This window comes from Xyrauchen texanus, chromosome 46 (assembly GCF_025860055.1).
Source record: "Xyrauchen texanus isolate HMW12.3.18 chromosome 46, RBS_HiC_50CHRs, whole genome shotgun sequence".
Lineage (NCBI taxonomy): Eukaryota > Metazoa > Chordata > Actinopteri > Cypriniformes > Catostomidae > Xyrauchen > Xyrauchen texanus.
Window position 1 is genome coordinate 25027363 of NC_068321.1, and position 121896 is coordinate 25149258.

Below are 121896 nucleotides of genomic sequence, written 5' to 3' on the forward strand. Positions count from 1 at the left end.
GTAAGGGAGATCTTTGCTGCATAATACACTTTAAAGAACATAGCTTGTAGTTTATTTGTATTAGTATAACTCATATTTAAGCAGAGGTAGCTCAAGGATTGCAGACGTAACGTGTATGCAACATGTTGACCTGACTCTTTGTCATTATTAAATAAGTCTAATCCTCTTTGTAGGTTTTATTTTTAGCAAATGGATGAGACATGTAAGGTGATCTGTTCCTGGACCTCAGGTAGACGCTGATCCACTGAGGGAAATGTGCTGACACAGATCATGAAGAAAATATTCAATTTCAAGAAAAAGAGGGGCTCCCCTAGCCCATCTGAGACAGGGAGCATGTTGTCAGCCAGCTATGATGTGAAGGAGAAGGACCTCGGGAAGGTGCACAAGGCTGCGTGCAGTGGAGATGTGGCCAAACTCAGACAGCTGGCCAAAAAGAATGATTTGAATCAGCTGGATAAGGAAAACAGGTGATGGTTGTATTGTTGATGTTTATTCATGAACCTATGCTTGCTTCTCTTTGCTCTTGGACATTTGTGGTAATAGTGATGTTCTGTTTGGTAGTAAGTAACCTTCTGTGATTGAATCCGCAGAACTGCGCTGCATATCGCTTGTGCTTGTGGACACACAGATGTGGTTCAGTTTTTGGTGGAGAGCAAAGTGAAGCTAAACTTATGCGACAATCAGAACCGCTCCGCCTTAATGAAGGTTTGTGTTTTTGAATCATGGATCATTTCACATAGTGTATATTGTATTGTATGATGTATTGGTCTTTATATATTATACTATTTTAAAAATGTAAATAAATGCACTTAGTATTGTACATTAAAATATTTGCAGTTGCACTCTCCCAGGTATGTTGCAAGCTGTACCTATGACAAATCACACAGCTATTCTCTTCTATATTATATTATATTATTATTTTGTATTATATCATATTATTATGACTTGAAACCATTTCCAACCAATAATTATTTCATTTGGCTTTATTATTTTTTGCTCTATTCATTACATACAACAGTTTCCAACCAATAATACATTTCAACCGCTTTTTTTATTCTATTTTGTTTATTCTATTCTAGTCTATGATTGACATGACTTGCAACAATTTCCAATATATTATAATTTCCACTGGCTCAATTCTATTCATTACATATAACAATTTCCATTCAATAATAATTTCAGCCACCTTTATTCTATTCTATTCTATTCTAGTCTATGATTTACATGACTTGCAACAATTTCCAATCTATTATCTATTATTTCCACTGGCTCAATTCTATTATTTTCTATTCTATTCATTACATATAACAACCCCCAACCAATAATAGTTTAAACTGGCTTTATTCTGATATATTCTATTATATTCTATAATTTATATGACTTGCTGCAATTTTCAATCTATAATAATTTCCACTAGCTCTAGCCTATTCTATTCTATTCTATTCATTCACGTTCAAAAATGTCCAACCAATAATATTTTCAACTGCCTTTATTCTATTCTGTTCTATTCTAGTCTATGATTGACAAGACTTGCAACAATTTCTTGTCTATAATAATTTCCACTGGCTCTATTCTATTCTATTCTATTCTATTCATTACATATAACAATTTCCATTCAATAATCATTTCAACTGCCTTTATTCCATTTGATTCTATTCTATGATTGACATGACTTGCAACAATTTCCAATATATAATTATTTCCACTGGCTCAATTCTATTCATTACATATAACAATATCCATTCAATAATAATTTCAACTACATTTATTCTATTCTGTTCTATTCTAGTCTGTGATTTACATGACTTACAATAATTTCCACTGACTCAATTCTATTCATTACATATAACAATTTCCATTCAATAATAATTTCAACCATCTTTATTCTATTTTATTCTATTCTATTCTGTTCTATTCTAGACTGTGATTTACATGGCTTGCAACAATTTCCAATCTATTATCTATTATTTCCACTGGCTCAATTCTATTCTTTTCTATTCTATTCATTACATATAAAAAACCCCAACCAATAATCATTTCCACTAGCTCTATTCTATTCTATTCTATTCTATTCATTACATTCAAAAAGTTCCATTCCAACTGGCTATATTCTATTTTATTCAATTCTGTTCTATTCAGTTCTAGTCTATGATTTTCATGACTTGGAACAATTTGCAATCTATTATAATTTCCTCTGGCTATATTCTATTATTTTCTATTTTATCCTATTCTATTCTAGTCTATGATTTACATGACTTATTATTTTCTGTTCTATTCTATTCTTTTACTACTATTTAATTACCTAACTATTCTTTACCTAACTATTTACAACCAGTTTTCATTTTAACTGGCTTTGTTCTATTCTATTCTACTCTATTCTATGATTTTCACAACAAAAATGACTTTCAACCTACAATTATTTCCAATGATTCTTTTCTGTTCTATTTTATTATTCACATTATATACAACAATTTCCAACAGATAGTGATCTCCACTGGCTCCTCTATTTTATTCTATTTTACTCATGACATACAGCAATTTCCAACCTATATGAATTTCATCTGGCTCAGTTCTATTCTCTGTTATACAACCATTTCCAACCTGTAATAATCTACACTGGCTCTATTCAATTCTATTGTATTCATTCTATGATTTACCTGGCATCTTATTTTAAAAATGTATTTTCATATTACACAAATACAGATGAATAACACCTGTGTGGTTTGTCTTTGTGGTTGTGTGTGTCTCCGTGTGTCTTTTAATGCATGGCAGGCAGTTCAGTGTGAGCAGGACCGTTGTGTGTCTTTGCTCCTGGAGCACGAGGCTGACCCCAACCTAGTGGACATCAATGGAAACACGGCACTGCACCTGGCCGCCCGCATCCCCTCCCTACCTGTGGCACTGCAGCTCTTAGAGTACTCGCCCAACATCAATGCCCAGAACAAGGTGAAACCTTAGCAGATATCCCAGCAGGACTCCAGATTACTGCAGTATTATCAAAACACAACATGTGTCTGATACTCTGAGTTGAAGTGTGTAATTTCTGCACCACCAGCAGCAATAAATGGAATATTTCCAACTTCTACGATTTGACAATTTCAGACAAAAATTGAGTCCCTCCCAGCCCAAACTCATGTGGTTGGTTGAGTCTGAAGTTGACAGGCTTCTCTAACAAATCAGTGCCACAGTTAAAGAGTACACTTTGAAACACTTATAAATGGCTCAATTATAGTTGGGGACATTTAAACGAGACATCAAAAAAATGACAACCATCACCTTAAGGTGCACTTGGTAATATTTTATGTAATTATAAGGCAGAGATGTATCGTGTATTAATGGTCAGTTTGCAGTATATGACAGAGTTGTCTGTTTATCAAGTGTTTTGTTCTGTCTGGTTTGATTGACAGGATGGCAACACTCCTCTGATGCTAGCTCTGATGGAAAACCACCCAGACATGACAGAGCTTTTACTGAAAGAGGGAGCAGACGTTAATGTGAAGAACCAGGAGCAACGGTGAGATAGATGCACTTTAAAATGAATAAGTGTGTTTTCTGCACTGTTTTCTCCACTAAACCTACAGCGCTATGGCAAAATAAATGATAATTTACCTGTTTTGTGAGTCTGCAGTCTGTAAAGAGATTAAATAGAAGTCCATCAGAGTGGTTACTGATTTATTCACTTAATGATGTTGATATGACAATGTGTTGTTAAAGATTTTTGATGTTAAAATAGTATTTTTACATTTAATTATGTTACAAAAATAGCATTGTTTTGTTTAGTATGCAATTGAGACCAATTATTATATTTTATGTGCTGTTCCTTATCATCAGTTCAACAATTTTGGGTTACATCTTAAACCCTTTGAATAAATCACATTGTGTTTTAACTCTCTGTTTAGGTCTGGATTGATGATAGCAGCATGCAATGGACAAATCAGTATGGTCAAATTGCTCCTGCAATATGATGCTGACATCACCGTGAAAGACGATAAGGGATGGTCTTCTGATGATTATGCTGTCATGAATGGACACCATGCGTAAGGACTGTCTTTGTTTGCCTGATTAAATTTATTGAATTTGTTTGGAACGCCCAATTCCCAATGCGCTCCAAATCCTCGTGGTGGCGTAGTGACTCGCCTCAATCCGGGTGGCGGAGGACGAATCTCAGTTGCCTCAGCGCCTGAGACGTCAATGCGCGCATCTTATCACGTGGCTTGTTGAGGGCGTTACCGTGGGGAAATAGTGCATGTGGAGGCTCACGCTATTCTCCGCAGCATCCACGCACAACTCACCACGCACCCCACCAAAAGCGAGAACCACATTATAGTGACCATGAGGAGGTTACCCCATGTGACACAACCCTCCCTAGCAACTGGGCCAATTGGTTGCTTAGGAAGCCTGACTGGAGTCACTCAGCACACCCTGGATTCAAACTTGCGACTCCAGTTGCGTCAGCGTCTTTACACGCTAAGCTACCCAGACCCCCCCTGCCTGATTACATTTGAAACTCACCTCTTGACATTAAGGAACAGTTCACCCAAATATAAAAATGATGTCATTATATACTCACCATCAGGTCGCTGTTTAGTGAACATAAATGTCGAATCTATGAAGAATCTATGGGGCCTTTTTCATACATTGACAAATTAAACTGATTGAATCTATCAGGCAGCAAAAACGTTGACTCAATGCTTCATTTAAGTTGGTGTTTAAACAATAAATTTGGGGGATGTGTTTCATTATTAAACACCTTGTAAGTTGCTTTTACATTGTAGGAATGATTGAAAAGACGATGTTTTGCATATCAATATATATCAACATATCAATAATCATCCTGTCATTTCCAGCTGTTCACATCTGATCATCGAGCATGGAACAAAGAGAAAATCTCTGCAGTCTCCATACAATTTAACTGCCGACAAAAAGAAACAGCTGTCCATTCTGAGAAGTCCCAGCGGTTTTGGGGCCGGTTTGCCTCTGGGAGGGCCAGCTCTGGATGAAGATGGTGAGTACATTTGCATAAAATCTGACCAAACCTGTGTAGTGATTTACATAATTTAATGTTTTTAGTGTTGTTTGCACTCATAAATATGTACATGAGTATTTCGGGTCATAGTGGCCTGCAGTGTTGACTGCAGTGTTTTGATTTTATTTCAACTTCCTACTGTTGCTTCATACTCATCTGTTGCAGCAGGAGGGAGCTCTGCAGCAGCAGGGAAAGGTATTACAGTGCGTGACACCATTGTTTATGTGTTGGTTGTAGATGAGACACAACATCCTTTACCATTAACTTAAATATCCTTTACCTTACCATAACATGTTAAGAGCAGTATGAGTTAATTCAGAGTTACAACAGAGTGGTAAACCATGATGTGTCACTATAGGATCTGTACTTATTTTAGCAGTTTTTGCATTCTAAATGAAAGTCAACATGAAATTCCATTAGCAACCCATTCTACATCTGTAATCTGACATTTCGGCATAAAACAGGTTATTCAACAAGAAACAAATGAACGACGGTACTTTTTTATAAATCTGGAATTGGATTGTGAATATCGGGCTTTACGCACCAGAATACGGAGTGTGGAAAGTTCTTACATTTTGATAAAAGATTAGGAAGACAAGACGTATTTTCATATTGAATAACACACACCGATTAATTGTGCACAACAAGGCCAGGAATGTGTATTAAAGTAAATGTCAGATTTGATTTCATGTTGACTTTTTAAGGGGTCATATCATTAAAGGTCTAACTCTTTCCTTGCTATTTTTATATACAAGTGTTTTTATGTATAATTTAGAGGTAAAAAAATATAATGTTTTAAAAATAAGATTCAAAAACGGATTGTTCAGAAATCTTTCTGGCTGTGGAGTAGCACCTTCGCATAGCTTTGAAAACGATCCCAATTTTAGAAATGTTAGAGGAAAATGATATTACCCCCAGACAGATAGCTACATGATTGCACATTTTCAAGCACAAACATCCAAATCTTTTGGGGGGTTACTTTGGAAATTTCCACATTGTTTTTGGTACTCTTCTTGGCCAGGATCTATTCAGGTAATCTCTCCTACAATTGTTTTCTCAGATACTGAGGACAGTTCCCATACAAACTCCATTAGCAGGTGAGATGGAGTGCATTATTTTTGTCATACAGCGGTAACCGTGAGTTCTCACAACTTATAACTTCAAATGTTTCAATGGGTTTGTTATAAAGCACTAGCTTGTGTTCACTTGTAGGGCATCAAAAAGTGGTGCTGCTGATTCCTGGCCTTCATCGGATGAAGATGAGTTAGATTTGAGTCCAAAGGTATTTCTCAGCTCTGTAAGGCAAGAGCTTTGAATAACATGTCAAATGAAAAATAATTGATTATAAACTTCTTTTTTTTAAGAAACCGAAAGTGAACTTAAAGAAACTTATAAGCACCTCCAAAAGGGAAAATATAGAGGGTGAGTTTTAAATCTTCTTTGTGACATCAATAAGCATTGTGGTTGTGCAGTAATTTGAAGCCCCTGCCCCTCAGCAAAGTTCCTTTGTTGCAAGTTGCTTTTTTTTTTTTGTGCTGTAGCTAATATGCATACACCTTTTAGAGCATTAAGTGGACATTCAGACCTAACACGTTCTTGCACTACAACGAACGTTTTTACCTTGAACTGGCATTCCTGTAAAAAAACTTGGAAAAACAGCAAGATGCAGTGCAATGGTCAAAGACATCTGTCTAGTGCATGTTTATATAGAAAATAATAACAAAAACAGTGCAGATGTCAGAGCCAAAGCCTTTGGGGCAGTGCTCCAACATTTGATGCAGTAGCATCTTGGGCGACCCAAATTCCGCTCTTCTCTCCTGTCATTTCCTGTATACCTCTCCACGTATTTCTATCTACTAAAGGCGAAAAATGCCAATATAATGTATAAATTGTGTGTGTATATATATATATATATATATATATATATATATATATATTTAAAAAAACTGTGCAGACAGTCATGTCTGGTGTAAATGGCCCCTAAGAATTTGTAGTTCCTTTAAACATCAATCAATAAAGTGGTTCTTTTAACTCAAAGGCTGGACTTTCCTATAGCTGGCATATTGAGCATTGCGGTTTTTTCCTTCCATTTTTCTACAAGTGGTCTTTCTCCTCCTACTTATACTGCCTCTGCCTGTAGTCATAGCCAAAAGGAATGCAGACAAATCCTGGAGTGGATCAGAGTCCGAGCCAGGCAGTGAAGGCAAGACTGCAAAGCACCCACCTCTATCCAGACCCCTCCCCTTCAGCAGCACCTCCACCCAGCCCCCTGTAGCACCCTCACACGCCTCTTTACCCCACCCACCCCAGATGAGCTCCACCCCCTTCAGCAGCACCTTTAAGGTAATCCTCACTGTGTCTCTGTCTGCTACATTTTCTAACTCTCACCCTCTTTTTCTCCACCTTTTTCTCCATCTGTCCTTATACAACCCATTCCAACCCATTCTAGCTGGGGCAGGCAGACAGAGTGAGTTAACAGAATTACCCTCTGTTAGTAAACTAGATATGGAAGGTAATGAAAGTCCAGAAGAAGACTCTGAAGAAGGCGAAGATGATGAAGATGATGATGATGATAATGATGGTGAAGAAGAGGAGGAGGAGGAGGAAGAAGAAGAAGAAGATGATGACGACGATGACGAAGATGATGACGAAGATGTCATTGAGGATGGTGAAGAAGATGATGGTGATTCTGGGGAAGAAGATGAAGAAGAAGATGACAAAGACGAAGAAACTAAAGCAGCTGTGGTTTGTGAGACAGCAGATGTTCTTGACTTGCTAAAAAGCATGACTCCAGATGTAACTGAGACTCTCAGTACCACCGAACTCAAAATTAAAAGTCAAATAAAAGTTGATGAAAATAGTCAGATCTTCAGTCAACCTGGAAGGGACATAATGGAGAACAATGTCTTGGAGGACAGACTTCTGGAGGTAAGGACAGATCAAGAACATGTAGATCTAGGGACTCCAGAGAACCTAAAGGATGTGACACAAACAACTCCTAAAGCATTGCTTCGTGGAGGTGCAATTCCAGAGATCCTTGATTTAGAGGATGGCTGTCTTGTGTCAGCTGTCAGAGTTGAGGCACGAATCTCTGATGAGGAAGAAAACGAGGAGGCCAATGAAGATCTAGATCCTCTTGCAAAACCCAGAACATTTTTACAGAGTGTGTGCAGAACATCAGATAGAATTGCAATTGAGAGTCCAAATGAAAACGAAGGTCAAAATGAAGCTGATGAAGATGATTGGGATGATGTTGATGAGGAAGATGATGAGTTGTTGAGAATTGGGAAAAGCATTCATCCACATTTAGCCTCTCAAGGGACAACCCAAGAAGAACCACAACTTCAGTCCACCCACGGTGAAACTGAAGGAATATCTAATCTTGACCCTAGCAATGAAATTATTAATCCTGAAAGCCCCACTGTTCCTACAACATCCCCTAAATCGAAGGCCATAACTGCTGCAGATGACGATGATGGTGATTGTGATGACGTTGATGATGAAGAAGAACCTGAATTGAAGACGCCACCAAACTTATTTCTAGCACTGCTTGGACAAAAGGAACCGGATAGCCCAGAGGTTTCTTGGGGGTCTGTCTCAGATAAAAGTGATGTAACACCTGAAGCAGATGAAGCACCAAACATGGAAGTACCATTTAAACTCAAGGAACATCAAGAAGAGAAACATCAAGAAGTTTTTGTTCAGGATGACAATGCTTCAAAGAGGCCATCTTTAGAATCTATTAAACTTTCCCAGAGCCCTTTACATGAAGAACCTAGCCGCGTGGATCAGAATGATGACAGTGAAGCTTTACCCATGTCTGTGATTATCGGATGTGATGATCAAAGTGATGAAGATCAGAGAATAAATGACAGCAATGAGGAAGGTAAAAGTGAAGATTCAGACAGCCAAGTAAAGCAAATGCAGAATGACTTTGCAAGTGAATCAGTCAGCGTTTCTGAAATGGGTCAGAACTCTGATATCTCTGGCGATGATTCTGTGTTGGAAGAGGATGAATGCATTGATGTATGTCCTGATGTCCAAAGTGTAAGCGAAATACAGACTATCACAGGGGTTTCCCATAAGAAACCCTTTGGGGAATTAGGGAAATCCTTATCTGAGGAGGGGATCTTAGACTCTTCTGGTGAGAATAACCCCAGTCCAAAACCCTCAAGACAAAGCTACATTGCCTCACCAAATTTCTCTGGGAGTAGTATTTCACAAAGCCCAACGCATTCCACCATGTCAAGTCCACCACAATTGGGAAGACCATACCTGATGAGATCTCTCTCAAGTAGTCCCAAGCCTTCAAGTACAAGAAACCCAATCGCAGCAATTCCAAAATCCCCAACAGAACCTACTCCTAATTACACTTCATCCCCAAGTCTAAGACAGTCTGCTGGACCAAGTCCTCAACATTCTTATCCAAACAGTCCATCACCCTCAATGTTTATCCATTCTCTCTCAAAGGATTTGGATCAAGAGTCAAAGGCAGTTATGAATGAATCTAGAAATCAAGAATCTCCTCGTCTTTCAAGCCCTACTTCTTTTGTTGAGGGTGACAATTCTCTAGAGTTTACCGATGAAAGTCCAAAAGAGGTGCTTGAAGCAGAACCAAATCTTCAAGAAGACATTCCCTTCACAGTCATTGATGAAGTTGATCTCGCTTCTGATTCTGATGGAGAAGATGGTAAGGAGGAAGGAAATGAGCAATTGCATGAGCAGGACTCTGTAAATGAGTCAGTAATGGAAGAAAGAGATCCTAAACAAGGATCAATCCAGGTACTCAGGAGATGATGATTAGAATTGAAGTAGCTCGTGGATAGTAGGTGTTGACCTGTGGTTTGTAATTATAGCTTCTAGATGAGCTAGCTACATTTTGGTGTCTATTTATTGGATCTTATAATCATAATAGAAATCATAAACTGAATAAACACCCCTGACAAATCTGTGCTTGCCTTTCCCCGCTGGTTTCTTTTTTTGTTCTTTTGCACAATTGATCTCATTGAAAATGTCCTGTTTGTTTTCCTCACTTCTAATTTAATCGTGATTCAAAGATATTTTGCTCTGAGTTTGTATGGGTTTGAATCTAATCTTCTGTAAACAGGAGGAAGCCTCCACAGAAGATGAAGAGAAGGATGGAGAAGAAGAAGAGGAGGATGAGAAGAAAGGACTAGATAAAATGTGCGCTAATGATCCTCAACATGGAAGAACTTCCAAAGGAAATAAAAGGGGTACATTTTGGTTCGCTTGGTGACCATGTCATATTTATGGTTTGTGAGTTTTGAGTTAACTTTGTGACTAACCTTATACATGGATTTTTCAGATTTCCTTTCAGAGTTAGGCCTTGAGAAGAAAGATGAAAATGACGATTCCCCTTGGGACTCAGAGGTGTGTGTCAGTCATATAAGAGCAAAGCTGGTGAAATCTCCATTCAGTAATCCAGTTTAGAAATTGGCATTGCTTAAAGTTCAGGTCTCGTATAGTAAGTATTCCCAGCTGCCTTGTGTTTAAACCCCTGACATAATAGCAAAGTACCCATACCTATAGATTTACAGTCACACTAAGACTAGGGTATACTTCGTTTTTCCGCGTGCCATTCCATCCTGCACATGGTTGAGCGCTCAGCCTTTTAAAGTATAATCTTTTGACTGTAAGCCCAAGGCGCATGTGCAGACACTTTGTAATTCACGTGCACAGACGCTGACTGTCCACGTGCCTAGAAAAACAGAAAATACCTGCGTACTGTGCTGATGTCGAAATTTGTATCACATGCACTGATTGCAAGATGTAGCGGCATGCGGCAAACAGAAGTATACTTTGACATAACGTTGGCCTTCCATACCAAGGGTTCGCAAACACCTAGTGGTTCATGATGGAACTGCAAGGGGGATTGTGATAGTAATGCTGATGTGATATTTAAAATATTAAATTAAATATACAATTTTAAAATAATAATTTTTTTTATAAAATTAAAACGGTAAAAAAGAACACTCTGATCTATTTTAGATCTATTTTAAGTTATTTGTAATTAAAAATTTGTGCTTCATAATTTCACAAATAAATTCATAATATTATGAAAAATCACTAGGGGTAATTTAAATAAATAACTTGGGTCATATGGGTTCAGTATACAAAACAGATTGGGAACCCCTGCCCTAAATGTTCATTGTGATTGCTTTTCATACTGATGTTCTAAATTTTCTCCCTTCATAGTCTGGTTCTGAGAGCCCAAGGAAAAAACAACACAATAGTCCACACACTCCTGCCAAATCACATATATCCATGATCAGTATTTGTGAGGAGAACCTTGAAGGTATGTACAGGCATTACCAATTATAATATTTTTTACAATGCTAAAATATTATTATATTTTAGAGTGGAATTCAAAAATAGCTTTGTCTCTGTTGCCTTCTGCAACCATTTCATGCTTATAAATATGCAGAATAGATTTACATTTTCATGGCTTTTGCTTAACAGATGAAGAAACATGCTATGCTTAGTAATGCAAGTTGTAAGTGGTTTTGTTATTGGCATTTCATAATCTCGTTGAATTCCTTTGTAGACTTGTTATACGTTCCCTCCTTCGTAGGAGGTAGGAACGTTAATGTATTGAGAAGTTTAGGCCAATCTGGAAGCTGCAGGTCGATGGGTAGGCATTCTGTGCTGCTTCATGATTTGCCGTTGTCCTGCTGGATTAGTCGTCATCACTCATAATCCCCTGCAGCATCTCTGTCTCAGTCGTCTCATTAACATCCTGTTTTCTGATCACAATCTCTTATTTCCTATTTGTCTGTTGTCATTTGTGCATTCATGGCATGTGATATGACATGGCATGTTGTAGAAAGGCTTTAAACTTTGATAATGCTAATGATAAAACTAATAGTGGTGATGGTACATTATTGTGCACATGTTTACAAGATAAACAGTCTGAGAGTGACAGTAATTGGTAAATATCGCATATTTGTTCTAGAGAGCATTTGATTAGACAAATATGATATTTGTAATGCATATGTCAGCTAAAAAGTGTACTAATTATATATGGCTTCAAAGCTAACAGACATGGGCTAAAAGCCACTTTTAAAACTTTTATAACTGACTTGGTTGCATTAAGATTTCTTCTATTGTCTAATGCTTCAGTTCACAGGCATCAAGGGGACCTCCATTTTTGCATGTGCATGCCTGCACATCTGCTGCATTGAAACCTGTCTTTGTCCATTGATATTTATTTTTCTTGTTCTACCTTTTGATGATAGATTTAAATATTATAACCTGTTGCTTTTCAGTTTTAAGAAATGATGAGGAGGATGAGAAAAAGAAGGAAACAGAAATACCGGTAAGCATAATTTTAAAATTGCAATTATTAATTTTGATTTGCATTTCTTGAAAGTAATGTAAGAATTTACAAGGCCACAAAACAATAGTGTTAAATTTTTATTAGTAAAGTTGTTAATCAAAATATAGATTGATGGAAGGAGCTTAAAGGCGTTGTAAGTGATTTTAGTCGTTCTGGAATTCCCACAAGTTGAGCCATTGGATTAGCCATGACCCCCCCCCCCCCAAATAGACATAATAGTGTCCTCAACGGACAACTGTTATGAACAACATGGCATAAAAATAGCCAGATAAGACTTTTTTTTTAAGGCTATTCTGGTTGCTGCACGAGTCTGTGTTTGTAGCTTGCTAACCTGCTTAGCATTGCTTATTATTCTTATATGATAATTGTTTTATCCTTTGCTTCGTGCTTCGGGTTTTTCTGCTTGTCTGCTGCGCTTATACCCCGCGCACCCGTTTTCTTCGTTTTTTCTTTTTTTTTCTCTGCTTGTCGACATCTCGCATCTTGACTGCATGAATTCGTGTTCTCCACTGTGTTTTACACGGATTATTGCATCAATCTCAAACCTCTGCTGATCAGGAACCACATTGATCTCAAACCCTTGCCGCTCAACAACAACCATAACAACAGCAACAACAACAACAACAAACAATTGCGGTAAGTCATGGCATCCGCTCATGTTATTTCTTCCTGCATTCCATGCCACATGTTTACTATAGCTTCTTCAATCAGCAGTGAAGGATTTACATGTGGTAAATGTAAAGAATTAATCAGGCTGACGGAGAAGGTTTAAAGAGTTAGATACACGCATCCAAATGCTAGGTCAGTGAGAAAGAGAAGCTGGTTTTGCACACATTACTCACAGTACACAATGGCAAAACTTGCTCCTCAAATGTCTTTGCACACTTGGTTTTCCACCACACCTGTCACACCTGGTTCACTTTAATGAGCAGCCATTTTATACTGTGCCATTAGGGATTGGTGTCGGATCCTTAAAGTGACAGGGCACATTTCCACTCTGCCACAAGCTTATAGAACCTCTAGCACTATTGATAGTCATCCCCTTTCGATTAAATAAAATGAAAGAAAAAGCCCCACACCATGGTACAATGATCACACTCATGTTCTCAAGAGAGCAGCTCGGAAAATGGAGCGCAAGTTGGAATTATGCAATCAACTATCACAGCACCTCAGAAAACATAATTCTCATAATTTTCCTCACAAGCTGTCATAGGTCATGAAGAGCTAACAAAACTTCAAAAGCCACAACATGTATGTTAGATCCAATACCAAATAAGTTCTTAAAAGAGGTAGTCCCTGTAATCTCAGAACCTCTTCTTAATATTATTAACTCATCGCTATCCTTAGGACATTTCCCAAGAAACTTAATAATGGCATTTATCAAACTGCATATTAAGAAGCCACAGCATGATCCTGGAGAATTGGCTGATTATAGACCGATTTCAAATGTCCCATTTATATCGAAAATACAAGAAAAGGTAGTGCCATCCTAACTATGTTAATTTCTACAGAGAAATGGTATATATGAACAATTTCAGTCAGGATTTAGGCCACATCACAGTACAGAGACTGCGATTATCAGAGTTAAAAATAACTTGCTCTTATCAACTGACTGCAGCTGCATTTCTCTTCTAGTGCTTTTAGATCTTAGTGCTGCCTTCGACCCGATAAATCATGACTTTCTCTAGAATAGGATGGAGAATTATGTTGGCATAAGTGCATTAGCATGGTTTAGGTCCTATTTATCAGACTGCAACAACTTTGTTTGTGTAAACGAGGAATTGTCAAATCAAATAAAGGTTAAGTATGGAGTTCCACAGGGGTCAGTTTTAGGGCCTCTGCTTTTCTCGTTTTATATGCTTCCCTTGGGAGATATTATCAGGAATCGTGGAATAAGTTTCCACTGTCATGCCGACGATACCAAACTTTATATTTCTTCTAAACCCAATGAAATTTCACAATTTTGTAAATTAGCAGAGTGTATCAATGAAATCAAATATTGGATGGCCAGAAATGTTCTTCAACTCATTTCCGACAAAACAAAGTTAATAATTATTGGACCAAAAACCTCTAAAAATAAGCCTCTAAAATATAATTTGACTCTCGATGGATGTACTGTTATGTCTTCTACAGCAAAGAAATTGGGTGTTATATTTGATACCAATCAGTCCTTTGAAAATCAAATTTCCAGTTTTTGTAGAACAGCATTCTTCCACCTCAGAAATAGTGCTAAGTTACGACACATGCTCGCTGTTGCCGATGCCAATAAACTAATTCATGCTTTCATGACCTCTAGACTAGATTATTGTAATGCATTACTGGGAGGATGTCCAGCAAGATCAATAAATAAACTTCAAATGGTTCAAAATGCAGCTGCCAGAGTGCGGACTAGAACTAAGAAATATGGTCATATTAGCCCCAATTTTATCATCATTATATTGGCTAGCTGTTCAATTTCGTATTCATTAAACAATTCTGTTAACTACATACAAAGCTTTGAATGGTCTAACTCCACAGTACTTAAATGACCTTCTACCACACTATATTCCATCACGTTCATTTTGATCACAAAATTCTGCCCTGTTAATAATTCCTAGAATATCAAAATCCACAAAAGTAGGTAGATCCTTTTCCTATTTGGCTCCTAAACTATGGAATAGTCTCCCTAACACTGTTCTAGATGCAGACACACTCACTCAGTTTAAGTCTAGACTACAGACTCATTTATTTAGCAAGGCATACACCTAATTTATCCATCAACCCACAATTAGGCTGCTTTAGTTAGGTCTGCCAGAAATAGAAACATTTCTCAGAAATATTTCTCATTATCTATAAATCTGCAATAAATTGAATGGCATCAATGCTAATATTATTTTATTTGTTTCCCTGTCTCAACCTTGGGACTCTTATCCTGAGGTCACCAGAACCGGCTGGATCCAGCACCATTCCTGCTTTGTGCCGGACTACACTGCTACGTGTCTCTGAGTGATGAGGACTAATAGCAGCCGGTGCTAGCCAGACATCACTTCAGTCTATTACGATGGACTTCAGATGATGAACTGATGCCAACTCCAACCATAAGACAAGGGATACTTCATATGCCACTGCCTGAAACTTGGATTTAGGATGGACCCCACAAACCTCACAAAAATGACCTGCCGGTTGAACCGTTGATGCACCTGTTTGATCTCTGCCTGCGTCACCTTTGTCTAATGATGGACTAACTTCTGAAGTTAATCCAGGATGGACTTCAAAGACATTAGTCATTAATCTTACAATTCATACCATATCTTTGTTTAAACACTGGACCTTAAGACCTATGACCTGCACTGCACATAAATAAGTAATATTGGCATTATACTCATGCTAGTTAGTCAGAGGGGAACTGGCCCCCACAGTGAGCCTGGTTTCTCCCAAGGTTATTTTTCTCCTTTAACCAACATTTTATGGAGTTTTGTGTTCCTTGCCACAGTCGCCTTCAGCTTGCTCACTGGGTTTCTAAATACAATTATTATTTAATTTGTATTCACATTTTACAATCACATTTAATCAATTAACACAATGATCACTCTAAGACTTTATAGATATTACAGTTTCATTTTCTGTAAAGCTGCTTTAAAATGATGTGTGTTGTGAAAAGCACTATACAAATAAAAATGACTTGGCTTGACTATAAATGGCATTAAGCCTCAATAATTCTCTGCAACTACAACACTATGAGAAAGCGCAAAATGATTGATAGGCAGCTTACGGCACTTTTAAAAGGATGTTCACCCAAAAATGAAAATTCTCTCATCATTTACTGACTCTCATGCCATCCCAGATGTGTATGACTTTCTTTCATCTACAGAACACAAATTAAGATTTTTAGAAGAATATCTCCGCTTTGTAGGTCCATACAATGAAAGTGAATGGGTGCCAACATTTTGACACTCCAAAAGGCAGCATAAAAGTAATCCATATGACTCCAGTGGTTAAATCCATGTCTTCAGAAGTGATATGATAGGTGTGGGTGAGAAACAGATCAATATTTAAGTCTGTTTTTGCTAGAAATTCTTCTCCCTGTCCTGTGGGGGCGTATGCATGAAGAATGTGAATCACCAAAAACACAAGAAAAATGTGAAAGTTAAAGTGAAGATTGACTGAGGAGGGAGGAGAATTTCTAGTAAAAATTGACTTAAATATTGATCAGTTTCTCACCTATCAAATAGCTTCTGAAGACATGGATTTAACCACTGGAATCACATGGATTACTTTTACACGCTTCAAAATTTTGGTACCCATTCACTTGCATTGTATGGACCAAAAGAGCTGAAATATTCTTCTAAAACTATTTGTTTGTGTTCAGCAGATGAAAGAAAGTCATACACATCTGGGATGGCATGAGGGTGAGTAAATGAGAGAATTTAAATTTTTGGGTGAACTATTCCTTTAATATGCTGTTTAGATGCTTTAAAAAATGCAAGAAAGAAGACCAATCACAATTCAGTATGTAAATGGTATTGTTGCCAGTTATATTTTATATACTGAACATTCTTTCAGTGTAACTCAATGTGAATGTTTTAACTGTAATCTTACTTTTTATTTAAAAGTATGAAGCTAAAAAGTATAGATAGCTCACCTAAGACATTATAAATGATTTCACTGCATTTCTGCCTCTGTGATTTGTTTATATTCATTGAGTTAAATATGATATGCAAAATGTTTTCTTTTCAGCCCAAAGTGATTAAAAGGGAGCCAGTGTCTGTTCTTAGTAAACTGATGGATTTAAAGGAAGCTGATAAGAAAACAGGTAATCCATCAGTTTAGACTTTCTATTGGGTGAAATTTGTGGTTTTTTTCTCTTATTTAAACATCTCTGTTCTTACAGACCTGATGGAGGAACTTGGTTTGGGAGATGCTGATGATCTTGAAGGTAATCTTGATATTTTTGCTTCACGAAAACATTCTTCCAATGTCATACTGAAAGTCTGTTTTTGTAAGTCTGATGTGCTTGTCTTTTTTCTTATTGGACTCAAAGCAAAGCGCCAATGCCCGTCAGGTACTCAAATGCTTGTGTGCTCTGCATACCTCTGTAGGACATTAATAGTTCTGCTGATGCTTGCTATTTTCAGATCCAGTACTAGTAACTAGTGCATAATATGCTCTGACATGTTAAGCTGTGATGCTAAAGTGGGTTACATGAGTTTGAATCTAGCTTGCACCATTTCCCAGATCCACTCCAACCATTTATCTCCATAATTTTCAGTCTTCCCTCTAGAGTAAAATGTCAGCAAAATGGCAAATAGGCCAAAAAGAAAGAAAGAAAAAAAAATGCCTACAGGTGTGGATGTAGAATCAAGCTGTTGAAGATAACCTGCTTAGCTGGGGAGGACTTTTAGTGCAGAAAATAAAGGGGCAATAAATAAAAACATATTTTTTCTCATTTTGAGGTCTGCATTTTATCTTGTTATTTTCACTGCCCCTTACAGATGCCTCTGATTGGGACACTGCCAGCACCACTAGTAAGGCCAGTAAAAACTTTCCAGTTTATAAGCTGGAGGAGGAACCCCTCCACGAAAACCCAGCTACTCCCACGCTATCTATCACGCCCCAGGAGCATGACATGGACACCAGGGAACATAAAGAAGCCAGCCCAGAGGAAAGCAAACCAACAACCTCAACCACACCACCTCAACCTAGTCCACGATCTCTAAACCCAAATACCAGCTCAAAGCTGCGACCACTGCCACGACTGCACCTGGACTCAAACCAAAGACCAGAGAGTGAAGGTAGAACTCCTTGTGGTAACGAAACCTCTAGATGTCAAAATGTTAATTTCAAAGTGTCTGATTGAAATGAATTTGTGTTGATTGTCAGGACGTGGATCCATATAAGCTGATTAATTAACCTGATACAATACATTTCTACACAGATTCAGACTGGGATACTGACACCTCCAGTCCAGCCAAGATAAAAAATTCACTGCCAAACATCGCTGAGCCTCTTGCAGGTAAATTGTTGGAAAGGATGAACATTCAGTATAATACACCTCTCTGTGCATTTTTATTTCTAAGTGCTAATGCAAAATCAAAGTTTGATTTTGTTTGAATTCCTCCTCAGTTCCTCCGCAAAAACCTACAGCAGATGATGTTGATGGTGACAGGAGCTATGACGAACATGCTGATCAGGTGGGTAGAATAAATAAAATAAACAAACTCCACCTCTTCTTGCCAAACTAATGGTCTAAAGTACAATTTCGTAATGATACGTCAATGTGTTAGTAATATACATCAATTTAAGACAAAATTCTAAATGGCTGACGCCCAATATGGATGGCATAGGAAAATTGGGTATCACTCGACTCTGTAAGCCCCTAGGAAACTTCAAAGACTAGTCTTATAATTTAGGCCAAACTATTCACAAGTTATAAGCAAAAATAGCAATTTTCCATATTTTTTGACCACTAGGTGGTGCTGTGCCTAAACTGTGCAGGTACACACAGGTCATGATTGTGATGACATATACAGGGTTCCTGCAGGTCTGAAATGAAGGCCTTAAAAAGTTCTTAAAGGTCTTAAATTCATACAGTCGTGGTATTAAATGTTGCATGAGGGATTAGTCTGATCGTTGTGTTTGGATTGGGAGATAGTTATGAAAGGATGTTTACAAATTACCCCAAATGAAAGGATGTCGTTTTTGTTTGCTTTAGTTAAATATATGAATGACCTTTGTGACTGAAACTGATGTAAATGTTGGAACAAGTCATGTGCATGTCAATACAAGTGTCTTGAAGTTCCATCTGAAGTCCTTGTCAACCAGGTTTGTTGATTTTGTTTGGTTTTTCATTCTTAATTTTATTCTCTTGTTCAATTATGCAAACAAAGGCAAGAGAGGCATTACGAGCATCTTCTGTAGATGTAAGTAGCCTGTATAATGACCCGTTGGAGCTCCCAACCTCCCTTGAAGATGAGGGGAGGAGAGATGGGGAGAATGAGGAGAACGCTAGTTTGATTCCCTGGGAGGAACGTTATGAGAAGATTTGGGTGGAGAAGGAAAAGGAGGAGACCAAATCCCAATACAGAAATGTAGCTGCTGAACTTAAGGAGAGATTTGGAGAACTGGAGCACAAGGAACCAGGTGACCATTCAGAGCAGGAAGGAGAACAAGATGATGTAGAGGAAGAGGGAGAAGTTCCAGAAGAAAAGAAGGCAGATATTGAAGACTCCAGTGAGGAAGAGGGGGAGCCGATAGTGCTTGCCATGGCCCAAGCGAGAAGTGCCGTACTTTTGCCCATTCCTGAGCAGAGAGAGTCAGGCTTGGAGGACTCGCAGTCCGAGGAACCTCCAGAAACTGTGCAATACATGTTTAGTGTTAAGGTCAGCGATGCAGGCCTTCATCAAGATAACCTTCCAAAGGATCAATACCTCCAAGTACCAATTAGGGATGAGGCCCATAAGCCAGAGTACCAAGCAGACAACTCAGATGACAATCAGGGAAATTTCTTCACTTTTAGCAGAAGCAAAGAAAATTCTGACGATGCTGGTAGGAGCCATCCAGAATCTGGAAGTGACTTAGATGTAGTACCTGAAGAAGTCAAGGCTTACGGAGGTCCATTGCTTGATGCTAGTCAACAGGTCCCACCTAATATTCTGGAAGTGCCCTCTTCCGACTCTGATGAGGTTGAGGAGGGCCTGTCGAAGTCCAGACATGAGGTAGGACCCCTGAGCAAGAGGAGTGTCAAACAAACCTTTTAGAAACAATGAAGACTTCCATTTTTGCCTCTTTCTTCTTATTCTTCATTCACTTAAACTCTTTGTTCACGTAAAACTGTCTATATGAGAGAGAACGCAAGCTCCAGCTGCGGACAACAAAACTGAATTGTAGATGGGCCTAATTACAAAGCTGTTATGTATTTGTTTCCTTTCTTTAGTTTTGCTAATCAATAGCTCTGTTCCAAAACCTAGTAGCAAAATTATGATGCCTTCTAAGAGACCTTATTGTGGCCAAATTCTACCATTGTTTTCTATGAATGTATGGCCAACGCCGCCTCCATCGACAGTGCCCAGCTATGAATTCGGAGGTGCAGCACTCTCATAGAGTTCCATTAAATTCTATTAAATTAGATCCAAAACGTTATAAACGTTTCAAGGTACATATATTATTGACTTAATAAAACAAGTTAGTCTTTTTTTGCTTTGACAGCTTTAATAAAGCCAAGGCTTCATACATAGCAAAATTGCATAATAAACGGCACCTTTCTAATCCTTCGTTTTTTTCATACACCAACCTAGCGGTTTTCATCCTGTGGGCGACCGGCTTAATGCATCATCCCATGTATCTTCCATGGAGAAGGCAATTCCAGAATGCATTGAGATGAGCTCCATGAGAAATAATTCTGGATGAGTCGAGAAAAATTTTCAATACTGAAAAGTATAAATAAAAATAGTTAATTTAATATCGAAAAGTATTGATACATGTTAGTTCAATGTAATTCAAATTGATTGTTTTAGCCATTTTTTGTGTTTGCTTTGTATTTGAATGCTTTTTAGGGTATCTTGCAATTAGCTTAGCCACATGCTAACCCCAAACTATAGAGCGCAACAGGCTGGTAATACAAGTAAAAATCCCTTACATTTTTTTCATAGGCGAATGTATTTTTCGCTGTAACTTACAAACCTGTTAAAGACAGACCTACAGTGGTATATGCTTCTGTTGAGGCCATCATTCCATGTCATTTCATGTTCAGTTTTTAAAAATTGTGTTAAATAGTGGAATTCATGGTGAAGACATTCCCCTTGAATTCAGAGAATTATGGCCAACAAAGCACGCCAAATGAGCTCTGCAGCGACCGTCAGCTCCAATTGACCCAAAAAGTTTTTAATGTTGTGTTTCACTTTGGAGCTGATTGGTTTGGTTCATGTTTTAGAACTCTTTCATGAAGGATTTTATGAAATCCCTATGGAAAACATTAGTGTGATAAATACTTATGGAACAAGATGACTGAAAAAGTGGGCAGACATTGTTGTATTCTATTGGAATCTTTAATTCAAGCGAGTCTCCTGTGCGCTTATGCCAACATAAAACTTTTTGTTCAAAAGTCTCCGTTTTCGGTTCACGAAAAGGGTGTTCTAGTGTGGATGGGAGGTGTAAATGTAGAAATGTACCTTAGAAGGCATGTCCATATTAATACGTTTAAGTTTGAACCTCCATGTTCAGTTTCCTTGTGTCATTGTTTTTCAATGTATGCCATTTTGGAGACCGTTTTTCATTTTTGATAAAATAAAAATACTGTTTCTGTGTGGATGAGAGGTGTAAACGTAGCAAAATTAATTCATTATTGACTAAAAAAGTAATCGTGTGGACAAGACATGCTGCCTATGTAACTGGTAGACATCAAAGCAGCTTAATAGCATTTTGGAATAGAGCTATTGCAACATGCTTAATATTATTTTAATCTTTTTGTAATACCATTTCAATCTATTCCAACTGTTTCAAACCATTTATTTCTTACGTGCATTTAAGAGACCCCATGAAATAGTTGACAAGAGTTGGGATGGGACATATCAGTATCATACTTTATACTGCCTATTGTTTTAGTATTTACTGTTAAGAGCACATCTACTGTTAAAGAATGACTGTGAATTTTAAATGCATGCATCTCTTTTATCTTCTAAAACTATTAGGAGTACAGTTGCATATAGATGGCCTCAAAGCTGTCAGAGATCGACTAAAAGACACAAAACTTACATTTTAATTCCATGGGGTCTTTTATTTTTCCATCTTGTCCTCTGTCTGTCTTAATTTCATGATGTGTGACCTGAAAAGCAATTGTCTTGAATCCAGTCTGTCACACAATTAAATATTTATCAGTTATTTTTTGCTCTGGTGTCAAATGATACACTTGAAGTAGCACATGGGCGTCAGTTCACACCTCATCTGTCATGTGTCTATGTGCCAAGGAGCGTTCTCTGAAAATATCTCATCTTCCTGAAGATCTGTCATACTTGTGTTGGTGTGTGTTTTCATATTATGTTCAATGGAGTAGTTTCCAACAACCATTTTAACCATTTTTGTGGTTGAAACTTCTCTGTTGATGTCAGCTTGAAGTGTTTGTCATGTCGCCAGAGCTTCTTTTTAAATGTGAAAAGAAGACATTGTGTGTGATCTTTGCATAGTTTTGTCTTGTATGTCACAGACTTTTCATTGTTGCAATGTTTTTACATGACTAAATATTTGGAAACCTACACAAACCAATACATTCACACGATACTAAGAAGAAATGGATTAAACTCTAGAACTTTCTCACACTTCTATGGAGAAATACAGCTTTTATAATGATGGAGAGTAAAGATGTGTTTAACCTTTGTATTCAACAAGCAACATCTTCTATTTTAGGGTGAAAAAGAGAAGGCCAATAATATGAGGGGAGACCAGGAAAGCAGTGCCTTCTGGGATTCGGGAGAATCCAGAGAACAAGCCGAACTTGACCAAGGAAAAGGAGGGGAAATTGACACCAACTCTGGCAACCCAAAACCTCAACAGGAAGGGATGGCTGATGGCAGATCTTTGGGAATAGAGGGTAGTGTTTCACCAAGACAACGGACAAGAAGTCCAAGAAGGTATATATCACACATTGCTCGGTGGAGTGAATGTGAATGGAGAACTTTTTTGATACGCCAACTCTCAGTTTAGACAAAATCAAGTGATCCGTTCAATCTCGTTGAGAAGAAATGTGCTTGAAATTGTACGTCAACAACTAATTGGACATAATGATCTTTACAAATGGTCAATTCGATAATTAATCCTTCTTATTCTATCCTGTGTGCCTGAGCTTGGGTCTTCTGAACCCCTTCATTTTTCAATATTAGGTTAGAGGAAAGTGTTAAATTTAAATTTTGGTTTTGGTTTTACATTTGACATGAACCCCAGTTTGGGGAAGCCCTGTGCCAGAGTATCTCTTGAATCCTAGAGTGGAATACCTTGACAATACATTGCCAAAGACTGGCACACAGAATAGATGTAGTTGGACCAGGGTTTCAACTTTCAACTTCATGATAAGATCTGTGTCCCTTAGCACTGACAGTGTGCCAGCACATGGCGAGGAAGATGAGGAGGAAAAGCAAACTGTTTGTAGCCAAGCGAGAAATCTCCATGTAGTTGCCCCCCAGCAGAACAAACCCTCACGACCTGCAGTCCGCCATCATGGAAACCTCGAGTCTGTCTTTGACGACAGTACTTTAAGTGAGCTGTCAGAGGAGGACAGGAGGTATACATGCAGTATTTACATGCTTTTTTATGCCGTTTCATAATGAATCCACTTTTTCTAGCTCAGTTTTAGCATGTGGTATAACTAGGCCTGCATAGATTCTGTACAAGCGTGATTCCACAAAAAGCTCCTCAGAATTCTAACGATCAGATACCCATTTATTAAATATTTTGGCTAAGTGTCTATTGAGTAAATAGAGTAATCATGTCTAGGTCATATTTTATATGGTAAATGGTCTGCACTTATATAGCGGCATTTTAACCTTAGCTGTATTCAAAGGGCTTTAAACTGTAACTCATTCACCAATTCACACACACACATTCACACACCAATGACAGCAGAGCTGCCATGAAAGGCGCTAGCCTGCCATTGGGAGCAATTTGGGGTTCAGTGTCTTGCCCAAGGACACTTCGGCATGTGGAGTCGTGTTGGCCATGAATCAAACCTCCAACCCTGCGATTAGTGGACAACCCGCTCTACCACCTGAGCCACAGCCACAGCCATTCTCATTACTCTAATGGCAAAAATCTCATTTCTATGATTGTAATACAGTAATAAAAATCCTCCTGTCTGAACACAATTTTTTTAATTAGACTCGGCATATGTTAAATTCAGTACCACAAATACAACAATAATGTATATATCACAGCAATGAACTACAACAATTACAATGATTTTATTATATTTATTTTGCACTTTAGTGAATTGGGAGGAAAAGTGCTTAGTCGTCTCCAAGAACTTGCAAGAAATTCATTTATTTGATCATTTATTAATTTACTTTAAATATTTATTTGTGCACATGTTAAAATGTTTTGTTGAGTTAATTAGACACATTTTTACAGGTGTAAATCTTTGATACAAGTACATGTTTACATGCCATAAAATCAGTGGGCATTGTGTCATTTAAAGTTTGGCAAAATTGTTTGCTGTTTTGCAGTGGACTTTTTTTAATAATAGGATAAATTGGGCAGATTCAATTTAGATCAAGCTTTTAGACAATATTCATACAGATATCCTAAATACACAATTAAATATTTCCACACTTTTTGTGTAATTTGTGATTACTCTTATCGTCACAAAAATATTAGGGGCAAAATTGTTTGGTATGTTGTAAATTATGTGTAATTCACTCTTTATTTAGATTAACAATTAAATAGTTTCTATTTTAAAATGGATTTTCATAGTTTAATATTGAAAGTCTGGGAGGAGGCTAAAGTTATATAAGATATTTGAAAATAATAAAAGTAAATGATGAAGACCTGGTAAAAAGTTGCATAAGCTTTACAGTCATATATGCAGTGATGTCATAGTTTTACAGTCATGTATGCAGTGATGTCATAGTTTTACAGTCATATATGCAGTGATGTCATAACTTTACAGTCATGTATGCAGTGATGTCATAGTTTTACAGTCATTTATGCAGTGACGTCATAGTTTTACAGTCATGTATGCAGTGATGTCATAGTTTTACAGTCACGTATGCAGTGACGTCATAGTTTTACAGTCACGTATGCAGTGACGTCATAACTTTACAGTCACGTATGCAGTGACGTCATAGTTTTACAGTCACGTATGCAGTGACGTCATAGTTTTACAGTCACGTATGCAGTGACGTCATAACTTTACAGTCACGTATGCAGTGACGTCATAGTTTGATCGCGTATGCAGTGGCGTCATAGTTTACGATCGCGTATGCAGTGGCGTCATAGTTTTACAGTCACGTATGCAGTGACGTCATAGCTTTACAGTCACGTATGCAGTGGCGTCATAGCTTTACAGTCACGCATATGCAGTGGCGTCGCATAGCTTTACAGTCACGTATGCAGTGACGTCATAGCTTTACAGTCACGTATGCAGTGACGTCATAGCTTTACAGTCACGTATGCAGTGACATCATAGCTTTACAGTCACGTATGCAGTGACGTCATAGTTTTACAGTCACGTATGCAGTGACGTCATAGCTTTACAGTCACGTATGCAGTGATGTCATAGCTTTACAGTCATGTATGCAGTGACGTCATAGCTTTACAGTCATGTATGCAGTGATGTCATAGTTTTACAGTCATGTATGCAGTGATGTCTCATGAAACATGAAACGTGTGCGCGCGCGTGTGTGTATGTATGTGTGTGTATATATATATATTGTATAAATATCCATTTATGTATTTTTTATATTGGGTTTCTTTATAAGCTTTCTTGATATTCACCCATTGTACTCTCAGCTCTGTTGAATACATTTGACCATATTCAAGTCCATTAGAATTCCAAAGATTTCCCAGAATTGATGCAGAAAATATGAGAGGTTTGTGCAGATTCCATGCTGTCCTATGTATAATCACCATTCTAAAAGAGAATACTGCATTATATCCTCTAGTGATTTTAAAGCACCTGCTCTCCAGTAGACTGGTGTTGTCTGATAGTTGCTCTCATCAAGCAGAAATCAGTCTGAAATCATGTTTTCTTTTCTGGTCCATAACAGGTCTCCATCTTCAAGGCATAAGAAAGAGCAGGTGAGCTTCTTTCATAAGAACATATCTGTACACATGTGCTGTAATGTTTGAGTATTTGTTTACCACATCTGTTCCCTGTGCAGAATGCTGGAGAGCTGGAGATGGCAGATGATTTTGAAGATCTCACCCAATCTTCTGACACAGCCACAGAAGAGATGGACGCTCCAGTATCTGGATTCCGCAACGCTTCTCTGCTCTTCAAACAGCTCGACTCAAGTTATCTCGGTGAGTCTGTTTACTCTTTATAATATTTGATTACATGAAGATTTGCCAAGATACCAAAGTTTACAATCAAATGTCAGATATTTAAATATGAACCCAAAAATGATCTGAGCTATGTTATCCACATTCATTTAATAGTTCTGTACTCTTACTGTATGGCAACAGTTCACTTTTGTGTGTATTTTCACTCCTCCTGTGGAGGTTTAGGAGAAATATCTGAGACAAAGATACTTAAATGAATCATTACTGAGAATGCCATTAAGCCTCCTGAACTATGAAAGTGCAACTTCTGAGCAATAAAAATGTTTCTCTGGGTCCTGAAATATATGTTCAGATCTTATAAGGGCTATGCTATTGCACTTGACTTGATCCACTAACCAGTTGTCAAATGATACAAATAGTTTTGTGTCCACCCTGCAGACTCTGTAAGTGTTGTGAAGCTACAGAACATGTTTCATGAGTACGAACGCACCATCCAGAGAGAGAGAGACAGACACAGCCGTCTGGCTGACAAGACCTCTCAACTGGAGCAGGAACGCAATGAGCTGAAGATCCTGCTGGATGAGATCAGAGGCAGCAAGTCCAGCCTGGAACATCTCAAACTGGAGCTAGAGACAGACATGAACAATCTCAAGTGAGCTTAACTTGATGCATGTGGGTTGCAATTTTTTGCAAACAAATTGCAACTTTCATTAGTACACTAGCATATAGGTTTCAAAGCATAGAGTAAAAGCCACAAAACTCCAGTTTTGATTTCATGGGGTCACGTGATCATGGTTGTTTTTTAATGAGACGTCTTGTGAACGTCAAAGTATGTCTACTTAGTACATCCAAGTCTATTATTTCAAAAAGCCAATAGAAATGCTATATTACATGATATGACCCTTTTACCATCACAAGTTTTGATAGCTAGACTTTGACTCTCTCTGCTCGTGTTAGGTTCCTGCTGAGACAGGAGCAGGAGAAGCATCAGAGTGCTTTGATGCTATACAATAAAACCCGTGAGCAGCTTCAGAGGAAAGAGGACCAGCAGCGGGCCGAAGCCGAGGAGAGACACAAAGCTGAGCTAAGAGTCCGGAGTCTGGAACTGGAGATCAGAGCTCTGAAGAACAGCATCAAACAGGTTACCAGCATCACACTGTTGATGTTACTGTTGAAGAAACCAGCTCATTCCAGCTAAAGATGCTCATGATGGTTTTTGTAGTGACTTTGTTGCCAGTGGTTCACCAGGTCAAAACCAGGTCCATAAGCTGATAGTTCAGATGATAAACCATCTAGTCTAGCTTGGACCCATTTTAATGATCAGCTTGGACCAAACCATCTATAACCAGTTAATCGTGTTTCTGATTTTGTTGATGTGTGCCTGTTTGTGTTTAGCTGGAGGAGGACAGAGATGAGTCTCTGCGTCTCCTGTCGCATGAGCGCAGCGCTCGTGCTCTACAAGAGGAACTACTCACCAACCACCTGCGCAAGCAACAGGACATCGAGGAGGAAAACCTGCGAAAACTCAACAAAAGCAATGAAGTATAACCTTCCAAATATTGCTAGCTTTATAAACAGTAATGACTGTTTCTGTTTCTGTTTGTCAATTCAGAATACAGCTGACAGTCATTTCCGTTTACACATTCGGTGACATCACACTCACATGTGCAGTGACATCATAGCTTTACATTCAGAAATGCAGTGATGTCATATTATCTAGTGACATCATAGCTTTTGTGATGCCATAGTATCCAGTGACATCATAGCTTTACAGTCATGACGTCATATATGCAGTCATGTCATAGTTTAACAGACATTTATGCAGTGACGTCATAGCTTTACAGTCATCTATGCAGTGACGTCATAGCTTTGCAGTGATGTACGCAGTGAATTCATAGCTTTATAGTCATATATGCAATGACGTCATAATTTAACAGTCATGCATGCAGTGATGTCATAGCTTTATAGTCATGTATGCAGTGATGTCATAACTTTACAGTTACGTATGCTGTGTCGTCATATCATTACAGTTATATGCAATAGTGTCATAGCTTTACAGACAGTTATACAGTGGCATCAAATCTTTACAGTTGCGTGTGCAGTGACATCATAGCTGTACAGTCATAGTTTTACAATCACATGTGTAGTGACATCATAGTTTACAGTCATATATGCAGTAATGTCTTAGCTTTACAGTCATGTATCTAATAATATCATAGCTTTACAGACACATATCTAGTGACATTATGGCTTTATAGTCACGTATGCAGCGATGTCATAGCTTTGCAGACAGGTATACAGTGATTTTTATAGAATTGCTGTGTTTTTTTCATCATTTTAAAGTAGTTCATTGTTAATATTATGCTCAGGCCTTGTCTCAGCTAACCGAGGCTTCAGACCGCGAACGAGAGATGCTGCAGCAAATTCGCAGTCTTCAAGATGAGCTGAACGGTGCTCGGGCAGAGCTGGACCGCTCTCAGTCTCATTGCCGACAGGAGGAGTCACGACTGGCCGAGGAGAGAGATGCCCTAAGCGAGAGGCTTGAGGACTCTCGTAGGGACCTGAAACATAGTGAAGAGGCCTTGGCACAGACCGTGTTCCAGTTCAACGGGCAGCTGAGTGCACTGAAGGCCGAATGCTCAGTAATCACAGCAAAACTGGATCATGAGAGGCAAGTGAGGCAGCAACTGGAGGCAGAGGCTGAGGTGAGCCGGGCACGACTGCAGGGAGCACTACAGGAGGCCGAGAGATGTCAGGTTAGAATCCAGACAACTTCATTGGTTTATCTTGAATGTTCTTTTTTAAAGCTGAAATTAGTCATTTCAATGCCACTATTAGCACTAAATGAAATAGGAAAATTATACATTGTTTGTTAACAGATTCCTGAATACTGCCTCCAACTGCAATTGGTTCAACAAACAAATAGTCCCACACCAAACTCATAGCATTGTTGAGTCAATAGTGCTGTGTTGGGCTGGTTTAAAATGATATGATTTCATATTTATTATCCTCACAGGCGTCACTTACAGATGCAGAGCGCACACTTCAGCGAGACCGTGAGGAACACCAGCGTACACAGGAAAAGCACATCTTCGAATCCAACACCCAACGCGACACCATTCAGTCCCTCTCGCAGAAGCTCAGCAAGGTCGAGGTGCTCGCCAACAGCCTAGAGAATGAGTGTCACCGCAGCGCCTTGGCCATTACGGAGAAAGGCGTCCTGTTGGAGACACTCGCCCGGGAGAAAGACCAAGCCCTGGCCAAACTCAAAGAACTGGAGGTGGCGATATTGAGCGAACGCGAGCAGGCCAGCCGTGCCGGAACGAAACAGGAAACCATGCAGGAGAGACTCGCACAGGCTCAGAGTGAGAGCGCTCTGCTACGACAACAGCTGGAGGAGGCGCTCAACAAGGGGTTGGCGAAGGACAAGGTTGTTACAGACGTGCACCAGAACTTCACTGAGATGCTAAACCAGTTACGTGCGGACGGAGAAGAGAGAGTCCACCTGGTGGAGGAAAGAAGCAAAGAGCTGGCAAAGATGAATAGCGAGCTGAGAGAGCAAAACTATAAAGTAGAGCAAGAGAAAGCTGAAAGAGAGGTTAAAAAACATCTTTTCACTCGCCCTCATGTCGTTCCAAACCTGCTTGACATAATTTTTTTGGTGGAACACAAAAGGAGAGTTTTGGAGAATCTACACGTAGCTATTTTCTGTACAACAACAGTTCATTGTGTACACATTTTCCAAGCTCTAAAAAGGACAACAAAGCCTCATATAAGTATCCGTGAGAGTAGTACGTATGACTCGTGCACTATATTTCAAGTCTTCTGAAGCCATACTTTGTGTGAAAAATGGGTCAAAATTTAAGTCGTTATTCATTGAAAGTCTTGCCCATCTGCCATAGCTCTCAAATTACAAATATATTATCAGCGAATAACAGCTTAAGTTGTCACACAAGGCTATCATTTGACCACTATTATGGTGCTTTTATGGTCTTTTTTTTGCACTTTTTGTATCATGACAGTCTTTTTGTTGTATGGAAAGTGATGCGTGAAGATACTTCAGGATACTCATTTTGTTTTCCATGGAAAAACAGCATACATGAAAAGGGTGTACATAATGACAGAATTCATTTTGGGGTAAATTATTCCTTTAAGTCAAATGAAATTGGGTATGAATTTAATAGTGTTCAGTGAGAGAATGAAGTTGTTGTTTTTCATTATCAGAGTTCTCTGAGACAGCTTCAGCAGGAACTTGCTGACTGTCTCAAGAAGTTGTCCATGTGTGAAGCCTCTCTGGAGGTCAATACGCGATACCGTAACGACCTGGAGGAAGAGAAGACACGCACACTCAAAGACATGGACAGACTGAAGGGGAAGGTACATCAAACATCTTAAACTTCCTGAAAAATGTCTAATGATGGTGTGGTGGTATGTTTTTGGATTTTGACATTCATTGTTTTTATGTGAATATAAACTATATATATATATATATATATATATATATATATATATATATATATATATATATATATATATATATATATATATATGTGAATATATTTTTATGTTGCATTTCTAGTTCAACTTTATGTGTACTTCAGACCTTTGTTTTATTGGACGATTAAAACTAGCTTCATACCATGTGACACACATTTGGTTTTCGAGCATTGAAAAGGTGTAACATTTAAAAATGTGCACATGTTGCCAAATTGAGAGCCCCATATCTCTGAGATTTAACCATATAGGGCTTAAAAAATTAAGATACAAAAAGGAAAGTTTGTTCTGAACCAAAACCTAAAAGCATATTGAAATATCTTTAATACTTCTCGAGTTATATGCACTCAAACTATTGAAAAACAAAACAAAAAGTGCTTTTTTCACTCCATTGCTGCAGCACCTTTTCACCCTCTGTCTGAAACACTCTGTTTTAGCTCCTGTATCTTTAAATCCCCCCTTTCTGAAAAGCCCAGTCTGCTCTGATTGGGCAGCTGGCCCAGTCTGTTGTGACTGGTCAACTGCTTAGAGCGTGTCTGAAATGTAACGTTCCTTACCATAACTGAATTAGCCCTTGGTGGGCATTATGCAAAATGTGATACATAGCATCATAGCTAAGTCACGGAAGTAATGGCTGGGCTTTAAACCGGGTGTTTCAGGTAGGTGTTTTTCAAACTCCCTTTGGGGTGGACTTGGTGCTTTGTAACTTTGCAGACCTTTTACATGCACAGACAGCTATATTACACACTAAAGGAAAGGCAAAATCCCAAAAAGCATTATAGGGCCTCTTTAACTTTCCAATTATTTGAATTATGCTACAAAGAAGAGTTGTTTTTAAATAATTTTGTTTGATTCGATTCATCTTATACATTGATCAAAAGTGTTGACAGTGCTTGTGTTTTGACTCCAGCTCCAAGAGTCTGAGGAACAGTATGTCCAGGCAGAGAGACGCATCGGTAACCTAAAGAGCTCTCTAGATGAAAAGGAGCGAGAGGCCTGCAATACCGCTCAGAAACTAAAGGAGGCGCTAACTGCTTCTACCGGCAAAGAGCAAACAATTAAACAGCTGGAAGAGGCGGTGCAGAGGTACAATGACACTTAGGCTCAAGGGCGTAGATTTGGCTTGAACTTTGGGGGGGTTGCAATGTGAAGAATTTACATGTTTCCTCTGATCATGGTATAAATACTGGGGGGGCTGCACTTGCTTGTTTTGATTATTGATGGATTATCTCCCTCCCTATAACCCTCCAGAATCTATGCCCCTGCTTAGGCTAAATTCTAAATCACATACTACCATACTGCTTTTTTTATTATTTTTTGAAAGACACATCAGAAATAGTAGAAGAGTAGTATGGTAGTATGCAGAATTGTAGCATACTGCATACTACACAATATACACTGTACTTGCAGTATTCAGTGATCCACATTTCAAGGAGTTTATCTACATTCATGTAGTTAGCTACTAATTGAATTGATTGTTAATGATGTGTTAAAAGTGTAATACGGTTCATGTGATTATGATATCATGACAGGTTAGAGATTGAATACGCCAGACTAGAGGCCACGGCAAAACAGCAGAACAATCGCATCGAGGTGCTGCAGAAGGGAGTACAGGAGGGTACTGTGGTAAGTCCTGACAAATAAAAAGTAATTTAATACACAGGGGTTTGGTTTTACCTCTTTCTTGTGATCTAGAAATATTGTGTTTTCTATGTGACTAATATCTGATTAATCTTGTCAGAAACTTGTTTTACTTTTAAGGAATGTTCCAGGTTCAATACAAAATAAGCCACAGGAAATAATTTCGGGGGGGGGGGGGCACTTGTCATTATATTCACAGTTTACACATCGTTTATTATTTGCAAACAGTAAAAACATTGCAATTGTATAGATTAGCTGATCAATTTACAGTGTAAGGCTCATCACTTGCCATTGTCAGTTTGCTCGTTCCTGTTGCGTGTCCTCAAACTGGCAACCCGTGTGAGCTTCGAGTCTGTGGAGGAGGGGGCGGTCATTGATCATTGTTACCTATCAAAAACAGGAAAGCAATGCTTCAAAGCGGCTAGTAGTCATTTTTATTCAGTCAATTCCAACTCTACACTACTTTTAATGTGTGCGCCAGAAGTGCGCATATTTTTATGTCAGTTGAAGTTCAGTTGAGATGTAGTCTATAAGTGGGAGGGCTCGGTTCCTGCACCCCTGTCGCTCAGTTTGTATAAACAAACAAAAATTGTGCATTTACAATGAAAGTCTATGGAGCAAGGTATTGAATGTTTCAAAAAGATAGTCACAAGTACACTTGCCCCATAGTCTTCCATTGTAAGTGCATTACAGCAAACATGATTTTAGTTTATTTTTACAAACTGAGGGACATTGATTGCTGTGGTAATTGACAGCATGTATCAGAAATGGAAAAATTAGGTATTTCTGTGGGAGAACCAAGATAAGAGAAAATGGTTGAAATTGTAAATGTGAACTGATGTTCAAGTCGTTCTTTTCACAGCTATCAGATTCACCTGGAGAAGGGGTTGGTATCAAACATCTGACTGGTTCTTACTCTCAGTGATCTTTAGCTGGATTGTTTGTGGGATATTCTCTTTGTTTTGGTGGTGGTGGTCTTTGAGATTCATTTTCATTAGATTCTTATATTCCTGTATTTCTGGTTTCTGGGATCTAGAGTGTTGGTTTGAGATCTAAATCTTTCATTTAAATCTGCGTGAAGCATGTTGTTAGAAAATAATTTGGAAGCCTTCTTGACATCTGTTTGTGGATGTTCTCAGGTCAGAAATCGTTTGGAAGATCTCGTCTCAAACCTGCAGAGCAGTAAAATGACTCTAGAAGAGCAGCTCAACCGAGAGGTACGAAATTAATAGAGAAAATGAAAGATCAAGAATATATTTAAATATTTGATAAAAGTATTGATTTCTGTCGAAATTGAATCATGGTTGTGGTTTTCCGCTCAGGTGCAGAAGCAAAGTATGTTATCTCATAATGCCCAGGACTCGCAGGCGCTGTGGGAGGAGGAGCTAAAGGGCCGCTCGCGACTGGGACTCCGCCTCTCTGAGCTGGAGAAAGAGAAAGGAGAACTGACCAATCAGGTGTCAGAAAGAAATATTAACATCCAATCAAAATGCATTAACACCTGGTCATATATACCTTTGCATGTTTAAGACTTATTAAAACGTTATTAATGGTTTTTGACTTAATCAAAACTGCTAAATTAGCACATACACAGATGTTTGTATAAAGAAATCCATTCAAGTGCTGATTTTCAATTCATAACATTGTTTTGAAATTAATTGAAAGGCACTTTTCATTTACCATTTATATATATTTATTTTTAGTGTTGTAAATTTCCATGTAGCTTACCACCTATCTTAGGTCATGCAATCAGTAAAAAACAATTTCACTATTTTTAATGACCTTTTTAACTTTAAAATTGTTTAAATGGTCATGCTGTGTGACAAATATTTTTTTTAAAGTACTATTATTCCATGTAATATTCCAGCAGGAAACCGATGGAGTGCGTACTCCGGGTAGGGAAGGAGGTATTGTCCCAAGTGAAGGAGTTCAAGTACCTCGGGATCTTGTTCACGAGTGAGGGGACAATGGAGCGGGAGGTTGGCCTGAGAATCGGGGCAGCGGGGGCGGTATTGCACTCGCTCTATCGCACCGTTGTCACGAAAAGAGAGCTGAGCCAGAAGGCAAAGCTCTCGATCTACCGGTCAATTTTTGTTCCTACCCTCACCTATGGTCATGAAGGTTGGGTCATGACCGAAAGAACTAGGTCGCGAGTACAAGCGGCCGAAATGGGCTTCCTCAGAAGGGTGGCGGGCTTCTCCCTTAGAGATAGGGTGAGGAGCTCAGTCATCCGTGAGGAGCTCGGAGTAGAGCCGCTGCTCCTTTGCGCCGAAAGGAGTCAGGTGTGAGGTGGTTTGGGCATCCTTACCGCCTCCCTAGGGAGGTGTTTCAGGCACGTCCAGCTGGGAGGAGGCCTCGGGGAAGACCCAGGATTAGGTGGAGAGATTACATCTCCACACTGGCCTGGAAACGCCTCGGGGTCCCCCAGTCAGAGCTGGTTAATGTGCCTCGGGATAGGGAAGAGCTGCTGCCCCGCAACTCGACTTCAGATAAGCAGTTGAAGATGGATGGATGGATAATATTCCATGTAGACTTAAAATTAGTTAATACATTTTTTTATTATTAATTATAGCATGTCACAATGCAGGACTGCTTTTTCTATAATTGTTATTATTTTTAATATTTTAATTAATATTTTTATTACTTAATTTTTATTTCTTGAATGATTTTAAAATTGACTATTTTTCTCTCATTTTTATTTTTATTAGAGGTCAACCAATAGTGGATTTTGTAGATACCAATAACTAAGCGGGTGGAAAAGGCAGAAAACTGAGTCATTTACCAATCATCATTTTTATATCAATTTATTGAATGTTAAGAACAATTATTTGTCTTAATGTGACAGACACAGACATAGATGCAACAAGTGACCGAATGAATACAATCCCAGATGCAGTTTATTTTGTAACCAAAATCCCAGTAATAACCATAAAACAATAAATAAGGTTCGGTTCATAACGACAGACTTTTAACTGTGAATAAGCCCGGAATACAACAGGGACTCTTATTTTGAAAAGTCTGTGCTACCAGCTCACACAAACACACAAAGGAAACAATCATGCACTCTTACAATCTTCTACAATGTATTACAGTAGAAACAAAGTAAACATTGTCAAATCGGCTAATAAATACTGTATTACCATTAAAAACAGCAGATCATCAGCGATCCGGTAATAAAAACAGACCTTTTCTCTCAGTCAAAATCAACAACAACATGAACTTATGATTAACTTATATCTACTTAACAACAAAACCTCTTCGGAGCGTTCATTTTTTATAACTGTATGAACCATATCGGTTACTATCAGCTTTTTGCCGATAACACATAGTTCAAATAAGCAACTATCGGCACCGATATATCGGTAAAACCGATGCATTAATTGACCACTTTCTATTTATAGCGATTTACCATCGAGCAGTAAATGTGCTATGTACTGTAAATAAACTGGACTTGTTTGTCTGTTGCTTTGTTTTTAACGACAGAGCTTCTCACATCCCTGAGTTTCTAACAGCTGCATTCTCTCTGTGTGTGTTTCAGATGGAGCTTGAGAAGAAAAAAGCCAAAAAGCTGTTAGAGCAGAAGAAGTCAGTGGACACTCGACTGGAGCAGGAGATGCAGAGAAACACTGACCTTCAGAAAGAAATGTACAGGTGACCCTTTAACCCTAAACCCTGACCGCTGCAGCTCCATTCCTGTAGATGTGTTTGAGTATGTAGAGAAGCCAGCAATGTGCTTCCTTCTGTCTGTGGATCTGTGAGATACATACTGCTTTTTAAACGTGACACGCTTTGTTTGGTTAGTGTTTTCATGGAGTCAAGTTTGGATAAAATTGATTTTAAAGTTAACATGAAACCAAAATGAACCTTCGTACATATTTGTGCTCTTGTGTGCCAAACGCTGACTTCAAATTCATGAATGGATACTAAAATCTCCTTGTATTGCAGTGCATATCATACATTTGTTTAATTAAATTAGGGTTGACTCCAAACCTAGCTGCTATAGTGCTGTTGAATGAGATACAGTCTGTTGTGTAGCACTAAGTACCCCGATGCATTACAGCTTAAATTAAACAGCAAATGATAAACCAATAAGAAATGGTTATCTTAAATAAATCTTGTATTTTGTGTGTCAGGTTAAAGACTCTGGTAAAGACGGCTAAGAAGCAGCTGCGTGAACATGGTGCGGGACAGCTGGAATCTACTCTGGGCAGCTTCAGAGGAGACGTGAGTCACAGACTGGAGACAGAGAGTGTTGTCAGCCGCATGAAGACTAAGGTACATAATCATGTCTCTGGAGTCACTTAAGAATGATCTGTCTAGTTACAGCAATGTTATGATTGATTCTCACTCCCATATTCTCTCAAGATCTAGGCTGCATCCCAGCTTACGTAAGCTACACACTTAAATTATGTACTTTACTGGTGATGGAAAATCAAGTCATAAAAGTATGTTGTGATACCACATACCTGTTATTACACCCCTGGTACACCCCTACTCTTTACAAGAAGTGCCCTGGGATTTTTAGTGACCACAGAGGGTCAAAACCTTGGTTTAACGTATCATCAGAGTGACGAGCTCCTGTTTTTAACATACTATGATTTGGGACGCAAAATTCTAATTTTGCATACTAATTAGTGTGTATAGTATGCAAATTCATCTGTGTACTTTAGGCATGATTTTTGACCCTAAGGCCTCCTGTTAAGACTAAGTAGATTAAAATAATCACAGTTACCGGTGATTTAGTGATCCCAAACGTTTAAGAACTATATGTTTTTCTATAGCAACAAAAGTTGTTGAAAGAATTTTCCTTAAACAAAGAAATATGATGAGGGTTTACATGTTTTACATTTAGATCTTTAGCAGTTTTTAACATATTAATTCACAAGTTAGACTACTTCGTGCAACCTCCTTTCAAATTTGCTGAGGCCCCCTAGTGGGCTCCAGCTTCCTGGTTGTGAACCACTGGTCTGACGTATGGATGCTTGTTTGAGTCTACGTATTGCTCTGTTCTCCTGTTTCTCTTTTGTTCACCTCTTTGTGCCCATTTCTGCCACCCTTTACTCTTTACTCCATCCATCTCTCCTGTTGCAGGTGGATGAACTTCAGTCTCAGTACGAGCGGGAGGTGTCTCGTTGCTCCCGTCTGGAGGAGGTAAACCGGCAGCTGAAGGAGAAGCTGGTGTCAGCGAAGAGCCTGAGCCGCAGTCATGAGCAGCTGGAGCGAAGTAATAGGCAGCTGGAGGAGGAGCTGGCCCGTCTGCGCAGACAGCTTGAGTCTGGTGTGATGGATCAGAGTCAAGCCGAGCAGTACCGCCGCGAGACGGAGGAGAAAGCGCGACAGGAGATCAGACACAAACTGGAGGAGGTTAACCTCTTCCTGCAGGTATTGTAAATCAGTGTGAATCACAGACTCAAGATCGTCCACATTGTAACGTTGTGTGCATTTTTGTTACTTTGCAAGGTCAAAGTGCCATATGCAAGTAATTATAAAAATAAATAAAAAACATTGTCCAATTGAAAAAACAATGTATGAACAATATTGTGCTGACCCTTTTATTTTGTTTTTCGATTTGTTGTGGATTTTTATTTATTTATTCTTTTTCGTTTTTTGTTTAGATTCATTCCTTGTTTTCTTTTTGTTTCATTTTGTTGTTTTTACTTTTTTGTTTGTTTCATTTTGTTGTTTGTGTTTTTTGTTTTGTTTCATTCTTTTTGTTTTTGTTTAACTTTGTTCTTTTTTTGTTTTGTAGGGGTGGTTCTTTTTTAGTTTGTTTACTTTTGTTGGGGGGTCTGTTTTTGTTTGTTTCGTTTTGTAGGGGGTGGTTCTTTTTGTTTGTTTCATTTGGGGGTCTTTTTGTTTGTTTCATTTTGTTGGGGGGTCTTTTTTGTTTGTTTCATTTGGGGAGGTCTTTTTGTTTGTTTCATTTTGTTGGGGGTGGTCCTTTTTGTCTGTTTCATTTGGGGGGTCTTTTTTGTTTGTTTCGTTTTGTTGGGGGTGTTTTCTTGTTTGTTTCGTTTTGTTGGGGGTGGTTCTTTTTTGTTTGTTTCGTTTTGTTGGGGGGGTCTTTTCTTGTTTGTTTCGTTTTGTTGGGGGTGGTTCTTTTTTTGTTTGTTTCGTTTTGTTGGGGGGTCTTTTTTGTTTGTTTCGTTTGTTGGGGGGGTCTTTTGTTTGTTTTGTTTAGTTTTTGTTTAGTTTCATTCCTTGTTTTGTTTAATTTAGTTGTTTTTAAGTTTTGTATTTTGTTTCATTTTGTTCTTTGTTTTGATTTTGTTTGTTGTTCATTTTGTTTTGTTAAAATCAGATCAAAGAGATAAAAATTATCTACACAAGAAAAAAAATCAGGTCTAGTTTGAAAATGTACAATCGCAAGTTTATCTATGGAATCGAAATTACATTATAATAACCATTCCTAACATTGAGCCCACAATATAAAAATGTGGCTTTTGACCGAGAAAGCGGCCCTTGTGTGTTTCTGCAAGTGACACAATGCCCTATACTGTACTGCAAATATTTGGAAAAATATATTTTATATTGCAAAACACAGTTTCATGGCTGATTAAAATCTAATTATTGTTGGTATATTTGCTCATTATCCCACCACTGGCAGGTGTGGCAAAAAGTTAATTTTGTACCCCGTTTATTTGTTTCATCCAACAGACGCAGGCTGCTTCACAGGATGCTCTGGAGCAGATGAAAGCTGCTAACGAGGCGAGTAAGCGCACTCAGCTGGAGCAGTGCATCAGAGATCTGGAAGGTGAACTCAGTCGTCTGCGCAGCATTCAGCAGGACAGTCTGGTGCAGAGAGACTCCAGCCACACTGAACTGGAACGCTACAAGCAACTGTACAGTGAAGAACTGCGTCTCAGGAAGAGTCTAGCCTCTAAACTAGAGAGGTGAGAGTGTGATAGGAGTCCTTAAGATTATATATAAATATGATTCAATTAGCCAAATAAGATTATATTAACAAGGTACATAACTTTATATTAAACATCAAATATGTTTTTATTGATTGATTCTGTCACTTAGCATAGCATTTTCGCTTTCATTGAGGATGGAAATATTACTTGACACCAAAAAACAGTCTTGCAATGTGCTAAAAAGTGTTTTATAATGTGCAGGTCAAATGAACGGTTAGCAGAGGCCAACACTAAACTCCTGAGCGAAAGACAGCGCAGTAAATCTCTGCTCACCAGCAGTATAGTGAATGGCGGTTTAGGAGGTCCCACTCTGGATGTGGCATCTCTGGGTACTGTTGGGGCATACGGTGCCTCTCTAGGACCACTGAACAGGAGTCTGGGTCTTGCGTCCCCTCTGCTGGGTGCAGTAGGGGAATCGCAGAGCAGCCGTGTAGAAGCCTACCTGGCAAAGGTGAGCAGTGATACAGCACATGATACAGGTTTAAAGAGATGTCCAGCATGAAACCATTTCATTCTCATGTCAAATGGTGCGTTCACGTCATGTCTGAATTACCATAATTACGAGTTCCAGAATGGTTTGTGTCTTGTCGAACTCATAATTACAAGCTTAGGAATATATGAAACTTCCAACTTTTCCCTTATGAATGTTGTGATGAAACATAAAAGCAGTCACAATGGCAGCATCTTCAACAGTTGAAGTTGGTTAAGTTACAGCCTGCTTCACTCTCTTAGGGGCCGTTCACACCAAACACATTTTTGAGTCTGTGCTACTACAGTTTTTCAATAGTTTTTCTATGTAAACATGCACTAGACAGGCGTCTTGGACCGCTGCACTGCATCTCGCTGTTTCTTTCTAGGTACTTGCGCAGGAGCGTCACATTTTTAAGACACGTCTTGAGACACCTGCATTCTGTTCCATTCGTTGCACTGCATCTAGGTATTGCAAACACAAGAACACGTTTGGTCTGAATGGCCCATTAGATCGTCAACAGTTGAATTAACAATACATGGATTGAATGAACAAATATTTTTACAGTCTGAGGAGGCAAATGGCTAAGAATAGGTTTGTTTGTTTGCTTTTTTTATTTTGTTCTTTTTGTTTTTCGTTTCGTTCTTTTTGTTTTTGTGTTATTTTTGTTTCATTTTGTTCTTTGTTTTTTATGTTGTTTGTTTTGTTGAAGTCAGTGAATCTAATCAAAGAAATAAAAATGGGCTAATGAGGGGAAAAAAAATCAGGTCTTGTTTGAAAATGTACGATCACACGTTTAGCTATGAAATCGAAACGAAATCAAAGAAATATTCCAAACATTGAGGCCATAAAATAAAAAGATATTTTGTGTGAGCTGCCGTTTGACCAAGAAAGCGGCTATTGTGTAAAAAAGTGACACAATAACCTATAGAAGAAAAAATATATTTTATATTGCAAAACACAGTTTCATGGCTGATTAAAAACCATTTATTGTGTCTGAACAACAACTTTGATCTTCAGCTGTATGCTAGAGGAGATGGAGGTGAATTCATGTTGTCAAAATAAACAAAACTATACAATAAGCCAATATATTCCAAGTCTGAGGACATAAATAGTTTAGAGGCATCTTGTAATTATGATAATCCTGCCGAGACTTGAATGCAGCAAAAGTGTCACTATGATCAATACAATCTGTTTGAATGAAAAAGTATTGATAATCCCACAGAATGCTTTGAAGTAAGTTGGAGTACCATATAAATGCCATAGTACATGAATATGGCTATAATTCAGTACCATCTTAATTATCAAAGTACCATTAAATTACCATCTGATACTAGGATTGAACAATGGTAAGGACACAGTACTTTTTTGTAAGATTGGGCAAAAGGTTACAATAGAGATTACATTTAGTGATTCAGTGAATCAACAGGCATAAAATAGCAGTGATCTGCCTCTCACACTTCCATCTCTTCAACAAATCATATTTCTTCTCCTACAAATAATCCTTCTGTCTGTTTTTTCACCACTGCTCTCTGGATTCACAACCCCTTGTGTCTCTTATTTCTTCAGCTTCTCGCTCAAAAGTCTGTTTCTCATCTGTCCTCTCATCAGCCTGATACCTGAGCAGGTGTGTAGCTGTGTGCAGCACACTGACTCGCAGAACACACACATTTGCTTGTCTCTCTGCGTCCTCACACAGTTTTTTAGGGTTAAAAGGCAAGATTGTAGTGCCTATAGAAAATAATTTTTGTAATAGTCACTTTTTTTGGTCTGTTTTGTGGTATGTTCTGGGTGGTGCGCTGTGTTTTCTCCAAATATAGCACTTGGAGTTCAGTCTAAAACGTTCACATGTTGTTTCATCTCACCATAAATCCTTTTGCCAGATGGCTTGGGAGATAAAAAGCTTGTAAGATTGTTGTCACGTGCACAGGACGATCAATGGTTACGTTTACATGCACCCTCATGATGCGATTAAGGCTAATTTAACAACAGTTAACAAAACATCACAAAAGTTTAATGGCAGTTTCTTGCACTGTTTTCTAGAAGTAATGCTCCCCTGCTGCAGAATCTACAGACCCACAGCAAAAGTTGTGAATGTCTGGTCTGAATTGAATGTTGGTGAGATAAAAAGTCCATATTCTGCAAAATAATGGCAAGGAAACACGTCTTCAAATGCATTTGTACTTGTGGGTGGAACACAACAACATCCAGCACGTGCATTCCGAATCAAAACAGACAGATCAACCAGTGTAGTTAAACAAATGACTCTTATGAACTGATTCCTCTTAGTGAATCAAAACAGACAGGGCAACCAGTGTAGTTAAACAAATGACTCTTATGAACCGATTCTTTTTAGTGAATCAAAACAGACAAAGTTAAACAAATGACTCTTATGAACTGATTCCTCTTAGTGAATCAAAACAGACAGCGCAACCAGTGTAGGTAAACAAATGACTCGTATGAACCGATTCTTTTTAGTGAATCAAAACAGACAAAGTTAAACAAATGACTCTTATGAACTGATTCCTCTTAGTGAATCAAAACAGACAGCGCAACCAGTGTAGTTAAACAAATGACTCGTATGAACCGATTCTTTTTAGTGAATCAAAACAGACAAAGTTAAACAAATTACTCTTATGAACTGATTCCTCTTAGTGAATCAAAACAGACAAAGTTAAACAAATGACTCTTATGAACTGATTCCTCTTAGTGAATCAAAACAGACAGCGCAACCAGTGTAGTTAAACAAATGACTCTTATGAACTGATTCCTCTTAGTGAATCAAAACAGACAGCACAACCAGTGTAGTTAAACAAATGACTCTTATGAACCGATTCTTTTTAGTGAATCAAAACAGACAAAGTTAAACAAATGACTCTTATTAACCGATTCTTTTTAGTGAATCAAAACAGACAAAGTTAAACAAATGACTCTTATTAACCGATTCTTTTTAGTGAATCAAAACAGACAGCGCAACCAGTGTAGTTAGACAAACAAAAGACTCTTATGAACCGATTCTTTTTAGTGAATCAAAACAGACAAAGTTAAACAAATGACTCTTATGAACCGATTCTTTTTAGTGAATCAAAACAGACAAAGAGAAACTAAAAAAAATAAAATAAAAAAAAAAATCATTCAAAATGACTCACAAACGGACACATTTTCCTTATGCCAAGTATTTAAAGATACATATTTGCAACAAGATTTTTTTTGTTGTTGTAATAAATATTCATTTATAAAAAGCATTTAAACATCACATTTCTCAGCAATAATCAGAGTATTGGCAAGTTGCATGTAAACAGGATTGAAGTGGTTGGCCCAAATCATGTAAACATCTTAATCTAATTATTCATTATGATTTTTGCAATAATCAGAGTATTAGTGCACATGTAAACGTAGCCAGTCTCAGCTTTAAGGGCTTGTGAATCCTTCAAAGTTGCCTTTGTCCTCTCAATAGCTTCCCTGATTTATATCCCACAACGGTCATCCAGTTTAGAGGATTTGGTGGCCCCAAGCACTTTCCACTTCTTAATAATGCTCCAAACGATACTCAGAGGGATAGTTAAAGCCTTTGAAATCTTTACCCTTCCCCTAACCTGTGCCTTTCCATCCCGGTACCCTTTTGAATGCACCTTTCCAACCATGGTGAATTCTTGAATCCATTACCATGCACTACTCTGAATTTATTTACATTTCCAGAGTGTAATGTGACAAATGATGAGGATTTTGACAAGGTGTGATGACACTTTCTATAGGCACTGTGTATTGGTTTTATTTTGGTTGAGATTATATTTAGTGACTGTGGTTGAGCGTGCTGCTTTGAGGATGATTTGAGGACAGCATTTTGCTAGAAAATAATAAATTAGTTATTAGCCATATTCGGAATGCAATTCTAGTGTACTGCTTACTTACTACCATTACATGTAGTGTGTAATGGTGCATTTATATACCTTGTATGCAGAGACGGTTAGAGAAATGTACGAACCATCAGGCTGAGGAGAGCTGAAGTGTCTGGTTGAGATGAAGTTGAATGCGTTATCAGATCTGTTTGTTTGTTCCTATAACAGATGCACACAAAGCTGGAGAAAAGCATATCAAAAGAGTTGGACTATGGTGAGTCTTTTTTATATGTGAACTTATAATTTGACCGGCTTTTTGTGGCTTTATCATCAAGTTCGCAATCTTTCTCTCTTTCTCTCAGTCACAGGAGAGTTGGAAGGAGGTTCTGCGCGTCTGTCTCCAGTGGGCTCGGCTTCTGGTTCTCAGAATTTAAACCTTAGCATGACCCTGGAACAGCCGGATCCAGTGAGCAAAGCCACTCAGCAGTACCTGGATGTGCTCAAGAAGAATTATATGATCTGACCCAGGGTCAGTCCAGACACTGTGAACCCAATGAACACCAACTATAAAATTTGTTGTCCTCTCATTGGTGTCAAAAAGCACCTCATTAGTTTATGTTTACTGAACTTTTTGTGAAAGGAGTTTTATTTTTGAACTTCACCTAAAAAGATAAAGGTATATATCACACAAAAAAAAACAATCTGCCATCATTTACTCACTCTCATGTCGGTCCAAACCTGTATGATTTTTATTTTTCCATAGAACACAAAAGGAGATGTTTAGCAGAATGTCTGAACTGCAGAATTCTCAGAAAATACAGATTTAATTCAGATTACACATTATTTTTATTTATTTGTCTGCAACATGAAAAGGAAGCCTGTAATCAGTGTAATCAAGCATTGTTTAGTTTTTTTCACGTTTTTTTGGAGCATGTTCAGAACAATTCTCATCACCACAACACACAAAACCCTGCCTAAAATGCTCCGAGTAATGCTCTAAACAAATTGAAACATATCTCACCCAATTTATTTAAAAATAAATTATTTATCTCCGAAACACACTTACCGAAACACACCAACCAAATTTGCACCTTTTTTTTATTATTTAAAAAAATATATATTTTTCAGATTAATCGAAAACAAATTATAACAAGATGTCTAATGATGGATCTTAGAATAAATGGTCAGATTTTGCATTTAATAATGATTAACATTTTCAAATGTAATTGTCTTTAATTTAATTGTAAAGTTTTCAGTAATGATAAGTACGTTGCGGTAATGAGAATTATTTGCCTGCTCTTTTTTCATACAATGCAAATGAATGTAGACAAGTGCAGTCAAGCTCTAAAAATGACATAACAGCACTATTAAAGTAGTCCATACAGCTCATGTGTGCTATGGAGGTGAAAGGTACAATTTTCAGTGAATAACTACTTAAATTTCAGAAGCACACAAATTGAACTGACTATTTTCATGTCGCTTTTATAGTGATTCTATGTCATTTTTGGAACTATCTTTAGTGTTAAAAAATGTTTTAAAAAAAAAACATTGGAGATTTTGGGTTGCAATGGAGTTTGGAATAACATGAGGGTGAGTAAATGATGACAGAGTTTTCAATTTATGGTGATAAATATGGCACTTATATTCATACCAGTGGTCTTTACTCCTGCTGGTCCGAAACTGTGCGGCCTGGGAATAATCTGTCATTTTATGAACACTGAATGTTTAAGTAAAAATGACAGTAATATATTATTTTTGCAGTCTGGACCGAGTTCCAAATGCACAACTTGTGCTTTACTGCTACAAAAATGACACAAAAATCACCAAAAGGGCCAAAGTTTCAACACTGCCAATAAAACCAGTTTTTACATTTGTCCTCAAGTGTAAAGTGACGACGCACTTTGTGCTCAGGAACAAATGAACTGTGTTTTTAAAACTGTTTGGTACGTGTGCAGCGTTCCCCTATGAAATATTTCATGCCGTTACAGCTCAGTGGTGTTTTAGTTTACAATGTATATATTTTGCTTGTTTTTGTTGTCAGTGCATATTATGACAAACTGTTAAACTTGTACGTTTAATATTATTGCCAAGTAATAATGGTACATCGTACACTACAGTGCAATATATGAGTTTTTTTGGGGGGGGGAAACAAATGCTATACATGAATAAGATGAAACAAGACAATGATCTGGTGACTTTTCAAGAATGCTTGACAAAGTCACCACTTTGCTCAGGACGATTTGTGTCGATGTTTGGGCAAATTTCACAAAGAAATGTCCATTTCAGATACATTGCACACAGAAAATGAAACTTATTTTTATGCATCGCGGCATGATTTTTATGACCACTAAGCACTTTTCCCCCAAAATCATTTTAAATTGTAAAGGAAATTTGTAAAGTACAATTGTAAGGATACATTTGTTGTACTGAACTGAATTTATTCTGATTTTAATTAGTAAATTATTTTAATGAATGGAATTGAAAAATAATGGAATTTCATATTATGGAAACGTGGAGGCGGAATAGTGCTTAAAACTTTAAAGAATTGGTCATACATTTTATATTTCATAAAGAAACTTACTGCATTGCAAAACTAAATAATACTTCAAATGTGAAATGTACAATTGTAAGTGTACAGTTGATGTACTGAATTGAATTTTATTGAAAATTATTTTAATTTGTGAGATTAAATGTTTTGCATTTCAGTGGTTTTCTTTATGAAAAATGCAATTTATTTCTCATTTTTGGGTGAAATAAGGCCAGTCTTAGTCTTTTGTCAACCAAAATGTGTACAATCCATTCCAAATATTTCAGTATTGTTTTTGTCTTGAGAATTAAAATTTTTAAAGCTATAAAATTAATCTTAGTCTTATTTTGTGTATATTTATGTGTATAACTATCGGCACCAATTAACTGGTAAAAACCGATATATCAATCTACCTCTAACATGAAGCTTAACAAAAAGCAACTATCGGCACAGATTAACTGGTAAAACCGATATATCGGTCTACCTCTATCATGAAGCTTAACAAAAAGCTACTATCGGCACAGATTAACTGGTAAAACCGATATATCGGTCTACCTCGATCATGAAGCTTAACTAAAAGCTACTATCGGCACAGATTAACTGGTAAAACCGATATATCGGTCTACCTCTATCGTGAAGCTTAACAAAAAGCTACTATCGGCACAGATTAACTGGTAAAACCGATATATCGGTCTACCTCGATCATGAAGCTTAACTAAAAGCAACTATCGGCACAGATTAACTGGTAAAACCGATATACCAGTCTACCTCTAACATGAAGCTTAACAAAAAGCAACTATCGGCACCGATTAACTGGTAAAACCGATATATCGGTCTACCTCTAACATGAAGCTTAACAAAAAGCAACTATCGGCACAGATTAACTGGTAAAACCGATATATCGTTCTACTCTCTATCATTAAGCTTAACAAAAAGCAACTATCGGCACAGATTAACTGGTAAAACCGATATATCGTTCTACCTCTATCATTAAGCTTAACAAAAAGCAACTATCGGCACCGATTAACTGGTAAAACAGATATATCGGTCTACCTCTATCATAAAGCTTAACTAAAAGCAACTATCTGCACTTGTTGACTCTCAAACTTCAGATGCAGAAAATCCCTTGTGGTCTCAAATAGAAGATTCTGTGTGTGCTGGAGTCTTCTGACACAAAAGAATCAGACGAGAGAGACTGAATGAATATAAACGAAAAAAAATATCAGTAAGTTAAGTTAATAGCAGCCTGTAAGTGATTCCAGATGTTTATTAAAAGATTTCGTAGACTAGGCAATGATTTTACTAGGGAGATTAATTATACATATATATAATTTATATATATATATATATATATGTATGTATCTCATTTAAAACATTTATGCAATTAATCATGCCCCTGACAGACAACATGTCTCGTCAAACCAATGCAGTGCAGTGTATAAAATCAAGCAGATATGGGTCAGGAGCTTCATGTAATGTTCACATCAATCATCAGAATAGAGAAAAAATTATCTCAGTGATTCGGACCGTGGCATGATTGTTGGTGTCTTGCTCAAGGACACAATGGTGGTGGCTGTGGGGATTGAACCGGCAACCTTCTGCTTACCAGTGCTGTGCTTTACCCCACTAAGCCACCACCACTCCAAATATTATAATTGTTTGTGTGACATCTCTTTTCTAACTGATCAAACTTACGGTTTTCACTCAGTGGATGATAAAAACTGAAAAAATCCTATAGACGGAATGTTTAAACGGGCCAATGGAATGCTCGTTATTTCAAACGCCAACATTCAAAAATGTAAATGGAAACAAACCCAAAAAAGGCCTTTGATCTGCTTTGTTACAGATCAGTCTGACTGCTAGCTGGCTGTTTGTCTAACTGTAGTGTCTGTATATCCATTAAAATATTAAACTACAAACTTAACAAAATTATAAAACCAGTTTAACCTTTCAGACCAGCTACCTAGATTTGATTTAAGATAAATTATGTTTTAGGAGACTTCTCAATGGGTTGCAATTAAATTAATTACTTTGAAGTAAATTTTTCAAAAGGAGTTTTTATTACAGAGCTTACCAGCTCCTCAGGGGTGCTCCTGTATTTCAGCAGATCGTCATGTTCCCCATCAAACTGTGCCAACTTCTGCCTGTGGAACTCCCGCAGCTAACGGGACAGCCGCAGGTACGCCACTCTGAGATGGAGCGCAGGGGAGACTCCAGTGGATGCCTGCACTCAGGACTGATCCCAACACACACAGAGGAAGAGGAGGAGGACACCTTCAGCACTTAAGTGTCATTTGTTAACACCAGCTCAGTTTAATATCAGCAAAACCAAAGCATTGACTTTATAACACATATTGGTATTACCTTCTGATACATCAATGTACAATCATTTAATTCATTTGATAAGTAAACATGCCTAGCACTGACTTAGTACACTGAAAAAGTACCATGGTATTACCATGGTTTTTGGACCATGTTTTGATTTTTCTAGAAATATACCATATAATTATTTTGAAGTATTTAAGAGAAAAATGGTATATGGGCCAATGACGTGACACTCATTATTTTTCTCATGATCTATTAAGTTATTAAAAAATACATGACAACACTACTTATTACTGATTACTTATAAGTGCTATGATAGGTGTGGGTGAGAAACAGATAAATATTTAAGTCATTTTTTACTATAAATCTCCATTTTCACTTTCAGAATATCAAAGTGACGATATCATATCACTTCAGAAGACATGGATTAAACCCACACCTATCATATCACTTCAGAAGACATAGATTAAACCACTGGAGTCATATGGAATACTTTTATGCTGCCTTAATGTGATTTGTGGAGCTTCAAAGTTCTGGTCACCATTCAAATGTCATACACAAGAAAGTTAATAAATTATTAAGGTTTGTTAATTTTATTGCTGCAGGCCACACCTGTCAATTTAAATAATTAACTCATGCTCACACCATAAAAATAATTATTTTAATAATATTGTCATTGTTATGTTAATGTTTAATAGTTGTGTTTGTGTCCGCTGCATCGGTTAAATAACGGAAGTCGCTTTAGGAGGTGTTGGAGCGCTTCCTGGCGGCGTTCCCGCTGCGCAGAATATTCGCAAAACCTACTGCAGCCGCCGCGTGTCGCAAAACTCCAGTCGTTGCTTGCCATTTCTACACCTTTTCCTGCGGAGACATAAAACACGATAGAATTTAGATAATCTCTATATCTGGATCTGAATCTGAATATGTTGAAACTCGGGTGGAGAGGCGTGAAATTATGCAGGAAAATAGCGAGTTCCGCAATTGCTTCTGCGCAGATGGTGCGCCGCTACAGCGCAGTGAGTTTACGCTCATTATATTATTATTATTATTATTTACTAATGAACCCTCTGTTGTAATCATGAGTAATAACACAGTAATAAAACACAGCAGAAAGAGTCGTGTTGTCTGTTACTCTGATTTTGTTTTTGTGTTTTGAATGAGTTTGTGGTCAGTTGAGTTCTTCAGTCCAGTCTTGGGCTGCTTCTCAATCTATTGAGTTGCCTACATAGACAACAAGTAGGTGTCTAGGTAGGCAGCTGATGCAGGTGATTGGAACCTTGGAACTTTCACCTGGATTTCATTACTATGTGACACACACCCCTAAAATAGCACAGCAAATGTGAGAGTACATGTGAGAGAAAATGCAACAACATAGTCTACTCTATAAGGTGTGTTGTTTGAGCATTAATTTAAAAAGTTACTCAGTGGTCCTGAGAGGACGAAAATGTCCACATCAAAAAATGCCATAATATTATATACTAATAGTATTTTCCACTTTCGATAAGCTAATTTTGTTTAACCATCAGTCCTGACTCCTGATCATAACTACCAAATATTCATTCATGGTCATGATTTTAACCCTTTAAATGCCAGTTTGTTTACATTATGCTACTGTTGTTTTTTTACACACACATTTCTCAATACACACATACAAAACACACTCTGACATCCATACTAACACTGAAAGATTGTTGATACAAATCCTGCATAACAATCACCATTGTGTCTTTAATCAAGACACTTAACCACAGGATACACCAGGGGAACTAAAACTGAAATAAGTGCACTTTATGCTGCTTTAACCAAAAATTGGTGCCATATTGTTTCAACTAGAGGTCGACCGATAGTGGATTTTGCTGATACGATAACTATGGTGGTGGAAAAAGCAGATAACCGATTAATCGGACGATAGTTTTTAGAATATAATTTTCTTTGTCTTTCCTTACTAGCACGGGCACAGACATAGAGGCTGCAAGGACAAAATGAACAAAAATCCAAGATGCTGTTTATTGCACAATCAAAATTCCAATATTAGCCAGAAAAAAATGTGATGCATAAACCAGGACTTTTAACTGTAAACAAGAAATACATTTATTAATTTCAGGACTCTTATTTTGAAACGACAGAGACTTGGCTCAGCTACAATGCTACATATTTAAGTATTTACCAAAATACGCTTTTTATAGCTTATATATTTACTAGATTAAGTTAAATATCAAAATATTAAATATACATTGAAGTGAGGAAAATAATATGATTGAATATTGCCAATAATGACGAACTTGGATCCCCTCGAGGTGTCAGTGATTGTTTTTATTTCAGCACTATAGGGCGCTTTTATACTGTACAATTCTTTAAGAGTAAGAGTGAAATAAAATAAAATCTGCATCGATTTTTGCCAATAACCGATAGTTCCAAAAAAGCAACTATCGGTACCGATTAATCGGTAAAACTGATAGATATAGATCTTCCTCTAGTTTTAAGACTCTCTTCCTTCCGTTGAACACAAAAGGAGATGTTAGATGTGACTAATGATAGACCGATATATCGGCCAGGCCGATATTTGTCCATTTTGTGATTATCTGAATGGGCCGATAACTGCTCGCTTGGCCGATTAACAAGTGTTAACGTTCCCTTGTGTCAGTTCCACAATGTTGGAAGAAATGTTGCATACATCTGATTTGCTTTTGTGAAATTGTATAATGTTTATCTGCATTTATATCGGCCATCCTGTACTCTAGATATCGGTATCGGCAATTGAAAATACCGTATCGGTCGACCACTTGATGGGACTAGTTACGTTATTACTAACTTTTGCAAGGAAAAACAATGCAACCCACTTCAAACCATGTCTGTGAACAGGACCGCAGCTTGTTTGGACTTTTGTTTGACATTGACGGAGTGCTGGTACGTGGACGGACGCCCATTCCAGAAGCTAAACAGTGTTTCAGGAACCTGGTGGATGGGAATGGAAAGTACAAGGTTCCCGTGGTGTTTGTGACGAATGCGGGGAATAGTCTCCGACAAACCAAGGCAGAACAGCTGTCTCACCTCCTGGAGGTCGAGGTACGTCTCATTCAAAAGTCTTCTGACTCAACTATTTACACCATTCAGGTTGTCTTTGTGTATTTCAGTAACATTGTAGGTAGTTTAAACCCCCGTGAAACAGGGCTGTGTTTACGTAACTGTCATTTGTTTTCCCCAAACAGGTGTCTCCAGATCAGGTAATGCTGTCTCACAGTCCGCTGCGGGTTTTCACTCAGTTCCATGACCTGTGTGTGCTGGTGTCTGGACAGGGACCTGTGGTGGAGGTCGCACACAAGTATCCTTCTTTACTTTGATGTACACGATTTGGCATCTTGGCGACGAGTTGTGCACGGAAAAAAATACCATTTGGCACAACGCTTCGAACATGGCTAATCCAATCAGAATTTAGAGGCAGAACAATCTGTTTTATATACCCAATTTGCCCTTTACAGAACAAACTCCAGTGTAGGTTTTAAGAACGTTGTGACCATTGACATGCTGCGGGACGCGTACCCTCAACTCGACGTGGTGGATCATCATCGCAGACCCAAAGACACGGTGAGGAGAGGCTAGAATAAAACATTGACCTTAACTTTACACTATGGCAGCTAAAATACTGACTATATTATGCAAACTATATTTCACAGATTCCCCCCTCTAAGAATTTACCACCAATTGAAGGTAAGTGTCATTCTACTGGTTTCTCGTTATTTCTGTCCACGTTTTCCAATCCTCTAATCTTCACTTAACAGCCGTCATCCTGTTTGGTGAGCCTGTCAGGTGGGAGACCAACTTGCAACTTATTGTTGATGTGCTCTTGTCCAATGGGATGCCGGGAAACCCTGTGACATCACTGCATTACCCACACATCCCTGTGCTGGCCTGCAACATGGATCTGCTGTGGATGGCCGAGGCGAAAAACCCTCGGTGAGTGCCGAAACGCGTTTCTCCCAATCAAATCTCACGTATTCCACGCGTCATTAAAACACATTACAATACAGCAGGTATGACCTCATACTAATCAAAGGTCAACCGATAGTGGATTTGTGTGGAATTTATGTGCTGATGGGACACGTTTTCAGTCAAATTTTTCTTTTCACGCTCTTGCTTCAAATTAGAACACGATAAGAGGCGAGTCCTGTTAACTTAATACATATGTTCCAATTGTCTTTAGATTTGGGCATGGTATGTTCCTGGTGTGCCTGGAGAATATCTATAAGAAGATAACTGGTTGTAAGCTGAAGTATGAAGCTCTGATCGGGAAACCCAGCGTTGTGACTTATAACTATGCCGAACTGCTCATTCGACAGCAGGCCGAGAGCCTCGGCTGGACCCGTCCCGTGGAGAGACTTTACGCCATCGGGTGAGTCAACAATCATCATCAACTGTTTGGGGAAAGTATTTGTTTTGGGTTAAGTCGGTGTGTGCGAGTGTGTTTTGAACAGGATTGTACATTGAAATTCTCAAGACTTTGACCGCAATCTATACGGTTAAAGGAATAGTTCACTCAGAAATGTAATTCTGTCATCTTTTATTCACCATGATACATTTGTATCTCTCATAGTGACAACCCCATGGCAGACATTTATGGTGCAAACCTGTACAACCGCTACCTCAAAGCAATGCGTCATACTCATGCTCAGGTGCAAGCTCAGGGTGGCTCGACCACCCAGGTAACTGGAGACCTGCAGTGTGAAGTGTCCGATGACGACAAACATTCTGGACAGGTGATGGTTGGGGGTTCATTCGAACACCAACTTCCTGAAGGCTGCAGTTCCATCCTGGTCTGTACAGGCGTCTATAACCGCGACCACCAGGACTTGCCCTCTGACCCCGAGCAGACGGTCACAGAGCACCAGATTTTCCATGGTCACCGGGACTTTCGATTTGACCCGAACCTGACCCAGCCTTCCTTCGTAGTCCAGGACGTTCAGGAAGGAGTGGAGTTGGTCTTCCAGCTGGAGGGTTGGCCACTGCAATAGATTCAGCATGTCCCAAATTGTGCCTTCAAATAATGTTTCCGGGTTCATTTCATGTTCTGCTCTATCGACAACAGTTGTGGCATAATGTCTATTAGCACAGAAAAGTATGTTGACTCGTCCTACAGTTAGACACTTACAATGGAAGTCTATGGGGCCAGCGTTTGAGAGGATTTAAAGGAATATTCCGGATTCAATACAAGTTAAGCTTAATCAACACCATTTGTAGCATAATGTTGATCACCACATAAAATAATTTCGGCTCGTCCTTCATTTATTTAAAAAGAAAAGGCACTAATAATGGGGCCAATTAATAAATATATGTTTTTACATTGTTTCAAAAGTAAAGCCACAAGATGTAAACAATAAACATGTTACCATGACTTTTGTGTGAATAAATCACTTACTAGTTTACAGGTTTTACCATCAGTACGTTGTCATGACAACAAGGTTGTAAAATTGGATATATCTACACAGATAAGGTTAGTTAGCAATTTTATCACACACAAATGATGTTAACATGCATATTGTTTACGTCATGTGGCTATAATTTTGAAATGGTGTGTATTTTCATGTTTATCAACTGGCCCCATTCACTTCCATTCCATTTGCTGGCCCCATTCCATTCACTGGCCCCATTCCATTCAACTGGCCCCATTCCATTCAACTGGCCCCATTCACTTCCATTCCATTCGCTGGCCCCATTCCATTCGCTGGCCACATTCCATTCAGCTGGCCCCATTCCATTCCATTCAACTGGCCCCATTCCATTTCACTGGCCCAATTCACTTCCATTCCTTTCAACTGGCCCCATTCCTTTCAACTGGCCCCATTCCATTCAACTGGCCCCATTCCATTCACTTCCATTCAACTGGCCCCATTCCATTTCACTGGCCCAATTCACTTCCATTCCTTTCACTGGCCCCATTCACGTCCATTTGATTCATGGGCCCCACTCACGTCCATTCCATTCACTGGCCCCATTCACTTCCATTCTTTTTAACTGGCCCCATTCCATTCACTGGCCCCATTCACTTCCATTCCTTTCAACTGGCCCCATTCCATTCACTGGCCCCATTCACTTCCATTCCATTCAACTGGCCCCATTCCATTCACTGGCCCCATTCACTTCCATTCTTTTTAACTGGCCCCATTCCATTTCACTGGCCCCATTCACTTCCATTCCTTTCAACTGGCCCCATTCCATTCACTGGCCCCATTCACTTCCATTCCATTCAACTGGCCCCATTCCATTCACTGGCCCCATTCACTTCCATTCTTTTTAACTGGCCCCATTCCATTCACTGGCCCCATTCACTTCCATTCCTTTCAACTGGCCCCATTCCATTCACTGGCCCCATTCACTTCCATTCCATTCAACTGGCCCCATTCCATTCACTTCCATTCAACTGGCCCCATTCTATTTCACTGGCCCCATTCACTTCCATTCCATTCAACTGGCCCCATTCCATTCACTGGCCCCATTCACTTCCATTCCATTCAACTGGCCCCATTCCATTCACTGGCCCCATTCACTTCCATTCCTTTCAACTGGCCCCATTCCATTCACTGGCCCCATTCACTTCCATTCCATTCAACTGGCCCCATTCCATTCACTGGCCCCATTCCATTCACTGGCCCCATTCACTTCCATTCAACTGGCCCAATTCCATTCACTGGCCCCATTCACTTCCATTCCATTCACTGGCCCCATAGACTTCCATTCCTTTCACTGGCCCCATTCATGTCCATTCCTTTCACTGGCCCCATTCACGTCCATTCCATTCACTGGCCCCATTCACGTCCATTCCATTCACTGGCCCCATTCACGTCCATTCCATTCACTGGCCCCATTCACTTCCATTCCATTCACTGGCCCCATTCACGTCCATTCCTTTCACTGGCCCCATTCACGTCCATTCCATTCACTGGCCCCATTCACTTCCATTCCATTCACTGGCCCCATTCACTTCCATTCCTTTCACTGGCCCCATTCACGTCCATTCCATTCACTGGCCCCATTCACGTCCATTCCATTCACTGGCCCCATTCACGTCCATTCCATTCACTGGCCCCATTCACTTCCATTCCATTCACTGGCCCCATTCACGTCCATTCCTTTCACTGGCCCCATTCACGTCCATTCCATTCACTGGCCCCATTCACTTCCATTCCATTCACTGGCCCCATTCACGTCCATTCCATTCACTGGCCCCATTCACTTCAACATACCACATCAACTGCACCTTTTGGGACAGGCCCTTTGAGATAGGACGTGTCTTCAAGTGCTGAAGTAGGGGCGAGGTTACGGGTTTACACTATTGCCATCAGGAAATTCATTATGAATAATACAAACATGTGAAACCAGCTTTAACGCTTGCAGCAAGGAAAGACATTCATCCATGAAGCCATAATAGTTAATATCACCCATTTAAGTTCACGTAAGCCTCGGTTAGTTCATCAAAATGTGAACATAAGGATTACTGTATAACACACTGTACCTCTTAAGAGCCGTTCACAGCGGTGATATTATAGTTAACAAAAACTGAAACTAAATTAGAATACTTTCCCAAATCTCCAAAATGAACTAAAATAAAAATGATCTCAAATTAATTCTAGTTTTTGATATTCTAGGGGTGTATATGGGTAAAGTGGGACACTTTTAATTAAGATCCAAACACACATAACATAACATTATACCTTTGAAGAAAGATTAGGGTGTCAAACTTTAGTCAAAAACAAAAATGAAGAAATGCTTAATACTGGGAAGTGGAACCTTTGAAGACCCTCTTTCTCTTTTAAGCAGTTAAGAGGGAAAATTATTCTCTAGAAAATATTTACAAAATTTTTGGAATTTGTATCTTTTCTTGTACACTTTTATAAATCATAATGTAACATTTACAAGCATAAAATCATTCGTCGTTTTCGTTACCATTGCTTTTCCCACTGGTGGACATGAAGTGAACTCCTCCCAAAACATCATCATTTCCTCATCCTCATGCCATCCCAGATGTGTATGACTCACTTCAGCTGAACACAAATGAAGATTTCAGCTCTGTAGGTTCATACAATGCAAGTCAATAGGGGCCAAAACGTTGAAGCTCCAAAAAGCACATAAAAGGCAGCATAAAATAGCCCATAAGTGGGTTAATTCATGTCTTTTGATGTGACCAAAATGAAGCTCCTTTTTCACTGTACATCTTGCAATTACAATCTACAGGAACGATCATGATTTCAAGCTCGATTACACTTACTAGTACAGTTCACAGAGTGTTCTGGGAAATATAATCGAGCTTGAAATCCTGATTGCCAAGGAGACTGCTGATGTCATGATTTATAGTAAAAAAGGACTTTGATTTGTTTCCACACCTATCATATCACTTCTGAAGACATGGATTAAACCACTGGAGTCTTCCCAGTGGTTAAATCCAGTATTTGTGCCACGTCTCAGGGTTTTTCAATGTCTTATGGCACGAGCGTTGCATTTTTAAGACTGCGATTGAAGTCAAAAATAGTTCCAAATGCACCTTGAGGCTGTTTTTGAATGCAATAACGCACTCTTTGTGAACAGCCCCTATTCGCTGTACTATCATGAACATTTCTAAGCTGTAAAATATGTTTAAAGCGTTTTAAAATAATACACAAATCTTCAATTCATATCAGCCCACTAAATATATCATTGTGTGTAAAGAACAAGCATTTATAGAATTCACTGATATTAACATTTGTACTGTATACAACCTACTGTAGAATACATGTCCCGTAAACATAATATTGTACCGTACTTGTTTATATGTTTACAGAGTTAATTCATTAAATGCAATGGTTAAATAGATCGAGACGTCTGATTTTCTTCTTTATGGAATTGCATCTGTTAGTGGATCTCCAGCTTTCTGACAGACAGGCAGCAGGAACATTCCGGGTTCAATGCAAGTTTAGCTTAATCGACAGCATTTGTGGCATAATGTTAATTACCACAAAATGTGACTTATTACAAATTTTTCGACTCGTCCCTCCTTTTCATTAAAAAAAGGAAAAATCTGTGTAACATTGAGACGATGTCAATGGGGCCAATCCGTAAACATGAACTGTTTCAGACATATAGCCAAAAGACGTAAACAATCTGTGTGTTTAACATGATTTTAGTGTCATAAAATCACTTACTCACCGTTTCTGTGTAAAGCTATAGCAAATATTGAACTTTGTTGCCATGGTGATGACAGCATCCCCTAAAACGACTTTAAAAACGATGATTTACAGCTCAAATAATACACAAGTTTTAACAGAAGAATTCATCTGTGCTTTTATACAATTATAATCTGCACATTTCTGCCTTTCAACTCTCTGTAACACAGATTTTTGCTTTTTTAAAAGAAAAGGCAGGACGAGTCGAAATTCATTTTTTGTGGTGATCAACATTGTGCAACAGATGCTGTCGATTGAGCTGAACTTGTACTGAAACTGGAAGCTCTGTGAATTCTTGTGCATGCATATGTATGCGCGTCTTACATTTTTTGTTTAGCTTCTTTTAAAGCCAAACATACCCGGCAAAGTTTAAAAGCAGCAGTGGATGATTGACAGGTGAGTCCTTCACTGCTGTCAGGGACACATCAGGACAAATGTGTGTTTTCACTCCATATAAGGCCCCGTTTCCACCTGGTATTAAGATGCGTTTCGGGTGATCCAATCACTTATGGTCAATGATAAATACAGGTCTAAACGGGGTCTAAAACGTTTAGTAATCGGATCACAAAACCCACATAGCATGTGACCAGATCGCATTTGAGGTGTAAACGCTAATCTGTCCTGGCAGCAGTGAAGTGCCGCCCCTCACCTGTCAATCAACCGCTGCACTAAAACAAGAGTTTAACTTCATGAGCGGCTTTAAAAGGAAAATTGTAAAAATGCGGATACATACACAATCACGAGAGCTTCACGAATCTTCAGTGTGTCTGATATCAACACAGATGACAAGCATAAACCGCTGAAGCTCCTTTATTCCTGGCAATCCACTAAAATAACGGATAATTCTGCTTGACATGTTGCGTTTGTGCTTCCATTAAATTTCAACCGCATCTGGGAGAAACAGCGCACTGTTTTTTCTGTGCTTTCTTTGACTTTTCTGAATTTGTTGCACTTTAATATCTCGCAGTAACACACTGACATAGTGATTGATGTGTGTCGTCATGAAACAGAGACCCTCCCCTCCATATCCGAACACATGAGATCAGATAACCCCACATGCATCTTAATACCAGGTGGAAACGGGGGCTAAATGTGGTTTGAGTGAAAGTATTTGAAATGTTTGCACCTAATATTGATTACCACAAAAAATGGACTCAAAAAGGGATTTTATAGTGAGGCACTTACTATGGGAGTCAATGGAGCCAATTTCTGGAGGGTTTAAACACAGAAATGTGAAGTTTATAATTTCATAAAAGCACTTACATTAATTCTGTTAAAACGTGTGTATTATTTGAGCTGTAAAGTTGTTTATAAATGGTCATTTTTATAGTCGTTTTAGGAGTTGTTGACATCGCCATGGCAACAAAGTTGTAATATTCGCTATAGCTTTACACAGAAACAGTTAGTAAGTGATTTTCTGACACTAAAATCATGTTAACACACATATTGTTTACGTCTTGTGGCTATACGTCTGAAATAGTGAGTATTTTAACGTTTACAGATTGGCCCCATTGACATCCATTGTAAGTGCCTGACTGTAACCTTTCAAAATTAAGTAACAATTTGTTACTTAATGCTGTTGTTACTTATTATGCTGTTGATTGAGCTTAACCTGTGTTGAACCCGGAATATTCCTTTAATACCAGGTGTAAACGGATAAATGTTATGTTACAATCCTATATTTAGAAGCATCGTGCTTCTCTTTCTACCCAACTGTGGTAGTGCAAACAGGTTTTCCATGTTTTCCACCAATGCCTGGACATCTGAACCAAATGCCACTGATCTTAGACCAGGCCTGACAGTTCAATCATCAGTTCAATATCAGTCAACACCTGTCAATCAGCAGTCACATGACTTCTTCCCCAGATGTTCCCCTTCTTCTACTGGATGAGAATCCGAGTGCAGAAGAATACTGGGTGATTCTGATTGGTTGTCCTGAGGCACCAAGCCTCCGTGTCGCACTACGAGTTCTCGTGCCATCAGTTCAAAGGCCTCCTCGATGTTGTGATGTTGTTTGGCGGAGGTCTCCAGCGCTGCCAGAGCTCCTTTCTTCTCTGCGAGCGTGCACGCGTCTTCAAACAGCACCTGCCGCTGGGTCTCCAGGTCACATTTATTTCCTGCCGGAAAACCAGTGGGGGAGTGAGGATTCGTGATAGACTGATGTGGGTTTTCCATGGCCCAAATGCAGATGGCTGATATAATGCCAATATATTACAATTAATTCAATTTAATGATGGAAAATGCTATAAAATATGGTACAAAAAACTGACCCCTGTCATGACTATGTAAAGACAGTAAACTCATAAATTTTGACATATTATTGAAAAATAATATTTTTTAGTAATTAGCTATCAAAAATAAATTGATAAATATTCAATGACTTTCTCTGACCTATCAGAACGAAGACGACATTGGCGGCTCCGTACTGCTCCACTCCCTGTATCCAGTGGGGCAGAGAGTGAAATGTGGGTAGTCGGGTCAGGTCGTACGCGATCATGGCACCGTGGGCACTTCGGTAATATCTCTGTGTGATGGTGCGGAAACGCTCCTGTCCCGCGGTGTCCCACACCTGCATCTGCTCTCCAGTACACAACACACATACAGGTAGAGACAATGTGTTTCATTATTAAATCCCAAATAAAATCCATAATTCTTTTTTATCTACACTGCAAAACATACAGCGCTAGTGTAGACTGATTCCCAAACAAATGACTCTTATGAGCTCGTTCTTTTGAATCTACACCCCAAAACATACAGCGTGACTAGTGTAGACCGATTCCCGAACAAATGACTCTTATGAGCTCGTTCTTTTGAATCTATACCCCAAAACATACAGTGTGACTAGTGTAGACCGATTCCCGAACAAATGACTCTTATGAGCTCGTTCTTTTGAATCTATACCCCAAAACATACAGTGTGACTAGTGTAGACCGATTCCCGAACAAATGACTCTCATGAGCCGGTTCTTTTGAATCTACGGCACAAAACATACAGCGTGACTAGTGTAGACCGATTCCCGAACGAATGACTCTTATGAGCCGGTTCTTTTGAATCTATGGCACAAAACATACAGCGTGACTAGTGTAGACCGATTCCCGAACAAATGACTCTCATGAGCCGGTTCTTTTGAATCTATGGCACAAAACATACAGCGTGACTAGTGTAGACCGATTCCCGAACGAATGACTCTTATGAGCCGGTTCTTTTGAATCTATGGCACAAAACATACAGCGTGACTAGTGTAGACCGATTCCCGAACAAATGACTCTTATGAGCCAGTTCTTTTGAATCGACGGCACAAAACATACAGCGTGACTAGTGTAGACCGATTCCCGAACAAATGACTCTTATGAGCCGGTTCTTTTGAATCTACGGCACAAAACATACAGCGTGACTAGTGTAGACCGATTCCCGAACGAATTACTCTTATGAGCCGGTTCTTTTGAATCTATGGCACAAAACATACAGCGTGACTAGTGTAGACCGATTCCCGAACAAATGACTCTCATGAGCCGGTTCTTTTGAATCTATGGCACAAAACATACAGCGTGACTAGTGTAGACCGATTCCCGAACGAATGACTCTTATGAGCCGGTTCTTTTGAATCTATGGCACAAAACATACAACGTGACTAGTGTAGACCGATTCCCGAACAAATGACTCTCATGAGCCGGTTCTTTTGAATCTATGGCACAAAACATACAGCGTGACTAGTGTAGACCGATTCCCGAACGAATGACTCTTATGAGCCGGTTCTTTTGAATCTATGGCACAAAACATACAACGTGACTAGTGTAGACCGATTCCCGAACAAATGACTCTTATGAGCCAGTTCTTTTGAATCGACGGCACAAAACATACAGCGTGACTAGTGTAGACCGATTCCCGAACAAATGACTCTTATGAGCCGGTTCTTTTGAATCTACGGCACAAAACATACAGCGTGACTAGTGTAGACCGATTCACGAGCGAATGACTCTTATGAGCCGGTTCTTTTGAATCTATGGCACAAAACATACAGCGTGACTAGTGTAGACCGATTCACGAGCGAATGACTCTTATGAGCCGGTTCTTTTGAATCTATGGCACAAAATATACAGCGTGACTAGTGTAGACCGATTCACGAGCGAATGACTCTTATGAGCCGGTTCTTTTGAATCTACAGCACAAAACATACAGCGTGACTAGTGTAGACCGATTCCCGAACAAATGACTCTTATGAGCCGGTTCTTTGGAATCTACATCTACATAAAAAATGTAAATATGAAATCTTCTCTTCATTTGGTAACAGGGACAAAAATCCCCCAAGAACTGCATTTGTAATTTTGTGCACTCACCTTTACTTTCTTGCCATTGATGTCCATGGTGCGAACGGTGAAGTCCACGCCGATGGTGTTCTGCTGGTTGTCAAAGACTCCAGACTTAAAACTGTGAATCACGCAGGTCTTTCCTACATTGCTGTCACCGATCAGGATGATTTTAAACAGAAAGTCACCGCAATCATCTTCCTCTTCCCCTGTGGACTGCATTTCTGCAATAAATACTTGTGGATTGTCTTCTACAGACTCCAGAATGATTCATACAAGGGCACTGAGATCACAATACGGCCCATTTAGTGCTATTTTAACCATGTTTATAACAGCTTTATTAACTATATTAAATTCTGTTAACAAGCAAGTTAGCTGCGCTTTGAACATTAACTGTGCTTTGCTTCCTGAGAAACACAGAATCAAACGCAAACAGACACACCCGTCTACCTGCGTCTGAAGCTGCGACGTCCAGTTGCCTGCCCACCTGTACCACCGCATCTCTGGGAACTGCAGTTAGTTGCAGATATTGCGATCTGTGGGGAGAGAACATGTTGCAATCTTCTAGCATTGATGAATACTTATTATTTGTCTTTTGAAGAGTTTAACCTGACTTTACAGTACAAATAGCCAAATAAAGCACGTTTGTTTTGTGTCTATGGAGTCTTTTGACTACAAATCCAATGCAAAGCAACGCTGCTGTCTTGAAAGGTGACCTTTGGTCAGTAGAACTGGATATAAACACATAACTCACTCAGGCGTAATGCTCTGTAACGTACTGGAGAATCGCCTGATGTACCGGGAAGAAAGGCAACAACTGAATCCAGATCAGTGTTATTAACTGCAATAAAAACATAATTACAAACTATGATTTCCTCTTAAACTAATGTATACTAATATTAGCTTGCATCTCTACAGAAAGAAAGAACTTACAGTATCTCTGATCCACAGTGTGTGTTTATAAGAGTTTGAAGGAGTGCCTGGTGTCAGTATATACAGGATTGTGTGTGTGTAAACATTGTATTGAACATATAAGCACCCACACACATCCACACACACACTCATACACACAAACACACACACACACACACACACACACACACACACACTCATATACATACACACACACACTCACACACACACACACACACACTCATATACATACACACACACACTCATATACATATACACACACACACACACATTCACTCATACACACACACACACACACTCATATACACACACATTCACACACACACACACACATATACACACACACACACACACATTCACTCATATACACACACACACACACACTCATATATACACACACATTCACACACATATACATATACACACACACATTCACACACACACACATTCACTCATATATACACACACACACACAAACACACTCATATATACACACATTCACACACACACACATTCACTCATATACACACACACACACTCATATACACACACACACACTCATATACATATACATACACACACACACACATTCACTCATATACACACACACTCATACACACTCATATACACACATTCACACACACACACACACACTCATATACACACACTCATATACTGTATATACACACACACACACACACACTCATAAACACACACTCTCATATACACACACACTCATATACACACACTCATATATACACACACTCATGTATATACACACACACACACACACACACACTCATACACACACACTCATACGCACACACTCATATACACACACACACACACACACTCATATACACACACTCATACACACACACACACACACACACACACACACACACACACACACACGTTCACGTCATTCATTTGAAAGGACTACAAGGCACAACTGCACCTAAGACAATACACAGGTCTGTTAGAGGGGTACGTTTGGCTTTTAGCCCAGTCTAGGGGTCAGAGGTCATCGTGTCTGGTCACAAGTTGACTCCACAAGTCGGCGAATGCAGATAAGCCACTTAATGACGTCTGTACACTCAGAAAACTTATTTTGGTAAACTACTGCTCCGTGGCGAGTACAAGAACGGCTTGTTTTGAATCAAACGCATCCACAAAATATAAACCTGTGACTGGATTTTTACACCACACCACAACAGTCCAATGACACTTTGTTTTTATACGTAATTGCCAAATTAAATAAGAGAAGAAATTTCGCAAATGGCTTTAAAAACGATGAACTTTATTAAACGTTATTTTATTACAACATTTTATTCATGAATTAAATCATTTTAAATGTCTTTCCATTAGAAAAGGGATTTCATTATTATTATTTTTAATGAAAGTAATACTCCAGGTTTGATAAGAGTTAAGCTCAGTCGACAGCATTTGTGGTGTAATGTTGATCACCACAAAACAATGTAACTCGTCCCTCATTTAGTTAAAAAAAACCATCGCAGTTACAATAAGACACTTATAATGGAAGTGAATGGGGCCAATCCATAAATGCTAAAATACACATTGTTCCAAAAGTATAGACACAAGATGTAAACAATATGCGTGTTAACATTCTGTGTAAAATTATATCCGATACCAGGACAAAAGGGTTTAAGCGTTACGTCATCATGACATCAAAGTTGTTATATTTAATATAACTTCAAACAGAAAAGGTTAGAAAGTGATTTTATCACACTAAAAACATGTTAATGTATGGGGACCGTGGGTGGACTGCCTTTTTCAGGTCTCTGATGTTGGATTGGGTTCAAGTCTGAGCTCTGGCTGGGCCACTCAAGGACATTCACAGAGTTGTCCCGTAGCCACTCTTGCGCTGTCCTGTTGGAAGGTGAACCTTCAGCCCAGTCTGAGGTCTTGAGCCCTCCGGACCGGGTTTATCTCTGTATTTTGCTGTGTTCAGCTTTCCTACAACCCTGGCCAGTCCCCAAGTCCCTGCCGCTGAAAAACACCCCACAGCATGATGCTACCACCACCATGCTTCACCGTTGGGATTGAGCAGGTGATGAGCGGTACCTGGTTTCTTCCAGACATGACGCTTGGAATTGAGGCCAAACAGTTAAATTTTCGTTTCATCAGACCAAAGAATCTTCTTTCTCATAGTCTGAGAGTCCATCAGGTGCTTTTTAGGTGTCTTGCACTGAGGAGAGGTTTCAATCTGGCCACTCTGCCATAAAGCCCAGATCGGTGGAGTGTTGCAGTGATGGTTGTTCTTCTGCAAATGTATTCCATCTCCACACATGATCTCTGGAGCTCAACCAGAGTGACCGTCGGGTTCTTGGTCGCCTCTCTTACCAAGGCCTTTCTCCCCCGATTGCTCAGTTTGGCCGGGCGGCCAGCTCTACGAAGAGTCCTAGTTGTTCCAAACTTCTTCCATTTATGAATTACGGAGGCCACTGTGCTCTTGGGAACCTTCAATGGAGTCAAACAATGTTGTAGCCTTCCCCAGATCTGTGCCTTGACACAATCCTGTCCCTGAGCTCTTCAGGCAGTTCCTTTGATCTCAAGGTTTGGTTTTTGCTGTGATATGCATTTACAGCTGTGAGACCTTATATAGAGAGAGGTGTGCCTTCTTTCCATTTAAACGGAGGTTTTTATTTTGGCGGAAGCTCTTATTTTAAAGCCCTTTCCGTTTCGCTGTTTTGACGGTAGCTTCTCCCTTCTGAAAAAGCCGGATGCTACATGACCCAAAGTGATTATTAAACCACAAAATGTCGCTATTTAATTCAATAAATACACTCACCTAAAGGATTATTAGGAACACCTGTTCAATTTCTCATTAATGCAATTATCTAATCAACCAATCACATGGCAGTTGCTTCAATGCATTTAGGGGTGTGGTCCTGGTCAAGACAATCTCCTGAACTCCAAACTGAATGTCAGAATGGGAAAGAAAGGTGATTTAAGCAATTTTGAGCGTGGCATGGTTGTTGGTGCCAGACGGGCCGGTCTGAGTATTTCACAATCTGCTCAGTTACTGGGATTTTCACGCACAACCATTTCTAGGGTTTACAAAGAATGGTGTGAAAAGGAAAAACATCCAGTATGCGGCAGTCCTGTGGGCTGAAAATGCCTTGTTGATGCTAGAGGTCAGAGGAGAATGGGCCGACTGATTCAAGCTGATAGAAGAGCAACTTTGCCTGAAATAACCACTCGTTACAACCGAGGCATGCAGCAAAGCATTTGTGAAGCCACAACACGCACAACCTTGAGGCGGATGGGCTACAACAGCAGAAGACCCCACCGGGTACCATTCATCTCCACTACAAATAGGAAAAAGAGGCTACAATTTGCAAGAGCTCACCAAAATTGGACAGTTGAAGACTGGAAAAATGTTGCCTGGTCTGATGAGTCTCGATTTCTGTTGAGACATTCAGATGGTAGAGTCAGAATTTGGCGTAAACAGAATGAGAACATGGATCCATCATGCCTTGTTACCACTGTGCAGGCTGGTGGTGGTGGTGTAATGGTGTGGGGATGTTTTCTTGGCACACTTTAGGCCCCTTAGTGCCAATTGGGCATCGTTTAAATGCCACGGCCTACCTGAGCATTGTTTCTGACCATGTCCATCCCTTTATGGCCACCATGTACCCATCCTCTGATGGCTACTTCCAGCAGGATAATGCACCATGTCACAAAGCTCGAATCATTTCAAATTGGTTTCTTGAACATGACAATGAGTTCACTGTACTAAAATGTCCCCACAGTCACCAGATCTCAACCCAATAGAGCATCTTTGGGATGTGGTGGAACGGGAGCTTCGTGCCCTGGATGTGCATCCCACAAATCTCCATCAACTGCAAGATGCTATCCTATTAATATGGGCCAACATTTCTAAAGAATGCTTTCAGCACCTTGTTGAATCAATGCCACGTAGAATTAAGGCAGTTCTGAAGGCGAAAGGGGGTCAAACACAGTATTAGTATGTGTTCCTAATAATCCTTTAGGTGAGTGTATGTAGTCTGTATGCACTGCGTGCTACAAAGTAAATTAGCACTCTGCTCACCGTCATCTGCTGCAACAAAAGTGTCCGATGACACTGGCAACACACTTGCAAACTATATATTTATCTCATTAAATCACTGCCTTTGCAGTTTAATAATCACACAAGGACATAATGTGATTTTAATTTGTGTGCTGAATGTTTAAGGAATGACAGCCTAGCTCATGACATGTGGTGCTAATGCATCGCAGGTGACCCGAGTTTGAGTCCCGGCTCGTGAGGTCCCTTCTCGACCCCATTCCCACTCATTTCCTGTCACCTCTCTACTTTACCTATCCCAGTAAAAAGCCAAAAGGCCACATATATATATATATATATATAATAAGTAAATAAAAGTAATGATGATCAGATGGGATCCATTTTTTGTATCAGAGAATTTTTGAGCACAAGTACGTGTACACGTGCGTGGTATCGGACCGGATTCCAATACCAGTATCCGGGACATCCCGAGCGCTAAGAACAACATTATTTTGTTAATTAAAATAACACTGGGCATGCTTTCCAGTCAGACACTTGTGTTTTACAAAGAGGAAAATGGTCTGTATTTCATCATATTCAAAAATACATTTGACACATTAAACCAAATATTAGCAACCACAGAAAAGATTTTGAATTCATAAAAAAAGTCACTTTTCAATGTATGGTTTTGTGCTGTGTCATAGACACCAACATCATCATCTATTCCCAAAAATGGATGAAATGCTCCTTTCATAAAAACGCTCAAACCAGTAGATGTCAGCGTCACCGTCTTTTGCAAGTGAAACTGATGGTGTCTTTAGGTCTGTAGCTGAGGCAGGGGGTCGACTGGCTTTTTGGTGGTCCTGGCGATCTCTTACGTGGCACATTTTTTTTCTTGGGCGTTTGGTCTTGCTGCGGAATGTGAATGGGCTTCCACGGAATGGGGTTGACGAAGCTTGGAGTGGGATAGCTCACATTGTTATAGGTGCCTGAAAGCGATGAAAATAAGATTTAACTTTGAATCTCATTGTTTGTGTGTGGAAACAAATATAATATAATAACACAAATGGAAGTATGAGAATAATATAGTGACCAAAAATATGACAACAGTCTAATATAGCTTCTTCAAAGTAGCCTCCTTTATCTAGCTCTTGATTATATGAAATAATTGTGTTTGCATGCATGTTCATGCTCACTCACCGGCTGAGCATGCTGACATGGGTCGCCTCAGTTTTCCTTTAGATTTTACACCTTCAAGCCATTCTTTAAAGCTCTCCTCCGCCTTTTCTTTACGTTCCCTCTCTTCTACTTCCCTTCTGGCCGCCTCCTCCTTTTGAAAAGGAACATTCTGTCATCATTTCATCACCATCATGTTTTTCCAAGCCTGTATGGCTTTCTGTCTTCCATGGAACACAAAAGGAGACATTTTGAAGAATGTTCACATGCTCTTTTCCATACTATGACAGTATACAGTGACCAGAGGCTGTCAAGCTTCAAAAGGGACCATCAAAGTAGTCCATATGTCTCAAGTGCACTGATATCCAAGTCTTCTGAAGCCCTACAATATCTTTTGAGCGGACAAAGACTTTCATTGTATGTAAAAGAGCAGCGTGAATATTCTGCTGTTTCTCTATAACATGCTTTGACCTTGTGACCATTAGGGCGGTCAGATTGCTGGATGAAAGACACACCTGCTCTTTTAGCTTTCTCTCCACCTCCTCTTGTTTTTTCTTTCGAAGCCACTCCTTATATTTCTCCTGGGCTTTTCTTTCAATCTCGGCATGTATTTTCTCCTCTTGAAGTTGTTCTTTGCTTTTCTGAAAATCTTTGGATACTCTTTCTTTCTTTTCCTAAGAGTAACAACAGAAAAATCATGAGAAGAGCTTCACACAACCTTACCATGGATCAATATTTACGGAGTAATCCATTATTTCGTAGAGGGGGATCTACATACCCCCCCCCTTTTCTCGAGAGAATTTTCACCTATGGTTTTGGAGCAAAACTACCGTTAACAAATATAACCTCAGAAAGGTGTCAGCGTCTTTATTTTACATGTACACAGAGATAAGGAGGTCTTTTACTATAATCAGTTGATTTCAGCTCCCTGTGTTGCATTATATGCCAACGGTGTGAGTCCAAAAATGGGAAAAGCGCTTTTTTTGTGTCGTTTTTTCCAAAGTTGGAGTGCCTATAACTTCAGAAGTATTAAAGATATCTGAATATCCTTTTAAGTTCTGGTGCAGAACAAACTTTCCTTTTTGTACCCTAATTTTTAAGGCCCTGTATGTTTTTATCCCAGAGATATGGGGCTCTCAATGTGGCTCCATGCGCAAATTGTTGAATGTTACACATTTTCAATGGTCGAAAAAACAAATATGGGTCACATGGTATGAAGCTAGTTTTTCTTGTCCAAAAAAAAAAAAAGAAGCTAAGAAATTAGAAATGTACCTTTATTTATTCACATAAAAACAATAATGTCAAAATCCTGATTTGAGTGCAAAAGTACACTATTATTAACAACATGCAACACGTGGCATTTACTATTTTGGCTTTCATCATCATTTAAGTTCATCTTTCACTAATAAAACAAAAATGTCAGAAGGGAAAATTGATAAATATAAATATAAATCACAATCCCTCCGTATATATTCCAGAAACACTATTAATAAAATCCAAACTAAGCCTAGCCGTAATTTTGATTCTTACCTGCTCTCGTTTTATTTGCAGCCATTCTTGAATTTTGCAGTCACTGGCAACTTTCTTCTTCTGTTGTTCTCTCTCCTGTTTATCCTGTTTTTCCTTCATAGTGAGCTCCTGAAATACAGACTCTCATTAATAATAGTCGACCAACATAGTTTTATTTTTATATCCCCATTTTCTCCCAATTCGCAATGCCCAATTCCAACTAGTAGGTCCTCGTAGTGACGAGGTTACTCACCTCAATCCGGGTGGCGGAGGACAAGTCTCAGTTGCCTCCACTTCTGAGACCGTCAATACGCGCATCTTATCACGTGACTCGTTGTGCATGACACCGCGGAGACTCACAGCATGTGGAGGCTCATGCTACTCTCCACGATCCACACACAACTCACCACATGCCCCATTGAGAGCGAGAACCACTAATCACCACCACAAGGAGGTTACCCCATGTGACTCTACCCTCCCTAGCAACCGGGCCAATTTGGTTGCTTAGGAGATCCAGCTGGAGTCACTCAGGATTCAGGATTCAAACCCGCGACTCCAGGGGTGGTAGTCAGCGTCAAAACTCGCTGAGCTACCCAGACCCCCCGCGATATAGGTTTTTAATGATGATGCTAATGATATCTATACATCCATCCATATACACATTATATACCGTTTTATCACCATGATTATAAATGTCAGTCACCTGCACAGCTTTCTGTTCCTTTCTGATCCGCTCCTCTTTTGCTTTATCAACGATCCACTGTTCCCACGCGCTCAGTTTGAACCGTGCAGAAGAAGATCTGTCTTCCAGGCCTGTTGTTTCCACCTCATCCCTGAAAACATGTCAGATTTTATGAGCACTGATAATGGAATGTGATGCTGGTTTATTATAGCAAGGATTTTGTGATTTAAAACATTAATTTATTTCAGGGGGAATTTATTACTATTTACTTCTTCTTGATATCCACATACAATGTTTTTTTTGTAATAAATTCAATGCACAAGCAAATATATGACTCGACGCCGCTTGCCTGGAGAGAGAGACCGCTGCGACATCTTCACTTAATGTGGCGGTGACGTTGTGAACGGGTTGATCCTCGTCTATCTCTGGTTCCTCCTCTGAATGCTCAAAGCTGTCGTGGTAGATGGGTGACAGCAGAGAGGAGGTCGAGTCCCCAATAGACTCCACACTTCTGCTGTACTGTAGGGCACTTCCTAGGGCACTGGGTTTGGATTTGAGTGGGGTGGAGGTGAGACTCTTGGACGACGAAGATGGAAAGGCCGACATCTTCCTCAAAACTGAAGATACAGAGAAACACATGTTGAATTTCATACAGTCATCATAGAGTATTTTAATTGACATTTATGTCACACTTAAAGGTGAAGTAATTTGTCATATAAACATATAGGCTAAGTAAAAACTTAATAAAATATGCAAAATAAATGTATGATGTATGTGTGTGTGTGTGTGTGTGATTATTATGGTAAAGTAAAACCCCTTTAAGTGATTTCAAACAGAAAAAGATCTGGGTATAGAACTCATATTATTATTAATAATTATTAATTATATGATTATTTAATTATGAATTATTGAATGTTGCTATATGGTAAATTACGAGATATAATAAATAAAGGAATATTGCCATTCAGTACCAGCATATGCAGCAGAAATCATGCAAATGTAAGGCATTTCTGGTCATCTTATCTCTGAACACCGCTAGAAATATTGTTAGCATGTATTTAATAAAACAGCATCTGAACCAACTGTAAAATAAAGTTTGTAAACAAGTTTTAATATTTAAATCACAACTGCACGTTTCAGATTTTAAATAACATCAATTAAAGTATATTGCGCTTTAATTCGATAAATAAAAGTCTAACCAATATAACTAACTCACCGTCTACTCAATTTAATAACAAAATGTTCGTTTAATCGCTTTTGTTTTGCTTGGTGTGCAGCTTCCTCCGTATGGCCCCGCCTCCTTTGACTTGATCCCGCCCTCCCGAAGCGTCATCAGCACCAAACGTGATAAATGATTGGTTGCGTCCCTGTAACCAAGCCGAGAAAAGAGAAAGGTGCCTCTGGTTGTTCCTTACAGGCTCCATATGGTTAGGATTAGGATAGGGGCGGGGTTAGGGAATCTGCTGGCTCCCAGGAACAAACTGAGGCCCTTTCGTAACCAAGCACGCCAAAAACGGAAGCGCTGTCTCTAAGCAACGAGGCGTCACAAAAGACATGCCGTGTTGAAATATATTCTGATCCTGAGGTATTTTGTTCAAATGGGCGGAGCACATTTGAATATTCATAAATATACATGAATATTCATGAATTGTCCTGACATGCGTGTTGAAAAGCTAATTAAACGTTGATACAGTTAGACTACAGTTTACATTTCTGTAACATTTTATAATTTGTCAAAAGTGCTTTTGATTAGTCTACGCTTTGCATTCTTCAGCCACTTTAGGATAGAGCAAGCTTAAGCCATTAAACCTCACCATAGGTTTTTAAGTTCTTCTGTTGTATAATATTAAAGCTTTTTTTGCAACAGTTCATAGGTTGTGTAATATTTTTTCACATATAGGTGTTTTATTAACAATTAAGGTTTCAATGCAACTGTTACTGGCTGTAAGAAAACTTTATTGATTGAGAGCGTTATGTAGTCACTAAGAGAAAATAAATATTGCACAACATATCCTCTTAAAATGTAACAGAAATCAGCAAAAAATACCTTGATTATGGTGAAACCCTGCTAAAAACCAAGGGTCCAAAAATATTCTAACAATTTTTATGGATTAATAGGTCAAGCTGGTGTAAATACTAGTTCTGAAATTGTAAAAAAAAAAAAAAAAAAATGTCTGAAAAGTTTGTAGTCGGAAGAATTGATGCATTTCTATGTCCAGCCTTATTTTTTTGAAAGATTTTTGACCTGTGCCAGTTCACAGCGGACAGAGTGACACGAACGATGCTGAAACCAGAAAACAAGAGATGGATAGAATGTAAAACAATAAATAAAAATAAAATAAAACTTATATAAGTTAAATAAAAGTTATACTTTCAGTGAGTCTTAATGGCAAATTTGCTTTACAAAAGGAATAAGTTTAAATATTTCTACTGGAAACAAGAAACAAGTTTCTGCATTTATCACAGTTAATAACCTGAATTAAAATAAGAAATGAGAAGAACACCTGTGAATGAGACTTGAGTATTGTTCTGGATCATGTATTTAATAATGTATTTAATGCTTTATTGCTTGCTAGTCACTCTCAATACTTTACCTAGTCATGCAGTCTTTTAAACATATACAGTTTTATTCAGTAAAGTGCAGAGCTGAAATTACTATCATAGCAAGACTACTGAAGCCATTCTTTCTGTGATCACTTAAAGCATCTGTCTGTAAGTGTTTCTGATCATTGCTGTATTTATTGTGTATATAGCTAAATGCAATGAAATATTTAAGCCATTTAAAGAACAAAACAAACACTCATATTGGAGCAGTGTTGTTAGGGCGTGATTGTGTCTTGTGATTTTTTAATTGCCCAAGCCAGATATCAGCATTAATCCTCTCTTGATGAAACATATCAAGGTCAATTCATTTTTTCTTCTTACTAGATTCTGTGTCTATAATGTAGCCTGTAAATGATCTATCTATCACTGAGATTATTGGGTTGATGTGAGAGATAAAGCCAATGTTATCAATAGGGCTGGGCAATAAAACAATCTTGATGTTTATCTGAAATAAATAAATAAATAAATAAAATAGAGATGTTTATGGATGATAAACTTCTGAGCAATTTTCTACACTTAGCCGATCGATCTACATCTAGAACAGGCCAACAGGGGTGTTCATTATCCATCGCGATAGCAAGACAACCACTGGTTGGTTGATAAATATAAAAGATTGACTTTTTTTTTTCCTGACGTCTATGACTGCGTGTTGTTTGATTGACAGGCGGCTGCCGGTTAATGTGTGTGCGCTAATGCGGTTTCGCGCCTAAATGGTCAAAAACACTTTATAATTCCGCCAATGCCCGTCTTCATGAGACATTAATGTAAACGGAGTTGGTTTGGGCTGATAAAAATCATATTTGCATCAAAATATTGGACTTGAAGTGTACAACCGATTTGAGCACTGGCTAGTCATATAAAGGCTAATCAAACAACAATAACAAGGAAACGAGAAAACCACTACTTTTGGCTGAATAACTTTAGTAGCATTAAATGTATTAATGTAATACATTTCATAATAATATTTTTACTAATATTGTTCGTTTTTGTAATACCAACCCCTGATGTAGAGTGTGTTAATTTGTATATTAAAAGAAATAGTTTGTGTAATAATAATGCTTACAGAAGTGGGTATAAAATTATAGGGTTATAGTTATAGGGTTAATCTCTGATAGAAGAAAGTGCACACTTTTTAACACAGAAAAACTTACATACTTCTGCTTTAATATTGGTACGGAAGCCCAGAACTGCAAGGTAAAAAACAAAAACAACGGTGAAAATGTTTTAATACAAATAGTGTCTCAGTACCTTCCTGAGCCTACAACAAACATTTTAAAGAAATAAAAAAAATTTGGAAGAGAGAAAATAAATTTTTGAAAGAAAGAAAAAAAATTGGAAGAGATGTACAAAATGTACAGGTTTAAATGAAAAACAAATCCCATTTTTTATTGGTCAGAGCATTTCATTGCTCGGCAAACAAAAATATTGGCCCTCACCGTAAAAAAAATCCTTCGCTTTGTTGGTGCATGAACATTCACACCAGATGTGAATTAGCTTCATAGGAATCCATTGTTACTCACGGTGAGAAATCGTGCAGAAAATTCGCATTTGGTGTGCAAATGACTTCATAACACCCCTTGGTAAATCCCTGGTTTTATCACACTAAAATCATGTTAACAAGTATATTGTTCAAGTATTGTGGCTATACTTTTGAAACAGTGTGAATTATTACGTTTATGGATTGGCCCCCATTCACATTCATTGTAAGTGCCTCCCTGAAACCAACATCATGACACAAATGCTGTTGATTGAGTTTAATTTGCATTGGAGTGGAAACGGCTTAGAAATAAGAAACCCATTAAAATGTCCATACGGACCCTTTTGGAACCAACGGCACTCACACTAATAATCCTTTTACAGTGCTTGTATAATTTTATGACACATTCATGGCTGATGGATAGCTCTACCTGTCCTGACTTGCTGAATTGTGTCCAGTCCAAGTCACTGGCCATAAATGCTGTGAGGGTTTCCATCAACAGACACTTAGCAACACGTCTTTGGCTTTAAATCAGCTCAAACCGACTAACAAGGCAACCTGATATTGGCGTTATGGATGTTCTCCTCCGTTTAAGTGTCCTTCACGGCATTTGGATAACCATTGGTGAACTACGTAAATCAACATTACTTTCAATACCTAACTGGATTATTTGTCCATTCAGCCTTGACGTATTGTCTCTTATGAACTGTCTTTCAGGCTTTGTGTCAGGTTTGACTTTGGTGGGATTTCCGGCCACAGTCCGACTGAATGAGAACAGCGCTCCGAGTACAGAAGTGTTTGGCTTCCAGGTCAATCCCAGAGCAGGCATAAGCATCGCTGCTGGATTCCCTCAAATACTCAATTCAAACCCTTTAACTGATGACTTCAAAGTGTCTATGGTGAACTCAACCAACGCCCAGGTGCCTTATCCATTAAAAAAAGAAAAATCTTGACACTGTTCAGATGTTGTCATCATTCTGACTAATTATCGAGTACAAAACTCTGCTTTTGGACTAGAGCGTATATATGTGGTTAAAATGAATCAATCCGATCATTATTTTCTTTCTTCAAACAGGTTACTGTGACCGGTTCACCAAATTTGGATTTTGAGAGTTCAACAAACCGATTTGTTTTCCAAATTCTGTGGTGGACAGCGATCAAAATTGGGACCTGCAGACTCTTACTGTTCTCCTGACGGATGTGGACGAACCGCCTAGTTCTTGGATGACAGTATTAGAAATATATTTATAATTGTCTACACTTGTTTAACAAATATGTGTTTATGATCTACTGTACGCTGAAACCGATATCTATCGAGATAATCGGTCAAGCGGCCACAGTTTAAGGGGGATGCTTGACATTTCGGTCTATAACTATTTTATACAAGCATTTAGATCGTCAACTTGATTAAGCATATTAAATAATATGAGCAATAATCAATACCAGTACATTGTTTTCCCAGCTAACTTCATCTACATTGAGGAAAAATCCCCTCCGAGAGAACACTATCGGCCTGTGGTTCATGACCCTGAAGAAAAAACACTCTCTGTATGAGTCACTCTGTATGCAATTCTGCATGAGATAACGGAATATGTTGTTTTTCTGATCAGTTTCATGTGATTTCTGCTGACCCCGCATTCAGTATCGATAACACCAAAGGATCTGTTTTCTCCACAAAACCTTTTGATTACCTTACAGACCCTAGGAGGTAAACCATGTCATTATAGATCATTTCACTTACAAAAAATATGAATCATTTAATATTTTATTTACTTAAATATTTACATATAAAATAAGAATTTATATTTAATTAAATAGGAAATATATAGTAAATGATTATGTATATTCCCCTTTAGCTACAGCTTCAACATATCTGTGCATGAAGGAATCAACACGGCTCTGAAACCACTCTTCATCGTGATAATAAACCTCAACGATGAGAAACCCCATTTCATTAAGTGCGTAAGGGCCACTGGTATCTAATGAACATATAATAACAATGAAGTAAAAACCGTGTTTTTGTTTTTTTCAGCACTAAAACGTCCTATACACTACCAGAGGAGTTGAGTCCCGGATATATCGTGGCTAACATCACTGCTGTAGTTCCAGAATCTTCTTTCTATGCTGGATTCGTCTTCTACACCATCAGCACAAACAATTACCTGGGCATAGAGCGTTGTACGTGTTTGATATTTATTAGTTCAATTCTGTTTACTATTGACCTCATAACCTTAACATTTTAAGCTACAGGTATTGTACTTAACAAGCTGGTAGGCTGTGAATTGTTTTTTTGGAACGCCCAATTCACAATGCGCTCTAAGTCCTCGTGGTGGCATAGTGACTTGCCTCAAACCGGGTGGCGGAGGACGAATCTCAGTTGCCACGCATCTTATCACGTGGCTTGTTGAGCTCGTTACCGCGGAGATGTAGCGCATGTGGAGGCTTCATGCTATTCTCCGCGGCATCCAAGCACAACTCACCACACGCCCCACCGAGAGCGAGAACCACATTATAGTGAGTACGAGGAGGTTACCCCATGTGACTCTACCCTCCCTAGCAACCGGGCCAATTTGGTTGCTTAGGAGACCTGGCTGGAGTCACTCAGCACGCCCTGGATTCAAAAGCGCAACTCCAGTGGTGGCAGTCAGCTGAGCTACCCAGGTCCCCTTGAATGTTTTAATTGTAAAAATTTTGTAATTTGTTTGAAATTTCACTGCTTAAGTACGGGACAATAGGTGTCCTGAACGGGATTGTCTTCATTTCAGCCAAAATAGTGTACAAAGCGGCAAAATATTGTTTCGCTGTTTAAGTATGGGACTATAGGTGTCTCGTACAGAACTTCTTCACTTCGGCCAAAATAGTGTACAAATATAGCGGCAATATAGCGTATCGCCGCTTAGATATGGGACAATAGGTGTCTCGTACAGAACATCTGCATTTAGGCCAACACGTTGAGCAAATATAGCAGAAAAAATAGCGTTTAGCCACTTAAATATGGAAAAATACGTCTCTTACGGAGCTTCTTATTTTCAGCCAAAATAGTGTAGAAATATAGCGGAAAATAGTGTTTAGCCGCTTAAATGCGGGAAAATAGGCATCTTGAACGGAACTTAATTTAAGGCAAAACAAATATAGTGGCAAAATAGCGTTTTCCTTCCTGAATATGGGAGAATAGGCATCCTGTACGGTACTTCTTCATTTTAGCCAAAATAGCATAAGAACTTGGCAAAATAGTGTTTCACTGCTTAAATACTGGACAATAGGCGCCTTGTACGGAATGTCTTTAAATTGGGCAAAATACGGGATGTCCCGGCTAATGCAGGACAGTTGGCTAACTTGAGTATGCGTTTTAAGCTGAGATATGAGAAAAAAATTTAACATTGAAAAAATGATTTTCAATCAGTTCCTGGAAAATATATATCCATCATAATTTCATACAATTCATGTATCTTAAAATGTGTTTAGATACAGGATTGGTCATTGTCACTAAAAGGCTGGACAGAGACTCGTCTCCTCTAAGGGAGAATCCTACCATAACTGTGATTGTAACAGCTAGCTTCTGTCCGCCTGGACCTCTGCAACCAGCTCTTTGCACTGATGTTCAATCAGATTATCGTAAGGTGTCGATTCTACTGAAACCAATGGATTTAACTGCATCTTTTCAGACGTATTTTTCCCATTCATTTTTTCCATAGAGATTTCCTAAAATCCTTCATAACAGAGTTCTAAGCCATGAACCAAACCAACCAGCACTGAGGTGAATCACAACATTACAAACTTTGATATGAAGCAAAAAAGTATTTGAAACTAGTGTACAAATATAGTGGCAAAATAGCATTTAGCTTCTTAAATACAGGACAGGTGTCTCATACAGAACGTCTGCATTTAGGCCAAAATAGTGAGCAAATACAGCAGGAAAAATAGGGTTTAGCCACTTAAATACAGCACAATTGGCATCCTGTATGGGACTTCTTTATTTTGACCGAAATAAAGAAGTTCCGTAAGAGACTCATATTGTCCCATATTTAAGTGGCTAAACACTATGTTCCGCTATATTTGTACACTATTTTGGTGAAAAGAAGAAGTTCCGTATAGGACCCCTATTGTCCCGTATTAAAGTGGCTAAACCCTATTTTGTTTTTGTTGCTATATTTGCTCACTATTTTGCCCTAAATGTTGGCGTTCTGTACGAGGCACCTGTATGGGACGTCTTCATTTCAGCCCTAAAAAAACTTTCTTAAAATAAGTTTAAAATATAGTGCCAAAATAGGGTTTAGCCACTTAAATACAGGACAATTGGCATCCTGTATGGGACTTCTTCATTTCGGCCAAAAATACGGGACAAGAGGGGGTCTCATACAGAACTTCTTTTCTGCCAAATTGAGCAAAAATATTGCGGCAAAATAGGTGAAAATAGGTTTCTCGTACAGAACATCAACATTTAGGGTGAAACAGAGAGTAAATATTGTAGAAAACATAGGGTTTAGCCACTTAAATACAGGACAATAGGGGTCCTGTATGGGACTTCTTCATTTGGGCCAAAATAGTGTACAAATAAAGTGGCAAAATAGCATTTAGCCACTTAAATAGGTTCTGTTCGAGACGCCTATTTTCCCGTATTTAAGGGGCTAAACCATGTTTTCTGCTATATTTGCTCACTATTTCACCCTGAATGTTGACGTTCTGTATGGGACACCTGTACAAGAGACGACCTCATTTCTTCTTTTCACCAAAATAGTGTACAAATATAGCGGAACATAGTGTTTAGCCACTTAAATATGGGACAATATGAGTCTCTTACGGAACTTCTTTAATTAGACGGCTGGGCATAGAAATGCATCAATTCTTCGACTAAAGACTCTTCTGACATGTTTAGGAAGTTCTGTTCTCTGTTTTGTGTGCAGCTGTGTTGTGCTCTGTTGTCACTATCGCTGTGGAGGACCTGTTTTTAGATAAACTTTAGATAATTTTGTGTTCTTTTGAAGCTTGAAGAGTTGGTCACCATAAACTGCCATTGTATGACATCACTGAGCACAACATTTATTCACAATTTCTCCCTTTATGTTCACAAAAAGAAAGAAAGTCATATAGTGTTATAACAGCACAGGGGTGAGTAAACTATGACTGAATTTACATTTTTGGGTGAACTATCCCATTTATCATTTACATTTGTGGGCCTTTTGAGAGCATTTTTGACAGTTTAATTTTTTCATTCTTGATAGCGAATTCACATTAATTTGTTTTCTTTTAAACTTTCAGCATTGAAGATAAAGGTAGGAATGAACAGATTATAATGAATTAATAGGAGTTATCCACATTAATAATACTAAGCCATCTTAGTACATCTAATTTGAAATGTAACGTTTATTTACTTTCATTTCTTTGTGCTTAACAGCTCCACCAAAGAAGGAAATATTACTGGTAAAATGTTTACAGTGTTCACAAACTCATATGATCATAATATACTATACGAAATTCAAGAGCTATGATGGAGGGTCTGTTTCTCATGCAGATCTTTCGAATGGCTTCAGAAGATTTGGAATATAGCGCACAAATTGTATCTTTTATGGTGCCTTTTTTGTCATTTTTGGAGCATGACAGTCCTAATCCATATTTTATACATGTATACAGTATATACACTCACCTAAAGGATTATTAGGAACACCATACTAATACTGTGTTTGACCCCCTTTCACCTTCAGAACTGCCTTAATTCTACGTGGCATTGATTCAACAAGGTGCTGAAAGCATTCTTTAGAAATGTTGGCCCATATTGATAGGATAGCATCTTGCATTTGATGGAGATTTGTGGGATGCACATCCAGGGCACGAAGCTCCCGTTCCGCCACATCCCAAAGATGATCTATTGGGTTGAGATCTGGTGACTGTGGGGGCCATTTTAGTACAGTGAACTCATTGTCATGTTCAAGAATCCAATTTGAAATGATTCAAGCTTTGTGACATAGTGCATTATCCTGCTGGAAGTAGCCATCAGAGGATGGGTACATGGTGGCCATAAAGGGATGGACATGGTCAGAAACAATGCTCAGGTAGGCTGTGGCATTTAAACGATGCCCAATTGGCACTAAGGGGCCTAAAGTGTGCCAAGAAAACATCCCCCACACCATTACACCACCACCACCAGCCTGCACAGTGGTAACAAGGCATGATGGATCCATGTTCTCATTCTGTTTACGCCAAATTCTGACTCTACCATCTGAATGTCTCAACAGAAATCGAGACTCATCAGACCAGGCAACATTTTTCCAGTCTTCAACTGTCCAATTTTGGTGAGCTCTTGCAAATTGTAGCCTCTTTTTCCTATTTGTAGTGGAGATGAGTGGTACCTGGTGGGGTCTTCTGCTGTTGTAGCCCATCCGCCTCAAGGTTGTGCGTGTTGTGGCTTGACAAATGCTTTGCTGCATACCTCGGTTGTAACGAGTGGTTATTTCAGACAAAGTTGCTCTTCTATCAGCTTGAATCAGTCGGCCCATTCTCCTCTGACCTCTAGCATCAACAAGGCATTTTCAGCCCACAGGACTGCCGCATACTGGATGTTTTTCCTTTTCACACCATTCTTTGTAAACCCTAGAAATGGTTGTGCATGAAAATCCCAGTAACTGAGCAGATTGTGAAATACTCAGACCGCCCGTCTGGCACCAACAACCATGCCACGCTCAAAATTGCTTAAATCACCTTTCTTTCCCATTCTGACATTCAGTTTGGAGTTCAGGAGATTGTCTTGACCAGGACCACACCCCTAAATGCATTGAAGCAACTGACATGTGATTGGTTGATTAGATAATTGCATTAATGAGAAATTGAACAGGTATTCCTAATAATCCTTTAGGTAAGTGTATATATATATATATATATATATCAGTATATGCTTTATTGTATGGAAAAGAGCAGCTTAAAAACATTCCTCAAAATATTCCTCCTTTTGTGTTCCACAGAAGAAATAAAGTCATATTGGTTTGGAATCACATTCATATCTCTTGTTATTTGTGGAAGGGACAGGAAGTGACCCAAATTAACACAGTGTTTGATGGAGAGGAAGTTGATCCAGGTAAGACATTTTACAAATAACAAGACTATTGTGCATAGTTAGATTTATCTGTTGAATATATGTAATATTATACTGAAATATTCAACTTCGTATCAACATTTACAAGCATTAGCATGCACATTTTCTCAGTGTCAAAAAGGGTTTACGAGTACAACAGCAAATCTGGCGCCCGGCGATGGAAGGATGCCATTATTGTGTCCAAGCCTGTGCTCAACTAACCAGAGAGCAGTACACTGGTCATCTCAAAGAAGCCAGCCGATCCCAAAGCTCCCGCAAACTCCGAGCAGCCATTGGTCAGGGAGAGAGGCGAGACAGCCGACTCTGGCCAATCACAGAGAAGAATGAAGTGCCTGTCAAACACGAGCACGAGTAATGAGAGTGTATCGGTCAAAGACAAATTGCAGTTTCACAAGACTAAATCTAGTGACATGTCTGAGGTCTAAGACTAAAAATAGCACTAAACTATCAGTCTAAACAACATATCTAAGACATTATAAAGATGTATAGAATTTGGCTGGTCATGTGATCTCAACATGGCGGCCAACATGAGGGGCGACCGTACATACAGTATGTACAATAAAACAGCTTTTTCTAGACCACTCATGTGAGTGTAAATCATTTAAAACAGATCTGGCCAACTTTTGTCTTTGTGTCATTACATTTACATTTATGTATTTGGCAGATGCTTTTATCCAAAGCGACTTACAGTGCACTTATTACAGGGACAATCCCCCCCGGAGCAACCTGGAGTTAAGTGCCTTGCTCAAGGACACAATGGTGGTGGCTGTGGGGATCGAACCAGTGATCTTCTGATTAACAGATATATGCTTTAGCCCACTACACCACCACTCCCTGTAATCTTGGACTTACACTGACACCTAGCGGTGTGGATGCGGCATCATTTAAAATCAATAGTTTTCAGGTTTCAGATGCCATTGAAGAAATGTAGTATTCACAGTCAGCTATGATTACTTTAATCAATGAGTGAAAGTGTCAAATAACAGGATGGTTACTGAGATTCAGCTAGTAGTATTCAACTGGTCATGTGATCATAACATGGCCGCCACCCATGTGTGGACGCTCTCCATGTAGAATAAAACAGCTTTTATAAGGTTACTGGTATGACTGGAGTCTTCATTTTAATGCGAGTGCTCATGATTTTCTTACATATATGGCAAAATTACAAAAAAATTACACTTTTTTTTTAATGAGGAGTGCCCCTTTAAATATCTCGCGATCGATCTAGTTCGTCGCGTCGCGCTGATGCTCCTTTCGGCAGCGTTCCTCCTGCGCAAATCCCGGGATGCTGGTTGCCGTGGTTTCCCAGATCACATGCACGGCTTTCCTGTAGCCAGCAGCGAAATAAAAGATGCCAGCTCTTGCCATTTTTACGCCTGCAAATTAGAGGACACGATCGGACACGCGTGGAAATATAGATGCAGATGGTGGAATAGCGAGAAATCCTTCGCGCGCATCTCTGACGCGGCACTAGTATTTTTAGCAGACGCGGCGAAATAGCGGACCGATTTGATTAGATTTTTTTTCACGCGCAAGATCGGGCCGAATTTTGCGCACATTTCACCGGAGCGCCGATCGGCAGGAATGAGTATAGAAATCCCCGAGGGCTTGACGGAGCTTTTGCAGAGCTTTACCGTGGAGGTCCTGAGGAATCAGCCCGGGGATCTGCTGGAGTTCGCCCTGCAGTACTTCACCCGGATCAAGGAGAACGAGACCCGCGGCGGCGCGTTCGGCAATGAGCACAATTCGGCCGGGCGAACTGGCAAAGCCGTCAACTTCATCGAGGAGGCCATGCAGATCGACTCTGAGAACGGAGAGGAAGACGACGATGATGAAGAATTCGTAGGTAATTAATTGAATGCATGCATTTTACCTTCATTCATCCAGGCATCATTGCCATGGATACAGAAGGATGCTGCGTCCGCTACATCAGTGCGTTTAGATCGCCATATAATCTAAGCATGCATAATCATATATTTCATAACATGTAATGCATCACACATCCCCCTGATGCATGAAGAAAGGCTTTATTCTACAAAAATGAGTGGCTAGGTCACTGCAGAGGGCCTTGAACAAAGAGCATGCTTTTAAATTATATATAGCCTATACATATTTGAATGCACTTTTCCATTTTTTATTGTCTGAATCTTTCATATGCATTCATATGCACTGAGAAATGTCGCTTTTCTGATGGAATTCATCATATACGCTCTGGTTTATTCACTAAAATGATCTACTGTGCTATGAAAATCTGTAGTCTTTACCTTAATGTGCCATTTCTCCCTGGCCTAACCCTAAAAAAGTGCTTTCATTTAATGTAACCTAATGAAGTCAGGTTGATTCTGTTATTTTAAATACTATTTAAAGGCCCTGAAAATACTTGGCATTTATGGGGATCGTGTGAATCTAGTGCACGAAGGCCCGTGTAAGTGAACGCGTCCTTTTATAAGTGTATTGTTTATAGAGATAAATGCATTTTATTCACATCATGATGCATGTCATTCACCTAGAAGCATCAATTATGATGCACTCAAGGACTTTGGTTTGCAAAGATTAGGTTTTTGTCAGGCTGAAAGCCGTTTCCTTGGTGCATATGATCCATCTACGGCCATTAATATTTAATGTTCATCAATACCCAATTTTATTGTTATTTTTTATAAGTAAACCACTTTAATTTGTCATTGTGTTTATTCTCCCTGCAGCTCCTGTAATCAACAGATTTGTCCGGAGAGCTTCTGGTAAGTTTGTCCATTTCCGGATATCCAGTTTAATTGAGACTATAGAAATCCTAATTTAGTTTCAGTCATATACATAAAAGCAGATTAAAAAGGATTGTGATTTAGATTTAGATTGTGATGAATTGCACGTTAATCCTAAAATAACAGACATCTCATCATATTGCAATGCTCGTATTTGAAGTTGTATACAACCTGCACATGGGTAGTTGATGCATAACATGTGCATGGCCTAATTCTGTATGTAAATCAAGGTATTGTGTTATATCTATGGGACAGTATATATTTTGGATGCGGTAATTGGTCTGCATTTATTTATTCGCTATTTTTAAACACTGTTAAATTACTATGGTGCCTTGATCCCGCCACAGAACTTTATTGCTGACTTTATAACTCACAATTGTGTGATTGCAATTTCAAGAAAAAAGTCTTTATTGCAAGATATAGTCATAACTACAAGTTTAAATTACTCACTAAAGTTTATATATCGCAATTTCAACTTTATAGCTCACAATTGTGACTTTATATCTTATTTTATAGCAAGTATTTTGAGATATAAAGTCACAAGTGATACAAACTCACAATTCTGAAATATAGTCGCAATTTCAAGAAAAAAGTTGTGAAGATGTAAATTTGAAACTGGGAGATATTTACTCTTAATTCTCAGATGTGAAGTCGCAATAGTAAAATATTATGTTGCAATTTCAAGAAAAAAGTTGCAATCACGAGATCTAAATTTGAAACATGAGATACTCGTAATTCTGCGATGTAAAGTCACAATTGTAAGATATACTCACAATTTAAAAAAATTAAGCCGCAATTTCAATTAAAACAGTCGCAATTGTGACGTATAAAGCTAAAATTGTGAGATATAAAGTCACAATTCTCACAATAAAGTCTTTATTTTTAAGGAAAAATTGCAATTGCGAGATATAGTTGAAATTGTGAGGTATAAATTTGAAATTGTTAGATATAAACTTGCCATTTTGAGAAATAAAGTCTTAATTGCGAGATATAGTCATAACTGCACGTAAAATAGTAAAATATTGTGTTGCAATTTCAAGACAAAAGTTGCAATTGCAAAATAAAGCTGCAAACGCGAGATATAAATTTGAAACTGAGATACTCGTAATTTTGAGATATAGATGCAATTGTGAGATATAAACTCACAATTCTCACAATAAAGTCACAATTTCAAGGAAAAAGTTGCAATTGTGAGATATAGTAAAAATCGTGAGATATAAATTCGAAATTGGTAGATATAAACTTGCAATTCTGATATATTCGTAAATACTCATTTGTGAGATAAAGTCACAATTTTTTAAAAGTCGTAATTGCGACTTTATATCTCACAATTGTGACTTTATATATTATTTTATAGCAAGTATTGTGAGATATAAAGTCACAAGTGATATAAACTCACAATTTTGAAATATAGTCGCAATTTCATGAAAAAAGTTAAGATGTAAATTTGAAACTGGGAGATATTTACTCTTAATTCTGAGATGTGAAGTCGCAATAATAAAATATTATGTTGCAATTTCAAGAAAAAAGTTGCAGTTGCAATATAAAGTTGCAATCGCAAGATCTAAATTTGAAACCGTGATATACGCGTAATTCTGCGATGTAAAGTTACAAAATATTAAGCCGCAATTTCAGCAGTCGTAATTGTGTCGTATAAAGTTAAAATTGTGAGATATAAAGTCACGATTCTCCCAATAAAGTCCTTATTTTTAAGGAAAAATTGCAATTGCGAGATATAGTTGAAATTGTGAGATATAAATTCGAAATTGTTAGATATAAATTGCAATTTAAAGAAAAAGTTGCAATCGCGAGATCTAAATTTGAAACATGAGATACTCGTAATTCTGCGATGTAAAGTCACAAGTGTAAGATTTACTGCGCAATTAAAAAATATTAAGCCGCAATTTCAAGTAAAACAGTCGCAATTGTGACGTATAAAGATAAATTTGTGAGATATAAAGGCACAATTCTCACAATAAAGTCGTTATTTTTAAGGAAAAATTGCAATTGCGAGATATAGTTGAAATTGTGAGATATAAATTCGAAATTGTTAGATATAAACTTGCCATTTTGAGAAATAAAGTTACAATTTAAAGAAAAACGAGTTTAAGTTTATATCTCGCAATTTCAACTTTATATCTCGCAATTGTAACTTTATAACTTGCAAATGTGAGATATAGTTGCCATTTCAAGACAAATGTTGCAATTGCAAAATGAAGTTGTAAACGCGAGATACTCGTAATTCTGAGATATAGATGCAATTGCGAGATATGGTAAAAATTGCGAGATATAAATTCGAAATTGGTAGATACTGTATAAACTTGCAATTCTGATATATTCGTAAATACTCATTTGTGAGATATAGTCAGAATTTTTTAAAAAGTCTTAATTGCGAGTTTAAATTACTCATAATTGCGAGTTTATATCTCATTGTTGCAAGCTTATGTCTTGCAAATTTCGACTTTATATAACTCCCAATTGTGACTTTATAATTTCAAGAAAATAGTCTTAATTGTGAGATATAGTCATAACTGCGAGTTTAAGTTACTCACAAACAATTGCAAATTTATTTCTAGTAATTGCAAGTTTATATCTCGCAATTTCGACTTTATATCTCGCAACTGTGGGTTTGTATCTCAGAATTGTGAGCAATACAAACGAGAGATAAATAGCACTCAATTGGGAGATAACTTAATTTCTTACTCCGAGGCCGGATCCTGCATTAATCACCTTTAAGAACTATCTTGTGAATAAAATAGCCGACTAGTGATTTGGTTTTTGTTCCAATACTGCTAACCTTGACTCAGGAATTTACATTGCTCAAGAAAGATTATAACGTTGGCCAGTGAAATATTTAATTCGAGTTTGCTGAGGATTTATGAAACATCAAACTCTGGTAAATCACTCTTACTTTGTGGTCAGAGTGTCATTTGTCTAGTTAACATATTATTTACATATTTACTGCTCTCATAGAGCACACGAGAGAGCTAATTGTTAAATTGACTAATGGACGATTAGCTTTGTTTTCCGGAAGCCACAGAAAAGTGTTTTAGAAGCTGTGAAGTTTCATCCCTCATGGAGAGTTAGAAACCACAAGTGGAAGGATTGTAATGTGCCAATAATGACTGAATTAGGAAATAAATGATGTCTGTGGTGAGGCCATGTGGGAGCCTGTTAGTGAATTAATAAGAACTGTGTTTATAGGGTACAGGAAGTGGAATATAAACAGTGTTTGGATGGATGGATGTATGGATCCTCAGAAGTATCTGGACAAGACACTCGAAGTCTTAACCTCTCGTCCCCGTCTGGTTTATTTCATTTTGGTTTCGCTTTAAATAAGAGCTAATAAGGCAGACTATGGAGATTAAAGATTATCCTTATCCTGCTCTTTTAGCAAATTCTCAAAACAGTGTCCGGTCACTTTTTCAGCCGTATTTTTCCTTTTAATTTCTTCCACTGAGATTTCAGCTCCAAGGTTAATCAAAAATGACAAGACTGCGTACTTAACGTCTTTAATGAGGGAATGAACTACAATCCCATGAAGCATTGCGAATGCGAGCATCAAATTAAAAACAATGGAAAAATATAAAACTATTGATTTTAAGTTGTTGGCTATAAGTATAGAAACAATATATTTTTAATTCATTGCAAAAGTAGTTTGAGAGTGTAGGGACTCGACTCTAATTGCGCCATTCACAGTGCATCATGGGAGTGGGCGGCCGCTGCAGAGCTCTTTTGGCGCACTTTGTTTGCTGCAATTCACAGATTGGTAGATTTTCTCGCTCAGGATCATGGGTATTGTAGTTCTTCGCCAAGAATTCTGCTAATAAACACAATTTTTAACCATTTAAGCTTGGATGAGCCCACCAGGAGATATATATTTTTATTACATTAATAAAATATGAATAACTCCGGACTTGACCGACACAAAATAGGTATCGTATGAAAGCTTAGAAGATCTATTTTCCAATGCATGTAAGCATTATGACCAAAACTGAACAAGTGCTTCGAAATTTGCAGATAAATCACAAGTGTTCCGTTTTGATCATTTATGAAAATGTTTCCACTGTACATATTAATGTAATCAATAAAAACGTCAAACTGATCAAATAGCCATGTGTCATATGTTGTTGGAAAGCTCTCAAAGAGTAAAATACAACCAGTCTATTCGTTTTACTCACCGACACAAATATAGCGAGTAATAGCTAAGTATGTCTTTGACATTTATGTTTCATGTGAGCAGCTTAGATGCTGCATTTTCAAATATAATTTTACAAAACACCATCAGACCATAAAATATCACATACCATTACTTAGATGAGGTGATTATCTTTCAAACAAGCCCAAACACAAGGTAATCGGATGTATTGATCATTAGATAATCCACATGAAGCACAATGTTACATATGGCCACCACTAGATGGCACCAAATACATGATACAGACTCAATGATGACACAAATGACACAGAATGAAACTCATTCTGTGAAATCTCATGACTAAAATCATGTCTGCATGCTATGAAACCTTTAGTCATTGTTGTGTTTGCATGTGTAATTAGTTCTTATGTATAATTATTATGTTTTATTTGTTTGGAGAGGCTTTTGGACACTTGGAGACGTTTTTGGACACTAGGATAAATTATATTTGTAATGCTATAAATCTTGATTGCTTTGTCGTATCAACACAAAAATGTTCTCAGTTACAGTTGGCATGATTGGGAAGAAAACAAGAGCAGATTTTCGGAGCCACCTTATTTACACCCTGAGGAATATTATGTCAAATCAGGAAAAAGAAAAGGTTAATTTTTGGCTATTGCTAAAAATCACAACCCATTTTACTTTTGCAATGTGACAGGATATTCAACGAGAAAGAAATGTAGGGCAGATCTTGACTTTATCCAATGGGAATTGATTGGATAGTGTAAAGTAGTCTCTATAAGACATGTGGTTGAAGGGGAAGGCGTTGGTGATATCAGCCGAAAAGCTATGTAGTATCAGAAGCAGAACAAGTTCACAAGTTTGAAGTTGACTTTAAATGCACAATATGGGCTCAAACTAACTCTATAAGAGCTAAACAAACTCTACGCATAAAATTAGGCACCAAAAATTGTGAAATGCACATTGGCAGTAACACCTAGAACCTTTGACCTGTGTTGAGCCAGATCTAGATCTGCTTAGACAGTTCTTGTAGAGTTCCTGGCCTTAGAACTAAAGTCTTGTATGTCTATGAGTTGAGTATCGATCTAGACAGTCGAGTTGCTGCGTGTGTCATCTCAGTGGCGGTATTTATAGGAATAATGAGGGCGTGTGGGAGAGGAGAGCAACCAATCCGCTCATGTCTCTCTAGAGGCGTAATAGAGCTTGAAAGAGACCAGAGCAAACAGTTTGATCAGATTTACCACTTTCAAGTCAAACTTCACTTTCACATGATGAGATGGTACACTCAGAACTTACAATTACGTCTTCATTTACTCACCCTCATGTTGTATCAAACTAGTATAACTTACTTTCTTATGCAGAACACAAATTAAGATTTTTGGAAGAATATTTCAGCTCTGTTGGTCCATACAAAGCAAGTGAATGGTGGACAGAACTTTGAAGCTCAAAAAGCACATAAAAGCAGCATAAAAGTAATCTATACAACTCCAGTGGTTAATCCATGTCTTCAGAAGTGATATGATAGGTGAGGGTGAGAAACAGATCAATAATTAAGTAAACTTTTACAAAAAAAATGTCCACTTTCACATTCTTTTGTTTCTGGCGATTTGCATTCTTCGTGCATATCGCCACCTACTGGACAGGGAATATTTACTTAAATATTGATCTGTTTCTCACCCACACCTATCATATCACTTCTGAAGACATGGATTAATCACTGGAGTTGTATGGATTACTTTTATGCTGCTTTTATGTGCTTTTTGAGCTTCAAAGTTCTGGTCACCATTCACTTGCATTGTATGGACCGACAGAGCTGAGATATTCTTCTAAAAATTGTAATTTGTGTTCTGCATAAGAAAGAAGTTATACTAGTTTGATACGACATGAGGGTGAGTAAATGATGAGAGAATTTTCATTTTTGGGTGAACTATCCCTTTAAACAACCCAGTAAACATACTTTTTTTAATCAGATAACATAAAGATTTAGACGACTATAAAACTGGCTTTTCACAGCAAGTGCTGTTTTAATTTTCACAGGTTACACAAAGCACAGATTTTTAATGGTGCTTTAATGTGTCGTCTAGACATGTTGTTCTTTTTCTTTTTTTTTGCACAATAACTCTAATCCTGTTTCCGCTTGACCAAATTCATTCCTCTCTTCTCTGGACAGTGTGTGCAGAGTCGTATAACCCTGATGAGGATGAAGAGGAGAGGGAACCGAGGGTGAGTGCCCTCGCACAACATGACAACAACTGTCCGACAATTAACACACAATGAATGTACTGCCCAACAACTGTGATAAATCCTATTTGTGCATTGGACATGCAGCAATGACCGAACATATTGCTCTTTACATCATTTGTTTGAGCTTATTTGGAAATGTTGTGGCATCTGTGGCTCAGTATTACACAATGTTTTGCTGTGCACTCAGGTCACTTACCCTAAAACAGACGAGCAGAGGCAAAGACTACAGGAAGCCTGCAAAGACATCATACTGTTCAAAAACCTGGACCAGGTAAGACGATTAATGCAATACAGGGCAACACAATTTAGTGAGATTTATGCTTAAAAGAAATGTAAAAAATGTGCCAGTGGGGTAAGAAAAATATTTTATTCAAAGGATAAACAAGTTTATTTTTCTTATACCTCATTAGCAAACTAGATTTCTGTGAAATCAAGACTTAATATCTTACATAATATTTAGCTTCTTAAGTAAATGTGTCTTCTTTTAAGCATGTTTACATATTTTTACTGGAAAACAACACTTAAATACTAACCAGCTAACTATTTAAAGGTCTAATAAACATTTTCCTAACATTTCCATTAGGTTGTGAAAATGTTATTTGAAAGTTATGGGAACGTTCAAAACGTCAAATTTTTTAAAAGATAAAAAAATTATAATTTCTTGATGGAAATGTTTGAAAATGGTGGGAACCTTTTTTTAACAATTTAGTAACGTTTAAAGAACGTTCCGCATACGTTATATGGATCATGTTTTTATGCTAACGTTTTGAGAACGTTGAAAGAACGTTGTATTAACGTTACAGCCAGAACGTTTGTTCATAACATTTAGAGAACGTTAGCCAAATGTTCAGAAAACGTTCCCATGATTTTATGAGATAATAAGAGGCTATTTTCTTCAATTTGACGCCACATTTCAGCTAATCTGTTATCAAACAACCATTACTCAATTCCACAAAAGTCTATAAATAACATGATTAACATAGATGGACTGTTTAGTTCCTGTGCTATGCTTGCTAGCTATAATAATCAAATGATTTTAATAAAAAGCTTCAATAGACTTCCAAAAAACAAGTATATTTATAGTATCTACAACGTCAGTGAGAGAGGTGACACTGTGTGTGAAAATGGAAGAGTTTGTCTAAAAAAATACTGTCATGATTTACTCATCCTTATGTCTTCCATGGTCCACAAAATAGGGCCTGGCGCTGCCTATCGCGGCAGTTCAGAGGTGAAATGTCCACTGAGTGCCACTAAAAGCGAGTTTAATGCTCAATCGAGTTGTAAATCGACAAAACCGAACTCTCTACCCTAAACCTTTAACCTAAACCTAACCGATAGTGTCAGAAGAAGCAAATGTGAGATGAAAAACACAATCACATAATTTCGTGGTGCTTCTATGACACTTTCGGCTCACGTGTCGACTCGTGCTCTTCAGGACACGTATCCCGCTCCTTTACATCACAAGAGCAACACTCTATCAGTCGAGCTACCGCACAATTTCATCACACTTAAACAAGCTTGTAAATGTAGTTAGTTATGCAATGCAAATGTTAAAATGAGTCATGCGCTAGCCGCTATAGTGAAAGTGTTTAGATGTCATAAGATAGCGTTGTGTTAAGAACAGGGCGCAGTGTTTATAAATCTGCCGTTTTACTCGTAAATAATGTAAAAGTGAATATAAGTCATAAATGTTTTAGCATTGTTTTCTCCATTCCCACAGGAACAGATGTCCGAATTGTTGGATGCCATGTTTGAGAAGGTAGTTGTGACTGGGGTGCGCATTATCGATCAAGACGACGATGGCGACAACTTTTACGTCATTGAGAGGTGATGAGAGCACTGCCTCAGTCTCTACATCACAATACTCGTGTTTAAAACTTCTCAGACATCAAAATCATCTTGTGTTTCTTGTATAGAGGGACGTTTGATATTCTGTTGAATGTGGAGGGCACTACGCGGACCGTGGGATGTTATGATAACCGAGGGAGTTTTGGAGAGCTCGCCCTCATGTATAACACCCCAAGGGCGGCCACCATCATTGCTACCTCATCTGGAGCCCTGTGGTGCCTAGTGAGTGAAGTTAGCTGACTTTGAAGTGGGTACTTGGGGATACCTGTGTGAGCTGAACACCTGTGTGAGAACTTTGCTAACGGGTTAATTACCTCACTCAAACACAACCTACATTTGAAGTCAGAAGTTTACATACATCTTAGCCAAATACATTTAAACTTAAAATAAGTTGCTGGAATTTTGGCCCATTCCTCCAGACAGAACTGGTGTAACTGAGTCAGGTTTATAGGCCTCCTTGCTCGCACATGCTTTTTCAGTTCCTGATCGGATTGAAGTCAGGTCTTTGTGATTTGCCACTCCAATACCTTGACTTTGCTGTCCTTGAACCATTTTGACACAACATTTGACTCAAGGTTATGCTTGGGGTCATTGTCCATTTGGAAGACCCATCTGTGACCGAGCTTTAACCTCCTGGCTGATGTCTTGAGATGTTGTTTCAATATATCCACATAATTTTCCTTCCTCATGATTCATCTATTTTGTGAAGTGCACCAGTCCCTCCTGCAGCAAAGCACCCCCACAACATGATGCTGCACCCCCATGCGTCACGGTTGGGATGGTGTTCTTCGGCTTGCGTAAGATCTTTGTCCCCATGTGCACTTGCAAACTGTAGTCTGGCTTTTTTTATGGCGGTTCTTCCTTGCTGAGCAGCCTTTCAGGTTATGTTGATATAGGACTCATTTTGCTGTGGATCTAGATACTCGTCTACATGTTTCATCCAGCATCTTCACAAGGTCCTTTGCTGTTGTTCTGGGATTGATTTGCACTTTTCGCACCAAATTACGTTCATCTCTAGGAGACAGAATGAGTCTCCTTCCTGAGCGGTGTGATGGCTGTGTGGTCACATGGTGTTTATACTTGAGTACTATTGTTTGTACAGATGAACGTGGTACCTTCAGGCATTTGGAAATTACTCCCAAAGATGAACCAGACTTGTGGAGGTCCATAATATTTTTTCTGAGGTCTTGACTGATTTCTTTTGATTTTTCCATGATGTCAAGCAAAGAGTCACTGAGTTTGAAAGTAGGTCTTAAAATACATCCATAGGTACACCTCCAATCAGAAGCTAATTGGCTAATTGGCTAATTTGCTTGACATCATTTTCTGGAATTTTCCAAGCTGCTTAAAGGCACAGTTAACTTGGTGTATGTAAACTTCTGACCCATTGGAATTGTGATACAGTCAATTAAAAGTGAAACAATCGGTCTGTAAACAATTGTTGGAGAAATTACTCGTGTCATGCACAAATTAGATGTCCTAAACGACTTTAATATTAAATATGTGGAGTGGTTAAAAAATGAGTTTTAATGACTTCAACTACGGTATATATATGTGAGGTATTCAGCTATATCCAAAACATTAACATAATATTAAAATTGACATCTGCACAGACAATTAAGCGAATACACAAGTGAACTTGAACTAAGTTACTCGCTAGTCAGAATGCGTTGTGAATACGCGGTTTCATTAAAAATGCGCTACATGCAACACGATATCCTAAACTTTCCAAACGTGATGAATATCCAACAAATTAACTATTAAAAAGTAGCTAATCCATCATTATATTCTTTATATGATATTATTTCAGGAGCCCAGGTTTTCTCATGTTGTTTATTCTTACATATTAAACACATTCATCTTTAATGTGTTTGATACAAGTTAAAATAATTGTAAGTAGTTTATACATTTTTCTAAATATTTTAAATTTGGTTAAAGTTTGGTCTGTTAGAGTTTAAAGGAATGTTCCAGGTTCAATACAAGGTAAGCTCAAGCGACAGCATTTGTAGAATAATGTTGATCACCACAAAAATTTATGTATTTTCTTTAAAAAAGGCAAATATCGAGGTTACACTGAGACACTTACAATGGAAGTCAATGGGGCCAATTTTTGGAGGGTTTAAATGCAGAAATGTGAAGCTTATAATTGTATAAAATTACTTAAATTAATTCTTCTGTTAAAACGTGTGTATTAGGTGAGCTGTAAAGTTGTTTAAATGGTTATTTTTATAGTCGTTTTAGGGTTTGTTGATATCGTCATGGCAACAAAGTTGTAATATTAGCTGTAGCTTTACACAGAAAAGGTTAGTAAGTGATATTATCACGCTAAAATCATGTTACACAAATATTGTTTACGTCTTGTGGCTATGCATCTGAAACGGTGAGTATTTATTGTTTACATATTGGCCCCATTGACTTCCATTGTAAGTGCCTCACTGGAACCCAGATTTTTGCTTTTTATTCAACTAAAATGATATGCCAGTTTAGTCATAGCAGAACTGAATTAAATGAATGAATATGACATGATGAAATATTGACTAAAATGAAAGTACATTTATATCACCACAATTATGACTAAAATACAAAGCTGTGAATATGGACACCACAGTACTTCACCTTTAGCTGTAAAAGTATGCAAATGAATATTTTTAAATGACCCGGAATATCAAATATATTTCCAACTTCAGCTAAGCTTCAATAATGTTATTTTGGTAAAACAAGTCAAAATATTTTGTGTTTGTTATGCTGCATGATAGCTCACTTTACTCATTTAATGCAGTTTGCTGTTATATAAGAGCACCCTCTGCTGTTTAGAGAAAGTATTGAACACTAATTATAATTATTATAGACTAACCATAACCCTTATCCAAAACATTTTAATCACAGGCACCTGTGTTTTAAGGGAGTGTAACATGTCGACTCATTTAAATGTTTCTTATTGTAGGATCGATTGACATTCAGAAGGATCATTGTAAAAAACAATGCGAAGAAAAGAAAAATGTACGAGGCATTTATTGGGACCCTTCCACTGCTCACGTCACTGGAGGTTTGACCTCACACACACACACACACAAATTAGCATTTTAGCTATGCTTATCTTACCCAAAATATAACCAATAAATACCAATACAATTATGTGTCTCTTCTTTACAGGTTTCAGAGAGAATGAAAGTTGTTGATGTTTTGTCGACCAAAGTATACAAGAATGGGGAACAGATCATCGCTCAGGTTAGTTTTGATCCAAACATGGTATTTGAGACATTTTAATGTGCATTTTTAATCAAATTTTGTGTGAAAATGTCTTCTTTTGGCAGTCCAATCAAATAATGAATCAAGAAAGAGATGTTAAAAATCACGGTTGATATATTGATATTATTGTTGATATGTTATTTCAAGCATAGCTAATGTAACCGGAATATGCTAGCATGTGTTTGTGTATTCCATGTTGAAAAAGGCAAGCATTGCTGTTGAGTTTTGGGTGCTGGTATGCTGTGGTCCATACCAGGCTTCGTAATTCCCTTAATCAACCAACTTTAATTCTTCTTCCAAAACCAGGAATAACCAGCATAAACCAGTTTGGACCAGCATGCTGCTTTAAAGGGGTCATGACATGCCTTTTGTATTATTATTATTATTATTATTATTATTTTATTTTATTCCCTTTTTCTTCCCAATTTGGAATGGCCAATTCCCAATGCTCTCTAAGTCCTCGCGGTGGCATAGTGACTCGCCTCAATCCGGGTGGCGTCGGACGAATCTCAGTTGCCTCCGCGTCTGAGACATTCAAGCTGCGCCTCTTATGATGTGGCTTGTTGAGCGCGTTACCGCGGAGACATGGCGCGTGTGGAGGCTTCACGCTATTCTCCGCGGCATCCATGAATAACTCACCACGTGCCTTACCGAGAGCGAGAACCACATTATAGCGACCACGAGGAGGTTACCCCATGTGACTCTACCCTCCCTAGCAACCGGGCCAATTTGGTTGCTTAGGAGACCTGACTGGAGTCACTCAGCACACCCTTGATTCTAACTCGCGACTCCAGGTGTGGTAGACAGCGCCAATACCCACTTTTGTGTTATTTTAATATGTTCCTTGAGGTTCACTTATAATATTAGTAAACATAAATATAAAATTAGTATAATATTAGTAGTCATATATTTGTAAAACATGATCATTTCCCACCCTCATTCCGACCCTCTGTCAGAAAAGCTCTGTTTTGGTGTTGCTTCTCCTTTAAGGCTTGACAGAACACGCCCCCTGTTATGATTGGCTCTCTGCTCTTAACTGATCTGCTCTCTCTACTTGCCATCTCACTGCTCACCGCTGCTGGGCGGGGCTACGGAAGTGATTAAAGGTAAAGTAGGCGTTGATGTGTCGTTGATGTGGAGGCGCTCGGATGCAAATGTCTACCACAGTGTGACATCACAATGTGGAGAAAGTAGAGAAGTAGTCGTTTTGGCAACTTGTTTTCAACAAATGCTCATTTTGCAGTGAGGAAAAGTTTTGAGTTCTGAAACTTACAGTATGTTTCCAAAGTACAAGGCTACAATGACCTCTTATATGTCAAAAGGTCAAGGAGAATTTGATTCCTCATGTCATGACCCCTTAATCCTATTATTTTCATAAGGGTTAGCAAGAAGAATGTCTTTGTTGCATAGCGATTACCTAACTAGCTTACCTGTGTTCACAGGGTGATTTGGCTGATTGCTTCTACATCGTAGAGTCAGGACACGTCAGGATTGCTATGAAGAGAAGCAAAGTGAGTTTAATTACGTAGACTTTTCATGATAATTCAGGGCTGTTGATGCAAACAGACTTATTATTTATATGTTTGGATTGGATAGTTTACCCAAAAATTCCATTTACTCACCCTTACTTTGTTCCAAACCTGTTATTCTAAGATGTTAGGCAGAGTAAAAGCCTCAGTCACCATTCACTTTTATTGGATTTTATGAAAGGTAAAATCCAATACATCCAATGGTGACTGAGGCTGTCATTCCCTGACATTCCTTATTCCATGGAAGAAAGAAAGTCATGCGGGTTTGGAACAACATGAGAATGAGTAAATGATAACTATCCATTGTAATCTTTCAATCCACACCTACTAGATTCATATGCATTCATGTGGTCTCATTACCTCTCTTTTTAGTCAAAAAATAATACTGAGGATGAAGAAGTGGAGATCGCCATGTGCTCTAGGGGGCAGTATTTTGGAGAGTTGGCTCTCGTCACTAACAAACCACGGGCAGCATCTGCATATGCTGTGGACAACGTCAAATGCTTAGGTAATATGTTTCCTACATTTACAATGGTGTATTGTGGCCATAAACATACTATACGCAAATACGCGTATACTGATGCGAGCGCTTGGCCAACGCATTTCCATTGCGTGGTCTGGTTGAACATGCTTAACGTGCATTCTTGCGTTACCGTGGCAGTAACAAACCTCAGTACTCAAGGGGGCAACAGCGTCACCTTCAAAGGTTTGTGCCACTAAAATATTTGACAATTTATTATTCAGGGAAGTTGCTATAATGAGCCAAAACATTATGACCACCTGCCTAATATGCTGTTGGTCCTCTGCGTGCCTCCAAAACAGTGCTGACCCAGCGAGGCATGGACTCTACAAGATCTGTGAAGGTGTCCTGCGTTATCTGGCATAAAGACATTAGCAGCGAGCTGGAGCCACCATGGATCAGATTTGTTGGTCCAGCACATCCCACAGATGCTCAATCAGATTGAGATCTGGGGAATTTGGAGGACAGGGCAACACCTTGAACTCTTCATCATGTTCCTCAAAGAATTCCTGAAGAATGTGTGTGGTGTGGCAGGGTGCATTATCCTGCTGAAAGAGGCCACTGCCATCAGGAAATACCATTGCCATGAAGGGGTGTACCTGCTCTGCAACTATGTTTAGGTAGGTAGAGTCAACTGACATCCACTTGAATGGCCGGACCCTAGGTTTTCCCAGCAGAACATTGCCCAACGCAATCGCGCATCGATGAGCCTTGGTCGCCTCGGACCACTGTCAGTAGGTATTCACCACTGCTGACCGGGAGCACTCCACTAGCCTTGCTGTTTCAGAGATGCTCAGACAAAGTCGACTTTAACTTACTCGCTCAGCAATATTCTATTCAAACGGTTTCTCTCACCATGACAGTAGACTTGAAACAGAAAACCCACTGAAGTTCACATTAATATCCGCTATAGCGCCACAACCTAACCAGCCACAAACGCGATATGTCAGTTGCTTGAATTCTATTTCGATCATGTTGGGCTGGATAGCCCCGCCTACATTGCAATGTCATTGGTTTTAAAATTATGTTGCATAAAACTGTATATTAAACTTGAAATGTGTTTTGATTGGCTGTGATTTTAACACATACCGCATCACTTTTGTTTACAAAATTAGCTGAAAACATGTCACGTTGCACTTGGTTAGGACATGATTTAAAAAGTGTAAAACATACTATACGCAAGTATGTGACCACTGATTCTTCGAGTTACGCAAGCTTCGATTTTGTGCGTTGATGCATTACAAAATGTGTTCGAGTGCAGTTCATAACACAACGCAAGTACGTGTTGCATACACAACGTCGACACTAGGGGCGCTATAGTGCGCTTGGTGTGAACCGTCCGCTTTTACGGTGAGTTTTCTCTTTTAAGCCAACTACGTTATTGGTGGTGCAAAAGTTTAATGAGAATATTGTTGAGCAAGTAAATTAAAGTCAATATATTTACAGCAACTTATCAGAATAATAACACACCTTTTTCATTGGCAAAGATGTTTGAAGGTAACTCTATCGCCCCCTAGAGGAGGTTTGCTTCCAGCATCAAATTGCAAGAATGCACGTTAAGTATCTTCAACCAGAGCGCGTGTTGGCAATGCATCTGCACTTCGGCTTTTACACTAACTGTTTGTTCTGTTTTACAGCAATGGACGTGCAGGCATTTGAGAGGTTATTAGGCCCCTGCATGGACATCATGAAACGGAACATTGCGAATTACGAAGAGCAGCTGATCACACTCTTCGGGAGTCAAATCGCAATACAGGAGCCGAATGCATGAAATCAGTTATTCGATAAACATCACAAACTAAAAATGCAACATGAAACGATGAGAAAATAGTATGTAGAGGCCTGTGGTCAAGAAATCATATTAACATAGGTCATACGCTTGAAGTTATTGTTTTGCATTCACGGATGAAACTCTGATGTTCATGATTTTTAGATGTGAAAAAGCCAAATATGTCAATGTTTGTGTCTGGGATACTCAAGGTTTATGAGGGTTTTTCACGAGGCTTTGGGGTCATATTTGAAATTTAGTACAGTGTTTATCCAGATCCGTTGTTGTTTTTTAACACGGTTAGTGTTTGATTCACATGTTACAGAGACAATGGCTGCGGTTTTTAAACGTGACAGGACTTGCAGGACTGCGTCATTGTCATATACAGCTCCTACACAGTAATGGGATTTTCAGTCATCTATCTTAAAGTTATACTTTTGAATTCTGATCTACAGTCATCTGTGTTTTCAGTGTCACATATTATTCATTTTCGACATGTCTACCATTTTTTGACGAACAAAAAAGTAATTTATGAATTTAGCACCTGCAGTTTGGAAGAACTTCACAAATTGCATCTCATTCACAATGAATACAAGGTAAATAATTCCGTTTAGCTATTTAGAGCCCAAAATTGTCCCCATTTACTTTTTGTGCATGATTCATCAGAGAACATTAATCCAAAAGAGAAAAAAAATGTGAACCTACTTAGAGGACAGGGCACATGTCACGATGACACAAGAATATTTACCATGGTTTTACTACAGTAACCATATTTTAACCATGATATTTGTTGTGAAACCATAGTGATAATACAGGAAAAAGAAAACTATAGTAATATAAATCATCATTTTGCAGTTATTATGGTTTAACTATACAAATTTTGTTTTTTCCAGTTTCGGTAGAAATAATTTTTCTATAGTAATATTGTAGTAACCATGAAAAGTAACCATCATTTTACAACAGGTATTTCTAATAAAACCATAATAAAACAAAATTATGGATTTATTACCATAATTTTTATTTTACTGTATTATTACAACAGTATTACTATGAATATCAATGTTAAAATATGGTTACTATAGTAAAACCACATTCAATTTTAATGCAAGTGCACAGAAAACTTTTGCGAGAGGCACACAAATCTATTGCGAGGGAACACAAAACTATTGCGAGGGAACGCAAAACTATTGCGAGAGGAACGCAAAACTATTGCGAGGGAACACAAATCTATTGCGAGGGAACGCAAAACTACTGCGAGGGAACGCAAAACTATTGGGAGGGAACACAAAACTATTGCGAGAGGCACGCAAAACTATTGTGAGAGGAACGCAAAACTATTGGGATGGAAAGCAAAACTATTGCGAGAGGCACGCAAAACTATTGCGAGAGGAACGCAAAACTATTGGGATGGAAAGCAAAACTATTGCGAGAGGAACGCAAAACTATTGCCAGAGGAACGCAAAACTATTGCGAGAGGAACGCAAAACTATTGCGAGGGAACGCAAAACTATTGCGAGAGGAACGCAAAACTATTGAGATGGAAAGCAAAACTATTGCCAGAGGAACGCAAAACTATTGCGAGGGAACGCAAAACTATTGAGATGGAAAGCAAAACTATTGCGAGGGAACACAAAACTATTGCGAGAGGAACGCAAAACTATTGAGATGGAAAGCAAAACTATTGCCAGAGGAACGCAAAACTATTGCCAGAGGAACGCAAAACTATTGCGAGAGGAACGCAAAACTATTGAGATGGAAAGCAAAACTATTGTGAGGGAACGCAAAACTATTGCCAGGGAACGCAAAACTATTGGGAGAGGAATGCAAAACTATTGGGAGGGAACGCAAAACTATTGTGAGGGAACGCAAAACTATTGCGAGAGGAACGCAAAACTATTGTGAGGGAACGCAAAACTATTGCGAGAGGAACGCAAAACTATTGCGAGGGAACGCAAAACTATTGGGAGAGGAATGCAAAACTATTGCGAGGGAACGCAAAACTATTGGGAGAGGAATGCAAAACTATTGCGAGGGAACGCAAAACTATTGGGAGAGGAATGCAAAACTATTGCGAGGGAACGCAAAACTATTGCGAGGGAACGCAAAACTATTGGGAGAGGAACGCAAAACTATTGCGAGGGAACGCAAAACTACTGCGAGGGAACGCAAAACTATTGAGATGGAAAGCAAAACTATTGCGAGAGGAACTCAAAACTATTGCGAGAGGAACGCAAAACTATTGTGAGGGAACGCAAAACTATTGGGAGAGGAATGCAAAACTATTGGGAGGGAACGCAAAACTATTGGGAGAGGAATGCAAAACTATTGGGAGGGAACGCAAAACTATTGTGAGGGAACGCAAAACTATTGGGAGAGGAATGCAAAACTATTGGGAGGGAACGCAAAACTATTGTGAGGGAACGCAAAACTATTGGGAGAGGAATGCAAAACTATTGCGAGGGAACGCAAAACTATGGGAGAGGAATGCAAAACTATTGGGAGGGAACGCAAAACTATTGTGAGGGAACGCAAAACTATTGTGAGGGAACGCAAAACTATTGGGAGAGGAATGCAAAACTATTGCGAGGGAACGCAAAACTATTGGGAGAGGAACGCAAAACTATTGGGAGAGGAATGCAAAACTATTGCGAGGGAACGCAAAACTATTGGGAGAGGAATGCAAAACTATTGTGAGGGAACGCAAAACTATTGGGAGAGGAATGCAAAACTATTGCGAGGGAACGCAAAACTATTGGGAGAGGAATGCAAAACTATTGTGAGGGAACGCAAAACTATTGGGAGAGGAATGCAAAACTATTGTGAGGGAACGCAAAACTATTGGGAGGGAACGCAAAACTATTGGGAGGGAACGCAAAACTATTGTGAGGGAACGCAAAACTATTGGGAGAGGAATGCAAAACTATTGCGAGGGAACGCAAAACTATTGGGAGAGGAATGCAAAACTATTGCGAGGGAACGCAAAACTATTGGGAGAGGAATGCAAAACTATTGGGAGAGGAATGCAAAACTATTGCGAGGGAACGCAAAACTATTGGGAGAGGAACGCAAAACTATTGCGAGGGAACGCAAAACTATTGGGAGAGGAACGCAAAACTACTGCGAGGGAACGCAAAACTATTGCGAGGGAGAAATAGTTTTGTTATGTTCCACCCACTTTTAACAATCCAATCAATTCCCAATGGATAAAATCAAGTCCCATCCTACATTTGTTTTTTTAATTGAATACCCTGTTTCACTCTGAAATACGTCTGATAATGGAAGTAAAATGGGTTGCGAACGGTGCTTGACGTTGACTTAGTACAATATATGCGTTAGTATACTTTACAACCATGTAACAAATTGCTTGGGAATACAGTATGAAAAGGGACATATACATGCAAAGGACAAATATATGAAAGAAGAAATTGAAATACAGTTTGAATATTATTGCACTTTGATGCCAGTGTAACGAAAAAGGCCTGATTTATGGTTGCACAGCTCTAAATGTTTTCAACTCTTAAATGCTCCTTACTGTTACTTCTGGATATAGACATTGTGTTTACTTTTTTAAATGGTGTAGCACATTTATATGAGTTGACTGATTGATGCACCTTTCAAAATTGAGATTTGTGTGTGTGTGTGTGTGTGTGTGTGTGTGTGTGTGTGTGTGTGTGTGTGTGTGTGTGTGTGTGTGTTTAACTAAAGTATTTCACACAGAATTCGGAAATATTTGACATGCACAAACAATATGTTCACATGTTTTCTAAAAGCCAAACTCAAAAAGTTAAAGAGCATTTTCTTTCTTAATGTGCATATTTTTTCATTTATCTTTATTATTTATTTCTGCGATATTTAGACAATGTCTTTCTCTCTCTGCTATTTTCTGAGAAGTTTCTCCTCTTTGTTGATTGGATGTTTTTTTGCTTCAACGGCAAGTCACAAGCATTTAAGTAATATCCATTTCTTCCTAGAATATAAGAAGAAATTACCATCACTACATTCATTACTGTCTACCTCTAATATTAACAACTTCATCAACTCTTCCCATGTTGATCCCAACAGGTTTGTTGCTTGTTAACTAACCTGTAGTGAGTCCCTATACCGCATCTGTCTATGTAACATTACACCACCCTGTTCTCTAAAAAAAAAAAGATTTTAATTTGCAAACAATGTTCATTTTTATTGTGTGAATTTCTGCCGCCTATTTGAGATATTAAGTCACTAATGGTTTTTATGTCCTGAAAAATGAATCAAAGGTCTACAGTCTCTCAGTGCAAGAGAGCCCAGTATTATACACTCAGTAATATTTGACTTTCCATTCAAATAAAGAACAATTTTGTATTTAAAAACAGTGACTTTTTTGCAATATATCAATTATTTATTTTCGCTTCATAATGATATATGTGTACAAAGCATGCATGTTATGGTCAGTGTTGTCTGTAATTACTAAGTAATTAAATTAGGTCAGTAAGGGGAAAGAAAGTCAGGGATTACTCATACTTTTTCAGTAATTTAATTACATTTACTTCTGATGTAATTGTGTTAAATACTATACAGATTATAAAACAATTCTATATAAATGAATATAGTGAATTTAAAATCTAAAATTAATGTCTAATGTTAAAATTTATGTTTTCTTATTTAAACATTTACATTTTTATCTGGTCGAGGTTGATCAGGGTTTTAGATTGTAATTAAGTAATACAATTACTTTTCAGACAGAGTAATTAGTACAGTACAGTAATCTAATTACAATGTAGATGTAATTAGTAGTTAGTAACTAAGTACTTTTTTTAGAGTAACTCACCCATTACTAAGCAACTTTCTCATAAAAACTGCATTAAAACCTTGAACTTCCTCATTTGAATGTGAATTTCCATAACGTCGATATCATCAATAACATCATTTGGTCCTTAACCTGCGTTTATGCTAAACGAATGTTCACTTCAAGTGAGCAGTTAATATTAGAGAAATGTCGAGAAAATTTTCATTTTATGTTTGTTTACATGCGACAAACAGAAATCAACAGCTCTATTAATCAAAGAGGGAGGGACAAAGAACACGCTTTAACATCCAATCGAATTCACGGTTGATGTAACGGACATGCTAAACTGACCAATCACGAACACAATAACAAACCCATCCATGCATACCCGTGTCCAAGCAACTATCCAATCGCGCTTCGAGCCCGCAATATTGACGTGAGTGTCCACCAATAGGAGGCCAGATCTAAAAGTAACCAGTCCCGCCTTCTTGGAGAATGCCAGAGATACTCTGTAATGGCGTCAGGTTTGGTAAGTAAAAAAGTTGCTGGAATATTACAAAGAAACGAAACAGTAATGTCAGATAACTTTATTTTGCTTGACTATTTCTGACCGCGACAATTGCTTTTGCGGGGAGCAAAAAGGTTGTCATTCATTATTTCGATTAAAAATGACACATTTATTATTCTTTTTTTTTTTTAATGTGATGTTGTTTTGCTTGTGGTTAAGTAATTCTCAATCACACAATTACGACAGCAGTTAATTCACATCAAGCTGCGCTTTTCTATTACAACCCAAACGAAATATGGATCTCCATTCATTGCAATGGGGTGAAAAGAAGGACTCGATGTACCGTGTCTCAACTTGTTGACATTCTTTTGTTTACAGCTCGCACTGGCCACATTTAAGGTCAGTTTAAGCGTTTATTTCCATTATTTTGACATTTATCAAATATATGAGTGCTGGGTGGCTTGTATATGATTTGTTTTTATTGAATCTCGCGATGTTAATTAGTTTTTGGGATGTTTTTCGAACAAAGGGCTTCATATTCTTTTTAGTCTGCATGTATTGAGCGGATTGCTTTATTTATCGCGATAAAATCTAAACCAAAACATCTAAGTGGTCCCCATAAAAACGTGTTTTGCGCAAATACACACGAAAACAAATGATTTTCCTTCCTGTGTTGAAAACAGAAAGAGTCGAGCCAGCAAATAAGCCTTAAAATAAAGCTTTTCACTGTTACATTCGGACTCGTCGTCGATCAATATGGTCAAATAGTCTACCAACTGTAATTATCGATAGCTTTGGTGAATTTTCTGGCGCATTCTAACGCTATTATTGACCTCCTGTTGTTACGCAGTTATGAATGAATGAGCTCCGCTGCGCATGCGCGAAGTCACTGAAAGTTTATAAACAAGCCTTGCGTGCAATGCAGGTCACGTGACCTGTATAAAACAGGGCCGCAGAATTCGCAAAACATAACGTGCGATTTATTACTGCAGAACTACCGCTGTTTTAGTGCATACAAGTGTACAGAGAATATTTTAGTTTTTTAACCCTTGTGCTTCAAGTAAAAAAAAATACTCGGAGGTCCTTTGAGGACAAAAATGTCCGCGTCAATAAACTGCCATAATTATATTATATATTAATATAATTTTCCACTTTCAGTGAGTGAATCTTTTAACCAACGTCAGTCCTAATCATAACTACCAAATATTCATTCAGTTTCAGGAATTTAACCCTGTAAATGCCAGTTTGTTTACATAATGCCATTGTTGTTTTTTTTTTTAATGAAAAACATACAGAATTTATTATTTTCCATAAACTAAATGCTAAACGAAATTTTTTTCCGATTATCACATTCTGGGATTAGCAACAACATTGATTTTGATGCATCATAATTTTTTGTGCAGTGTCAGATTAAAAAAACTCTGGACATTAGAGGACAAAAATGTCCACGTCAAAAAACTGCCATAAATATTTTATATAGTAATATTATTTTCCACTTTCAATTAGTAAATTTTTTTAACCAACATCAGTCCTGATCATAACTACGAAATATTCATAAATTCTCAGGATTTTAACCATTTAAATGCCGTTTACATGATGCCACTGTTGTTTTCACACACACACACACACACACACACACACACACACACACACACACACACACACACACACACACACACACACAATTTTAGCTGCATCATTTATTCGGTTAGCCTGCAGTGCTCTATAACACAGCAAACAGAAAATGGGGAAAAAGCATGTATTTGTTCCATAGGCTAAACATGAGAAAAATGGTGCCATCTGGTGGAAAATATTAAACATTTAAATTTTGAAGCCAGGGCTCCAGAATAAAAACATAATATCATTGATTTTATGCATTAATGGCACTGGAATCAAATATTGCAATATAAAAAAAATAATAATAAAAAAAAATATATATATATATATATATATATATATATATATATATATATATATATATATATATATATATATATATATATATATATATATATATATATATATATATATAATACAAATATTGTTTTAATGGGTTTCATTGGGGACTTTTTTGTCCTGAAGGTCCTGAGTGTAACTATTTTTATGTACACTGTGTATTATAGATGTATTATAGAAACTGAGGTTGAAATATAAAAATTCCTTTAAAAATACACACCTTTGGCAAAATGTATGCTGTTGGCATTAACACCCTAAACATAAAAAAATATAATGAAAAAGACAAAAATGTCCCGAAGGTCACACATGGGTTAAGAGTGCTAAATGTGATTAAACAGCTGCCAAGAACATGTTGCACAACACCCAACAGAACAGATTGGGTTGTCCCAGCATGTATTGTTGTTGTCCCATAGTCATTCATTCAAATGCAAACTACAATATATATATATATATATTATAGATACAAATACAAAAATCTTTTTAATTATAGACTGATATTTTATATTCTTCCATTCAAATGTTTGGACGTTTCTCTTGATCTTAAAGGTGCACTCACTAATTTTTTTCCTCATTTAAAAAGTTTTATTTCTAAATAAATTAATAGTAATTTTGAAGCATATGTATAAAATCATGACCACTCTTGTGAGATGAAGCGTTCAGTCATATCAGTAACCTTATAAGAGGTCTTTTATTCTACATGGGGCAGGGGCTCCTCATGGGGGCAGCCATGTTAGCATCACATGACCATCTGAATACTACTCTCTTAATCTCAGTAACTGCCCTGTTATTGGACACTTTCATTCATGGATTAAATGAATCCTGTTTTAAAAAATGACTGAGTGCACCTTTAAAAACCTTTTGATCTTATGGCTTATGCTGAAATGCTTGAAATAAGTTTTGTAGAAGAATATAGTATGAATTTCTTTATGAAAATAAAGAATAAGTAGGTGTGTCCAAACTTTGATCAATATCACCAGAACTATAACCCTCACCAAAACACATGAAAACGAAAGTAGAATGAATTAGCTGGATTGGAATTTACCTACCGATTTCACTTTCGCTTTAACGAGTTCTCATGCATTTGCAGCCTGGCCAGCTGATATGTCATAATATGGTGTGGGAAGTGAAAACACAGTCAGTCCCTCAGAGAGTTCAGGAAGTTCAGACACAGAGCTCAGGTATGGATGAGGCCTTCGACCTGCTCAAATGCAACGAGCACCTGCCCTCCTCACCTGGATACCCTTCTAACGAAAGCCACATGGAGTACGGTAATTACACTGTTTCTCAACAATTTTGTAATTAAAAACATTTGAAGCAGCCTGGTAGTCAGTGTTCGACTTGAGAGGGCCACTGGCACCTGGCCAGGCAGATACAGTTGTTGGCCATTGAAAGCGATAGTCTCGAAACAGCTGATATAATCACTAGTTTCAAGAGCTGTAAATGTCTAATTATGGGTCATTGACAAATAAGGTCTATCCAAGTCGATAAAACTAAGAAATCTTTTCAAAAGTAGTTTAAAATGCATGGAAATGGAATCTTCGCATCCAATTTGGTTTAAAACATTTTATAAAAAAAATTATTTAATGACATTAAAAATGTCATGTGGTGTAATAGTCAATTTATGCATTAACCCTTTTCGCTCAGAGGGTTTTTAAAGATTTCCTTTTACAGTTGCATTCTCCAAATGGCTTATAAAGGAAAAAACAAACAAACAAGGAGGGTAAAGTATTTGGTATCATTATAAAGAAAACTTTTCAAATTTTGTAATGATATAGATTATGATATATTTTCAAACTCTCTGCCTAAGAAACTGCTGGAAAAGAAAAACTAAATTATGTTTTTAAAAAACTTATTTGACATTATATATCTCTGGGTGTAAATAAAGATTGCTTTTGTTTCCAATTATGTCACCTGTAGCTGAGAAAACAATTGTGTTGATACGACAAAGCAATCAAAAGTTATAGCATTACAAAAACAATTTATCATAGTGTCCAAAAACATCTCCAAACAAATAAAACATAAGAATTGTACATAAGAACTAATTACACGCGCAAACACAACAATGATTAAAGGTTTGCATAGCATGGAGGCATGATTTAAGTAATGAGATTTCACAGAATGAGTTTCATTCTGTGTCATTTGAGTCATCATTGAGTCTGTGTCGTGTATTTGGCGCCATCTAGTGGTGGTCATGAAAACAGGGGGCCTGGGTAGCTCTGTGGTAAAGACGCTGGCTACCACCCCTGGAGTTTGTTAGTTTGAATCCCAGAGTGTGCTGAGTGACTCCAGCCAGGTCTCCTAAGTAACCAAATTGGCCCAGTTGCTAGGGAGGGTAGAGTCACATGGGGTAACCTCCTCGTGATCGCTATAATGTGGTTCGATCGCGGTGGGGCGCGTGGTGTGTTGTGCGTGGATGCCGCGGTGGATGGCGTGAAGCCTCCACACACGCTACATCTCCGCAGTAAGGCGCAACAAGCCACATGATAAGATGCGCGGATTGACGGTCTCAGACGCGGAGGCAACTTTGAGCCGGGCGAGGACTTAGAGCGCATTGGGAATTGGGCATTCCAAATTGGGAAAAAAGGGGAGAGAATTTTTTTTGGAATAACCTATTAGAACTAAAAAAAAACAACTAGTGTCACTTAATTGACCCTTATAATTTAAATGATAGCTTATTTCCCTTTTATCTTCTTTTTTAATGAACAGATGACCTACCCGAGCTACAAGAGGTACAGGATGACCAGTCAACGCTAGGTGTGTTCCAGATGGCCTCGGGCGTGTCACATGTGGAAGGGCCAGGTGAGGGGTGGAGCTCCAGATCAGATCATACAAACTGGCTGACGGAGCTCGCAAACATCGCCACAAGCCCCCAAAGCCCTCTGCTCCAGAATGGCCCACATAATCGGTCAGAAAATGCTAGAATATATACTGTAAATTACTGTCAGTGGTTCTATACTGGATATACTGATGTGTGTGTCATCACTGCAGGTCTTCTCCAGTCCACATTTTCTCCAGCAGTAGCAGTTTACATTCCTACGCGAGACCCCCTCTGTCTTCCAGCAGCGCCCCCAGCCCCGCCCGCAGCCATATGAGAGAGCGCCGCCGCACCAGGGTACGACCGCCGCTCTTTCCAATCACTAATGCTAAGGTGTAAATGTTGTACTATAAACAATTCTTATTTTGCTATTTTTAGGACCGTTTCGTGGCATTTTCACGAAAATATATTTAATTTCCCACCCATATTCTCTTAACCATGATGCACTTTTGAGATCTTTCAAAGTCCCGTTATTTTCAATAGTGATTCTCATTACTGTAATTACAGTGAAGTATTTATTGTAATCCAATGTTTTATTTAAATCAACATGAATTAAAGGCAATACAACAAATTCAACCATGATGTATAAATACTTTAGAATTTAAATAATATGCCATTTTTCTGCTGTACAGTAATGAGAATTGTATTTACATTACATTCTTGAGAATATATGGGAGTGTTCCAGTTCAATACAAGTTAAGATCAATTATTAGCATTTGCGACATATTGATTTCCAAAAATAAAAGAATTGACTCGTCTCATCTCTCTTTTATCTAAAAAAGCAAACTAACAAAAAATCGTGGTTACGTTAAGAATCCGTGTATCTTCCGTTCCTTTAATTTCCGTTTTGAAATAATAAAAAAAAAACAGATAATGAAAAAAGTAAAAAACAAGCATACACAAATTGATAAAAAAAAAAAATTTAGCCCATTTTTTCCCCAATTTGGAATGTCCAATTCCCACTACTTAGTAGGTCCTCGTGGTGGCGCGGTTACTCACCTCAATCCGGGTGGCGGAGGACGAGTCTCAGTTGCCTCCACTTCTGAGACCGTCAATCCACACATCTTATCACGTGACTCGTTGTACATGACACCACGGAGACTCACAGCATGTGGAGACTCATGCTACTCTCCGCAATCCACACACAACTTACCACACGCCCCATTGAGAGCGAGAACCACTAATCATCACCACGAGGAGGTTACCCCATGTGACACTTCCCTCCCTAGCAACCGGGCCAAACTCATGACTCCAGGAATGGTAGTCTGCATAAATTCTCGCCGAGATACCCAGACCCCCAAATTGATATTTTTTAAAAAAAAAAAGGAGAATTCTAGCCTTTTCTGTTTTTTTCGTTTCTCATTCTCCCTTCTCAAATCTAAAATTGAAGAGAAGAAAAATGAAAATCTAAAAAAAACTCACCATAAAAGTCACCAGCAGGGGGAGTAAAGATAACAGGTGGGGTGAGAGGATGCGACTGTTCAGATGATAAATAATAGTATAGTAAATATGGCATTTTGTGGAAGGATTATTGTTATTATGGTGATTTTAAGGGATATACAGTAAAGGGACGGAAAAGCCCTGTTCGGACGGGAAAAGTTTACCGGACGTGTGTCTGTATGTTATTACTGTCGATTTGCATGGGACTTAATTGATGAGAAATCACAGCCATGGGTGTGTCGTCTGCATTTGCACAAAGCATCTGACCTATTAGAACATTTATGGCAGTGCTGATTAATTATGCAGGAAATATTACACATGATCATATACTGTATCTGGGATTATTAGAAGAAATTGATTGGAATATCTGGCAAAATACAACAGAACTGGCGATATCAGCGAGCCTGAAATCCTACATTACACTCTTGGATAAAAAATATGGACAATCATTCACATTATGTATATTTGTCCCTCTGCAAAATATGTTCTGGAATGTGGGAGGTACTTTTCTCATTTTCTTAACCAAAACACATCAAAAACATGGCTAAATAATCACTCAACAGCATACAATGCTTGAGAAAAACATGCATCGGTCCAGACGCATCTGAAGTGAAGCGCGTTTTACCATTTCTGGCATCTTCTCTTGGCCAACATCCACTTCAGACACTTGAATAACTTGATGAACATGGAAAGTTAAAGGGTTCACAGGTTGGACAGACTCACTGGCTTTTTACCAGCATGTCAGTTTGACAAATCAGGGAGAAACTTACCCCACGTCCCCATATAAAACTAAGTGTCAATATTGAATAGCCTTTACACAATCATCCGTGGACATTTCAGGAAATAACAGCTTACAGATGAGTTACAGAAAACTGGAAAATTGAATTTAGGTCATTTTTCTAAAACGTAATTTTCCGAATGCATTTTCTTATAAGGTAAGGTTTTACTGAATAATTTACCAAGGCAAATAATTGCTACATTTTGTTTTATTTCAAAACGGATATGGAAGATATTATGTGTATAATAATGTCAATAAGGCACTTACAATGGAAGTGAATGGGGCCAGACCAAAAACATTCAAATACACTCCGTTTTAAAAGTATAGACAAGATGTAAACATTAAACATGTTAATATGATTGTAGCGTGATAAAATCGCTTACTAACCTTATCTAAAATTAATATTACAACTTTGTTGTCATGACAACATGACATCATGACACAGATAAGGTTAGTAAGTGGTTTTATCACGCTACAATCATATTAACATGTATATCGTTTACGTCTTGTGTCTATACTTTTAAAACGGAGTGTATTTGAATGTTTTTGGGCTGGCCCCATTCACTTCCATTGTAAGTACCTTACTGTAAAAGCACTTTTATTTTGTGTTTTGACAATCAACGTTATGCCTCAAATACTGTCGGTTGAACTCAACTTGTATTGAACCTAGAACATTACTTTAATTGTTATCAAATGAATGTCACAATGCAAAAAAATGCTCTTAATGATCTTAAAACTAGGATTAATTTACTTAAATGAAAATCTAATTTCTTTTGATTATAAAGTGAAATGCAACTTTCTTGAAGTATCTCTCAGTGGCATATATGTGCATGTTACAGGCTAGCAGTGAGTCGGAATCAGGAATTTTCTGTATGTCCTCTCTATCCGATGATGATGAGCTCGGATGGTCTCATTCCTGGCCCTCGACAGCCTGGCACTGTTTTCTGAAAGGTAAAGACACAAACATACACTTAAGACAAGCGAAAGGTATGAAATTAGAAATGAGAGGTCTCAAGAAACATGGAAACTTAATAGGAAACAGCTGATATTAGGAGAAAGCCATTTTATCAATGGAGTAGAGGAGTCTAATGCAGAGCTTCGGGAGAAAAAGGGGAAAACAGGCATGTCTCGGGGTCACGGGAGGGCCATTGAGGCCTCAGAGAGAAATTTGGTGTTCACACCCTCTGCCTGGAGGACTTTTAGTCACGTGTACTAAGTAATATCGTCATTCACTTTCATTGCGTCTTTGCTCAATACAACGAAGGTGAACGGTGACACAAAAAAATCATGAATATGTTTTCTTTTTTCAGGAACGCGTCTACGCTTCCACAAAGGTGTGAACGTGGAGTGGCAGGATGCAGAAGATGTGCTGGACTCTGATGAAGACTCTGATGACGAGGCAGGAACCCAGTCAAACCCAAAGAAGGTATCGTTGCACACATGAGCTTGATACTAGAGACATGGATGTAGCACAGCTATGAAGGAACGCGGCAAGTATCAACATAAATCGAACCAAAAGTTTTTGTTTGTTTTTAAGAGTTTCGGCTCAGAGGGTCTAAAGCTCTTGGCCTTTGAGGAGACTGTGTCTTTCGGTCAATCTGTCCTGAAATTAACCTTTGACCCCGGTTCCACTGAAGCAGGGCTTCTGACTGCTGAGTGCCGTTTGGACCATCCATTTTTTGTGAAAAATAAAGGTAATAGGACTGCAGCTTTTTTATATGTAGTATAAACCAAAATTAAATAACATATGCATAATTAACATTACAAAAAATGCTACAAAACAAGGGTCTCTATGAATGTAGACTGTATGTATGTGTGTTTTAGGGTGGTCTTCCTTTTATCCGAGCCTTACCGTTGTGCAGCATGGTATTCCCTGCTATGATGTGCAGGTTGGAGACTTGTGTCTTCCGCCGGGACACCGTGACGCCATCAACTGTGATGATTCAGTCGTTTTTGACACTTTTAGAAGGTACGAACCAATTTAAATTTACGTGTCAATCTCACGAAAACATGTCCGGCTCACATTTCACAACGTTTATACTGTTTGTTTAACCTGTACATGCATGTATTGTGTTTAAACTTAGTGTTTAATGTCTTGCCTGTTTTCTCGCCCCCACACACAGTTATGACTTCACTCCTCTGGACTCGTCCGCTGTGTACGTTTTGAGCAGTATGGCACGCCAGCGCCGGGCCTCCCAGTCCAGCGGGGGTGCTGTGAGTCCCGACTGTGACAAACTTCGAGGCCTGTGGCTCCTCCCAACACTCCCCCAGCAGCAAATCGCAGCGCAGCCATGCATCAGGGAGCTCTGGAGCCACGCCCACAAAGTGCAAGCGGCCAATGAATGCCTTCATGCTATTTGCCAAGAAGTACAGAGTGGAATACACTCAAATGTACCCTGGCAAGGACAACAGGTGTGTGGATGTGCCATTAATTAACAAATGTTAATTGAGGCCATAGGGAAACTAATAATGACTTATTAGGGAGTCACCAACTGTATTAATCAAACAGTAATATTGACATGAAGAAGAGAAAACCAACGACTGTTCTTAGGTGAATAAGTTACTATGCAAGTATTTGAATGGAGTCACTTTTAGCTACGCAAGCTCGACCGTCAGACTGCAATTTCTAACACAACGCAAGTATGCGTTGCATTTCCAACGTTGCCACAAGGGGCGCTATAGCGGACATTAGTGTGAACTCTCCGCTTCTACGGTTAGTTTTCAGCTCAAGTCAACTACTATCATGGTAGAGAAACAGTTAAAAATATATTATTGATGAGCAAGAAAGTTAGTCAGTATATTCATAGCAACTTACAGAATAACTCGAGCTGTCAAAATGAATGCATTAACAATTAATTTGAAATGTTTAACGCGTTAATAATTTTTTTTTTTCCTAAACCTATGGGGAATTATTTACTGTAGTTCTTTCATTTAGTCAACCTCTCACCTAAAAAGAAAATAAATGAATTTAACAGAAAAGAAGTATATAGCCTATAGAGTCCATTTTCAGCACTTTCAAAATCTGCGATTTATCGGGATTAAATATATAAGAAAGCAATTAATCACGATTAACTATGAAAATTTTTTGATTAATTGCGATTAAGTATAAACAATTGTGCGATTAATCGTGATAAAATATTTGAATTATCTGTAAGCACTAAAAATAAGACATCCGGTTTTGGCACGACTGCCGCGATGACGGAACTTGACGGAACCAGGTTTAAATCCAGGCACAAGATTAGGCTTACAAAATCTATGTTTTATGCCAAATATTTAACGTGTTTTCCAAATTTCACATTAGATTTAACGAATCCTAAACCTATGGGGACATATTTAGTTTTTTCATTTAGTCAACCTCTCACCTAACAAGAAAACAAATGCATTTTAATAGGAAAAGTATATAGCCTATAGTCAATTTTCAGCACTTTCAAAATCTGCGATTAATTGCGCTTAACTGTGTAAACTCTGCGATTAATTGCATTTAGCTGTGTATAATCTGCAATTAATTGCGCGTATCTGTGTAAATCTGCGATTACTTGCGATTAGCTGTATGAAATCTGTGATTTGTTGTGGTTAGCTGTGTAGAATATGCGATTAATTGCACTTAGCTGTGTAAAATCTGCAATTAATTGCGCTTAACTGTGTAGACTGCAATTAATTGCGTTTAGCTGTGTATAATCTGCAGTTAACTGCGCTTATCTGTGTAAACTCTGCGATTAATTGCAATTAGCTGTGTGAATCTGCGATTAGCTATGTGAAATCTGTGATTAGTTGCGGTTAGCTGTGTAAAATATGCGATTAATTGCGCTTACCTGTGTAAAATTTGCGCTTACTTGCACTTATCTGTGTAATCTCTGCGATTAATTGTGATTAGCTATGTGAAACCTGCGCTTAATTGCAATTGGCTATGTAAAATCTGTGACTAGTTGCGGTTAGCTGTGTACAATCTGCGGTTAGCTGTGTAAAATGTGCGATTAATTTCGATTAGCTATGTAAGACCTCGATTGATTGCGGTTGGTGGTGTGCAATCTTGATTAGTTCCGGTTAGCTGTGTAAAATATGTGATTAATTGCGATTAACTTTGTAAAATCGCGATTAATTGCGGTTGGCTGTGTGCCAACTGCGCTTAATCACAGTTTACTATGGAGAATCATGCAATTTATCACGATTAACTATAAAAACATTTTAAATTAATTTGCAATTAATCGTGATTAAAAACTAAAATTCATGCGATTAATCACAATTAAATATTTGAATTGACTGACAACACAATAATAAGATATCCAGTTTTATGACTCAAACTTTTGAATGTAAATCTACCGCCTCCTTGAGTACCGAGGTTTGTTACCGCCACGGTAATGTTTCTGGCCAAAATACAAAAATTAGTATGTGAACGACTGCCTCGATGAAGTCACTTTCTGCATACGAACCCTCTTGCTTGTGCGGGCACTTCAAGTATAAACCAGATTTAAATCTAAACACAAAGTTAGGCTTGCAAAATAAAGTTTTACACTTAATATTAAAATAAATACTTATTTGGCCTGGGAAAGTTGTGTAACATCCAGATCCAGGTTTGACTTAAAAGCACTAATGCGCAAGTCCGTCGTAAATGTGGATTTGTTTTATCATCTCTCTGCAGAGCCATCAGCGTGATTCTTGGCGATAAATGGAAGAAGATGAAGAACGAGGAGAGGAGAATGTACACCATGGAGGCGAAAGCTCTAGCGGAGGAGCAGAAACGACTCAACCCTGACTGCTGGAAACGCAAGAGAACTAACTCGGTTAGCCACACTAAATGAGCATGATTGGTTGATTTTTGCAAAACTTCACAAGAAAATGTCCTGGTCATATTTAACCCCAAATCAATGCAAAATAACAATATGATAGTATATTTTGCCAAAAGTAAATAAAGCCTTCATTTAAACCTTTTCAGGACAGTTTTCAATTATGATTATCATTACTATAACAGTTTTTTATTTTGATTAACGTCAGTGAAAATGAAAGGTAGCACCAAGAGAGTACTGCTACTATGATATACCTTGTTTTGTGTTACGGTAATGAGAATTGGGAGGTAAAAAAATCTTTGCAAAATAGGTCCATGACATTTTCTTGACAGGTTTCTTGAGATTCACAGGATTACTGTTTACACTGTGTTTGTAATAAATGTAAAACTAATCATTAAAGCGCTTTTCTCCCCGTTTCACCAGGGCTCTCAGCAGAACTAGCCAGAGGGTCGTCACCAAAACATGAACTGGACAGCAGGAGACGGATGCCGACATGCATTCTCTCGAAAGAGTAATCAACCGCAACTGTGATGCTACACGCACTTGCTATAGAAAAAAAAAAATGTCTTCACGATAAAACTTTGCGAGAAGAATACATACGAAAAGTAAACATGAAAAATATACAAATCGGAAGGTAAATCATATATGTACTATATAATAAAAAAAAATGTAATCTAGTCAACTAACAGTGCTTATGTATTTTTCTAATCCTTAAAAAAATCTCGAGAATGCCTTATTCTTCCAAAGTCAGACAACGCTCAGTTCTACTTTCAGGTATTTTCATATTTTTACGCTTGAAAGGTGCAACCCTGTGGTGCTATTTTACTGAGGCAGAAGGAGCGATATATACAAATAATGTCTATTTTTAAATGTAAAAAGGGGAAATTTAGACGTTAGCTTGTTTTTTCAGCTGTTCATATTAATTATATTTGTATAACTCAACTTAATGCACAGACTGAAATGTATTGCAAATGGCGAATGCTGTTGAACTCGTCAACAAGCTGGGAAGGAGTTGAATTTAATGACACCAGTCCAGCCTAGGCCATATTCACTGTGTGTGTGTGTCTGCATACCGGTGTGCAGGTGTGTGTGTGTGTGTGTGTGTTTAGACGTCTATCCATATTGCCATATTGTATATGGATAGTCACACATGAGTACACACACATGTACAGCGGCGCACACATCTGTCACATACAGCACTTCAGGGCCATGCCTTCACTTTAAGTGTTATTGTTTTTTGCACTTTATATTCATTTATACCCTGATACAACCAATAAATGTATACAAGCTGAAATGTTGTGTAAAAAAATATATATATCATGATAGGATGTATCCTTTGACACAATCACGGCCAAACTCAGTGATGCGTTGTGCCATGAGATTGCATTGAAAATTACATTTTTTGTTAATATTGTACAGGTCCAGGTTCCCATCCATTTCTTGCACAAACTATTCTTGTATCATATTATAAATAAAATTTTAAACCTGCTACCCTAAATATTTGCACCGTTTCTTTGTTTTGTTTTGCTTTAATGCAGTATGGGTTAAATGATTGTTCAACTTATTCTTCAGTTTGTAAAAACTAGTTTTATAAAAATGTTCAACTCCTGTCATGACCACGTAAAGCCGCGTAAACCTGGTTTGATTCTGTCACGCGAAGGATACCAGAAAAAGGGTAAATGTCAAAAATAAATTGTGAATAATGTATTCATTAATATCAACCTTTACAGGAGTTACATGTGCAGCAACTGACGTTATGCACTCACAGCAAAATCTGTGAGCGCGGGAAAGTCAGTTTGACGTTCGGACATTCGGTTTTGCAGATGTAAGGGACCGTCTGAAAACTCCACTCACTACACTAAAACACAGGAGACGTCCACTCATTCATTCAATTCACGTGAAAAAAAAAATGTAAAATACACTTTCACATTCATAATGTTCTTATAACTTCCCATAGGACAGACAGACAAACTACAGGTGATATTATTAGAGTATCATCACAATTATTCTATAGAAAAAAATCACTAAAATTCACCAAAAGTATATTTCCTAATTTAAAAAGCTGTAAGATTTTGTTTTTAGAATTTTAGTGATTAAGTAGTAAGTCCTTCTATCCTCTAAAATTGATTACTGTACTTATATAATTTATCATTTTTAATAATCTCACCTGTAGTATGTCTGTCTGTCCTCTGGGACGTTATAAGAACATTATGAATGTGAACATTTATTTTACACATTTGTATTCATGTATAACTTGCACGTGAATTGAACGAATGAGTGGACGTCTCCTATGTTTTAGCGTAGTGTCTGGAGTTTTCAGACGGTCCCTTACATCTGCCAAACCGAATCTCCAACGTCAAATTTTACCGCGCTAAATTAGTGAGGCCAACGGCATCCAGCTGGATAGTAAATATGGCGCGAAAAGAGCAGGAGAGACGGAGGAGAAAGCAGGCAGCAGCGTTCATTGTCGCAGAATATTGAACATATATTCAAAAAGACTACCAAACAACAATTTGACAACATTGTAGTATATTTTCAGTTTATCAAAAAGCGTGCTGGTTAATATACCAGCAGACAAGCTAATCCAGCACAATTTAGTGCATAAAAAGTCACCAAAATGTATTTGAACCTCATAATTAAATACAAAATGAGGGGGGAAATGCAAAAATGTCCACTATTTGAAAAAAATATTTTTAACTATACATATTTGTATAGAATAAATTATATAGGTGCTAAAACAAAAATACAAGATGTATATTTCTGCCTTAAACTCTTTGGAACATCTTTGCCCTCATGGACGTCCATTAGTAGTGCATTCATGTAAACACAATTTATTTTTACATTAGTTTTGAACCAGAAATACTCCTGTTAAGTGTAAGATTTCATGTTGATTTGATTTACAGCTTCAAACGGCATTACAGCCTAAGCAGATATTAATAGATTACATTTACACATTGAGATCTAAAACGATTAATCAGTGATCTGCATTTTAAGAAGTATCTTGGCACTAAAATCTCAGTGGCGACTGACTCTTGAGACATCAAAACAAATTGTCATTAAAGCGGCATTAATGAACTCTCAGTTGTTGCACACCTTTGTATATCAGAAGATCCTCGTCTTCTATTCAGCTTAGTTTGCTTTGAAGTTTCTAATTGAATCTTTTCCTTTGTAGTAGTTAAGCGAAATCACCACACAAGTACATTGAGTAACATGGCCAGTTATCAGGATGCCTACTTTCAAATGCAGTACTGAATATGTAATTCATAATTCCTCACATAAATCATCCTATATGGTTATCTTATCTGATATTACAGGTTTGAAATGGTCAGATAAAGCTACTTAAATGTGTGCTCAGTCTCCTTACTGAGGGCTGCCATTTTAGAATCACATGACCAGCCGAATGCTACTCGCCTAATCACAATAACGTCCTGTTATTGGACACTTTTACTCTTGAGTTCAATTAATCATGGCTGATTGTGAACAGGGAATTTCTAGAAAGGCATCTGTAACTAAAAACTATTGATTTTGAATGATGCTGCATCCACACCGCTAGGTGTCACTGTAAATTCAAGATGACACTACCAAAAAAGTTGCTGGAAGCACCTTTAAACGTGAATATGCTAATCTGACAGGGATTATAAAGGCATTCATTTTTTTTAATGAGAAATGTCTTGGTGTACCATCAGAGGGCGCTCACACATTAGTGTGTACAGGTTTACACAAACCTCCTAAAAAGTTATTTAATTGTAGCATGTAGCCCTTGGACTGTAGTTTAGCACATCCTTAGACTGGTTTTGATTATTTATCATGATTAACATATATATATATATATATATATATATATATATATATATGTGGATTTAGTCTTATTTGATAAAGATGAAAGCAGCCCAAATGTCAGTAAAATTTCAAATGATGCATTTGAAATCCCTTACAAAATAGTACAGTGGTACAGTGATGGTATCACATGGCAATACCTGTTTACTCCATTGACATTTATACATTTGGTAGATGCCAAAGGCACCTTTTGTTATTCAAAGCCTTTAACAGAGCGTTCAAGATTTACATATCCCTGGGAATCAACCCTATGACATTTGCATTGTTTGCACCCTGCTAGGGCACTATCTTACATGCCCAAAGTACCATGGTACATTTTTAAAAGTGATGTCCCCGCTATTCGGCTGCATTCATTAGAAGATAGTAACGTTATGCGATGTAAAAATCTGCCCTAGCTTTAGTTGTATGAACCAAATGAACTGGATTAGAGAGATGAGGATTGAGATACGAACGTTGTTTTACCAACGTAACGCCATAAACCTAACCATTAAGCTACAGCAACACCAACGTCTACAATCCCTTAATTGTTAAGTAACAAGCTGAAAAACAGTCAGTCAGTTCACTTATGGAAAAGAAGCTAGGCAAAGACATTTGATTAGCAGTGAGTAGGCATTAGCCCAGCTTTCCGCAAGTGTTTTATAGATGAAGACAGGTTCTCTCCTCCTGAACAATTCATACCTTTAAAACATGGAAAACACTAAAATGCCTTCATGAAATTTAAATGAAGTGCACTGTACTCTGTAGTGCACAGTTTCACTTTAAAAATTTTAGAAGCATTCGAACTGTGCCAAAAAGAAAAACAAGATGTACCATAATGACACATCTAATTACGTAAATATGTAATGATAATGGTGTTTGCCATGTCATCAATAACTTCAACATCTATGACCGAACAAATGTGACTATTATTCCTCATACAAAGCTATCATATGGCTTCAGAAGACTTGGAAAATACAGCGCATAAGTTGTACAGACTACTTTAATGCCAGACATGTTTAGAATCACCCTGTGTTAACAATGCAAGTGTATCAAAAGCCCATTTTATTTCATAGTCCCCAACAGAAATGCCTCAGAGTATCTTCCTCTATTTGGAGTGTGACTCTGTTTGCTCATTGAGCTCACTGGAGCTGTGCTGTGTGTTGACCCACTGCAACTCAAAGCCTAAACCGTGCACAGTGGCACCATCCATTCGTGCCCCACATTCCTTAAACCCTTCCAATTCACACATACACATACTGCACCATGCGTCCGCAGACCCAATTTTATCTGGCAGTGGTGGTGTGGGGCTCTTTCGTCCTCACTTTGATAGTGACAGCTCATGTTTATGCATGAAGTGGAGCTCCCCAGCGCTGAAGCAGAACGCTGATGAAGTCATGCAACCCTG

General features: G+C 38.2%; 6 protein-coding genes across 6 annotated transcripts in view; 4 read left to right on the forward strand and 2 right to left on the reverse strand.

Moving 5' to 3' along the window:
- LOC127638291 (ankyrin repeat domain-containing protein 26-like) overlaps positions 1 to 46531 on the forward strand; it is a 46907-nt gene extending 376 nt beyond the window's left edge. Inside the window, exons 2-44 of the mRNA XM_052119763.1 lie at positions 174 to 467; positions 591 to 705; positions 2773 to 2946; positions 3408 to 3514; positions 3900 to 4037; positions 4848 to 5005; positions 6087 to 6123; positions 6239 to 6308; positions 6391 to 6448; positions 7167 to 7369; positions 10134 to 10260; positions 10353 to 10417; positions 11243 to 11342; positions 11592 to 11678; positions 12313 to 12362; positions 17100 to 17175; positions 17254 to 17298; positions 17855 to 18154; positions 18298 to 18375; positions 18486 to 18553; positions 19250 to 20077; positions 22761 to 22984; positions 23440 to 23631; positions 26111 to 26141; positions 26225 to 26366; positions 26784 to 26997; positions 27303 to 27486; positions 27741 to 27887; positions 28715 to 29101; positions 29362 to 29943; positions 30570 to 30722; positions 31750 to 31925; positions 32372 to 32465; positions 33343 to 33366; positions 33620 to 33697; positions 33803 to 33937; positions 36019 to 36131; positions 36614 to 36755; positions 37572 to 37862; positions 39138 to 39373; positions 39599 to 39848; positions 43934 to 43979; positions 44068 to 46531. Coding sequence (XP_051975723.1) covers positions 271 to 467; positions 591 to 705; positions 2773 to 2946; positions 3408 to 3514; positions 3900 to 4037; positions 4848 to 5005; positions 6087 to 6123; positions 6239 to 6308; positions 6391 to 6448; positions 7167 to 7369; positions 10134 to 10260; positions 10353 to 10417; positions 11243 to 11342; positions 11592 to 11678; positions 12313 to 12362; positions 17100 to 17175; positions 17254 to 17298; positions 17855 to 18154; positions 18298 to 18375; positions 18486 to 18553; positions 19250 to 20077; positions 22761 to 22984; positions 23440 to 23631; positions 26111 to 26141; positions 26225 to 26366; positions 26784 to 26997; positions 27303 to 27486; positions 27741 to 27887; positions 28715 to 29101; positions 29362 to 29943; positions 30570 to 30722; positions 31750 to 31925; positions 32372 to 32465; positions 33343 to 33366; positions 33620 to 33697; positions 33803 to 33937; positions 36019 to 36131; positions 36614 to 36755; positions 37572 to 37862; positions 39138 to 39373; positions 39599 to 39848; positions 43934 to 43979; positions 44068 to 44228 — 7083 coding nt within the window. The 5' untranslated portion in view covers positions 174 to 270 and the 3' untranslated portion in view covers positions 44229 to 46531. The remainder of the gene's footprint in view (positions 1 to 173; positions 468 to 590; positions 706 to 2772; positions 2947 to 3407; positions 3515 to 3899; positions 4038 to 4847; positions 5006 to 6086; positions 6124 to 6238; positions 6309 to 6390; positions 6449 to 7166; positions 7370 to 10133; positions 10261 to 10352; positions 10418 to 11242; positions 11343 to 11591; positions 11679 to 12312; positions 12363 to 17099; positions 17176 to 17253; positions 17299 to 17854; positions 18155 to 18297; positions 18376 to 18485; positions 18554 to 19249; positions 20078 to 22760; positions 22985 to 23439; positions 23632 to 26110; positions 26142 to 26224; positions 26367 to 26783; positions 26998 to 27302; positions 27487 to 27740; positions 27888 to 28714; positions 29102 to 29361; positions 29944 to 30569; positions 30723 to 31749; positions 31926 to 32371; positions 32466 to 33342; positions 33367 to 33619; positions 33698 to 33802; positions 33938 to 36018; positions 36132 to 36613; positions 36756 to 37571; positions 37863 to 39137; positions 39374 to 39598; positions 39849 to 43933; positions 43980 to 44067) is intronic.
- Positions 46532 to 49374: 2843 nt separating this feature from the next.
- Positions 49375 to 54311, forward strand: LOC127638568 (haloacid dehalogenase-like hydrolase domain-containing 5). The gene is made up of 8 exons (XM_052120145.1): positions 49375 to 49573; positions 51420 to 51623; positions 51767 to 51879; positions 52049 to 52142; positions 52232 to 52265; positions 52337 to 52511; positions 52759 to 52947; positions 53149 to 54311. The coding sequence occupies exons 1-8, from the start codon at positions 49481 to 49483 to the stop codon at positions 53564 to 53566; spliced, it is 1320 nt and encodes a 439-aa protein (XP_051976105.1). The 5' UTR covers positions 49375 to 49480; the 3' UTR covers positions 53567 to 54311.
- A 5276-nt stretch (positions 54312 to 59587) lies between these two features.
- Positions 59588 to 63055, reverse strand: LOC127638569 (ras-related protein Rab-19-like). The gene is made up of 5 exons (XM_052120146.1): positions 62810 to 63055; positions 62506 to 62591; positions 62086 to 62271; positions 60140 to 60323; positions 59588 to 59865 (listed from the first exon to the last, which is right to left on the reverse strand). The coding sequence occupies exons 2-5, from the start codon at positions 62554 to 62556 to the stop codon at positions 59588 to 59590; spliced, it is 699 nt and encodes a 232-aa protein (XP_051976106.1). The 5' UTR covers positions 62557 to 62591; positions 62810 to 63055.
- Positions 63056 to 66149: 3094 nt separating this feature from the next.
- LOC127638474 (coiled-coil domain-containing protein 34-like) lies at positions 66150 to 104650 on the reverse strand. Its single transcript, XM_052120015.1, has 11 exons — positions 104437 to 104650; positions 97243 to 97306; positions 90912 to 90949; positions 81755 to 81885; positions 74141 to 74176; positions 70735 to 71002; positions 70407 to 70536; positions 69725 to 69832; positions 68710 to 68868; positions 68219 to 68348; positions 66150 to 68007 (listed from the first exon to the last, which is right to left on the reverse strand). The coding sequence occupies exons 4-11, from the start codon at positions 81774 to 81776 to the stop codon at positions 67802 to 67804; spliced, it is 1059 nt and encodes a 352-aa protein (XP_051975975.1). The 5' UTR covers positions 81777 to 81885; positions 90912 to 90949; positions 97243 to 97306; positions 104437 to 104650; the 3' UTR covers positions 66150 to 67801.
- On the forward strand, positions 82955 to 103979 carry LOC127638473 (cAMP-dependent protein kinase type II-beta regulatory subunit-like). The gene is made up of 11 exons (XM_052120014.1): positions 82955 to 83399; positions 84256 to 84291; positions 90642 to 90694; positions 90903 to 90986; positions 92436 to 92542; positions 92632 to 92785; positions 95508 to 95609; positions 95717 to 95791; positions 97255 to 97323; positions 97714 to 97849; positions 99499 to 103979. Exons 1-11 carry the CDS (start codon positions 83138 to 83140, stop codon positions 99630 to 99632), a joined length of 1212 nt encoding a protein of 403 aa, XP_051975974.1. The 5' UTR covers positions 82955 to 83137; the 3' UTR covers positions 99633 to 103979.
- A 247-nt stretch (positions 104651 to 104897) lies between the features above and the next one.
- On the forward strand, positions 104898 to 118165 carry LOC127638479 (HMG box-containing protein 1-like). Its single transcript, XM_052120024.1, is given in 13 exon segments — positions 104898 to 104923; positions 105281 to 105301; positions 107946 to 108126; positions 109565 to 109763; positions 109847 to 109970; positions 112731 to 112842; positions 113202 to 113317; positions 113429 to 113585; positions 113716 to 113860; positions 114015 to 114116; positions 114118 to 114303; positions 116531 to 116672; positions 117099 to 118165. Coding segments are annotated over 13 exon segments (1518 nt in total). The 5' UTR covers positions 104898 to 104908; the 3' UTR covers positions 117117 to 118165.
- Positions 118166 to 121896: the final 3731 nt, after the last annotated feature.

Bases quoted from the DNA above. Each gene is read 5' to 3' on its own strand.
- LOC127638473 (XM_052120014.1), top strand. From the start codon at position 83,138: ATGAGTATAGAAATCCCCGAGGGCTTGACGGAGCTTTTGCAGAGCTTT. The intron at 92,543-92,631 runs GTGATGAGAGCA...TTTCTTGTATAG, and splicing joins AACTTTTACGTCATTGAGAG to AGGGACGTTTGATATTCTGT. The intron at 97,324-97,713 runs GTGAGTTTAATT...CTCTCTTTTTAG, and splicing joins TTGCTATGAAGAGAAGCAAA to TCAAAAAATAATACTGAGGA.
- LOC127638569 (XM_052120146.1), bottom strand. From the start codon at position 62,556: ATGCGGTGGTACAGGTGGGCAGGCAACTGGACGTCGCAGCTTCAGACG. The intron at 62,272-62,505 runs GTAGACGGGTGT...GCAGAAATGCAG, and splicing joins CGTCGCAGCTTCAGACGCAG to TCCACAGGGGAAGAGGAAGA. The intron at 60,324-62,085 runs GTGAGTGCACAA...ACTGGAGAGCAG, and splicing joins TCAATGGCAAGAAAGTAAAG to ATGCAGGTGTGGGACACCGC.
- LOC127638568 (XM_052120145.1), top strand. From the start codon at position 49,481: ATGTTGAAACTCGGGTGGAGAGGCGTGAAATTATGCAGGAAAATAGCG. The intron at 51,880-52,048 runs GTATCCTTCTTT...AACAAACTCCAG, and splicing joins GTGGTGGAGGTCGCACACAA to TGTAGGTTTTAAGAACGTTG. The intron at 52,512-52,758 runs GTGAGTGCCGAA...AATTGTCTTTAG, and splicing joins GCCGAGGCGAAAAACCCTCG to ATTTGGGCATGGTATGTTCC.
- LOC127638474 (XM_052120015.1), bottom strand. From the start codon at position 81,776: ATGACCAGTGTACTGCTCTCTG. The intron at 74,177-81,754 runs GTTAGTTGAGCA...TTTACCTTGCAG, and splicing joins GACCAGTGTACTGCTCTCTG to TTCTGGGCTTCCGTACCAAT. The intron at 68,349-68,709 runs GTGTGTCTTTCA...CCTTTTCAAAAG, and splicing joins AGAGAAAGCTAAAAGAGCAG to GAGGAGGCGGCCAGAAGGGA.